The following is a 144,179-nucleotide window of genomic DNA, read 5'->3' as shown; positions in this document are numbered from 1 at the left end:
CTCGATTATTTATAGACCGCCGTTATATAGCTGGCATATTGCCTAGTGCGGCGTTAAACAACAAACAAAAAAACAGGTGGCTGAAGCTGACTTCGGACCAGATACTGAAACATTACTGACGCAACGCTACTTTATACAGTGAGTAAGTGAGTTGGGCTGAACGCCGCTTTTTATTCCAGTCATTTCGCCGCGTGTCAACTTAATGTGGGAGGAAAGCCCGAAGTGATGCAGATATCAGACGTTTACCACTTCGGTGAAACCCACGAGCACGGGTATGGTGCTGACATACCTAGAAACATAACCGGCGCGAACCGGGATTCGAACCCACAATCATAGGTTTCTGGCGTGCCCAGGGGACGCAACTATACACAGCGAATCGCAGCGCCTTAGACAACTGGGCCACCTGTTCTTAATAAACACACATCAAGATGACGTAAAGTTTTCACACTTGTGAAATATGTTTATGACATAAGACGGCAAGGGTGGAAACTGGACTTTTATCGTCGGTCAACTACCTCGCCTCAGGAAGATGCTTCTCATCTGACATGACGTATTTGCATATGCCAGGAGCGCTCTTTATATAGACTGAAGGTCTATCTTATCCTTATCTTATCCTTCTTGACATCGTTGTTTCCATGTGATATAATCCATGCACGGCAGTAAATTCTTTTGATTGATTCTCTGTGTCTTGTTTGTCTTAATAACTGATGCCTTTGTGTAAGCAACGACAGGAGCATGTGACAATGTGCACGGAAGAGGTTCTCTTTTCAGAACAGCATAGACATCGTGCACGAGACTGCCAGGTATGTATCGGGTGAATGCCCCCGGTGCACTGGCACGCGCGGCGCCCCACTCATCACAAACCTCGTGGTTGTGCATCTTCTGCACATCTATATTTACAATTCAGGGGCGAAACTACCACTGTAGCAGAAAAGCAATTGTTCACACCTTAAAAAAGGCACAATTTCTTTTAACCTGAAAAAGCACGGTTTTTACTTCAATGTATCATCTATGCACTCTACAGGTCTCACTTGAAAATCGGAATCTTTACGCACTCGAATGAACATATGAAAACACACACAAAAAACGGCCCAAAAATGCAGGAAATAGTGTTTAAGAGCATCTAATATTTAAAGTTCTAGTGGGCCCTCGTAAATTAAGTTTTGCTTCCAGTTAAAGTTGCGCCCTTGCTACCTGTATAAATCTAGTTTAGTTTGCATGACATGCACGTGCAACAAGCGTTCCTATAAATGCAGGACATTTGTCAGGATATTTATGGTATTCTCTGATCAGGCAAGACGCATTGTGAATACAATGTTGTTGTTATTCAATTGTAAACAAGATATTTTATAAGTATGATTGCGAACAGTAGATCCGACATACTCATTTCGGTATGTAGTCAAACTCATAATCTATTTAACCTTTTTTGAAAAAAATGAATTGATCTGTTTTTTGTTTGTTTTTACATTTCTTCTGACGCTGGTTTCATTTGTGAGACATAACTATCTTTATATACGTGCCTATATGTCATCTGGATTGGTATTGATGAAATTAAATGGAGACAATCGCGACGCGGCTCTGTACATGCAGACTTCGTGAAGATCCGGGGTAGAATAGGTCTTCAGCATCCCATGTTTGCTGTAACAGGCGACTGCTTGTCGTAAGTGGCGACTAACGTGATCAGGTGGTCAGGCTTGCTGACATGGTTGATGCATGTAATCGTATCCCAAATTTGTGGATCGATGCTCATGATGTCGATAACTGGATTGTCTGGTCCAGGCTTGATTATTAACAAACCGCCGGAATATTGCTGAGTGCGGCGTTAAACAACAAAAAAACATCCATGTATTGGTTGTGTGACTGATGCTGAAACATAACAAGTGATATTGATGACAACGTGTCCATGGTCAACAGACAGGTAGACCGATCGATGAAAAACCTCTCAAATAGTTATGTATATTTATTTACCTAATCTCCATTTAACTCTATAAAGTACCCATGCATGCACGCACGCACATATACGCAGGCATTCACTCACACGCAGACATATTTGGTTTTTGAATATTGTTAAAAGCGGCGTAAAGTCAAATCCCAGGTTTTCCAATTTATAACCTTGATGATATGGACTAAATGTATTTTGCTCTACTTTATTTGGACTCCTCAATCTGTGAGTTCGAGTACGTGCGAAACTGTACACCAAGGCCGTGCAAATGAATACCTGGACATGTTCAACTTGTAAGGGGGTGGTGGGGTAGCCTAGTGGTTAAAGCGTTCGCTCGTCACGCCAAAGGCACGGGTTCTATTCCCCACATGAGTACAATATGTGAAGCCCATTTCAGGTGTCCCCGCTGTAATTTGATATTGCTAAAAGCGGCGAAAAACCATACTTCACTCACTGAGAGATATGAACGCCTATGACAAAATAGCTAGTGTCTAAAAATATCTAACGCAGTAATGCGTATTACAGGGGTGTCTGTGAAGATCCGCGTTAATATGTTCTCCAACAACCCATGCTTGCCGTAAAAGGCGACAATGCTTTGTCGAAAAAGGCGACTAACGGGATCAGGCTCGCTGACTTGGTTTATGCATGTCATCGTATCCCAATTACGTGAATCGATGCTTATGATGTCAGTCACTGGATTGTCTGGTCCAGACACTATTATTTACAGACCGCCTTCAAACAGCTGGAATATTGTTGAGTGCGGCGTTAAACAACACACAAACAAACAAACAAACAAACAAACATAGCCTGTCCGAAATGGAGACCCAGTAAGTAAGGGAAAAAAAGTCACCTTAACATTTTTCGCGTCTCTGATGGCGTACGGAAATTACCATTGTACAATCACAAAATTGCTTGGCAGGATTTGAATTAAATAAAGTTTTTTTGGAATATTTATTTTTTATAAAAATTCTCAAATGTTTAAAAAGCCTATGATGTCTATCTTCAACCCCAATGACTACCTGTACACTTGGAAGTAAAAGAGAGGAGTGTTCAGTTACGTGGTTCTGAATATTCACTGACTGATGACTAAGAACATTATCATAGTTACACGAGACTGACAGCCATAGAAAAAATCGTGTCACGATATTTTTCATAAGGTGACAGTCTTTATCATCACGGGTTTATGTGAATATCGTGTTGAGAAAATTAGGACATTGTATGTCGACGTGACATATTCGCGTTTCGGCTATATTAATATACGCGTTAAAACGCATGGGCTATGGGGGCAATGGTGAGTAAGAGCAGAGACCATAAACCTATTATTCAGATGCCGAGAACGGTGACACCAATGAATAGAGGGACGGTGGGGTAGCCTAGTGGTTAAAGCGTTCGCTCGTCACGCCGAAGATCAGGATTCGATTCCCTACATGAGTACAATGCGTGAAGCCCATTTCTGGTGTCCGCCGTGATATTGCTGGAATAGTTTTATGTACAAAAGCGGCGTAAACCATACTCACTCACTCACTCCAATGAGTAGATCAAAACCAACTTAAACAAGCAGTCTTCATTAAAGATTAGGACGTGGTGCTGCATAGAGGTATCATAGTGGTGACAAAGTAAAAAATTATTCTCACTCACTCACTCCTGTGTGGATGCCGGGTTTGAATAGATCCCCATCAACTCATGCTTGTCCTACGTCTTAAAGGATAGGGTGGTCAGGCAAGGTGACACGGTTCATGTAGCCTCAAAGTATTCCGAAGACGTGGACCTTTACTCATAATATCAATCACAGGTTTGTCTGATCCGGACTCGATTATTTACAGGACACCGTCATACAGCTGGAATACTGCTGAGTGCGGAGTTAAATTATAAACAAACAAACAAAAAACAAACTTAACACCTTAGCTCGAATCCTGCTTTTGCTCTTTGTATGAAACGGTCCAAAGCTCATTAATTATCGAACCATGACACTACCACGTCAGTATTATTGTTTGCGACATGTATATTCTTTCGTATCCGACTGAAAATAAGTGAAATTTTTGACAGTAATGTCACGCGTGAATATCCACTTAGAATATGTCTTCAGTAACATCATGCTTTTGTAAGAGGCGACTAAACCTGTGGTATAAGAGCCGACAAACGGGATCAATGGTCAGGCTTGGTTGGTGCATGTCATCGTATCCCAAATGCGTATAGATCAATGCTCATGAAGTCAAAAACTGGATTGACTGGTCCAGACTCGAATATTTACAGACCGCCGTCATATAGCTGGAATACAGCTGAATGCGGTGTTAAACAACAAACAAACAAACAGTTTGCTGAAGCTGACTTCGGGCCAGATACTGAAACATTACTGACGCAACGCTACTTTTTACAGTGAGTGAGTTGGGCTGAACGCCGCTTTTTAACCAAACCAAACACTAAATGTCTTCGTGACCCGATATTCCATATACGCAATGCGCACACGCTGATATTCGTTTCAGCCACACGAATCGGCCTTGTGATTTTCACAACAGCTGGTGTCCACGTTTGCTTTCAAGATCCAGCCACAGGGTACCGGAACAGGCGAGCTCTTTCACCTCTTGGGAACATCTACAACAGAGATGGCGTCAGCGACAGTCGTAGGAATGCAGAGTATATAACCTTGAACCATTTTTTTATGTCACCCGATAACCTCATTCCGGTCGGTACTAGAGCTTGTAGTCTTCAATTCTCAATTCTCTCTGGTTGCCATGGTTGCTATGGTAGCGTGGTAGCACTCTACAAAGAATATTCAGACTATGTCGTGTCATTGCATAAAAAGACACTTACCGAATTACACGCAGGGTAGGGCGTGATATTTTGGGGACCGTGTTAGTGATGCTCGTATAGTATAGCGACATCGTGAGTCTTTGTCAACGCGCACATCTAGGAACAAGCCCCGTCCCACTCAGCAATATTAATATTCCAGCTTTATGTGACTGTAACAATGGAATCTGGACCAGACAACCCAGTGATTGATATTATGAGCAACGGTCAACTCCGTCGGGTTATGACACGGAATCAAGCAATGGCCATCCGATCCATTGTCGCCTCTTACGACCGTTATCGGTTGATAGGACAAAAACCGATTCTAACCCGCCATTCCCACAGGTTGTACGCAAAGCGCTTTTAGGTGAAACTAAGCAACGTCAGTCTCGGAGAGTAGTTGGATTGGTGACCGCGTTCAGCAGCTTGACTCCTTAGAGTTTCTTAGGATTCGGTCCTGCCCCACACTGAAGGACATGTAGCGCATGGGTGTCTCTTTAGGCAAGCGACTTTGTTCGAAATGAGCCTCTGTTCACCCAGCAGTGAATGGGTAGGATGAGATGGTAATGTGTCCGTTAACCTTCTAGCGCCTCACAGGCAGCTTGGGTTGTATACTCCCAGGGAGCTGAGAATGAAAATCGAGTGCACACTGATCCAGTGACCAGCGTAATAACAGTGAACATCCACTGACACAGTCGTAGCGCTAAAATCGTTTTGTGGGACGAAACCTTGATTGGCCATCATCACATTTAAGCAATGTATCATTTCACCACTGTTATGCTTGCCCGTTGTCCAAGGCAGCCCATTTGCAGATATTCTTCGTTTTAAAGAGACAGGGACAGCCCAGCTGCCCAAGTCCCCGCAATTCGCTGTTCTGAGTTGCGTCCTGTTCTCGTGAGCTCCCCCAAAACTGGCATTGTCATCTAAATCCTGCACAACTGCACGATTGTTTAAAACTGTGTGAAACCTCACACAGTCACTCACACAAATATGTGTAAAATCAATCCTGGTCATATCCGGTGCACCAGTCCTTGTGATCAATCCGCCATATCTGAAGAACCACAATGCACTACTCTCACCCTCATTCGATTATATACAGAGCGCCGTCATTTAGCTGGACTATCGCTAAATGTGGCGTTACACAAACAAACAAACAAACAAACAAACAAACTTCAATGTAACAAACACACCTTCCTCAAAGTTACTTCCGTAGTTAATCAGATAGGGAAACTAAAATCATACGTAAAGGGACATTTTATTTACTACTCTATCATGTGCATGAAAAAGTATACAAAAGTATGAAAACAAAACTTTCTAAACAGATTATCAAAAAAACCGTTTGTTTCCATCGTTCGTTAAGCTACTTGTCCTTACGTGAGAATATAGTTGGAGAACGGAGAACGGAGAACGGAGAACGGAGCGGGACTTATAACGGATGTACCAGGGGGTAACCTTGACATTTTCCATTACATGTGCATGTTGTGTACGGGGCTTTGGTTGTTATTGGGCGCAGTTTGATTTCTGTGCTGGGTTATTCGGGACACGTTTAATGTTGGAATCAGATAAATCACGTGACACGGGGAAATGTGCACGTGGTTCTCTGGTCGTAAAGTACAGGTACTTTGTTGTTATAGTTACCTGCTTGTAGTGAGTCGGGGATGCTATCTGGGGCAGTGTCAACACATGTATCTATGGACTTATACATGGATACGGTTAAATATATAAACATAATTTATTTGAGGGGGCCCTCGAGTATTAAGAAATGAGTTTTGGCTGATAGAGAAGAGAAATGGATGAGTTTTGGCTGATAGAGGTGAGAAATGGGTGAGTATTGGCTGCTAGAGCTGAGATTTGATGATAGAGGTGAGAAATGGACGAATATTGGTTGATAGAGGTGAGTAATGGCTGATAGAGGTGAGAAATGGATGAGTTTTGGCTGATAGAGCTGAGATTTGACGAATATTGGCTGATAGAGCTGGGAAATGGACGAGTATTGGCTGATAGAGCTCATGAGAAATAGATGAATATTTGATGATAGAGGTGAGAGTGAGTGTGAGTGAGTGAGTTGGGTTTTACGCCGATTTTAACATTATTCCAGTTATATCACGGCGTGTCAGCTTAATGTGGGAGGAAAGTGATGCAGGTCTCAGACGTTTACCACTTCGGTGAAACCCACGAGCACGGGTATGGTGCTGACAAACCTAGAAACATAATCGGGGCGAACCGGGATTCGAACCCACAATCATAGGTTTCTGGCGTGCCCAAGGGACGCAACTCTGCACAGCGAATCGCGGCGCCTTAGACGACTGGGCCACCCGTGCCCCCGATAGAGGTGAGAAATGGACGAGTTTTGGCTGATAGAGATGAGAAAAGGATGAGTACTGGCTGATAGAGGTGAGAAAAGGGTGAGTTTTGGCTGATAGAGATGAGAAAAGGATGAGTATTGGCTGATAGAGATGAGAAAAGGATGAGTATTGGCTGATAGAGATGAGAAAAGGATGAGTATTGGCTGAGAGAGATGAGAAACGGACGAGTATTGGCTGATAGAGATGAGAAACGGACGAGTATTGGCTGATAGAGATGAGAAACGGACGAGTATTAGCTGATAGAGATGGGAAAAGGATGAGTATTGGCTGATAGAGATGGGAAAAGGATGAGTATTGGCTGACAGGGATGAGAAAGGGATGAGTATTGCCTGGGAGAGATGAGTATTGGCTGAGAGAGATGAGAAAAGGATGAGTATTGCCTGGGAGAGATGAGAAAAGGATGAGTATTGGCTGATAGAGATGATAAAAGGATGAGTATTGGCTGATAGAGGTGAGAAAAGGGTGAGTATTGGCTGAGAGAGATGAAAAAAGGATGAGTATTGGCTGATAGAGGTGAGAAAAGGGTGAGTATTGGCTGAGAGAGATGAGAAAAGGATGAGTATTGCCTGGGAGAGATGAGAAAAGGATGAGTATTGGCTGATAGAGATGAGAAAAGGATGAGTATTGGCTGATAGAGATGAGAAAAGGATGAGTATTGGCTGATAGAGGTGAGAAAAGGATGAGTATTGCCTGGGAGAGATGAGAAAAGGATGAGTATTGGCTGATAGAGATGATAAAAGGATGAGTATTGGCTGATAGAGGTGAGAAAAGGGTGAGTATTGGCTGAGAGAGATGAAAAAAGGATGAGTATTGGCTGATAGAGGTGAGAAAAGGGTGAGTATTGGCTGAGAGAGATGAGAAAAGGATGAGTATTGGCTGATAGAGATGAGAAAAGGATGAGTATTGGCTGATAGAGATGAGAAAAGGATGAGTACTGGCTGATAGAGGTGAGAAAAGGGTGAGTATTGGCTGAGAGAGATGAGAAAAGGATGAGTATTGGCTGATAGAGGTGAGAAAAGGGTGAGTTTTGGCTGATAGAGATGAGAAAAGGATGAGTATTGGCTGATAGAGATGAGAAAAGGATGAGTATTGGCTGATAGAGATGAGAATAGGATGAGTATTGGCTGACAGAGATGAGAAAGGGATGAGTATTGCCTGGGAGAGATGAGAAAAGGATGAGTATTGGCTGAGAGAGATGAGAAAAGGATGAGTATTGGCTGAGAGAGATGAGAAAAGGATGAGTATTGGCTGGGAGAGATGAGAAAGGGATGAGTATTGGCTGGGAGAGATGAGAAAAGGATGAGTATTGGCTGATAGAGATGAGAAAAGGATGAGTATTGGCTGATAGAGATGAGAATAGGATGAGTATTGGCTGATAGAGATGAGAATAGGATGAGTATTGGCTGATAGAGGTGAGAAAAGGATGAGTATTGGCTGATAGAGCTGGGAAATGGATGACTATTGGCTCAGGGCAGGTTCGGGACAATTTGTCAAATGTGAAAGCAAATGTCATCGGAATTTACAGATAAAACAATATATGAAATGATGGAATTCCTCATAGATAACACCTATGGGACATAAGGGAAGAAGTTTGCATCACCATGGGAATCAATGGTGCTCCTCTCTTTATGTGTTCAGGTCGGGATTTCTGCTAGGATTGACAAAATCGAACACGGAAATTTAGCCAGAAAGTTAACTGAAGCTTCAGGTACAGCAATGATCTGATATTGTTCAATAATGATCAAAGAGCCAATTCCTTCCACTGATTTACCTATCTGTACAAAAATAAAAGAGATCAGTGGAACCGACTCATCTGTTTCATATTTAAATCTTCCGAGTGACTAAAAATTATTTACAAGACTATATGACAAGAGGGATGACTTCAACTTTCCAGTAGTCAACCTTCCTTCATGCCGAGCAATATTCCAGCAACTCCAGCCTTGGGTATCTATGTATGTCACAACTTTTGAGGTACAATCAAGAATGCTCGGCTCCTGCTCAAAGGTTGTCAAGGTTACAACTTGTTAGGCATCAGTAACGTTTCAAGTTGTATGGTAGACATGTGGAGGACATTACTCATCACTGACAAACATGATGTTTGGATGCAGTTCCCAATTTGACTTGTACATTACGTTCCCGTGTTTTTCAGATGAACAATTGATTTGCCTTTGCATGTGTTTGTGACGGGTGCTACCGTTTGGGCAGATACACTCACATTTTCGCGAACACCTGGTATTATCACTGTTTGATAGTGATTCATAAAAACGTGCTAATAATATAGACGGAATCGTACAATGAACTCTGCTTTTACCAGAGATGCCTTACGGTAATGGAAAGTGTTTGGTCGCACTGTTATAGGATAATAGAACCAGAAAGATCTGTTTGGGAATGCATGTTCTGTCATCCATATGAACGGTGCCGGATACATTCGGGAATATATTTGCACAAAGATGCATGTGTTCCTGTATATATTATCTAGATTTTTTTTATATAGAAAATACTTTTATTTGAATCAAGTTGGGGACAAGTGATACTTGTACAAATGCGTTGTTGTTTTTTAAACTGGATTTTTCTTGAGCAAGTATTCAGTACAGTGATACCATCAGAAGTGGTTACGCTCAACAACCTGTTAAAATTTTGTAAAATTAACCAATCAGATTAAGTCATCCTTCTGTAGTATGATAAATACAGCAGCTTGCAGGGGTGGCAATGTACTTATATGCACTGGCGTGTTCTAATTTAGAAACCCTTGGGGTTGGTGCTGTTCTGTTGTAGAACTTCTATTATATGTTTATCGTCTAAACATATTACAGCAACAATATTGGAAAAACTGCCAAACATCCCAATCATAAAACTAAACAACCTGAACATCTTTCAGTTCAAAACACGTTTAGGTTTTAACCATGTTTAGGCCTCGAAACGCGTTTACATTCTTGTAAAAAGGAACGAGTTTCGTCTCCAAACACGAAGCCGTCTCACTGCACATTGTATTTACCTCCGACTAATCATTTAATACATTATCGTGAAAAATAAGCGAAGAAGCGACAATAAACATAGCTGTATGCATAATGTCTTTAATATCACACTTCCATAATGTCAATAATGATTGGGGCCATCGCTTGTGGTGCATCTTTCTTGCAAAGGGATCGATGCATATGGAACCAGATGTTGCAACATTCCGAAGGCTTGCATAATATAATTTGAATTCCTAATATATGATATGGGCTAATATATACTATATCACTATCTATGCCACCATTAGTCACTGAACATTCCATTACTGGAATGGATTAACTCACGGATTCTATTACGGAGACCATCATATATGGTGGCTGTAATAAGGAGTTACATCCCTTAGGCGTGCCGGATTCCTATAATTTTGGGCTCGAATCCAAAGTTCGCTCTGATTATAACTCCTGGCTTGACAGCACTATTCTCTTGCTCATAAGTTTTAAAAAGTGGCGAAGGTCTAAGGCCTGCATCAATTCGGGTGAAGTGTTTGAAGGTGCGTTAAGCCAAATCACTCACATAAGCCATCACTTTTATTAGTTATTAGAATTCAACGTTTTTGTCGCGTTGTCCTTGGCTCGTCCGTCGTGTAGGTTTGCACTTGTGACATCTACTCAATAAAATCTGAAACTTTGCATGAATGGTCTCTACAATGGAGTCTCCAGCTGATGCATATGTGTGTGTGTGTGCGTGCGTGCGTGCGTGCGTGCGTGCGTGTGTGTGTGTGAAAAAAAAGGCCTCAGATCACACTGGTGAAACCAAAAGGCACGGGTATGGTAATGACAACATAGACACCTTTAAAAAGATTCCTTTTAAACCACAGTGTTGACGAAGCTGAACATGTGGGCGTGGTGCACGCAGTGGTGTCATTGTTCACAGAATTCCGGGCCATATTAAAGTAGACCGCTCTGGCAACCCGTTTTGAAAATATTATTTTGACCGACTTTACAATGATTGGCATGTCACTGTAGTTAATCTCACGCTGGGAATCTCTGTTGAGTAATATGTGTTGTTTATTGTAAATTAAATTAAAGGTCCTTGTATGATTTTTATAACAAATGATTTGATCTGCGACGATTGGAAGTGTTCAGAACAATCAGGTGCGCGACAGAGCCACCTGGCGCCATGCTTCGTAGAAAAGGTGAAGGTCGTTCGATCAACACCGAGGATGGTAACTAATATTTCATACTGGTTCGACTTTGCGTCGTCCTCGATAATTCAGTGTATCATAGATCCATTCTATTGGTCAACCTTGCCCGTTTCCGTAATCGCAAAGAAGTCTATATTTTCAAGGGAAATCCGATCATATTCAGAGCGAAATATGGACTGGACTGGAGCCTAGGAGAGATAACTCTCGTTTGACTTTAGTTTTTGGCCAGGTGTGTTGTTTTCCTTTTTCAATTTAATCCCCAATTGTTAGGCCCTAAATGATGGAAAGTACCTGTATATAATAAATATGTCGCATTGCTGTGTTGAGGGGCTCCTTGGCAAGAAGTGGCATTTATGATTTTCGAAGTGACGAGATATAGGCCTAACACACTGGCTGATCGAGTATACTCGCATACATGCATTTGCCATCATTATCGTGTTTCAAGAAGGGACATGCAAATAATAATCCTACACACAATACGACGCAATGCAGCTGCATCTAAACATTTATAGTCTGTGTAAATTATTTTTTTTACATCTTAACTGATATCATAAACCTAAGAAGGTTTTAAATTACTTGAAACCAACTTTCTGGGATCGTCAACTGGCTCGATCGTATCCTCTTTGTTCCCCTTTGTGTAATGAAGGTGGTCGTAAACTGCTAGATGATATACACCATGAAACAAAGTGGGTCTTGAATTACTTGGGAAGAAACCGTCAACTGCCCCGAAGCTAGTACGCGTGCATCCTTAATTCTATGTTCATTATCCGAGCATGACAAATAATTATTTGCAATCTGAAAACACAGCTGTAGCAGGTCTCCTGTCATATGTATTTAATCACTACTACGCATAAGAGAGCCCTTCGTTAGTGCACATACATGCAGCTCCACGTTCCTCCATACCACTACTGTTCGGCGTGTCATTCCATCACGTACATTTTTAAGATGCACTGTTAAGATCAGAATGTCCTAACAGCGAGGTATATAGCAAATCCCCTGGCATGCATTCACACAAACTGCACCTGTTCTACATACCAATGTGTAGCTGGCGTGACATCCAGAGCACTTACATGTGATGTCGCGAGCGTCAACACATAAAAGATGCGTTAGTCTTAACCAGGGTCGTCTGTAAACTCAAGCTTGTTTGTTCAGTATAGTCTGGCATCAGCGGGATGTCCTACAACGCATGATGTCAGCGTTTGAGTGTGGTTTTACGCCGCTTTTAGCAATATTCCAGCAATATCAGGGCGGGAAAAACCTGAAATGGACTTCCCACATTGTATTCATGTGGGGGATCGAACCCGGGCCTTCGGCGGGACGATCGAACGCTTTAACCACTAGCTAGGCTACGCCACCAAATAAGCAATGATACAACTTGTTCGATGAAAAGTGAGCTTATTCTGACCCACAGGTGGCACCCGTTACAAACACGTACAAAGGCAAGTCAATTCTTCTTCTGAAAAAAAACACGGGAACATATGGAACAAGACAAAATAGACAATTGCATCGGACATCATTTCTATCCCTGACGCGTGCGTCAAATTTGGAAATGCACTCCACATGTCTACCATAGAACTTTTTGAAAGCTTTGTCGAGGCCTTGTCTGTTGTAGCCTTGATCAAACAACTTTTGAGCAAGAGCCGCATTGCGCCCTTTGAAATCTTCATAGAAAGCGTATTCAACCACCCACACACAGTGACCTCTGAGCAACGACACTATATATACGTACGCTAATGTTATTGCTTGATCGATATGGTCCTGTAGCTTACTGATTGACACAGAATACGTTACATGTAGTACGTCATCACATGCAGACAGCTCGATTGACCAAGTAGACTATTTTTATCTTCGGTGTAGAACGTTAATGCAGTTTGGGTTAAGACTTTCTGGGTTGTTTTCAACCAACATAATAACATGCCCACGTGAATTACCTCTTTCCTACTATACATGCGAATTGACATATATTTTTTAAACCGAAGACGAACTTAAGTCACACATTGTCATTTAGTTGGTGTCAAGACCCTCCTCCCAAGGTTTAACATCACCTGATCCTTCCAATACATGCCGTGGCCAAAGATTTGTATACCGGTTCTCCTGCTTGGCACAACGACCGCCTGCGCCCGAACAGCTCTTTCTTGTAGACGGGCACCAGTCAAAGGAATCCACGTGTCACGGCAATATGCAAACAGAGATGCCCCGCTCAATCGCGGTCAAGGCAGCGGTGGCTTCAGGTAAACACAACCAGAAGGCCTGGTGTTACATGGTGCTAAGGTTTTTCATTATTTTATGTAATATTATTCTTCCTGACAAAGGAAATGCATCTACTTAATTGGTTTGTTCCTTCAGATGGTACCTGCATAGTTACTCATATTCTAGGTCTCCAGCAACCCATACTTGTCGTATGGGGCGACTAACTCCGAGATCGGTGCTCAGGGCGTTCAATCACTGGATTGTCTGGTCCAGATTTGATTATTTACAGACCACCGTCACTTAGCTGGTATGTTGCTGAGTGCGGCGTTAAACAACAAACAAACAAATAAACATAGTCTGTCGGAAATGGAGACCCAGTAGTTTATAATTTAATATAAACATCTGTCTACATGCCGACAAGCATCGCCTTTGAAGGGGGCAAAACATGTCATGTTATGATGCAATACGTCTTTCGCCTACTTAGTTTAACCAAATGGTATTGATGTGGTAACGATGCCTTGCTCTGTTAATTATTCTTTTACACAATTTCTGTCCAATCAACACCAGCTAACACAGAGCGGGCATAATGTGTTAACACATTTTTCACTGATGCCAGTGAATTGCAAATTACGCAATATCTTCAAATGTGTTGCAAGATATGTAATCTTTGTTGGTATTTTATGAAAAAACTTCGTTATCTTATTTTGCTACATTACCTCCTGGATATACATATGAACATATATTTCAAACGTATTACCTCAGAATAAAATAAAGAAAAACACATTAGATTTTCGATTACACGAACAACCGCCATTAATGTGTCACTATTTATGCATCAGCGAGCCTTCGGTTGTAAAGGATTAATACACCTGCCTACCATTGATAAATATGGCATACCTAGAATATTACATCACCAGTGACAAGTGTGAAAGCAGTTTGTTGGCGGATGTCATCGGGTTTATTGATCTCACAATGCCGGGGAACTAACTGTATCTATTTATAGTTGCTTACGTCAACACGGCATCCGGGCCCTGAATACGGCTGCACGGCAACCGGCTTGCAAGTGATAGGGTTCTTTGTACCCCGTGGCGCTCAAACAATCCGCTTAGCTTGTAGACAATTCCATTCTATTTATATAGTTTTAATCTGATGTTGTCTGTTGCTTATCCTACAAACGAGACATTTTTTTTTCCTTTTTAGAATTTTTTTACCAAATTTCGTACAGGCAAATTCATAGAAACCGAAGGAAAGCCTCTTACTTCCACTGTTCCAGCAAATTCAGTCCTTCGAACGCCATAATGTCTGCTAACTCAAATTCAATTACGTTTACCATTATTACAGAGATCGAGCTATAGAGATAAGGAAATTGTCACAGGCAAACTGATGGGAGACAGTGGTCTTGTCTTTTCCTAAACTGCACATGAAAACACTTGTTCCCAGTTCATAAGTACCATGCTCATTGCAAGAGTGTCAACACAGTAAACGCCAGCAGTGCATATGGCCCCCTGCTAGAGGACCACACTGCAGAGGGTTCCGCTGTATCAAACACTCTCCACTGAGGGTGCCAACCCTACCCTCCCCTGAATCCCAAACACCATCTAACTTGACACTCTGTAGTCTCATGGCTGACCACTGAATCCACAATACTACTTTACACTAATCTCCATTGACAAAAATGTGTGATTTGAAGTTAAATTACTGAAAAAATATGTTTAGTACTTTTTTAAATGTTGGATCTGCATAACAAATACAATTTTACTTGAATCCAGCTAACCACTGTGCAAAGTCCTGTATACCCTCTGAGTAGAAACCAAGATCCCTTAGTAGATACCCGGATCCCCGTACCAAGGCCGCGAATAGCTGCAAAATCGCTGATGCGGCGTTAAGCAATATTCACTCACTCACTCCCTGTACCAAACGGGATCAGCAGCATCTCCAACATCAATTCCCGCTAAAGATAGTGATCAAGTAACATTAACAGGCTAGAAGACTTCATGTAACACATGGCCTAAACATGTCAAAGTGGAATGAATACCACTCGGCTGCACACCCTGATTAAATATATCTCCCAACACAAGGTACTGACAAAACTTGGTACAGTGCCCTGTGTTTTAGTGGCATAAAGTCTAGACCCATGCCCTGATGAAATGAAAGCTCATATCTAGATATATACTACCTTGAAGATAGTATTCTACCTGTGAGTGAAATGATAAATAATATCAAGAGTAATCAATTTGATTTCAGATCAAGATCTGATCTTTAAGAGGGGACACAATGTTTGGATATCTGCCATCAATAACATATGAATGAGTTCTAAGATTGCCTTTGTGATCATAATGTTGGGAATAGGACCTTGTACTGCACAACATACCTGGGCCCTGTTGTACAGAACAATCTTAGCGCTACGACTGTCGTAAGTCTATGTTAAGGTATGGGAGTTACGATCACCTTAGCGCTAAGATCACTTTGTACAAAGCCACCCAGGCACACTTTCCACAGTGCTACATCATCGCTCCTATGACTAGTTTAAGATAGTTTCTACATGATACCTACTGACCTAATAGCACTGACCATGGAGATGAATACTTCACTCCTAACACTTAATAATTTGACAAGTCTGAATCATATGATGACATTTTATTAAAAATAGAAAGAATATATATAAAGATTTAAATAATGTTTCGTACAATGGCAATATATTTCTCTCACAGCACTAAATTTAAACACAAACTCAGTACTTGGATTACTTTAAATATTAATACATATCACTTAGTAATGAACAAATTACTGACATGCATCTCTGACCCAGCCTCACTCCCTAACCAACATGGTTACCATTCACAGCGTAAGTAGTCTAACATGCAGCCAGTCTCATAAAGTGGATTTGTACAAATGATCAATACCAATATTAACACTTGGTCATTTCAAAGAAACATATGAAAATATTACATTATGAATTAACATATAAATTCAAAACTACACTGAAAAGGTGCAGTATAGTATTCAAATGGCTGATAGCACCTGGCATTCCCTATGGTATACAAAATGTATAGCATCACATCTCAGGCTGTATATGATAAATTCTCTTTCTAAATTCAAGTATCTGTGTAAATGGCATTCACCATCATATCTCAACAGCATCTGTCTGTCTCCCCTGATATAAGCCCCTGTACAGAGTTCTGATAATATTCATGATTGTAGTATGAGCATGGAGTCAATGGTTGACTTTCTGATGAGTATAGGAACCTTGCGCTGGAGGTGAACTGGAGTTGGAGCTATTTATGAGATGGTGGGCTAATGGATGATCAGGTCAATATCAGGATCAATGAAAATCCAGTTAACACCAAAACGGGTGAAGATTCAAACTGCCAATGGACATACAACCCCGCGAAGACAATATTTTTTACAATGATATTCAGGTACGGTATTTATATTATTAAAGTAACCAAGGTGCAAAGGTGAGCTGACAGCGTCGCAGTGAAGTGAGATCAAGCTGTAAGCTCTAACCACCGCCATGCTAGGGTTGCATAGATCTAATGATTGTATATCCCATGGAGGAAACTTCACTTACAAGATACTCTGGTTGAAAAAAATATCTTTAGATGCCATTAATTTCACGAGACTGATCATACTGTTGCGTGCCTACAATATTGAAACATATGTAAAATTTGTGACACAAATTTGTATCCTTGACTTCAGCTATACTATCTTGCAAGAAATTAAGCAAACAAACCAAACGGCTACTAGTTTTTTAAATTCAGGTAATCAGAAACACCTTTGTTTTTATTAGGTCTATCATAATGATATGGGGATGCAATTTACAGGTAAGAAATGTGTTGGTCAATATTTACTGCTGCTTGATATGATACTTGTATTAGCAATTTGTTCTTTTCTTGCTCACATTAAAACATCTATGTTCTTCAAACTACCAACCATGCAAGCATTAGGTCTATCACTGTATCTGCTACAGTTTACATACAACATGTCACCATGTCTTTGCCGATCATGTGACAAGGTATTTATTTACCCTTATTGTTGAGTATAAACGTGGAATTGTGTCTAACCCTTCCAAGAAAATGCTTCTGTGTCACATTTGTCTTCATGTGAAGGATATGTGATGAGATATTTTTATAACAAATAATTGGCAGTGCTCTCAGAAACAAATTGAATGTTTTGAATAATTTACATGTCCCCTAGAATAGTCTTTTATATTCATATCTGTGTCTTGCTAGGAACAGTTCAACCGAGCATTCGAAGGGCTAAGACTGTCTTAGCACTAAGATTGCTCTGTGAAACTGCACCTTTTGAAAGACACATTACTTATCCTTACAAAGTATGTTATGAAGTCATGATACAGACTACCATGTGGTCATGGGAACTGTTCTTGTTAAATGCTTGCACAACAAACATAATACTGATAGTTTGAACAGGCTTCAGCCAAGACATTGATAAAATGTACCAGTAATATTTCAAAAAATAAAATCTCATAAACAAATAAGTGTCTCAGAGGACTTTCCCTCAAACCTGATGAATATAACTTAAGCAAAATACCAATGGCAAGAGCAGCTTAAATAATACAATATTTTAGTTATAAATTCATCTCTATTGACATATAAGGATTTATCACAGAAAAAAATTAAAAAATTCATTTTTCAAAAGTTTAAACATACAAGACTGTCTTACCTGATATCTAAGAAGCAAAACAAGAAGATTTATTTGCTCATGATTAGATTTATAATGCACTAATTATCAACCGATAGTGGATAACTGCACTGCTAGAAAACACACTCAAGGATTAAAATTTTCAAGAACTGAAAACAGTGAGTGACTAATTCAACTCAATTGTAAGAAATAAAAAATATAAATAGATTTTTTAGTTGCTTGAAAAGAGAATAGTGATTGGATTTCAATATTTCTCGTAAGCTTTTCCTAACAGCATTATGAAATGATTCCAAAGTCAGTGTGTTTAATATTCTGATGGTAATTTGTTCACAGTTGTCAGATAAATTGAATACTAATAGAGGGATCAGGGAAATGACAACTTTGAACAAGAGATACCATAACATCACTAACGAGAACCTGCAAAGGACATAATGATCCAACAGCAGACTTGACAATGCACACATCTGTAAACACCTGGAAATGCAAATCATTTCACACACTGCTGCAGGATGCACTCACACAGACCTAACATTGCACCTTCATCCTTTGGTGGTCTAAGTGACAGTACAGTCTTTAGATTTCTCCTTATGTTTGTGTTCAGTGTAAATTAACCACAAGCTTACTGAAAGTGAACTAGTGTGCTGTATGACACAGCAAAAGCTGAGTGAGAGTTCAGCCGAGCCATTTTGAAGAAAGTCATGCACACTGACAAATGTCATTGTTCCACATCCACAAAATCAAAGTGTTTTTCATCATCATCATCATCATCATCATCACACATTGTGAGAAGGGTGGATGTTGTACATAGGATCCTTTGAGCGGTCATAGGGTTCAATCTGCCATTCTGTGTTCTGAGTGAGGAACTTGATGAAGAGTTTGTACACAGTGTGCTTTGCTTTGATCTCAACGGTCATGGCAATGAAGAATGACACAAAGAAGAAAACGCCACATGCTAGTGTTATTACTTCCTCCGAAGTCAGTTCCACTTTGTTCTTGGGCAAGTTCGTGATCTGTCCTTTATCAGAGAGGAAACAGAGAACAGTGGCCACTGCACATCCGATCATGATTATCAGGTTGAACAGGAACGCTGTGTGAAGACATTTGTCCCTTCTGCTGACCTTGGGAAGACGCCAGTGATGGAACTGGAAGAAACAAACACATGATAATTAATCTCAGAACATGTTGACACGGTAATGGGGATGTAACTAAACAACAAGGCATGAAAGAAAAGTAGAAAACTACCTGCAATATACAATATACCAGGATCTGGATCAGGGTCACTGTTGTGGGTCCTCTTTCGCTTAAGCACTGCTTTCATTCAACCTTTCTCATTCGATATTGTCTTAATCAGCAGTGGACCCGATTTTCATCCTCCAACACCCAGCTGAAAAAATATAAAATATTTTAAGAATTGAGCCGGGCACATGCACATGAGTGGACCTTGTGAAGCGTCCACAAATGTGTTGACAGCCAACAATGGCGAGCACGCTGCCCGATTTGGCCAATAGCTCACATGCACAAGTTGAAAACAAAGGCTGCAAAGGAAGAAGGCATTAGCAACATCGTTAGCAACATCATAAAAACCCCACTTTCCAAAAATGACACCTGAAATAAGATAGCAATATAACCACTAAACATATCATTATTTTAACACTAAATATTTTTTTCATGTTAAACAAGTTTCATGTTTATGATTCTAACTATATGACTTTTTCTCTCATTCAGTTGCAATAAATCAACTCTTTTTTTTACTTTCTGATGAAAACATATGATATTAACATTCATAACAACTGATAATTGTGACACTGGAACAATAATAATTTATGCTATTAGATCCTGCATAACTATTCTCAAAATTTACTGTGCATGAGCTTATGTGGGTGCAGTCTGCCACCACTTTATGTCTCTCAATGCATTTGCCTTTTCCTTTGAATTAATTCTAAACCTGTGACATAACAGCAGGATTTTCTTGGCTAATAAATCATACTATGAATATTTATCACATGCATTTGTGACAACTGTTGCTTAATAGTGGTTCCAACTGATTCTAGAATAAAGGATGCAATAAAGACAATATCAATCAAGTTCTCTCCATATTACACAGCTGTACATAATAGCATATGAATAAATTACAGAAGTGATATAACTGGTATTGCCTACGTTGCCAAAATTGCCTGAATACCATACACAAAAAGAAAATAAAGTTGTAGTTTTTTAACCAAATGGAATCACATGAGAGTGGTTACCACTTCCATAAACTACAATAGTAATACAATTAATGAATAACCAATGATTTGTCTTGCTGTTGCAGCTTTAATCACAAATCAATCCTTCTACAAAAATGCCTTTCAAATCATTCTTCAGTGTAAAAATTTGTTTGATAGGCATTTCTTACAAGTAGTCTGGTGACAATTTTTTGGACAACTTCTTTAAGATACTATAAACATGATAATAGTGTTGTTTCGGAATAGACCATTTACGATTGTTAGGTCAAAACTGTCTAGCAATGAAATACCACTGTGCAAATCAGAGGAGACCTTGATTGGAGAACACTCACAAACACAATCATACATATTGCCGTAAGAAAGAAAAGGTTCTTGTTTTGACCATATTCCAAAAGTCACTAATCTTAATTCAAGTCTTTATTTCATCAAAGAAAAACTAAACTCTTTAGAAAACTATTACAAGATTCACTGGCAATACGTACTGACCATGACAGGAGAGTCAGTATGGTAGGAATTCAATGACTAAGTAATGTTAGGACAACAATGTGTAACTCGAGGACAACATACTGACACAAGCAACACAACCCTCCAGCCAGGATCTCATTACAGAAACATGTCCCTTCATTCAGCAAGTCCCTGGAATATTTAAACCAAATGCATTTGTGTGTGTCCATTACTTGATTAACCCTTTTTACACTGGCTGGCACAGACTCGACACCAGATTCAAGCAGATCAAACATATATATATATCCATATTCATTTCTGTACAAATTCTATAGAATCTCTGTCCCAAACTACAAAACTGGGATCCTGGCTACATTCACAGGGGTTTCCACTTCTTTAACCAGCGATTTTTGCATATCAATGTTCATTAAAAACAAACATCTATATATTTTTATAATTGACACAGTTAACAGTTACAATACATTAATCGTTGATAAGCCTTACTATCTAACCACTCACAAATAGTATCCCTGTCTACTATGTGCAGATCACTTAATCATCAACATTGTAGGAATGGAGAGGTCACATGGCTGGCAGTTAAGGGCAAAGGCCATGTCTGAAATAGCTGCTTGCCTGTGGTGCCATGGGCAGTAATGTTCACATAATGACTGACTTAGAATAGGAAACTGAAATTATTACGTCTGGTGAGAAATATATTTTTTCAACCTATTATAAACAGAGGGGCAAAAGAAGCTATACCTCTCAGTTTCAGTTTAAAATATCTTAAGCGCCTGTAAAACATGAACTGTGTACTGGCCCTTAGTCAGCACTCAAAGAATACTTTTACACGGTTTTATAAAAAAAAAAAAAATTGTTTTAAAGCTTTTAAAAATTAGAACAAAATTCGCATAACACACACCTGCTGATGGGTATCTTAGACATCTTATCTTTGAAAATCAATTAATCTGCATTTTTCAGCACAAATTTACAACATTTTAAACATGGGGTGGGTTCATATGGCTGCAAATCCATTTCTTACCCCAGTCTTTAATTTACCAATTTATTTTGACAAAAAATTATCCAGCCAGAGATTACTCTTAACAAACTATTACAGGAATCAGCGATGGTTAACTAGGCATAATCTGATATTGCTGAGTGTGGCGTTAAACAACAAACAAACAAACACTGTTCCACCTGTCCTCACACATTTAGGAGTGCCACTGTTCCCATCCATATTCACGAATGGGTGCCACTGTTACACCAACCCACCCACACTCCTAATTGAGTGCCACTGTCATACAATCTGCACCGGATGCAACCAAGTAAATTAATCAGGTTGCACAACCGAAATACTGGCTGAACCAGTTATCAAAATTGAAACACTGTATTTTCAGTTATTTTGAATATTAAATAAATTCAAAGAGAACATAAATTTGAGAATGTGCTCCAGTATTTTATTTTGGGTAAATCTGTATATGGCTATTCACATCGTGATATCCAGTAAACAACCTCAAAAAAGAAGTCTCAAAGTGTCTGTTTGATGTGATTGTAATCTCATGAGTGACTGTTCTAGTGGTAATTGTGAAGAATTAGTTCTGCAAATTCACTGCATTCAGACCTCCTGTATATTTCACTAATTTCATAAACTTTCATTCCTGGATTCAAAAGGATTTGCAGCCAATTCTAAAAGAATTAAGTTTTCCATTTTTATCAAATATTACTGCTGCACTTTATGCATCCTGACAGTAAAAGTTACCTGCACTAGCAATGTTTTACCTACACTGGTGCAGCATGCATATAGCGGAATCGATCGCTGATAGACCTCAAATAGAATTGTAGCACCCCAACAAAATCTTGGCAGCTTTATCTTACACCAATAAATCTAAGGGTCATTGCTACTTCAGAGACTTGAAATGGAAATAGACTGAAAATCACTAGTCTTGACAAAGTTATCATGAATATATTCATTTGAAATGTATAACGACACTGCCATGTTTCCAGATCATATTATTTATTTGAGACAGCTTGGTGATAGAATCATCTAGTCTCCTCCTGATAATGAATAAGTGAGTGAGTTGGGTTTAATGCTGCGTTTAACAGTATGTCAGCTTAATGTGGGAGGAAAGTTCGAAGTGATGCAGGTCTTACCACTTCGGTGAAACCCACGAGCACAGGTATGGTGCTGACAAACCTAGAAACATAATCGGGGTGAACCGGGCTCCTGATAATGAAATCTACCCTCCTAATACCTTACGTGATATCCTGATTGCTCCCTCTTAAAGGTGACAAACTCCACAGTCAAGTGCCAGTTTTTGCCAAGTTCTAGACATTATAATTAACATTAATAAAACAGAGACAATGGCCCTGCAAGTAGGGTCATTACTAACAGACAGATACACCAACTAATACTAGCAGACAAAGTAGTGTTTCAAGAACCAGAATCAAATCTGTTGGGACTCCCAAACAGCCAGAGCGTAGTACTTTCTTTATAGCTGAACAAATGCCTGTTTATGTAAAGGATCCTTCGCTGGAGGGTTATGCATGCATTCACACAATTATGTAAAGACAAACATGCACTAACGATGAAAGAGGACAAAAATAGATACCAACCTTAAATCTCTTGTGTCTGATGTAGGGGAAAAAGCAGAGTTCACATTTTGGAGGTTTCTTCGTCTTTCTTGAGCACACTTCTATCCATTTCTAAAAAAGGTAGAGAGAAAAATACATTAGGAGCTGGCTAATAGGAATCGAATCTGAATGCAGATCAAACATTCCAAGAGATTATTGATCAATACAATATGCATTAATAAGTCACTATACCAGTGTCATACCAGGAATAAATCGTAGCTAGTGATATATGTGGTTTTCTGCTACTATATGAGGTTTGTTTGTTGTTAACGCCGCGCTCAGCAATATTCCAGATACAATGACATGTATCAACCAAGACAGCGAGCCTGCCCACCCGATCCAGTTATCTGCCTCTTACCACAAGCATAGTCACCTTTTACGGCAAGCATGTACTATACATTGTATTTGAATTGAAGGACCCTTTAAATCTTTTTGTTTTAATACTGTCATAATGTAATTAGAATAAGGGCTATGATAATTGGACAAGGACTTCTTAACATTCCAATTTTGAACACTGTACTATTCTTTAACACAGGAACAGTTTGCAATGATACTCACCAACAAACAATGGTAATGCACATATCTGAGAGAGCCCGAGCACCGACATGGTGAGAAGAGTATTTCATCGTCATCTCCAGGAAGTTGGCAGATGCGGCACACAGGAAGAAGATCAGTTCCTGCATCAGACTCTGGAGGTTTGAACTTCCTGTATGGAAGAGGGGTCGTGTTGCTGCTGGAGAGGCAACTGTGACAGTCCTCATCACCACACCCCAGTTCCGTGGAGAGATACTTCTTCAGGGGCAATGGTTCCATGACAGGATTGGTGATACAACTCTCAGGGCTACCCATGCCCATTTGCTCTGCCAGGAATTTTTTGCAGGGGAGGGGAGAGCCTTGTGAGCTTGAGGCGCAGCTGTGGGTACAATCAGTGTCTGTATCACAGAGAGGCTCAGTTTCCCCTTCCGTCTCCTCACCCCTGTGGTCAGGTTCATTCTCCTGCCCATCTTCCACTGGAGGCAGGGTTTCTGTTTCAGTTTCCACTGAGAATTGGTCTTGATTTGATTCTGACAACAAAGATTCTTCAGCCTGCCCGTTGTCTTCATGGCACATGTACTTGCCTTCTAGGTCAGCCATTGTGCCAAGACTACTGATCTCTGAACTGCAAAACGAGAGGAAAAGGTTTAGACATGAAAATCTGAATGAAAGGGTGAGTGAGTTGGTTTTTAACACAGCTTTGAACAGTATTCGAGTTATATCACAGCTAGTCAGCTTGATGTTGGAGGCAAGCCCGAAGTGATGCAGGTCTTAGATGTTCACCACTTTGGTGAAACCTACAAGCATGGGTTTGGTGCTGACACACCTAGTAATGTAATCGGGGCAAAACGGGATTTGAACCCATCATCTTACATTTCTGCCATGCCCCCGGTATGCAACTCTGCACAGCAATTTGCGGCGCTTTAGACTGGGCCCTCCGTGCCCCCTCTCAACAAAAGGGTGGCTAGCAAATGCCTCAAAGCATAGTTACATCAACTTTCATTCAATCTGCAAAATGTTTTTAAATAAAATCCTGTCACATTTCATTAAGACCTGACTATCTGCTTTCAGACAGAGATACAAGTCACTAACTTTAATCAAATGTAACTGTCCTGTGTCAGATGGGGAGAGATCTAATATCCTTTCTGAAGTACACAATGTCACGTAACTGAGCTTCAAATCAAAACAGCATTAAACTAAACTCTCCTTCTCTTTCATAAGCTCTCTTTCTTAATGCTGCCATGGCTGTGTTTTAGCTACACACGGGCACTGACCAGGTCATAACCTTTCTGGCTGACCTTGGTAACTTGCTCTATGAATAGCACTATAGTGGGTCAGCCAGGCAGCTCAGCTCACCCAAACACATCGCAATCACGCTCAGAAAACTTAAACTGAAGTCCTCTATAATAAAACAACAAGGTAAAGCACCAAAACCGAATTTTGTTAGGCAAATCTGATCTATATGTTAAAATGCAAAACTTAGGTCAGAAAATAATCAGGGACCAAGTGTACAAAATGTTGGTGCGCCTGTACAAACCAATGCATATAACAAAGAAGAAATGAACATACAGAAACATGGGAATAGTATGCAAAGTTAGACACATAAAACTGACCTAGGTGACCAATGTTGTTATTGCCAAAAGGAATTTGCAATGGCTTTTACCAAATTCCACGAAATCAAGTTCAAGTGACATGACTGTTTCACATTTTAAGGACAGATAAGCCAGCAAATAAATTCATAATGTTCAAAACACAAAGTAACAGAAATATAAACAAAAGTCACCTTCTGATCAGTAGTAGAGTGAATAAAAACTGTTAGTTCCCCTGCGCAGAAAATGGAGGTTATCCCTAACATCAGACCACGACTTGGTGAGAGCTAGCTGACAGCCTCTACTAACACTGCCAAGATAGGCGGTCCACAGCAATCAGCTGATCCAGGTAACTGGCAAGGTGAAGGTGGAATCCAGGCCACAAACTGGGGTTGCTATATTTAAGTCTGACTACAGCTCTTTCAGTGATGCAGCTCATGCAGTGTTCCTATTATGTGTGAACCGTGCTTTTTCAAGTTCTTCTGCCTCCCAAGTCATGCATGCTTGTGCAATCCAACTCATGCATGCTTAAAATACTCATCTATGAATAGGAGACAACAGATATATAATTTCTTTGTCCGCTTACTTGTACATTTGGAATTTGTTTATACATTTTGCTTTCATGACATTGGTATTTTCTTCTTTTCAATAAATAAAAGTTATGTAAGGATAATTAAATTCTAACATAATATTTCTTCATAGCCAACACATAATCTTGTTAGATGTCGGAAATTCAAGGACAACTGTGCTAGGGTAGCCTTGTGGTTAAATATTTTTCTAGTCACAGGGAAGATCTTGGTCCAATATATGACATGGGAATTCTTAACGTATTTAGTGTACCCACCAGCCATATAATTGGAATATTGTTAAAAGCATTTTATACATTCTCAGTAAGCCACCCACTTACCACACTTGGTTAAAAGGCCCTGGCAATTTTACACCCATGTGATTAATTTGCTTCACAACAAAACCACACAAAACTTTGAAACAGCTCAAATCGGCAAAAAAAACAATATTCAAAATAAGATTATTTGGTCTCTATATGGTTTTATTTTTGTAATTATTCCCACACCAACAAATGAAAGGTGGATAACTTTTATTAATTCACGTCTCTTGGAAGCAGTATAGAAACATACTACTAACAGTATGCAACATTTCACAACAAAGTTCGTCAGATAATCCAATATGGACTATTCTTTTGTCAGAAACAAAATGATCTACCACTATCGCAAATGCATTCTGTCTATGTGTCGCCTTCGTGGTTGCTATGGTTGTAGCATGACTTAGGCAAGTACAATGAGACTCCAAACGTTTAGTCCTTCCCTTTGAGAGAGTACTAGTTCAAACCAGCTGGAATCAGCTGACGGAGAGCCGGCCGGGCCCACAACGAACGGTGGCAAAGCTTTGTTCGTTTACCATTGCTAATAGCGGACAATGCAAAACATCTGTATTTCACAATTCAACAACAAACATCCCTACAGACATTACTTCAACTAAATTTCACATAAATCTAAAAAAAATGCGCTGCATTCATTCTGCAGTCCTAGAAGTTCGGGAGCAGGGGTCGACAGATATGAAACGGAGAAAGTTGCATCAGAAAAGAGCTCTGATATGGCCTTTCTAATAATCTGCTTACTACATCGTACCCTGGCCTGTAACACATCTAAGACACATATTTTGTTTGAAATCAAAATGACAGTAAACGAGGAGTTGGTTCGCATAGCCAATGTTTATTTGGACATTGACACATCAACAAAGACCATCTCACATTAGTATATTTTCCAATGAATGACAATTCTTAACCTTTGATCCTAGTTTGAAACTATTTTAAACGTCGAAAATATCATTTCGACATCCATTCACCATGGTTGTTCAGAAATAAATATTTACAGCAACAAAGCCACAAGGTAGCGTCTGTCACCAAGCGTCCGTTTAAATTCGAAAAAATACCATATCGCACCAACGAAATCCGCCCAAAATGTGTAAATTTAGCAAGCGTGTTTCATAGAAAGGAAACGACTAGCTACACTTAGTTCGTTGTGTTAAAACAGGCATTTAGTACACGAAAAAACAGTGAAATCAATGCTGACGAGAAAATAGCAGTGAAATGTCGGATAGCGTTCAGCGAGTGTTCGCAGTAATCAGCTGGTGTGAGAATGACCCACTTTTCTCGCCGTGGGGCCAGTCGCCGGACTTGTGCAACAAGCAAGCAAGGTTTCAGCAAGATAAGTGATTCCAAATGTTTATCTTACCGTGGTTCAGTCTCTTGTCACAACGTCTTGTACACTACTGTTAACTCTGTCTCATCCAGAATATTCCGGCTACAGCAACTCGTTCCAACCAGTTTCCATGCACTTGGTCACATGACCACAGTGTTTACACATTTCGCAGTGCGACAGGCCCCTACACTTGCACGTGGCTATTTTGAAAACATTAATTTAGTTGAAAAACAAACAATTTGTATCACTATCATCATCTACCTCTGACACAGTAGACGTATAAAATGTTTTCTCCAGAAAGGTATGATGGACAAAGACAGGAAAAAATCAATGTTCTCACACGTCAGCAATATAAGAATGAACGCTTGTCATTTCATAACACAGTGCAATATTAGTAATCACAGACTAACACCCAACTACCATGTTGCAATTAACATTTCATAATATAAATATGATATTATGATGTCAATGTAGAAATTACTATCCACTAACATTCACGTTCAATGGTGAATTTCAGCAATGAAGTCGAGGAGCCTCGGCAAGTCTAGCAAGATTAATGTTTGCTGGTGGGGTTTTCCGTGAATATATGCTTGCACGAGCGCGAGTAATGCTACACCGAACTGCGAATGTCGGAAGTTCAAGGTGGTACGGTGGAACACATTTTGATCAGTTGATTTCACAGTTCTGAAGTCAATTCGTTTTATCAATCTCATTTAAATTTATAAATACACGTGTATCAAATAAAACACGCTTAATTACTCATATTTTATTTTAGTGTGAATGACTCACAAAGTAGAATGTACTTGTTTACTTGTGTGTGTGTGTGTGTGTGTGTGTGTGTGTGTGTATATATATATATATATATATATACATACATATATACATACATACATACATATATACATACATATATATATATATATATATACATATATATATATATGGTAAGCAGTAATATGATAAATCACAAGTAGTAATTGCACGCCAAACAATGGATTTTTTGAATTGGTTGGTTGGTTTGTTGTTTGACGGTGCACTTAGCAATATACCAGCTACATGACGGCGGTCTGTAAATAATTGAGTCTGGATCAGACAATCCAGTGATTAATGTCATGATCATCGATCCACGCAACTGGGATCGATGACATGCATCAACCAAGTCAGCGAGCCTGAACACCCGACCCCGTTAGTCGCAAGCATAGTCGCCTTTTACGACAAGCATGGGTTGCTGAAGACCTATTCTACCGGTGTCTAGCCGGGAGAGCCACATTTCAGAAATGGCTATTGCCGGTAGAGCCACATTTTCAGCTGAGTGCATTTCACCTATTCTAGCGGGTAATTAATTAATCCGATTACCGATACCTGTATATGAGTGTCCCACATTTTAATTATACTCCTAATTTAATACTACCAGACTGAGGGAGGCAACCATTTCCTACACCGTGTTAGTGACGACATCCTCATCTTCACTACAGACAAGAATATTGAACATTTGTGTACTGCAGACATTGTATTTTGTGATGGTATATTTTATGCCTGTCCCAAGTTGTTTGATCAGATTTATTGTTTACATGCTGAGGTGTTTGGCCATATGTTTCCATTAGTTTACTGTTTGTTGTCCAATCGAACAAAAGAGTGTTATGTCAACATGTTTCAGTACCTATGCGATTTTGCTAGTAGAGGAGGTCTAGAGTTTGCCCCACTTACAATTCAGTTGGACTTTGAACGTGCAGCTCACAATGCCGTGACTGATGTATTTCCTGGGACATTAGTTAGAGGGTGTTTCTTTCACTTCACCCAATGTATCTGGAGGAGGGTGTAGAAAGAAGGTCTGGTGATGGACTGTAAGGAAGATGAGGAGGTGAAGAAGCTGGTGAGAAGAACTGCTGCACTTCCTCTAGTACCTCGTGAGAAAGTGGATAATGTGTGGCTTGATGCCATTGCTGACTCTCCTGCTGGCCCTAGAGTGACTGCCTTCATGGACTACGTGACAACCAGTTGGGTTCAAGGAGGGGCCTTCATGCCAGAGATTTGGAACCATTTCGAAAACCAAGGCCACCGTACCAACAATCCCATGGAAGGGTGGCACAACAAGATAAAGAAACTTGCCAGAAGTGCCACCCGAACATCTACGAGGTAGTGAAGCTATTTCAGCGAGAGCAGTCACTCAAAGAGGTTGCAGTCCTGAGACTCTCTCACCAGCGATGAGAACCTTCACGAAGAAAGAAGTACAAGGCAATCGATGCACGTATTGCAGTAATGCAGTAATGACATTAAATCCATTGTGATATTCATATGCTATTCATATTCATCAATGTAAAGTTTTGATGAATATGTTATCCTTGTTGAATAATAAATGAGAAAACAAGACTTGTTTTGTTATATACGGTAACCTGTTAGAATCACAAAGCATGTTTTGACAGCATAGCCGCGAGAGCCACATTATACAATCACGCAACCATAACCATTGCCGCGAGAGCCACATCAATTTGGGCTATCTATTTTCGAAATGTGGCTTTGCCGGCCTGTAACCATTCTACCCGGGTCTTCACGGGTCTTTTGTATTGACCCATGGATCCCACTTCGGCCTCGTAGGATACATGGATGGTCAATAAAAAATATGTTTGTGTGTAGACAGCTACGTCTTCCTGTATATACATTGACTGTTCGGAGAGGACAAATATATGGATGTCACTATGAAAAAAACAATTTCTTGGTTATGCTTTTGGGGATTTTAATACCTGTTCCATTTTATATCAATTTGATTGAATTTTACCGTCTGTGCAGATATTTTGTGCCAAATGTTAACTGTAAGAGGTAAAAAACGTCTTTTATTCCCTCAACATCAAATTGCTTTTATTGGCGTAATCCTTTTCATAGTCATTCCTTGCATTCCTTTTACTTTTGACAGTTACCTTGATAATTTGCCTATTCAAATTGCTTTGTGTCAACACGTCTTATATTTCAAGGCCCGAAACTTGCAAAATATCCATTCACTCGGGGAAGATAAACCGTGATTCCCATTACCACGTAGGTTATTCTTTAAGTTTATATCACCAATATGTGTTTTTTTTATGTTTTTATTTCAGAGGCTATTGTTGTAACAACTCCACGATACGTCGTTTGTGACGTCATAAACAATGGATGACTACATCTTCAGTTATTAGCAACAATGCGTTCATGTGACGTCACGTTGTTGGATTCTTCGCAAACAATGAAGACAATGGAACTGTTTGAAAGAACTAGCCAATCAACAGGAAATAAATATTATAAGGCCTAGTGAGAATATTTCTGAAACTAACTGAACCGACAGCCGCCATTATTGGTGATATACATACTTCATTACCCACGTTGTACTGTATGTTCGTAAACAGGTATTATGACAAGCCGTTATGTAACACGTGTGTCATGACACTTGCATGGAATCTGATTGACTCGTGAACATTGACCTTTCTAGTGCTATTTTTGATTGATTGATTGATTGATTGATTGATTACAAATTTTACCAAGAACGGATACATTGTAATGTAGGTTTAAATTGTGTACATGATGAATCTGCAAAGATACATAACTTTACCATAAATTACAAACACGTTTCATAAAAAAACTTTAATGGATTAGGTATAAATATATGTTAATAACATGTCAAGTAGAATCTTCTGCAGGGCTTTGAACATGTTGAAAATCCATGTATACAAAATGAATACACATATATAACGAACTAAAATTAGTGGTAGCTTACTGTAGGTCAATGGTGATCTACTGCACTTTGTATGGTTGTGGGTAGAATAGATGAACAGATGTGATGAGATTTAACTGTAACGAATAATACAATAAACTGATTGACAGCACTCTTTCTTTTCCCTTGAAAACCTAAAATACTTGTGAAATGACATATAGGTACCGAAGTAAATTGCCATGAAATAAAGAATGACATGAAAAATATGTTTAATGAAATAGGCTGGGGGTCGGCCAAATATGATACGGGAAGGGGATGAGAATGGACAAGGCCGTAGTTAACATTTTTTGACAGGGGGGGGGGGGGGGGCAAATAAGATTATGCATTTGTATACGTTCTGAGGTCGAAGAGAGACTACCCGTGATGTGTTGACGATTGACGGGCGTTGGAGAGCCCAGTGGATAAAGATCCGTGTTTCGTCACCGGTGCAACGCGTTAATCCCACCATGATGTCCTCTGCAGTGCTATATGGCTTGAATATGGCTTAATGAGCTATAAAACCATACACATGTACTCACTCACTAGCCAAATGCTGCCACGACCACGCGGTTGCTCAACTCTTGACCTAGCTCTGCACACACACGGCTTTAGTATACAATGTATATCAATATAATTCTATTAGAAGCTAATAAAGCGTTCTCGGTCTTTGACCTGTAAGCGACATGGTATTTTGGATAGGTTTCACACATAGAAAAACCTTTGTATTGAATTGTATACACACTTTAAGAGCCCGTTGCCATAGAGCTGTGCTATTGATAACTAATTTATCGCTACACCTGTGAAGAGCGTGAATGTAGACAAGGGCTTTGAGTATTGTCGTTAATCGCCCGATTCAGCTTAAATATTGCTGACTCGGCGATAAATAATCAATAATATCTCGCTTAAAAAGAAAACACAATCAAATGTAAGCATCAAACACAAATTAGTCACTTGTGTTGAATAGTCTAGACGTGTAATTGATTGTCAAGTATTTATTACAGCTCATATTCTTTTATAAACTTACATTGCGGATCAATATATATTGCCTTTTATTCTAAATGGCTATAGAAGGCTTTAAAAGGGGGATATCATTCTACTGCTTCCGGAGATCCGTCTATCATCTCCTCCTATTGCTACAGGACATCTCTAATCTTCCCAAGACAAGGGAGTTGACTGACTATAAAAGTCGAGTTTCCACCCTTGCTCAACTAGGCTGCAATCTTGGAGTTATATTTTGGCTGGACTAACGAGTCTATGCTTAGTCCAATCAAAATCGAGTAACGAAATCGACATCCAGTTCGTTAACTGCCATGCACATTTCGGTCGATTGCAAGATTTGCAAAGCATGCGTACTGTCAACTCGGCGTCAATAGATATTTTCAAAATCTTTTCATGTTTTTAGGTTCATGTCAAGATTTGATGCATTTCGTGACGTAATACCTGTTTTATTGCAATATAGATCTTGATTATCGGTCAGATCGTCTTGAATAGGGGCCGCCATTTACTTGAAGCAAATGTCAAGTAATGTGAGATGGAATCTGACTGGTCAATAGGAGAGCCATCAGTCGTAATAGCCACTGGTGGAGCGACGATCGAACCCAGGAATTCCAGCCCAGTTTGGCAAGGGTAGTCTGTCATGCAGACCCTGAAACAAATATATCCAATAAAGCCCATGCAAGTCTATAAGTATATATCTACTCCTACCGGAGATGCATCTATGATCTACACCTATTGCTACTGGAGATCCCTCTGTGATCTACGCCTATTGCTACCGGAGATCCCTCTATGATCTACACCTATTTCTACCGGAGATCCCTCTATGATCTACATCTATTGCTACCGGAGAACCCTCTATGATCTACATCTATTGCTACCACAGAGACTCTATAATCTACACCTATTGCAAATGGATATATCTATGATCTACACCTATTGCTACCGGAGAACTCTCTATGATCTACACCTATTGCAACCACAGATACCTCTATAATCTACACCTATTGCAAATGGATATATCTATGATCTACACCTATTGCAAATGGATATATCTATGATCTACACCTATTGCTACCATAGAGACCTCGATAATCTACACCTATTGCAAATGGATATATCTATGATCTACACCTATTGCTACCCCAGAGACCTCTATAATCTACACCTATTGCAAATGGATATCTATAATCTACTCCTATTGCTACCGGAGATCCCTAGATGATATTCTTCTTTTGCTTCCGTAGATCACTCTATGATCTACTCCTATTGCTACCCGAGATTCATCTATGATCTACACCTATTGCTACCGGAGATCCCTCTGTGATCTACACCTATTACTACCGGAAATCTCTCTATGATCTACAGCTATTGCTACCGTACCCCGACGGCGAGGGATGCTGGTCATGATATCAGTCACTGGATTGTCTGGTCACGGCCTGATCCGATAATAAACAGGCTGACGTCATATAGCTGGAATATTGCTGAGTGCCGCTTTAAATATGCAAACAAGAAAAAGAAAAGGAATTCCTCCATGGGCATCTACTGGTATTTGGAAAATAAATCTACCGTTGAGTTTTAAACTAATCTGTCTGTCATACCGGTATTTCTGATGGGGTTTAAACGAAAACATAAATGCGCGGTGTCTATGACAATTAACAACAGGAGCATAGAGCAATTAGCAATGTTCAATTAGTTTTTGTTAACTTTTGTGTTTTATTTAGTTTTTGTTAACCTTTGTGTTTAATTTAGTTTTTGTTAACCTTTGTGTTTAATTTAGTTTTTGTTAACCTTTGTATTTTTTCATTCGTCGATTTGGTACCGAGAAGGCTCGCTCATGTTTTATGATAAGACACATGTTCCTGTGTTGCACAAGACGAACATCTTTTGCCTCAGGCCTACTGTCTTTTAGTTGAAGAGCTAGACTAATGCTAAGTCCCTGTAAATTATAAAAATAACGATAGAAACAAGCATCTACATTTAAATTGAAAACGAGCGCCAGTGAGATGGGAGATTCAAAACCTGAACCTAAGGAAATCTAGACTTGCTTAAATTTACCTATAGCATTACAGTAAGGACTGCATGGGAGCAAGGGAACATAATATGGTTCAAGGACTGCGAGACAGTGTATTGAAGAGACTGAACCCTATAGTTACGCTTTGTAGAGTGGAATATGACTGGTATATTACCCTTGTTTTGATTTGCTCTCCTTTCAGACAGACAGTTTATTCAGTATTTTAGGCATCAAGGCCCATAGTACAATGCAGATTGGATATTAACATTGTCACGTGATGTACATGATCAGATTTTAAATCAAGTTACACATTCCTCATTATAAAGACATGTTTTAAGAATACAAAAACAGCATGGATCATATCAGGACTTTCAGAATTTAGCAGATTTATCATTAACTGACAGTCTTTAAACGTACCTTGCAACATGGGGAGACATTTATACCTTAAATGGGAATACGTTTCACATATAAGTAAGACATGGTAATCATTCTCTACTTCTCCTTTCAGATGACACGGATGTGGCTTGGGCCTGTGTGCACATTTTCCGGCTAAGTTCTAAAACCATGTGGTTATTCATATCAGTTTGTCAAAAGCTACGGGAGCCTTTTAGGGCCATTTAAAAAAAATAAAAAATTCGATACTATCTTGAAATTTCAAGATCCTAATTTGAAATTTCAAGAAACTAAGTTGAAATTTCAAGATATTATCTTACAATTTCAAGATACAGAAGTTGAAATTTCAAGATACTATCTTGAAATTTCAAGATATTTAGTTGAAATTTCAAGATATTTAGTTGAAATTTCAAGATAGTATCTTTAAATTTCAACTTAGTATCTTTAAATTTCAACTTCTGTATCTTTAAATTTCAACTTCTTGAAATAGAAGTATAGTATCTTGAAATTTCAACTTAGTTTCTTGAAATTTCAACATAGTATCGAAAGAACCCCCCAAAAACATGGTCCTAAAAGGCTTCCGTAAAAAGCTGTATCAGCCTTTATCTTCTTTTTCCGAAAATCATTAATCAACTGGGATATTTATGAAGCTAAATAAATGGACATACCATGCAATCATACCATCACCAATACCCAATACCCAATATATTAAATGCTGAATTTCATTTAACGTTCTTTCACAAATTCAAAGATGGAACTTTCCACCGGGAAGAGATGAACAAACTTTCCAGGCCTAATTCGAAATCGATTCCACAGAAACCTAGATTCAAACCAAGTATCTGTCATTATATTTACTTTTCTGATAAGATCTTCCCTGACCTGTCACCGATCACTTGCCATCATCATGAAGTAGAGCACCAAGACGTTGGGTATACCTGTCACACAGTGACCTATATAGAGCTTATTATATAACTACTTGACACACTTTTGACGATGTGTTGTCATGTTCTTGCGTATATGAGCTCCGTGCTCCGTGCTCCGCGCTCCGTGCTCCGCGCTCCGTGCTGTCTCTATCTCGGGTAGACATCAGGTCAAATATCGCTCAAGTTCAGTAGGTTAGGGAGCTGCAAGGTCATTGACCCATAATCATCTTAAAAACTGGAACACCTTTTAGAGAATAGCATGTGATCGAGCTGAGGACTTTAGGTCAGGTGAAATGTGGTTTAACGTCGCGTCCAAGATTAATGTACTATATAGCGACGTGTGTGTGTGTGTGTGTGTGTGCCGCTTGTGAGTGAGTATGGTTTTACGCCGCTTTTAGCAATATTCCAGCAATATCACGGCGGCGGACACCAGAAATGGGCTTCACACATTATGACCGTGTCGGGAATCGAACCCGGGTCTTCGGAGTGACGAGCGAACGCTTTAACCACTAGGCTACCCGACCGCCCCGTGTGTGGCTTGTACTAGTCCGAATTAGTGCCGATGTTATAGTGCTAGCCCACTGAGAAGATACCATGCGGCAGTTAAACATGAATATCCCACTCAGACACCTCCAGAAACAGTAAACTGAGTCCATGCCCAAGTCATTGTTTTAGCCCATTAGCACAAGGCAGGGTAACAACAAGTACCCCTTTTAAGGTCTTTTGATGTGACACGGCCGGAGTTCGATCCCCAGATCTTCCGCTCTCCGGGCGGACGCCTTACCACTAGACCATGGAGCCGGTCCCTATAGTGGAAGGGATTATCGACTCCAAGTGAATAAATGTTGCATTGAAGAGAATTTTGAACTTTATTAATTTCACTGTTGAGAATAGCCTATTCTATATCAATTTGGACTTTTGACTAAATACGAAACGGTCATGCCGTGGTATAACGGTACTCCCTCATGCGTTGTATTTAATAGCTCAATACAAGGGCCACTACTCTCAGTCCTCATAAGATTGATTCAAGCGCCGTAAAATTTCATCGTGAGCCTGCTATCTCAAAATATATCACGCTAATTTCAAAGTGAAAATGGCTACATTTCACACATGGCTCTGACCGGAGTAGTCCTGCACCATGACCGTGGAATATATTTATTTTATGGAAAAAAATAATAATCTAGAAACGCATACAAAAGCAAGTCTAGCCATCTCTAGCTAGCTCTATCCGAAATCAGCATAGGGAATTTTTTAAATTTTTAGAATCAAGAAGGATATTGTGTATAAGATTTCAGAGACTAAATGTTAGTTTATGATCGGAGCATCCATACCAAATCGTGAGGACTTGGATAAGCCATCTCAGGCCATATCTCTTTAAATTAGTCCTGCTCCGCCATGACTCGGGAACACGCACGCACGCACGCACCTAAAGATCCGCCGTAAAAGGCGACTATACTTGTCCTAGGAGGCGACTAATGGGATCGAGAGTCAGGTTCGCTGACTTGTTTGATGCATGTCATCGTACCCCAATTGCGTGGATCGATGTTCATGATGTCAATCACTGGATTGTCTGGTCCAGACTCGATTATTTACAGACCAACCTCATTTAGCTGGAGTATTGCTGAGTGCGGGGTTAAACAACAAACATTTATTTATATATATATATAATATATATTCTAAAAGCCTTAGCAAGTCTAGATCAAACTAAACTAAGATTAGTTTCCCCGATTCCACATAACAGCAGGGGAGGAAATGTTCTTTTTAATAAACATCATCAAGCATTTAAAAAAATATTTTTTTTATAGACTTAATGTTAATCGATAATTATATTTAAATATGAAATTATAAATACCCAGGGCTCATTCGCCACCATAGATTTGTTTTTAGCCTGATTTACAATACACGACAGTAAAAATAGCCAACCAATCAAAGTACACCGATGAAAGAAAGAAATGTTCAGTGCAAAGTTAGTGATTTTTTTATCATAACTGAATGGAAATATATTACGCTAGCTCACCGGAGATCACATGAAAGATTGACAGTTACGGTACATTTTTAGAGATTAATATTACCTCTCAAAGGTCAAAGATGTTTGTTGCATGTAAAGCCTCCGGCCCATACACAAAGGAGTTTTACGTATTTGGATATATACTCATGTTTAACAATTGGTTTCAGAGGAAAATTGCATTTTTAATATCTATAGCCAGTGTAATAAGACGGTATCATTTTTTAAAGAAAGTGAGTGAGCGAGTGAGTGAGTTGGGTTTAACGCCGCTTTTGACAGTATTCCAGTTATATCGCGGCGCGGGAGGAAAGCCCGAAGTGATGCAGGTCTCAGACGTTTACCACTTCGGTGAAACCCACGAGCACGGGTATGGTGCTGACAAACCTAGAAACATAATCGGGGCGAACCGGGATTCGAACCCACAATCATAGGTTTCTGTGGTGCCCAAGGGACGCAACTCTGCACAGCGAATCGTGGCGCCTTAGGCGACTGGGCCACCCGTGCCCCCTTTTAAAGAAACGAGAAATAAAAGCAGGTACGAGACAATGACAGATAGCGTTCAGGTATAAACTTGTTTCTTAGATCACAATAATAAGGACATACAAAAGTAAAATGAATTTCATTTTCTATAGCTGAATGACATAATGGGTATAACCGCTTCGACTTTTCAGTGGACATTTTCCTTCCTGCATTTATCATGAGTTCGAACAATGCAAGCCTAAATTGAATAAATGGACGTCGAAGGGTTTTCGATGTTAATGTAGATTAGTATTTTCCTGGTTGAATAAGACTCTTAAAAGATTTATACAAGTCATACCTTGAACTATTTTCTAGAGTGGAATGCCATTCTTAAAAATATATTTATAGATTGTTCCCGCCGTCATATAGCTGGGATATTGCCGAGTGCGGCGTTAAACAACAAACAAACAAAATATAGATTGTTCACGCAATTGTTTCAAAAAGAGTTTAACATCACCAACTGTTTGGTTTAACCATACAAAGCCGTAGCCATGAGAAAACAAATGGTGTCCAATATGTGGTGCCAATGTCATCTAAATGTACAATCCTATTATAAGAATTTTGAGGTTTGCGGATTCGGCGTTCATGCATTCCAAGAATATTAAACCAGTATGTCAAGCATTTAATTTGGGAGTTGTGTAAGGTGAGTTGAGGTGAAATTGGTTTAACGTCGCGTCCAAGATTATTGCACTTATATAGCGACGTGCATGCACGTGTTTGTGTGTGTGTGTGTGTGTGTGTGGCTGCTTGTACTAGTCCGGACTGATGCCGATTTATAGTGCTAGCTCACTGAGATACCATGCCGCAGTTTAACATGAATACCCCACTCAGACACAGTATACTGACTCCGAGCCGACCAGTCCTTGTTTTAGCCCCTTAATGCCGAGCGCCAGACAGGGTAACAACAAGTACCATCTTTTAACGTCTTTTGGTATGACGCGGCCAGGGATCGAACCCCGAACCTTCCGCTGTCCGGACGGACGCTCTCCCACTAGACCACGGAGGCGGTCAGTTGATGTATAACGAGGTCCCTGTCACACATCCCATAGACCATGCAATTTCTGTGAAACAGACATAACATTGATTAAGGCCTTCTTTGCACGTGATGTTAAGTCCGAGACACTTTTCAAGAAGTTCTGGAAGTATGGGTATGAAGTATGGGTAAACATTACACCAAGATAAGTATAATGGCTCAGAACATTAACACATTTACCATCGAAAACCCCTCTTTCATTCAATGCCACCTGACCCCCTCTTTTGGAAATGACGATATTTGTTTTATCATAGTTAACTGATAATTTCCACTCTTTGGTGCACATTCTAAAATGTTAAGTTGTTTTTGTCGTCCAACAACAGAATCTGATACTAAAATGACATCATCGGCAAAAAGACCATTAGCCATCATTTCATAATTCACTAATAAAAGATGAGAACAACATCGGGCTCAAGATACATCATTGTCGTAAGCCAACAGGACAGTAAAAAAAATCGGTTACATCGTCACCACATCGTACACATGATTTGATATTTGAATATATAGCTTTTATTATAGAGTACTTTTTCCCCTGAAGACCAGTATTTCTTAAACGGTACAATAGTTTATAACGATCAACGGAGTAAAACGCTTTTTTAAAAATCGACAAAGGCTACGTACACTTTGTGTTTACGACGTGATAGACATTTTTGGATTATTGTATATAATGTGAATATATGATATATGATCTGACGTTAAGTACTTTTTTTTTATAAAAAAACAACAACTTGAGTTTCGGGAATCTTTTCTTGCATGTTCGCCCAATTCGTAATCCTGGTATTAAGCACTGATGTAAAAACATGCCTTACCCATAATAACACGTCAACCTGATTTTATCGTTTCCCCTCCACACCTACAGTGTATGTGAATCACGATCTAAGCTCGCATTAACTTATCACATTTGACAAGTGTCTAAAGATCCTGGTACGTTATGCCCCCGTAGACGTGTGAACATATGGCGGCATGTGTAGCTGTTGACATGTGTATTAACTTGTCATCCAGTATTATCCTATCTATGTCGTGCGATGCGCGGTTGTTTGGCGTGTGTCCTCCTGTGTGGTGGTATGCAATGTTGCATTGTGTGGTTGTGCGTTGGTGTGTTGCATTGAGTGGTTGTGCGTTGGTGTGTTGCATTGTGTGGTTGTGCGTTGGTGTGTTGCATTGTGTGGTTGTGCGTTGGTGTGTTGCATTGTGTGGTTGTGCGTTGGTGTGTTGCATTGTGTGGTTGTGCGTTGGTGTGATGCATTGTGTGGTTGTGCGTTGGTGTGTTGCATTGTGTGGTTGTGCGTTGGTGTGTTGCATTGTGTGGTTGTGCGTTGGTGTGATGTATTGTGTGGTTGTGCGTTGGTGTGATGCATTGTGTGGTTGTGCGTTGGTGTGATGCATTGTGTGGTTGTGCGTTGGTGTGTTGCATTGTGTGGTTGTGCGTTGGTGTGATGCATTGTGTGGTTGTGCGTTGGTGTGTTGCATTGTGTGGTTGTGCGTTGGTGTGTAGCATTGTGTGGTTTTGCGTTGGTTTGATGCATTGTGTGGTTGTGCGTTGGTGTGTTGCATTGTGTGGTTGTGCGTTGCATGGTGTGATGCATTGTGTGGTTTTGCGTTGGTGTTGTGCGATTGTGCGGTGGTGGTGTATTTTAACCCGGAATCCCAAATACATAATTAATATTTATATATCATATTCTTAAGACGAAAAGATTCCTACGTGAGTAGCTGGTTTTATAATTATTAAAGTTATCTCATTTAAAAATACATATCAAGAGAATAAAAATATTTAATCCAAATGGAGCCTAGAACAATGCTTTATTTCACTGCTGAGGCAATCTAGACTTGCCAGATCATTCTAGAGTTGTGTTTTTTTTTAATGTATTCTCCGGGATCTGGGAGACAGACTGACCTCGTACACGCAAAGCGAATTGTTAGGCAAGTCGGTCCGTCCTTACCTTGAATTCGAGTGACTACTCCATTTGACAATTGACAGGGGTGTCATATGCAATACTGTAAGGGACATTCTCTCGATCTCGACTTTTGGAAACGAGCTAAATATGCCCAAAACGCGAGAATGCGTGATAGCGAGAACGCGAGATTTGGCCAAAATTTGGCATACTTAGCTCGTTTCAAAAGGTCGAGATCGCGGGAATGTCCCTTACGGTATTCCATGGTGTCGGGTCAAGCCATCATCTCGTCCGGAGTGTTTAGTCCGGTGCTACTGTTTGGTCATGTGGTGTGGCCACGTTGGACTAATGCTGACATGTCGCTATGAGTAAACTAGAAGATTACGTTTGCAATACCAAAGTTGTTTTTTAAACAACAGAATGCATTATTAAAGAAAGAATGGACCAAGAAAGATAGAACCCTTAGTTGCCCACCGAATAGCCTGGAAATGGAATCAGGGTTCGCCTGCACAAACCGATCTTAGCTACAATGATCGTAGCTCCGATACTTTAACTTTAGTAAAGACTTTGCTAAACAGGACCCACTTACACAAAGCGACCGTAGCGCTAAGGGGTTTGAGAAAAAAAACGTAGACCAGATACAGAACAGAATAATGATAATTAAACCATAGTTAGACATATGAACTTGAAAATAAACATTTACATATAATGGATACATTCGGGCGTTTGGTTTGTGTGTTGTTAACGCCCACTCAGCATTATGACGGCAGCATGTAATAATCGAGTCTGGACCAGACAATCCAGTGATCGACCTTATAAGCATCGATCCGCGCAGTTGGGTTACAATGGACATACATCAACCGAGTTACCCGTGAAGCTCCGGTTTAGAATCGGTCTTCAGCAACCCATGCTTGTCGTATGCGGCGATTGGGTAGTCTGACTCCCTGACTGGTTTGATGCATGTCATCGTATCCCAATTACGTACCTCGACCGAAGGGATGCATGTCTCAGACGTTTACCACGTGATTGAGTGGATAGGCAGGCGCTGTATCCACTAGACCACTTATTTAGGCAAATCCTCCCGTGAAATGTACACTGTATGGTGATTTCCAGGTTACATCATGGTAGGACCATATTAAAGCATATGTGATGAGAAATGATGCTCCCAAGGATTTGTTTTTGTGTGTCGGGTTTAACGCCGCCATGAATTGTATTAAAGATATATCAGGGCGTGTCAGCTTGACGTAGGAGGGAAGTCCGAAGTGATGGAGGTCTTAATGCGGCGTTAAAACAACATTCACTCCGGCCCTGAACGGAAAAGTCTTTCCAGACGAAATAGAGCTGTGGGTAAATGTCGGGCGGCTGTGAGATTAAATGTATTCATGAATGTAAGTGATGACGATCTTGACCTTGGGGCGAAGTTCAACTGACTAACCCTTGCCCGTGTATTGACCTCACGTACCATCAGGTGTTGGCGTAGCCGAGTGGTTTTGCGTTTGCTCGTCACGCCGAAAGCCCGATTTCGATTCCCGCATGAGTACAATGTGTAAAGCCTTTTTCTATCTGGAATACTGCTAAATGCGGCGAGAAACCCAATGGAGTGTGTAAGGTCGGTGGTTCGATCCCCTGGTCGGGTCATACGAAAACACGTTAAACGATGGTACTTGTTTTACCCTGCCTAGTACTCGGCATAATGGCATGAAACAAAAACTGGTCGGCTTGGCGTCAGTACACCGTGTCTGAATGGGTAACTGCGTCCAAACGTCAAAACAAGACCCCGAGGGTAGTCAGTCAGTGTAAGACAAGTCCTAGGGCAGGGTCGCGTATCCACTGTTGGACAACCTCGCGGGCTTTCGGCAAGTACATGGCATACAGATAGGAGAGGTAGCTATGTATTATCAAGGCATTCAAAGTATTTTGTGCCGCATGTTTGCAGGTCGCCGTCACTATTGGAATATTGCCGCGTGCGGCCTTAACAACAAACAAACAGATATATTGCTTCAACGTATGTAGGGGACCATTCATTTTATGTTTTTGAAATGGTATTATACATTTATTGTTATACTGGTAGACCCAGCGTGTATTACGGACCTTGCCTCAGAATCACAGTGATTAAGTAAGGGACAATTTATTTATATGTTTTGTTTTGAATGGAGTAAACATTAACTGACATACACGAGCCGGGGTGTATTAGAGACACGGCCTGGCCTCTATTTACCACATGATCATAATTGTCATAAGTTTTCGAGTAATGGTTGGATCAGTCGTCTAAGGCGCAGCAATTCGATATGCACAGTTGCGTCCCTTTGGCACAGAAACATATGATCGTGGATTCGAATCCCGGTTAGCCCCGAATATGTTTCTATAGGTTTGTCAGCACAATACCCGTGCTCGTAGTTGTCGCCAAAGGGTAGAAGTTGGTTGGTTAGTTGGTTGGTTGGTTGTTTAACGCCGCACTCAGCAATATTCAAGCTATATGACGGCGGTCTGTAAATAATCGAGTCTACACCAGACAGTCCAGTGATTGACATCAAGAGCGTCGATCCACGCAATTGGGATACGATGACATGCATCAACCAAGTCAGCGATTATTGAGCCACATATGAATTTGAAAATAGTTGAAGAAATATGTATACGTTTAAATAGGATAGCTACACGATTAATCACAAATAACAGTGAAAAACGAAGCGCCATTTATCTCACCATACGACATTATTCTATCATGACGTCATTTCTGGAGATTAAAACTAGCACTCCTTTATTTCCTTTTATCAGGGCACTTAAGGAGATTTTACAGCCACTTCTATCATTAGCTCGTGAAGTTAAAATCATTAGAGTAACCTCCCTTATTCATGAAACCATAATGGCGGCAAATGTAAGTTTTGATCGCAAACATAAAGTTAAGAATGTTGACAATAATGTCGATTGCTTACCCTTTGTATTTACGACATCCGTATTTTAAATACTAACATTGAAATATTTGTATTTAGCCTCACACATGTGTATGCCAATTGCCTTGAAATTGTTTTGAAGTTTATCAATCGCACGAAATTACATTGGTCGGATCGGGGTTGGCTGAGATATTTATTAAATTTTAGGTTGAGCAAATTTCATGGCCATGTTTGTCGGTCGTCAGTTGTCATGGCCGATGTAGGCTAATCAAATATTCCCCAAACAGAAGTTTCCCTCCGAAATAACAGTACTTTATATGCATGCATCCAACTTCTCTCAATGGTAAGATCATAGTTGATAAATCATTTGGATGACATAATATTTATATTTGAATGCTACCGTGGCCGTGTAGAAAACGATATAAGCGAAATTTAAACATCGCCTGTCCTAGAACACCTTGCACAATTAGGAACATGAACCTAAATCATGTGAATGTCTTGTTACGTTGAACAGACTCAAGGAGACTGCAGTCTAACCTGTCTAATGTTATCTAACATCAACCTAGTACAAAAGTAGCATAAAACAAAACATTAAGAGAGTAGTGCACTTTACCGGGCGCACTTTTTCAGATCCAATTAGCGCTGTGGGGGTTCGAATGCGTTTCGCCGGCTCATCGGCTAGGCTAATTAATGCGTTAATTAGCCGACGCTCTACCACTGAACCACGAGCGCTATCACAGGTGCTGAGTGCTCGTTTAACGGGTCATTAGCAGCCCATTAACACGCATGCGCAATTTAAAAAACAATGAATTGCGCATGCGTGTGACGTCTTGACCCGCCTCCCCATTCATCATTTCTTGAAGCCACACCCGCCATTGTTCTGTAAACATGACCAACCAATCCGAATCCGCTATGGTGTACGATGACGTATTTCGTATCACTTTCGATCCGATGGCTCTCGTCGACTGGCTTACCACCTGCGGGGTCATAGGTGATTCGCAGGAGCCTGTCCCCGTTGCGGTAGTGGCCAGTTGACACGGAAGTTGACACTGTTGTAGAGAAAAACACAACCCACTCACTGTTATAGAGATAGTTGTCTTGAATAATACATAAAAATGATTACTGTATATCATGAAATTAATGCATCTCCAAATTAATGTGACTGCTGACCCCTAGCCATAAATGCAACTCAATATCAATGTGACTCCCCCCACCCCATCCCCAGTGGAATGATACATATTCTTACCGTAATCCAACCTTACCTTAATCCAATCCAACAGAAAATAGCACTGCTTATTAGCGCTGAGTAGATCACTTCAGTAAAAACAGTAAACAGTGTTTTCCTGAAGACAACACAGTGTTATTATGTTTATTATCTTGACTGGCATTAAAGAAGTTCAAAGGCAATAAAATAATTGAACCAACAACAGTGCACTGATTGATATGTGGAGAAGATGTCAACAATCTTGAAGGCAAATGACAATACAAAGGCTGTAGATCCAAAGAGTGTGATGAAGTATATCGGTGCGCGTTGGATCGTTTTGGACTTTGATGAAGTGTTGCTTGGGTGGTGCCTGTCTGGACTGCTGGAGTGTTCAATGATGCCCAGTTTGACACGAGTGGGTAGAACTCTTGACCCCAGCAGTGATAACTCACCAGATGCCCATTGTGTAATTCCTATTCTTTGAATGACATTGTTATCATATTATATACTTGTTACAACTGCTGCTCAATAAACCGTTTTTGTGTTTATATTCAAGTTGTTATTTCTGCTATTAAGTGTGCAGTGAGGCCGTCTTATTGTTGATAGTCATTTTGGAGACATAGATGCGAAGTTTAATTATTCAAACAAAGACCAGTCAATTTTTCGCATTTAATTCATGCTCACGTCATTTTCAATATTTACAGTATCTGTTGTCAGAATTGCCACTTCCATACTTCTAATTTGTTTGCTGGTGAATATATGTTAAGCTTGTCAAGACCCGTGTTCAAAGATCACTGTTGATTTTGTTTTGATAAAATATAAGCCACTTTATCAGGTTTGCAAAAATATAAATATAATTATGATAATAACGACCAAAATTAGGTAGGTTTTTTCATTCCAATTATGGAATTTTGACTTAACTTTGATGTAGATCTTGGTCCAATATTAAATTCTCAGAATGGCTTACTTAATTTCTAAACTTCTCCCTTCAGTCAATGATTAACCCTTCAGTCTCTATTGACCTAATATACATGATCTACAAAAACATGTCAATTTGAGTATTTGTTGTGAGCAGTGTAACCATTTGAGGTGGTGACAAAAACCCTACTCACAACACACTTGTCCAAGGCCTAAGAGGGCAACAACACGACTAGTAGATGAACTTGCAAGAATGTCAATTCTTTTTCCCCAGAAGGACTGATGTTACAAAAGATGCAGGATGTCAGGCACATTGAGGACACGTCTGCAGACAAGTCACGTCTTTCTGATGTCTGGCTTGTCTGGCGAGGAGAGGAAGAAATATGGAAAAATTATACAACAATTGGGGGGAATCTATTTTGACATTGAGGTATGTACATGTTTTATGTTTAGTAAAGGTATTGAACGAATAACTAACGAGGTGTTTTGGAGTGTTTTAGGTGAATTAATTTTCCGAGCCTTAGACTTACTTCATTATTTTACCAGCAACAGATATGCATTATTGCTCATTCTGTCGACCAATGGTGTGCCTGTGTTAAACTTGATTAATATTTTCCCTCTGTAAATATTTGCGATATTTGCTAATATATTTGCTAGTGAACAATCCCAATTAGCACCCTTTCCGATTGATCAATGTACACAAGACATATTTATTTGTGTATAATACGCACTCGTGTGTTATATGCACCCTTAAATATGGGCAATTTAATTCTTGAATAATATATCTATCGTTTAAAATACACATGTATCATTTCAGGCTGTCAGCATAAACCATGAAATTTACAATCTTTCAACTCTGTTTTTTTTTCTCACCAAAATTATATTCTAATAGTAATAAGAACCCTCTATTTCTAATTTTGAGTGCCCTGGGCCCTTGTTACGTCAAATACAGTAAATAACATAAATACATATCATCCAATTCATGAATAGGGAGCCAGGGCTTGACTTTATGATCCAGAGGAATGTCAGAGATAGAACTGTTTTGATAACAATGTGGCACTGATAACAATGTGTCGATGTGCCCTTTGGAACATATAGAGAAGTTTGCAAGGACAACCTTATTGATCCATCTTCAAACTCAGTAAATGACATTTCACCATGAGCTAGTTTTGCCACTTCACTTTTATCGAGATTGATAATACCCTTCACAGTTTCTGAATCCCCAGGATAATTTTATGGATACTGTCCACGAAGTATGTTGATGTGTTCATTTTCAATGTGTTTTTGTCAGTTTACCTTTGTGAAAGTACATTTATCAATGGCTTCTTATGATTAACACAGGGTTTTACGCAACGCAGAAATGTGCATCTAGTGCACACAAATGTCGAAAATGGGTGCTGAAAAGATATATGTTGCGTCCTGAAGGGACAATAATATTCATTGTACCAAATTCTTGACAAGAATTATAAAGTTCCTGTAATTATTTAATTTTACATTACACTACACTACACCATTTCATTACTTTACAGAACCCTACTATTTCCTCTAAGGACTTATGAAATTGATAATTGGGCGCCTTCTGAACCCTTAGTGTTGTAGGTCAAGGTAAAACCCTGTTAACATTTGTGTTACAAAATATGCTTTCTATCCGTGGTCAGACTGGCTGACTTGGGTTATGCATGTCATCGTATCCCAATTGCATGGATCGATGTTCATGATGTCAATCACTGGATTGTCTGGTTCAGACTCGATTATTTACAGACCACCGTCATAAAGCTGGAATATTGCTGAGTGCAGTGTTAAACAACAAACAAAACAAAAAATTAACATTTCCTCAGAGTTAACTGTTGTAGCACTCTGATCGCTTTGTAGAACAGGGTCCAGGACCTTATTGTAACAATGCCATTATGATTTTAACTGTGACATTGGCAAGGAATTTCCAACCCTGAATATTTTTCCATGTCTTTTGTATTGTCCATCAAGTATTATACCATGTTATACAGCTGCTTTATCTGAAACTATCAGACCGCCTCCGTGGTTTAGTGGTAGAGTGCCCGCCAGGAGAGCGGAAGGTTCGGGGTTCGATCCCCGGCCACGTCATACCAAAAGACGTTAAAAGATGGTACTTGTTGTTACCCTGTCTGGCTAAGTGGCTAAAACAAGGACTGGTCGGCTCGGAGTCAGTATACTCTGTCTGAGTGAGGTATTCATGTTAAACTGCGGCATGGTATCTCAGTGAGCTAGCACTATAAATCGGCATCAGTCCGGACTAGTACAAGCAGCCACACAAACACACACACGTACATGCACGTCGCTATATAAGTGCAATAATCTTGGACGCGACGTTAAACCCCATTTCACTTCACCTCACCTGAAACTATCACAATGTTTCAGTCTTTCAAGGCGAGCTGTACCCACGTGATCTGTGGCAAACTCTCTCGCAGTGAGAAGTACCTGGGTGCTTGTGCTACAGGTATGACTAGCCTTTTTCATTTTGATATCATATCAGCTTTATTTTGATGATGTTTCTGAGGTTGTGCCACGTGTTGATGTTTCAATTATTTACTTGTCCTTCCTGTCCGAGAGGCCATGTGAGCATATGCGTCACAAGTTGTCTGTTGTCCATTGTTGTCCATAACCTTTTCACATTTTGAACTTTTTCTCTAAAATGGCTTCATGGACTCAGCTGATATATATTTTGTGAATGTTTGTTACTGTAAGGGGGTTCAAGTTTGTTCAGGGGCGGTCGGGTAGCCTTGTGGTTAAAGCGTTCGCTCCTCACGCCGAAGTCCCGGGTTCGATTCTTAACATGGGTACAACGTGTGAAGCCCATTTCTGGTGTCCCCCTCCGTGATATTGCTAGAATATTGCTAAAAGCGGCGTTAAGCCATACTCACTCACTCAAGTTTGTTCAAGGCATCAAAATTGTAATTTCAGTATGGCCGCAAAATAGTAAAAACGTACCTTAGCATGCTTAGACCCCCACTAGCCTGACATCATGTGTCATGATTATGATAAATACCCAGGATCCATTCACTGCCAGAACTTTCTTTCAAAAGTGTCGCTCCAACTCTCTTACCACCAGCTTGGCACAGAATTTCTCTTGCTCATGAGCTTGAAATCAATAATCAATCGAAATGACTCATGAATAATAGTTTGGCAGTGATCTAATTGCAATATTGTGGCCTCTCACGAGCAAACTCTAAATCAGTGTCGTGACATTTAGTCAAATCAAAAAGATAAATAATGACTGATCTTGCTGACTATTAGCATAGGGGAGGGAAGTCCTTTTGCTGTCAAATGTTCTCAGAAACAGTATGCAACAAAGTGAGTCAAGTACTTGTGATAATGCTGTTAGTTTCCATCCCGAAAGAAAAGGGTATTTTGATTGGACGGCTAGTTTTAATGGAGGATAAAGGATTCTGTGATGTTGAAAATAATTTTCCAGGAAGATGGATACTGAAGCCTGAGTACCTCACAGCCAGCGACCGTGTGAAGGAGTGGCTTCCTGAGGAAGACTTTGAGTGGCAGCCCAAACATGGGCAAATGAGCCAATCAGATCCCTTGGTGCTTGCACCAATCAGATGGCGGCTACAATTTTCCCTCACAGGTGAACCGGCCTTCAAGGGATGGAAAGTATCTGTTGTTGTTTCAGACAATAAAAGAGGACATGTATATAAAAGGTGAGAAATAAGGCTTAGAAAATATATTTGATACAGGACCTGTCCTTATCAGTTCAACACTGGCATTTTACTTGTTTTAGACAAAAGATAAAAAAAATCACGCCTCGGTTCAATTGCGTTTATTTTTTTAAATAGTACCTCTTAGTCTTATGCAGACTGTACTCTGTCTCTGCTTGCCAGAGCTTGTCATTTGACATCATTTGATGTAACCATGGAAACTGAATTATGTTCTGAGTGATGTTAGTCCGTTGTTCATACACGTTCCTATATTTGTAATCAGGAATCTTTGTCATCATTTAGGAGATAATCCTAACTCTCTGTAGATGAAGAGAAAGGTTATCTGTTTATTTAACCACGCTAAATCAAATTTGGAATTGAGTGCATAGCGTGGGTCACTGATGACATGATCACCCCCAGCTTTGCTGGGTAGGCATCAGGGCCACCTGGATATCCATGCTGGGTAGGCACCAGGGCCACCTGGGTATCCATGCTGGGTAGGCACCAGGGCCACCTGGGTAGGCACCAGGGCCAACTGGGTATCCATGCTGGGTAGGCACCAGGGCCACCTGGGTATCCATGCTGGGTAGGCTCCAGGGCCACCTGGGTATCCATGCTGGGTAGGCACCAGGGCCACCTGGGTATCCATGCTGGGTAGGCACCAGGGCCACCTGGGTATCCATGCTTGGTAGGCACCAGGGCCACCTGGATATCCATGCTGGGTAGGCACCAAGACCACCTGGGTATCCATGCTGGGTAGGCACCAGGGCCACCTGGATATCCATGCTGGGTAGGCACCAGGGCCACCTGGATATCCATGCTGGGTAGGCACCAGGGCCACCTGGGTATCCATGCTTGGTAGGCACCAAGGCCACCTGGGTATCCATGCTGGGTAGGCACCAGGGCCACCTGGGTATCCATGCTGGGTAGGCACCAGGCCAATCTGGGTACCCATGCTGGGTAGGCACCAGGTCCACCTGGGTACCCATGCTGGGTAGGCACCAGGGCCACCTGGGTATCCATGCTGGGTAAGCACCAAGGCCACCTGGGTATCCATGCTGGGTAGGCACCAGGCCAATCTGGGACCCATGCTGGGTAGGCACCAGGGCCACCTGGATATCCATGCTGGGTAGGCACCAGGGCCATTTGGGTATCCATGCTGGGTAGGCACCAGGGCCACCTGGGTACTCACGCTGCTTAGGCACAAAGGCAACTTGTGTACCAGGTTGGGTGGGGCCTAATTAGAACCCGGGAACCCACAGGACTACCCAGCCCGTGGTTAGTCATGAAATATATTGTATAATGACTGTAAGCATGGTAAGAGGGAAGGGAATACCTGTCAATAATTTTTCACTGGAAATTCAGACCACCTTTTCACAGATCACCTGTAATTTTTCTACCCATTTCACAATCATGAATAATTATTCTGTAAATTAGTGCTACATTTGGGCATGATTAGTTTCCACTTATGGCTTAAGAAGACTTGGGTTGGTGATAGAGGTCTGGTACCTGAAATTATATTCGGACTCGTCCCAGCCCTATTAGCCACCCTTACTGCGATACAGCTGTAGTCTGAAGGCATGTATCACAGCTGATCTGATAAACCCCTACGTTGTTGGTTGGACACCCTAACTGGTGACCTCTCATTCTGCCTACAGCTCATTCTGCCTACAGTGGCTCCCATTCTGCCTACAGCGGCTCTCATTCTGCCATAGTGGCTCTCATTCTGCCTACAGTGGCCCTCATTCTGCCATGAGTTGTAGGCAGAATGAGTGGTAAACCCCTTACTTAGGGGCCACTGTGATCAGGTGTAGATATAAATTGTCAATTAACCCTTCGCCCTCGTTTCAGATTAAGTCTCAAGTCCTCAGTGTGAGGCTGGCAGGTATTCTGATCATGTTTTATGTGTTACCACTGTTCAACTAGTTAACCAGGTTAACTGTTCAGGTTAATTTCTACCATTGTCAAGGTAATGTTGTGACTATAGCATAAGACACAATTCCCTCACTCACCCAATGTCCCACCAGATTGCTGAAGAGTGGAGGAGCTGATGTCTACAGTGTCAAGCTGCCCGTGGACAATCCAACAAAGATCGCCAACACCATAGCATACGTGTTCACGGATGGCAAGATGGCAGTCCAACTTTATGATCAGTCTCTCATGGAATATGGAGTTCTGCTGGTCAAGCCAGAATTCATTGGAGATTACCTCTTACAAGTACGTTTTCATGCTCTTACCACTTTAACTTGTTTAGGGGGGCACGAGTGGCCCAGTCGTCTCAGGCGCCGCGATTCGCTGTGCAGAGTTGCGTCCCTTGGGCACGCCAGAAACCTATGATTGGTTCGAATCCTTGTTCGCTACGATTATGTTTCTAGGTTTGTCAGCCCCATACCCATGCTCGTTGGTTTCACTGTAATGGTAAACTTTAAGACCTGCATCACTTCGGGCTTTCCTCCCACATTAAGCTGACACGCTGTGATATAACGGGAATACTGTTAAAAGTGGCGTTAAACCCAACTCACTCGCTCACACAATTAACATGTTTAAAGATCCTCAGCACATATTATGTTTGTGTAAAAGTCTGTGTCAAAGTTTTTGGAGTCTACTAGCCCAAACAGCATTTACAGTAGACTTTAGTGTTATTATGTGGACTACTAATAGCTGAGCTTACTAGACCACACATAATTTTACAAGACTCGGGCTTCGGACTAGTAGCTATTGTCACAGACTGTTTATTTTGGAAGGATACATTCAGAATGCTGGTGTTTGATAGTAATCTAAAATGGAACAATTTTAAAACTTTTTCTATTTCACCCTATACATTTCATCATTCTCCATTGATCCCGGTGTGGAAACAATCCTAGAACATGTTTCCATGTTAATAAAAACAACTCATCCAAACACATCCCAGCCGTAACCAAGGTTACCATCACTTTCAGTAGTCTGACCAACGCGTGCATCTCATGCTGTCTGATCACGTGCTGGAAACATGTTCTAGGATCATTTCCACACCAGGATCAAAGGAGAAGCATGAAATGCATAGTGTGAGATAGGATGAGGATTATAAATATACAATTTATTGTAAAGTTTCCAATTTCTTCTTCTTTCAGTTGTTATACTGTTTGTTAAGATGTGCTTCGAGCTGAGCAGGCTTTTAGTTTTAGGTTAGTTTTATCTCTTTATGGATCTTTTGCATTTGCTTTGCATACAGAGTTGGTTAGCATCCCACTGGGATGAGTTAGCATCCCACTGTTACCCTGGTTTGGATGCTTGGTGTGTCAGCACCATACCCATGTTTCTCACGTTAGGGGTGTAATGATACGGTAGGGTCACGATACGATACGCATCTTCATACTGTGGGTGCTACTTCACAATATTTTGATGATACGCACAAGTTTTATTTTTGTAGCGTATCTGTAATGTTCGTTTGATACGCTTGGATTTTATTTTATTGCATATTTCTGCAATACGTAGCTTATCCGAAACTCTGGTATCATGGGCAAAGTATCAGGATACAGTACTGATCGCCTCATCGTTACACCACTATCTGAGGTACAAAACTAACTGATCCTGACGGTGGTGTATTCTTGTGATTGACTTGTGTGTTCTTAAGAATTCTTGTGAATTTGATGAGGAAATGATAATGCTTATAATGCAATATGCCTGACAGTGTTATTGTGTTTGAAATAAAGGGAGTCCTGTGGCCCTTGCGGGCTAAGGTATTGAATCTTGGGACGCCCTGAATTTTAGCATTAGGGTTATGACAAGGAAGTTTTATGCTGTTTTGAAAACTGTTTGATGTGATAAATATATTCTGATAAAGAGTCATGGATAAGTTAAGATAATTTTTATCCAGTAGAAATGTAATGACATTGATGATGATGATGATGATGATGATGATGATTTATCAGGATCCCAGGCCAGACCCGATGGACTACCTTGCAACTGTGACACCATGCTCTAAATCCCCTGGCGACCACGCCTTTATCATGTCCTCTCAGAAGTCTCTGTCACAGTCCTCCCAAGCATCCCAAACCCTCAAGTCAAAGCGGTCTCTAATCAGTGAGTTGGAGTCTTTGGATGGAACGTTTCTGTCTCTGAACTCCTCTCTGGTTGATGCAAGAACACCGTCATCTAGTCAAGGGTCAAGGACATCTTCATTACGGACTTCAAAAAGGTTTTCTGACTGTTTCCCCAATGATAAAGATCCAGACAGTTCTGTACATCCAGTACATGGATTTCAGAGAGTGTCCAACAGGAATTGTGGGACTGAGTTAAAAGTAAGTGTAAAACGTAAGCAGACCAAAAGGCTGTCTAGATCTGCCTCAAGCACCATCAAGCAAGGACAAAATTTGGGCCCTCTGCCTTCATCACAAGAATCAAGGTCTCAAAATACACCTGTGATACCAGATGCGGATACTGTTGATTTTGTGATGGAAGATGGACATATCTCTTTCGAAAGAGCATCAGTTGGTTTGGATTCTACAGGGTCTTCACAGCGACGCCAAAGGATGTCAAGGAGACAGGCCGGAGTAGAGCCAATGTGTCATGTTGTCAGACAGGTGAAGGAGCTCTCCCAAGGGTCAAAGAATGCTAAAAGAGAAATATCTGATCCAGATCCCCAATCATCTCTGAAAACAAAATCACAGTCACAGCCAACACTTAATACTTTAGTGAAGAAGCATCACAACAGTCTGTCTGTGAAGAAAGGTTTGGAAATGAAAGTGTCTGTTGCTTTGGTGGATATTGACATGAGCTCATCCCAGGAAGGAAGGCAATCTCCCAGCCTGGCACCATTCAAAGGTATCCAAAACTCTGAACCAACATCAACAGCACTTGTAAAGAAACATGCCAACAACCAAACCCTTGACCCTTGTTCTGTGTCAAGGGAGACAGAGGATGGAGATGTAGGCAGATCCTCGCAGGAGTTAAGAATGTCTCTGAAAAGGGCAACAAGTCTTACTACATCTAATTCCGATAAAGGCATTAAAACGAATAACAGTCTAAATAAGTGCAGTTCACAGAAACAAGAAACTGAGTCCTTGCCTTCTAGTGAACCTGTGCCTGTTTCGGACAGTCCTCCACGCCCCAGTGTAAGAAGTGGGTTGCTGAGAGTAATCAGGAGCAGAGTTGTACCTGGCCGTGGAAGTCTCCCGGCTAGGTGTTTGTCTGATTCTCTAGCTGCCAGAACACGTCCTGCTTCAACAGCCTCATCCCCTGGCTCTGTGGCATCATGCCTTTCAGTCAGAAGTACACCAGATTTGAAAACAAGGATCAAAATGGACAATGAGGTTAAAAACAGTTCACAAAAGAAGTTATCACAGTGTTCAATGTCATCATTCGTATCTAGCCCATTGTCTCAGGGCAGCTCAAGAAAAGTGTCACAGAAATCCCTGGGAGACTTCGGTTTCAGTTCAACTAGTAAACAGCGTCCCAGAAGTACAGTGTCCCGCAATCTGACTAGGAGTGTGTCTGCTTCACAAGGTTAGAATACAGTCATCCCTTAGTGGTCCAGCCACAGTTAGTTGGAAGTTGGTAATGTTAATTTCATCTGGGTCAGTTTGGCATTAAATGTATCTATTATGTGTCTTCCAATGAAGACATGATTCTTAAAGATATCACGTCTTGTATTATCATGATTATGAGAGGCACAGGTCGCCCAGTCGTCTAAGGCACCACTTTTGCTGGGCAGAGTTGTGTCTTTTATGATTGTGGGTTTGAATCCCAGTTTCCCTGATAAGCTTGTTGAGCTGTCCGCACCATATCCATGCTCTTTAGTTTCACCAAAGTGGTAAGCTTCTGAGACCTGCATCACTTCAGGCTTTCCTCACACATCAAGCTGACATTGGTTTAAAGTGCATTAAGCCACACTTACTCACTCACTCATAACATACACCCAGCACCAAGGTACAGTGAATTATGTGTATTCCAGGAACGTGTTCACAGCCGGAGGTTGTCAGTAAGAAAGAGATGTCAACACATTTGTCACAACGAAAAGAAGTTTGTGAGGTTGCCCCTGACAACAAAGAACAAGATAGGTCAACCATTGATGTCAAACCAGACAAAGGTATTTGTTTTGTTCAAAAGGTCAAAAGTAACCTCTTTTCGTCCCCAAAAACCATGAGTAAATTTGTGCTGTACAAAAAATCTTAAGTAGGTTGTTGTTCAAAATATCAGAAGGAAGTTATTGCTGAACAAAAGGTCATAATAACTTAATACTGTACAAAAACCTTTTACAGAAGTGTTAACTCTATATCACTTAACCAGTTGGATATAAATCTTAGAGGAATTCTCATTGTATTATTCAGAAAATTAGACTGTTTGTTGCTTAACGCTGCACTCAGCAGTATTCCAGCTCTATGACGACGGTCTGTAAATAATTGAGTCTGGACCAGACAGTCCAGTGATTGACAACATGAGCATCGATCCACACAACTGGGATACAATGACATGCATCAACCAAGTCAGCAAGCCTGACCACCTGATCCCGTTAGTCGCCTTTTACGACAAGCATATTGGCCTTTTATGGCAAGCATGGGTTGCTCAAGACCTATTCTACCCCGGATCTTCATGGGTCAAAAAGTAGACTAAACTGTTTTTAAGGTAAGGTGACCCATGGATACCACACTCAGACACATTGTACTGTAACCGAACCGACCGGTCCTTGTTGTATGCTCTTAATACCAAGTGCTAGGCAGGGTTACAAGAAGTACCATCTTTTAACATCTTTTGGTATGGTGCAGCCAGGGGATTGACAAACTGGCCTTCCGCTCTGGGTAGACAGTGATTTAGATTGGTTTGACTGAGTCTGTCACTCCCTCTTCAGTGATAGAAGTTAAGGAGAAGACGTCCGTGACACCAACCAACCCGCTGGTGCAGTCATGTGCTGTCAAGAGGAAGATCTTCGAAGATGATGTTGATGATGCTGGTGATGGTGTGCAACCTTTGACGAAAAAGATGAAGGTACAGTGATATGCTTAGTCAGAATTCATAACCACAACTTTTGGGCCTTAGTGTAGGCATGGTGTTGGATTGGTGTGGGATTAGTGTAGGCATGGTGTTGGATTGGTGTGGGATTAGTGTAGGCATGGTGTTGGATTGGTGTGGTGCGGGCGTGGTCGTGGTGTTGGATTGGTGTGGGTGTGGGCGAGATTGGATTGGTGTGGGATTAGTGTGGTCGTGGTGTTGGATTGGTGTGGGATTAGTGTGGGCATGGTGTTGGATTGCTGTGGGCTTTGTGTGGGTGTGGTGTTGGATTGCTGTGGGCTTAGTGTGGGTGTGGTGTTGGATTGGTGTGGGATTAGTGTGGGTGTGGTGTTGGATTGGTGTGGGATTAGTGTGGGTGTGGTGTTGGATTGCTGTGGGCTTAGTGTGGGTGTGGTGTTGGATTAGTGTGGGTATGGTGTTGGATTGCTGTGGGCTTAGTGTGGGTCTGGTGTTAGATTGGTATTGGATTAGTGTGGGCATAGTGTTGGATTGGTGTTGGATTAGTGTGGGCATAGTGTTGGATTAGTGTGGGCATAGTGTTGGATTGGTGTTGGATTAGTATGTGTGTGGTGTTGGATTGGTGTGGGATTAGTGTGGGCATGGTGTTGGATTGCTGTGGGATTAGTGTGGGCATAGTGTTGGATTGGTGTGGGATTAGTGTGGGTATGGTGTTGGATTGCTGTGGGCTTAGTGTGGGCATAGTGTTGGATTGCTGTGGGATTAGTGTGGGTATGGTGTTGGATTGCTGTGGGATTAGTGTGGGTATGGTGTTGGATTGGTGTGGGATTAGTGTGGGCATAGTGTTGGATTGGTGTGGGATTAGTGTGGGCATGGTGTTGGATTGGTGTGGGATTAGTGTGGGTATGGTGTTGGATTGCTGTGGGCTTAGTGTGGGCATAGTGTTGGATTGCTGTGGGCTTAGTGTGGGCATAGTGTTGGATTGGTGTGGGATTAGTGTGGGTATGGTGTTGGATTGCTGTGGGCTTAGTGTGGGATTGGTGTTGGATTAGTATGTGTGTGGTGTTGGATTGGTGTGGGATTAGTGTGGGCATGGTGTTGGATTGGTGTGGGATTAGTGTGGGCATGGTGTTGGATTGCTGTGGGCTTAGTGTGGGCATAGTGTTGGATTGGTGTGGGATTAGTGTGGGTATGGTGTTGGATTAGTATGTGTGTGGTGTTGGATTGCTGTGGGCTTAGTGTGGGCATAGTGTTGGATTAGTGTGGGCATAGTGTTGGATTGGTGTTGGATTAGTATGTGTGTGGTGTTGGATTGGTGTGGGATTAGTGTGGGCATGGTGTTGGATTGGTGTGGGATTAGTGTGGGCATGGTGTTGGATTGCTGTGGGCTTAGTGTGGGCATAGTGTTGGATTGGTGTGGGATTAGTGTGGGTATGGTGTTGGATTGCTGTGGGCTTAGTGTGGGATTGGTGTTGGATTAGTGTGGGTGTTTTGTGGGCGTGGTGTGGGATTGGTGTTGGATTAGTATGGGCGTGGTGTTGGATTGGTGTTTGATTAGTGTGGGTGTGGTGTTGGATTGGTGTGGGTGTTGTGTGGGCATGGTGTTGGATTGGTGTTGGATTAGTGTGGGCGTGGTGTTGGATTGGTGTGGGATTAGTGTGGGCATAGTGTTGGATTGGTGTGGGCTTAGTGTGGGCATAGTGTTGGATTGCTGTGGGCTTAGTGTGGGCATAGTGTTGGATTGGTGTTGGATTAGTGTGGGTATGGTGTTGGATTGCTGTGGGCTTAGTGTGGGATTGGTGTTGGATTAGTATGTGTGTGGTGTTGGATTGGTGTGGGATTAGTGTGGGCATGGTGTTGGATTGGTGTGGGATTAGTGTGGGCATGGTGTTGGATTGCTGTGGGCTTAGTGTGGGCATAGTGTTGGATTGGTGTGGGATTAGTGTGGGTATGGTGTTGGATTGCTGTGGGCTTAGTGTGGGATTGGTGTTGGATTAGTGTGGGTGTTTTGTGGGCGTGGTGTGGGATTGGTGTTGGATTAGTATGGGCGTGGTGTTGGATTGGTGTTTGATTAGTGTGGGTGTGGTGTTGGATTGGTGTGGGTGTTGTGTGGGCATGGTGTTGGATTAGTGTGGGCGTGGTGTTGGATTGGTGTGGGTGTTGTGAGCGTGGTGTAGGATTGGTGTTGGATTAGTGTGGGTGTGGTGTTGGATTGGTGTGGGCTTAGTGTGGGCGTGGTGTTGGATTGGTGTGGGATTAGTGTGGGTATGGTGTTGGATTGCTGTGGGCTTAGTGTGGGATTGGTGTTGGATTAGTGTGGGTGTTTTGTGGGCGTGGTGTGGGATTGGTGTTGGATTAGTATGGGCGTGGTGTTGGATTGGTGTTTGATTAGTGTGGGTGTGGTGTTGGATTGGTGTGGGTGTTGTGTGGGCATGGTGTTGGATTGGTGTTGGATTAGTGTGGGCGTGGTGTTGGATTGGTGTGGGTGTTGTGAGCGTGGTGTAGGATTGGTGTTGGATTAGTGTGGGTGTGGTGTTGGATTGGTGTGGGTATTGTGTGGGCGTGGTGTTGGATTGGTGTTGGATTAGTGTGGGTGTGGTGTAGGATTGGTGTGGACATAGGCATGGGCATGGTGTGGGTATAACAATAAAGCAGGATCATCAATGTTTGTTTGAATGTTTATGTAGCAGGGTGTGGAGTCATCCCACATGTAACAACCTTACCTTGTCACCTTGCTGACAGGGTAACCTCTTTGGTCATTTGGACAAGGTGTCTGTCCACAGATTAGAAAGCCTGTCGTCCGAATCCCGTCAGTTCTGAGGCCGTGACATTTACTTTCAGTCAAGATATACTTATACTTATTATACTGGAGAATGTGCAGAATGGTAATTCCATTGTGATAGGTCACATGGTATTTTAGTTCCTCCAGCCTTTGACAGATGTTTGGGTGTGAAGATAACTTTTGCTTATGAAGGATTTCTGCGTAAGGGTAGACCCTGTTAAAGATGTTTATGGTCCCTGTCTTGTATGGGAACATACACAGACATTATTAAAGGGACATACAAATATTTTGAGTCAAACAATGTATAGGAAGAGTTTAGTCAGGGCCTACAACTTCTAAAGTCTGTGGATCCTGATGGCAGCCTGGCAATTTCTTTCATTTCTAACAGTAGTCCTACCATTTAAAAAAATTGTGATGTTTTTCCAGCTAACACATCCGGTTCAGCCATGGTGTCCTCTCTGGTCTGGAGTGAAAGTGGACCATCAGACAGTAAGTTGGTTGACAGTAGCAATGTCGCCTTTGTCAAAGTTGTAGATCATTTTGATATTTTGATCGGTTTAATTGTATTCATGTTTCAGGGTTTCAGAATATTTCTCCAGTGTTCTGTTTCTGGTTCTTATGCTTTGAATACTCAGTCGATTTGTACTTGTTGGTAGAGCGTCTGCCCAGAGGTCGGAAGGTCGGTGGTTTGATCCCCGGCCCTGTCCACCAAAAGACGTTAGAAGATGGTATTTGTTGTTTCCCTGTCTGGTGCTTGGCATTAAGAGGATAAACAAGGAATGATTGGCTTGGAGTCAGTATACTGTATCTGTGTGGGGTATTCATGTTAAAGAGGGCACGGGTGGCCCAGTCGTCTTAGGCACCGCGATTCGCTGTGCAGAGTTGCGTCCCTTGGGCACGCCAGAAACCTATGATTGTGGGTTTGAATCCCAGTTCGCCCCGATTATGTTTCTAGGTTTGTCAGCACCATACCTGTGCTTGTGGGTTTCACCGAAGTGGTAAACGTCTTGAGTCCTGCATCACTTCGGGCTTTCCTCCTACATTAAGCTGACACGCCCTGATATAACTGGAATACTTGCAAAAGCGACGTTAAACCCAACTCACTAACTATTCATGTTAAACTGCAGCATGGTATCTCAATGGGCTTGCACTCTAAAACTGGCATTAGTCCAGGACCCACTTGCACAAAGAGATCTTAGCACTAAGATGCACTAACTCCCATACTTTAACATAGGCTTACAATAGTCTTATCGCTAAGATCGTTTTGTGCATGTGGGTCCTGATGAGTAAAAACAACAGCACACAGATACACATGCATGTTTTTTTAAACTTACTTTCTGACCTTGCTCACACATGTTAAAGAATAATCTGGGGCGGTCAGGTAGCCTAGTGGTTAAAGCGTTTGCTTGTCACGCCAAAGACCCGGGTTCGATTCCCAACATGGGTACAATGTGTGAAGCCCATTTGTGGTGTCCCCCGCCATGATATTGCTGGAATATTGCTGAAAGCGGTGTAAAACTATACTCACTCACTCACTAAAGAATAATCTTTTTAGATAAAGCAACACTCTCTTTTTTTCCAGTCTAATAGTGACTACACCCTACCAGGTCAGATGCCAAGCTCTGTCAGCAACATCATTAACATCTGCGTTGAGGAGAACTTTCAGCTGGAAGCCCTGACAATGACCCAGGCATCGATACAAACGTATCCTTCATCTCACCTGCTGCACACACTGATGACACAGGTCCTCCTGGTGAGATTGTTAACTTGATGATATTCACAAGTTGAGATTCTGACAGAATTGGGTACAGATATTGTCCTCATGAAAGAAAGTTCCTGCTTAATATTGACCAGATGAAAGGTCACATTTGAATGACTTAAACTGGTTTGAGACTGGTGAGATTTTTAACTTGATGATGTCAACAAGTGTTGATTGATTTTGACCAAATTTGGTACAGATAATGTCCTCATGAAAGACAGATCAAATCAAATATTGAGCAGATCAAATGTCACATTTGAAGGACTTAAACTGGTTGAGACTGGTTTCTGGATGATGACTACAAGATTTGTATGTTTGTTTGTTTGTTGTTTAATGCTGCACTCAGCAATATTCCAGCTATATCATGGGGGTCTGTAAATAATCGAGTCTGGACCAGATAATCTAGTGATTGACACAATGAGCATCGATCCTCGCAATTGGGATGCCATGACATGCATCAACCAAAATCAGCGAGTCTGACCACCTGATCCCGTTAGTCGCCTCTTACGACAAGCATATTCGCCTTTTATGGCAAGCATGGGTTGCTGGAGTATGGTGGCCCATACCGGCCACTGGTGAGATGCTTTTTCACTGTAAACCCCTATATTTTATCTGGCGGCCGCAAAATACTTCCTAGTTTTATAAAGGTCATAAGGGCCCAGTTAACACCCTATCATCACTAATTTCACTCTGCTAATTGCTCATCCACCGGCTGATACCTACTTTAGAATCCAGTTCAATCTTACGGATACAATCTCCAACCTGTCGATTGCCAGGGCACTGATCTGAAAGTAATTCTGGTCGCACGTGGTAAGCCAATTTGAAACTAAAAGCATCTGACAAAATATAGAGGCATACAGTGAAAAATGATCTCACCAATGGCGGGTATGGCCCACAATACGCGAGACCTATTCTAACCGGGATCTTCATGACTGCAAGAAATATTAATGAATTTAATTTTGTCAAATTTTTGACAAACACAGGTCAAGTTCAATGGTCAGCCAAACCTTCCAAGAAATAGGGCAAAGGAATTTGGCTGCAGTTCTGCAAGAGATACTTTCAGTTGACTAAAAATACAAAATTTGTTTCGTCTCCAGTATTGTTGAAACTTGATACCTTGATTCATGAAGCACCTTTGGTAAAATCAGGTATTGTAGTGTTTTGTTATGCAAACATTTATTCCAGAAAGCCAAGTCCAGGCACATATCTCAGATGGCGTACAGGATCCTGATGAATATCCTGACTGCCCATCCCCCCAACAGCAAACTGATGAGGGGCATCTACCTCAACTCCTTCTACCTGCTGGAAGATGGCCACGGGGAGGGGGTGTGGGAGTTCATCAGCTTTGTTGTAGGGTAGGTGGAGATCATGCAAGCTTAGATCCTGTGTGGGAGTTCATCAGCTTTGTTGTAGGGTAGGTGGAGATCATGCAAGCTTAGATCCTGTGTGGGAGGTCATCAGCTTTGTTGTAGGGTAGGTGGAGATCATGCAAGCTTAGACCCTTTGTGGGAGGTCATCAGCTTTGTTGTAGGGTAGGTCGAGATCATGCAAGCTTAGATCCTATGTGGGAGGTCATCAGCTTTGTTGTAGGGTAGGTGGAGATCATGCAAGCTTAGATCCTGTGTGGGAGGTCATCAGCTTTGTTGTAGGGTAGGTGGAGATCATGCAAGCTTAGACCCTTTGTGGGAGGTCATCAGCTTTGTTGTAGGGTAGGTCGAGATCATGCAAGCTTAGATCCTATGTGGGAGGTCATCAGCTTTGTTGTAGGGTAGGTGGAGATCTGGCAGGCTTAGATCCTATGTGGGAGGTCATCAGCTTTGTTGTAGGGTAGGTCGAGATCATGCAAGCTTAGATCCTATGTGGGAGGTCATCAGCTTTGTTGTAGGGTAGGTGGAGATCATGCAAGCTTAGATCCTGTGTGGGAGGTCATCAGCTTTGTTGTAGGGTAGGTGGAGATCATGCAAGCTTAGATCCTGTGTGGGAGGTCATCAGCTTTGTTGTAGGGTAGGTGGAGATCATGCAAGCTTAGATCCTGTGTGGGAGGTCATCAGCTTTGTTGTAGGGTAGGTCGAGATCATGCAAGCTTAGATCCTATGTGGGAGGTCATCAGCTTTGTTGTAGGGTAGGTGGAGATCATGCAAGCTTAGATCCTGTGTGGGAGGTCATCAGCTTTGTTGTAGGGTAGGTGGAGATCTGGCAGGCTTAGATCCTATGTGGGAGGTCATCAGCTTTGTTGTAGGGTAGGTGGAGATCATGCAAGCTTAGATCCTGTGTGGGAGGTCATCAGCTTTGTTGTAGGGTAGGTGGAGATCATGCAAGCTTAGATCCTGTGTGGGAGGTCATCAGCTTTGTTGTAGGGTAGGTCGAGATCATGCAAGCTTAGATCCTATGTGGGAGGTCATCAGCTTTGTTGTAGGGTAGGTGGAGATCTTGCAGGCTTAGATCCTATGTTGGAGGTCATCAGCTTTGTTGTAGGGTAGGTGGAGATCTGGCAGGCTTAGAACCTATGTGGGAGGTCATCAGCTTTGTTGTAGGGTAGGTGGAGATCATGCAAGCTTAGATCCTGTGTGGGAGGTCATCAGCTTTGTTGTAGGGTAGGTGGAGATCTGGCAGGCTTAGATCCTATGTGGGAGGTCATCAGCTTTGTTGTAGGGTAGGTGGAGATCATGCAAGCTTAGATCCTATGTGGGAGGTCATCAGCTTTGTTGTAGGGTAGGTGGAGATCTGGCAGGCTTAGATCCTATGTGGGAGGTCATCAGCTTTGTTGTAGGGTAGGTGGAGATCTGGCAGGCTTAGATCCTATGTGGGAGGTCATCAGCTTTGTTGTAGGGTAGGTGGAGATCATGCAAGCTTAGATCCTGTGTGGAGGTCATCAGCTTTGTTGTAGGGTAGGTGGAGATCTGGCAGGCTTAGATCATGTGTGGGAGGTCATCAGCTTTGTTGTAGGGTAGGTGGAGATCATGCAAGCTTAGACCCCTTGTGGGAGGTCTTCAGCTTTGTTGTAGGGTAGGTGGAGATCATGCAGGCTTAGATCCTATGTGGGAGGTCATCAGCTTTGTTGTAGGGTAGGTGGAGATCTGGCAGCCTTAGACCCTGTGTGGGAGGTCATCAGCTTTGTTGTAGAGTAGGTGGAGATCATGCAGGCTTAGATCCTGTGTGGGAGGTCATCCAGCTTTGTTGTAGGGTAGGTGGAGATCACACAAGCTTAGACCCTGTGGGGAGTTTATGAGCTTGGTTCAAAGATAGGATGTGGAAGCTTAGATGCTTTTGGGGAGTTGGATCCTGTGTGTTAGGTTCCTCATTCGATTTATCGCTGTTAAATCTACAGGAAACAGCTCTCCAATGAAAAAACAAAATGTTAATCTCCTAATTCCCTAACTCACATGTATCTTAGTGGGTTGAGTGTAAGCAATGCTGTATATAATAATGTGTTCATTGTTCACACTGTGGTGTAGTGTAATCCATCCCTCTGGTTTCAGGGGGGCTCTGTCGATGGTGCAAGATGCCCACAGGGACAACCACTGTCTTCTGCTACAGTTCCTTGTCACCGTTTTCCGGCACAGCTTCCGCAGCTTTGTGTCAGAGTAAGTTCATGATGCAAGATTTAATCCTACATTTAGCCAGAAGATATTTGTACCCTCCCCAGGGAGCTGAGAATGCAGACCTGTCAACCCCTCATCATGACAATGTGGGAGATTTGACTTCAAAATGGGGAAGATTTGCCTCCAAAGGGGGAGATTTTTAAAATAGTGAAGATGAGATTATTTCCAACTTTAATTTTATTAATGTTATTATTAAGAAAACCAAATGTTTTAAAACCATTAATAATTAAGGAGTTTCTTATAATTACAGCTTGCTTAATTTCCGTTTGCATTTTCCTCCTCCCAAGAATAAACCTAGCACAATCTACCTGTATCACCTTCGTTCAAAGATCATCTCAGATAAACAGATACAGAATTTCAACGATTGGTCGCTCGACCAGTTGACAATGTGTTTCAATTTGACCAGTTGTCAGGCTTCGTTATGATGCAGGTTTTCTGAGTATTTGGAGCGATTTTGGTTTCAAAATACGCCCAAGAAATATCAAGTGCATTTATCCTGATGCAACATGATCATCCCTAATTTCAATAAGATATATTGTTTATTCTGAGGTAGTCTGTTGACAGTCCCATTACCTTGCTTCTTAAATTTCCTAGAAATGTTCACGTTATTCCATTCCAAGAAATATATGCCATATTTGGAAGTACTATTACGTTTTACTACCATTTATGAATAAAATGAGTCTCGTCGTCATTGTTGACCCTTCTGACCTTGAGGTGTATTAATCTCATTGGTTAACTAGTACTGTTGTATGCAAATTAGATTGCCCATCTGGGACGCTAGCAAATTATTTGCCAATCAATTTGTGTAAAATAATCACATGATACATTCTCGCGAAATTTGATATAGTTCTGTATGTTGATATTTCTGTGCACACGAGTCACGATGTCAGTCAAAAGGAAATTTATAAGTTTCACTTTAAACTTTGACTTTGAAACCCTAGCTCTGATCGTGTGACTCATTCTTATTTCGACTACCGAATCAACCAATCACGCATAGTGTTGTTTCTGAAGACAGGTCATATTTTGTTTTTATCTACGAGAGTTTAATGACATAACTTTGAGGTATCTTGATGTTTTAACAAAGTTTCTGAAAAATCTGATAACCAATAAAGTCATGTATAACTGGACCATATGTATCTACGTTCTTAAATTATGGAGGAATAAACACGCTAAGAACATGAAGACAACTGTTCATTTCAGGAAGTGATAAGTACTCGGCTGATTATTCATTTAAAGTTCAACCCTTCAGGCACCTGTTAGGACTAACCGTGTTTTCTTTCCAGTTTACATTGTTAAATAGTTCACCATATGGATGTAATTACCAGTTGATTACTAGACAAAGACCCGTTTGGGTCTGGCTGTGATAAGGGTCGCTAATCTGTGAGCCTACCGGACAGATCGGGACGTAAACTTTCCGTTCTTTGTCTTTACCTACGGGACAATGGAGGCGAATTTTTAAAAAAATAAAGAAATCTGTTTTGCGAGAGAAAAAGTCCAAGACTGGGAGATTTCATCAAATTGTGGTAATCAAATGCGGTAGGGTTGACAGGTCTGAGAATGCATTTTGAACTCATGGTGGTCTATTGACCATGGTATCATGTGATGCACATGTAGCTGCCCTCTGTCATGGGGACTATTAAAGAATATTATGATTGTTTTGTGAATAATTGGGAACGAGTGTGTGAACATTTTGTAAATGACACCTCTAACCAGTGTTCGAAACAAGCCCATAGGCTTGTGGCAGGTAGATCTTGTGTTGGACTCGTAGTTTCAAACTTGTATGGGTCCTTATGGCCTACAGTAAATTTACATGTTATATTTATCAGAATATGCTGCAGTTTCTTAATGTGGGCGTGAAGAGTTTAGTCAGGGTCCTCAGCTTCTAAAGTCTGTGGGTACTAAGGCCATAAGAAATTAATTGCTATACTTACAGTCTTGCCTGCCTCACTACCAAACACCACACCTCATTATTTTGATGTATAGCACCTGCAGACAAAGAAATGCTTTTGATGAAATGCACTATACATGTTGTCATACCAAACAGTCATGCTTCATCACGTCTGTTGAAGGTTATTGAACTCAGATGCAGTTCCTTCAAAAGAAAAATGTATTTGAAAATTTAAATGGTCAAAATTCAAAATACTGACACATTTGGATGAAAATAATGCAGATCAATGAAGTAACCAGCTTACAATTGATGTAATTGTTGTTGAAGTGAACGATGAATAAACTACTAGGAGGTAATACCAGTGTTTATAATAGCCACCTGTCCGACAGTCCCGAGATGGTCTAATTGGCTGACGGATGACCAGGTTTGAAAAGTTGCATGCCTGATGATCGAGAGTTAAAGTTTCTAAGGTGACAATCGACCAGTTTATTGTTATTTTCTGAGAACTAACATTAAGCAGTTCTATTCTTATCTTTGCCCTTTTGTTACTTTTGTTTGTAAGTCTAGAAAATTCTGGACTGGCAACATTTTGTCTAGTCCGGTAACTTTGCAATATTGGCAGGACGGTTGTCTGACTGAAATTTCGGGGAATTTTATGCTCTCTTAATAGTTGTCCCCTTCTGTGCCCTTCTTTCTTTTCATCACTTAAACTTATTGCTAAAACATTGAGACAATAAGAGATTATTGCCAAAACAACAGATATTTCTGTTGCATATATTTGTTGTATAATTGAAGTTATTACCAGATTTCTCTTTAGAAATCCAGATTTGGCCGTCAACAAAGCCAATTTGTCAGAACTCTGCTGTCTTGAACACCTGAATGAGTCTATGGGGATGTACATGGATGTTTCCTTTTCATCTTTTGTATCTCCATCCAGGCTGCTATCATCAGATGAGAAGCAGAGACGTCAACTGTTGAGGAGTTGCATGCTGGTCCAGTGTCTGTGGTACCCTTCCTATCTGCTGTTCCCCAACTCTCGCACACAGCAGCTGTTGGACTTTGTGGGGCAGTGCTTACTGCTGCCTAGTGACTGCACACACAAGGTGAGGTAGTCCTCAAGTCTGTTGGACTTTGTGGGTCAGTGCTTGCTGCTGCCTAGTGACTGCACACACAAGGTGAGGTAGTCCTCAAGTCTGTTGGACTTTGTTGGGCAGTGCTTGCTGCTGCCTAGTGACTGCACACACAAGGTGAGGTAGTCCTCAAGTCTGTTGGACTTTGTTAGGCAGTGCTTGCTGCTGCCTGGTGACTGCACGCACAAGGTGAGGTAGTCCTCAAGTCTGTTGGACTTTGTTGGGCAGTGCTTGCTGCTGCCTAGTGACTGCACACACAAGGTGAGGTAGTCCTCAAGTCTGTTGGACTTTGTTGGGCAGTGCTTGCTGCTGCCTAGTGACTGCACGCACAAGGTGAGGTGTATCTCAAGTCTGTTGGACTTTGTTGGGCAGTGCTTGCTGCTGCCTAGTGACTGCACGCACAAGGTGAGGTGTATCTCAAGTCTGTTGGACTTTGTTGGGCAGTGCTTGCTGCTGCCTGGTGACTGCACGCACAAGGTGAGGTGTATCTCAAGTCTGTTGGACTTTGTTGGGCAGTGCTTGCTGCTGCCTAGTGACTGCACGCACAAGGTGAGGTGTATCTCAAGTCTGTTGGACTTTGTTGGGCAGTGCTTGCTGCTGCCTGGTGACTGCACGCACAAGGTGAGGTGTATCTCAAGTCTGTTGGACTTTGTTGGGCAGTGCTTGCTGCTGCCTAGTGACTGCACGCACAAGGTGAGGTGTATCTCAAGTCTGTTGGACTTTGTTGGGCAGTGCTTGCTGCTGCCTGGTGACTGCACGCACAAGGTGAGGTGTATCTCAAGTCTGTTGGACTTTGTTGGGCAGTGCTTGCTGCTGCCTAGTGACTGCACGCACAAGGTGAGGTGTATCTCAAGTCTGTTGGACTTTGTTGGGCAGTGCTTGCTGCTGCCTCGTGACTGCACGCACAAGGTGAGGTGTATCTCAAGTCTGTTGGACTTTGTTGGGCAGTGCTTGCTGCTGCCTAGTGACTGCACGCACAAGGTGAGGTGTATCTCAAGTCTGTTGGACTTTGTTTGGCAGTGCTTGCTGCTGCCTAGTGACTGCACGCACAAGGTGAGGTGTATCTCAAGTCTGTTGGACTTTGTTGGGCAGTGCTTGCTGCTGCCTGGTGACTGCACGCACAAGGTGAGGTGTATCTCAAGTCTGTTGGACTTTGTTGGGCAGTGCTTGCTGCTGCCTGGTGACTGCACGCACAAGGTGAGGTGTATCTCAAGTCTGTTGGACTTTGTTGGGCAGTGCTTGCTGCTGCCTGGTGACTGCACGCACAAGGTGAGGTGTATCTCAAGTCTGTTGGACTTTGTTGGGCAGTGCTTGCTGCTGCCTAGTGACTGCACGCACAAGGTGAGGTGTATCTCAAGTCTGTTGGACTTTGTTGGGCAGTGCTTGCTGCTGCCTAGTGACTGCACGCACAAGGTGAGGTGTATCTCAAGTCTGTTGGACTTTGTTTGGCAGTGCTTGCTGCTGCCTAGTGACTGCACGCACAAGGTGAGGTGTATCTCAAGTCTGTTGGACTTTGTTGGGCAGTGCTTGCTGCTGCCTGGTGACTGCACGCACAAGGTGAGGTGTATCTCAAGTCTGTTGGACTTTGTTGGGCAGTGCTTGCTGCTGCCTGGTGACTGCACGCACAAGGTGAGGTGTATCTCAAGTCTGTTGGACTTTGTTGGGCAGTGCTTGCTGCTGCCTAGTGACTGCACGCACAAGGTGAGGTGTATCTCAAGTCTGTTGGACTTTGTTTGGCAGTGCTTGCTGCTGCCTGGTGACTGCACGCACAAGGTGAGGTAGTCCTCAAGTCTGTTGGACTTTGTGGGGCAGTGCTTACTGCTGCCTGGTCACTTTCTATTCTCCAATTTGTTTTGGGTTTTGTTGCAGGGGCAACTGTTGGAGAGTGTCCTTAGCCTTGTTTCCATGGCAACACAATGTTGTCAGATAGCTGACCATGGTGAGTTGACAAGTGGCTACCCAGACATCGGAGAGAGGACATCATTGTTTGTGAATGCATTGGCTCGGAACATTTCAGGTGAACAAGCTTTATCTGATAATCCCATCATTATCATTGTTTTGTGTCATAAATGACAACAATTTCATTAAAGTCAGTTGTGTTCTATGAACCAGTGGCCATTTTAAACTTTGTACTGACCCTCGTATGTCCCATTCAGGCTGCAGTATCAAGGAGGAGACAACTCTACAGACCACGCTTCGTAACCTACAGCCTGATTGGTTGTGTCTGCGGATTGTTCAGGTGAGGATATTTTTTAGTCTTACAATCCATCTGAGACCCTCCATTTGTGCTTGTTGTTTGGTTTTGTTCTTGTTGTTAGATCTGTGCAAAAAGTGAGATCTGTTCTCACACTAACATTTGTTCTTCCTCTGAGATTTCTTCTTATCCTAGCTATGTTAATCAGTTCTGGTCCGAACTAATATCAGTTCTAGTGTGAAGATTTGTTCTGTCTGTGAGTATGTGGCATAACCTCAATTCTGAAATTAATAGGTTTCTAGCGAGTCACCAAATGTCAGAGGAAGAGGCTTAATAGTTAGTTTTGAATTGTTGCCATGAAGGCAGTGTTAAAATACAGTGTTAAAGTACCTCTTATATTGCAAAATATGAACTTTAAAAAATTCCAAAGTTTTAACAAAATAATATTATTATTTTTTCACCAATTTGTCTGCACTTCAACCAATGATGTTGTGCCGTGGGACTAGAATCCTATCGTGAGGTCTGGTATCAATATACAAAATTGCATATGTAGACCTGGAGTGAGGACATGTCATTTATACTTTTAGAAAAAAACAAGGGGATATCCAATGAAAGGATTTGACAAATCAGGATTATTCTGATGTCATGACAACTAAGGGTTCATCAAGGCCACCAAAGGTTCATTATGAAAAATGCATGTTAGATATGTGCATGTCAGTAATGGGTAAACCCTACCACTGTTTGTCAAGTATTCAAGTGGGTTGCTGTTGATGAACTGTCCATTTGGGGTATTTTTATTACAAGGTTGTATAATAACAGGACTAACCTGCATACTTCACTACAGATTTGTTGACATGCTATGATGATTATGTAGATGCTGTGGTTGCTATGTTTGACTCAGCTGATTGTGTGTCATTGTTCCCTGTGAAGCGCCAGGGTAGAATAGGTTTCAGCAACCCATGCTTACCGTAAAAGGCGACTATGCTTGTCATAAGGGGCGACTAACGGGATCAGGTTGTCAGGCTCACTGACTTGGTTGATGCATGTCATCATATCCCAATTGCGTGGATCAATGCTCATGATGTCAATCAATGGACTTTCTGGTCCAGACTTGATTATTTACAGACCGCCGTCATATAGCTGGAATATTGCTGAGTGCAGCGTTAAGCAACAAACAAACAAACAAACCATTGTTCCCTGACAGTGTTGGTCCAGTTCTGACTTGAATATTGCTGACTGCAGCATAAAGCAACATTCACTCACTCACAATTACCTATATTTCACATGGATAAGAATACAGACTTCGGTGACCTTGGGTCAACAAGGTGTGTGTAAAGTAGTGCTGAGAAATGCAGGCTTCAGATCATGGCCACGGACACCACCTGTACAGTGATGCTGTGTGCTCTATAATTCTTCTTCACAGCTCCTGCTGGCCAAAATGGATGACTACTTGCTGGTCAAAGGACTAGATCTAGGACATCTCAACCTCTACAAAATTGTAAGATCTCAACTTTTCTGTTTATCATTAAAGAATTCATGATTAGTAAACACGTAAACATAGTCTACTTTTTTGTGGAAAAATATAATGCTGTGTCATTTGGTTGGATAATTTAGCAATTTTATTAGCATTTCATTCCATACGGTACATATCTTCCAAAGGCAAGGGAGTTAACTGACTATAAAAGTCAGGTTTCCACCCTTGCCTAACTAGGCTGGAATTTAGAGATGGGAATTATTTTGAATGGGCTGACGAGTCGAAGCATAGTTCAGTCAAAATTGCATAACGAAATCGACACCCGGTTTGTAAACTGCCTTGCAGATATCGTCTGATTGGAGGATTTGCAGAGCCTGTGTACTGCCAACATGGACTCGACAGATATTTTCCAAATTGTTTCATGTTTTTAATCAAGGTGCTCACTTGATTTGATGCACTTAGCGTAAGACTCATTTTGTTACAATTTAGATTCTGATTATTGAGCAGATCGTCTTGACAGGGTGCTGCCATTTTGTTTGAAGCAAATGCAAATGATATGAGAGGTGGAATCTGATTGGTCAATAGGAGGGCTATTGGGCTACATTACTTGTAATAACCACTGGTGGCGCTACAATCATGTATCTTTTACAGTGTAGAAATCAATTAGTTTGAGTAACAATCTTTTACCTCAGGGATTTTAGATAGAATAGTTCTACAGTGCCAGTTGTAAAACCTACCACTGTACCCCCATACAGTGTTTGCAGATACAGGTATTGGAGGGTGTTTGCTGATAAGATACCTGTATTGACTGTCTACTGATGCTTTAATCCCAGTCTCCATACTTCCAACACTCCTGTTTCATACAGGTGTCTCAGTATCTCTTCCTCTGTTACATATAGGTGTCTCAGTATCTCGTCCTCTGTTACATACAGGTGTTTTAGTATCTCTTCCTCTGTTACAAACAGGTGTCTCAGTATATCTTCCTCTGTTACATACAGGTGTCTCAGTATCTCTTCCTCTGTTACATACAGGTGTCTCAGTATCTTTTCCTGTTACATACAGGTGTCTCAGTATCTCTTCCTCTGTTACATACAGGTGTCTCAGTATCTCTTCCTCTGTTACATACAGGTGTCTCAGTATCTCTTCCTCTGTTACATACAGGTGTCTCTGTATCTCTTCCTCTGTTACATACAGGTGTCTCAGTATCTCTTCCTCTGTTACATACAGGTGTCTCAGTATCTCTTCCTCTGTTACATACAGGTGTCTCTGTATCTCTTCCTCTGTTACATACAGGTGTCTCAGTATCTCTTCCTCTATTACATACAGGTGTCTCAGTATCTCTTCCTCTGTTACATACAGGTGTCTCAGTATCTCTTCCTCTGTTACATACAGGTGTCTCTGTATCTCTTCCTCTGTTTAGTACAGGTGTCTCAGTATCTCTTCCTCTGTTACATACAGGTGTCTCAGTATCTCTTCCTTTGTTTCATACAGGTGTCTCAGTATCTCTTCCTCTGTTATATACAGGTGTCTCAGTATCTCTTCCTCTGTTACATACAGGTGTCTCAGTATCGCTTCCTCTGTTACATACAGGTGTCTCAGTATCTCTTCCTCTGTTACATACAGGTGTCTCAGTATCTCTTCCTCTGTTTAGTACAGGTGTCTCAGTATCTCTTCCTCTGTTACATACAGGTGTCTCAGTATCTCTTCCTCTGTTACATACAGGTGTCTCCGTATCTCTTCCTCTGTTATATACAGGTGTCTCAGTATCTCTTCCTCTGTTACATACAGGTGTCTCAGTATCTCTTCCTCTGTTACATACAGGTGTCTCAGTATCTCTTCCTCTCTTACATACAGGTGTCTCAGTATCTCTTCCTCTCTTACATACAGGTGTTTCAGAATCTCTTCCTCTATTACATACAGGTGTCTCAGTATCTCTTCCTCTCTTACATACAGGTGTCTCAGAATCTCTTCCTCTGTTACATACAGGTGTCTCAGTATCTCTTCCTCTGTTACATACAGGTGTCTCAGTATATCTTCCTCTTGCCAAGGTTGTCAAGTACAAAGATAGCCATGAAGGACATTCACAAGCGGCAGCTAAGGTGAGGTACATAGCTCTGTTGTTCAAATCATATTTTTCAGACTCAAGAAACAGTGATGTTGTATAAACTTTGAAGAATTTGGCCTTAGTACAAGTTGCATAAAAAAATGGGCAGCTATGTCATTGCATGCTTTTTGGAAAATGATTCTCAGTCATCTATGCAGCTGCAATTCTCTATGCAGAGTTGCATCCCCTCCGCATGCCAGGATCCCATGATTATGTGCTTGAATACCAGATTTGACCTGATCCTTCCTTGAGGGTTTCACCAAAGTACTTAATGTCTAAGCCTTGCATCACATTGGGCTTAGCTCCCACATTAAGCTGACATGGCATGATATAATTAACACAATTCAAAGTGGCTTAAAGAAAACTCACTCCTTATCTTCTGATGATGTCAGTTGATGACCGTGATCAGCAGTTAGGCCAAACATTTTTTTATTTTTTGTTTCATTGGCCTGCTGCCCCTACTGAAAAGCAGCCGGTCTAAGAAATGAATTAAACATTTTCTTTTTATTATGTTGTCCCGTTACTAATACGTAACCATCAGTGATTCAAGAGGCCATCAGTTTTAATGCCATGGCAAATATACTTTCATATATATTAATAAATGACTGACGTTTATTTTTAGTTTTATTTCGACCGACCTCGTTTGGAAAAGCTGGAATGGTTCCGTGAAACATAAAAATTAGGAAGTGCGGCCTCCCTGTATAGGGATGTATAGAGGGGTGTTGTAGTACAGAGTATCATTTCCCTGAGTGTTTCCTTCTATTACAGAAGGCATGGCAGACCTGAGGAGTGTGACGAAGATCAACAGAGAGATGGCAGTGGGGAACGACTCACCCAGCACATGGCTGCCAAGATCAACAAAACCAACAACAAGGGTAACCAGCTACATTCTTTAGAGCAATGCAGGGCCCACTTGCACAAAGTGATCTTAGCGCTAAGACGATCGTATGTTAAAGTGTGGAGTTACGATCATCTTAGCGCTCAGTTCGCTTTGTCCAAATGAGCCCTGTAGTTCAGTGCGATAGGGTTTATTACAGAAGCATTAGAATCCATACAAGCCATTATACATGGTGGACTTGGAGGTTCAGGTTAGAAGGATAAAATCAAAAATATTGTAAATTACACAGCGGTAGAAACTAACACTTTTAGTCCACTTGTCCTTAAAATGATAACATACAGCAAAACCCTTAAAAAGCCAATTTCTACTAGTCCTTATCATACCTTAACTATTGGGTAGTTTGGCAAGGACTATAGGACTAGTGCCAATTTCTAACGCTATTACATCAGTTATGACTCATATCAAATACTGCTGCAAGTATTTCAGGAATTTTTTGAGTCACAGAAGTAGGAATTACGTGTGATGTATAACCCTGAATATTGTGCCATGCAACTAGGAAGGCATTCAGGGGACTGTCTAGGCTACCGATAATTTACCACCTGTAAACAGGAAGAATCTTGAATATTCAGTTTTACATTGTTGCATTGGATGAAATATTCAAATACCCCTGAATTTGATAAAATAAGGAAGTCCCTGATTTGAACGAGATGATGTTTTTTCCAACTTTGAGTGCCAAGTGCACTTACTTTTGAAACCTAGATAAATCTCTGAATGATGTGTTGTGATTCATATTGTGTTATGGCTGAAGTGTTTGCTGTTGTCCGGAATATAAGTTAATGCACAAATACTGTTAAAAACAACATGCTTGTCAATTAGATACATATTATTAGGCTTTATTTAAGCATGGATATGATTATTTTTTATTGGCTATTATATTAAGCATTGTTGAATGTATGGGTATGAAGATTCATGATGGAACCAAAGAAGTATGTGTGTGTGTTTTATGTTTGTGATTTTCTATTGATTTTTTTCTTGAAGAAATTCACAACACTTTGATGTATCTCAGGATATCTAATACAAATACATAGTCACTGGAGACTGCCTCTGTGGTCTAGTAGAGTGTCTACCCAGAGAACTGAATTCAGTGGTTTGATCCCCTGGCCACATCATACCAAAATTGAGTGAGTTTGGTTTAACGCCGCTTTAAACAGTACTCCAGTTATATCACGGCCTGTCAGCTTACTGTGGAAGGAAAGCCTGAAGTGATGCAGGTCTCAGACGTTTACCACTTTGGTGAAACCTACGAGCAGGGGTATGGTGCTGACAAGCCTAGAAACATAATCAGGGCGAACCGGGATTTGAACCCAAAATCACAGGTTTCTGGCATGCCCAAGGGACGCAACTCTGCAGAGCAAATCGCAGCGCCTTAGACGACTGGGCCACCTGTGCCCCCTCATACCAAAAGATATTAAAAGATGGCGCTTGTTACCTTGCCTGGCAGTCAGCATTAAGGGGATAAGACATGAACTGTCTATCTCAGTGGCCTATCACTATAAAAACAGCATTGAAGGTTCATTGTTTTGTTTCTTATGTGATTTGTTTTATACATGTACCTTGAAGGTTTCATTGTCTTTGTAGGTGAGACAGCACTCCATATAGCTTGTATAAAGAACAATATTGTGAAGTTGGAACAGCTGTTGACGGTACCAGGTATGTGTGAGTTGTGTACTGTAATGTTGCAGGTATAGGATGTTGGTATTATGGCCCTTGGGGGATTGTGGGTTCGAATAGGCCCCTAGTCACCTCTGCTTGTAGGTCCCCAGTAACCCATGCTTGTAGGTCCCCAGTAACCTATGCTTGTAGGTCCCCAGTAACCTATGCTTGTAGGTCCCCAGTAATCTATGCTTGTTCATCCCCAGTAACCTATGCTTGTTGGTCCCCAGTAACCTATGCTTGTAGGTCCCCAGTAACCTATGCTTGTAGGTCCCCAGTAACCTATGCTTGTAGGTCCCCAGTAACCTATGCTTGTTGGTCCCCAGTAACCTATGCTTGTTGGTCCCCAGTAACCTATTCTTGTGTGTCCCCAGTAACCTATGCTTGTAGGTCCCCAGTAACCTATGCTTGTTGGTCCCCAGTAACTTATGCTTGTTGGTCCCCAGTAACCTATGCTTGTTGGTCCCCAGTAACCTATGCTTGTAGGTCCCCAGTAACCTATGCTTGTAGGTCCCCAGTAACCTATGCTTGTTGGTCCCCAGTAACTTATGCTTGTTGGTCCCCAGTAACTTATGCTTGTAGGTCCCCAGTAACCTATGCTTGTTGGTCCCCAGTAACTTATGCTTGTTGGTCCCCAGTAACTTATGCTTGTTGGTCCCCAGTAACCTATGCTTGTTGGTCCCCAGTAACTTATGCTTGTTGGTCCCCAGTAACCTATGCTTGTAGGTCCCCAGTAACCTATGCTTGTTGGTCCCCAGTAACTTATGCTTGTTGGTCCCCAGTAACCTATGCTTGTTGGTCCCCAGTAACCTATGCTTGTTGGTCCCCAGTAACCTATGCTTGTTGGTCCCCAGTAACTTATGCTTGTTGGTCCCCAGTAACTTATGCTTGTTGGTCCCCAGTAACCTATGCTTGTTGGTCCCCAGTAACCTATGCTTGTTGGTCCCCAGTAACTTATGCTTGTTGGTCCCCAGTAACCTATGCTTTTAGGTCCCCAGTAACCTATGCTTGTTGGTCCCCAGTAACTTATGCTTGTTGGTCCCCAGTAACTTATGCTTGTTGATCCCCAGGAACCTATTCTTGTGGGTCCCCAGTAACCTCCGCTTGTTCATCCCCAGTAACCTATGCTTGTTGGTCCCCAGTAACCTATGCTTGTGGGTCCCCAGTAACCTATGCTTGTTGGTCCCCAGTAACCTATTCTTGTGGGTCCCCAGTAACCTATGCTTGTAGGTCCCCAGTAACCTATGTTTGTAGGTCCCCAGTAACCTATTCTTGTGGGTCCCAGTTACCTCCGCTTGTTGGTCCCAAGTAACCTATGGTCACCAGTAACCCATGCTTGTAGGTCCCCAGTAACCTATGCTTGTAGGTCCCCAGTAACCTATGCTTGTAGGTCCCCAGTAACCCATGCTTGTAGGTCCCCAGTAACCTATGCTTGTAGGTCCCCAGTAACCTATGTTTGTAGGTCCCCAGTAACCCATGCTTGTAGGTCCCCAGTTACCTCGGCTTGTAGGTCCCCAGTAACCTCTGCTTGTAGGTCCCCAGTAACCCATGCTTGTAGGTCACCAGTAACCTATGCTTGTAGGTCCCCAGTTACCTCCGCTTGTAGGTCCCCAGTAACTTATGCTTGTTGATCCCCAGTAACCTATTCTTGTGGGTCCCCAGTAACCTATGCTTGTTGGTCCCCAGTAACCTATGCTTTTAGGTCCCCAGTAACCTATGCTTGTTGGTCCCCAGTAACTTATGCTTGTTGGTCCCCAGTAACCTATGCTTGTTGGTCCCCAGTAACCTATTCTTGTAGGTCCCCAGTAACCTATGCTTGTAGGTCCCCAGTAACCCATGCTTGTAGGTCCCCAGTAACTTATGCTTGTAGGTCACCAGTAACCTATGCCTGTAGGTCCCCAGTAACCTATGCTTGTAGGTCCCCAGTAACCCATGCTTGTAGGTCCCCAGTAACCTATGCTTGTAGGTCCCCAGTAACCCATGCTTGTAGGTCACCAGTAACCCATGCTTGTAGGTCCCCAGTTACCTCGGCTTGTAGGTCCCCAGTAACCTCTGCTTGTAGGTCCCCAGTAACCCATGCTTGTAGGTCACCAGTAACCTATGCCTGTAGGTCCCTAGTAACCTATGCTTGTAGGTCCCCAGTAACCTATGCTTGTGGGTCCCCAGTTACCTCCGCTTGTTGGTCCCCAGTAACCTATGCTTGTTGGTCCCCAGTAACCCATGCTTGTAGGTCCCTAGTAACCTATGCTTGTAGGTCCCCAGTAACCCATGCTTGTAGGTCACCAGTAAACTATGCTTGTAGGTCCCCAGTTACCTCCGCTTGTAGGTCCCCAGTAACCTATGCTTGTTGGTCCCCAGTAACCCATGCTTGTAGGTCCCTAGTAACCTATGCTTGTAGGTCCCCAGTAACCCATGCTTGTAGGTCACCAGTAAACTATGCTTGTAGGTCCCCAGTTACCTCCGCTTGTAGGTCCCCAGTAACTTATGCTTGTTGGTCCCCAGTAACCTATGCTTGTAGGTCACCAGTAACCTATGCTTGTTGGTCCCCAGTAACCTATGCTTGTACGGCCCCAAGCTACTAAGTCACATAGGAATGCAACAAATCCAGATATATTAAAGTTGCTTTCATGGTTTACTCACCAAAACTGTTTTTTTTAAAAAAGAAGTTTTGCAGGTGCGAAAAAAACGTAAAAGTTTTCAGAAGTTTTGAGTCGGAAGTTCAAAGATTAAAGATCTTAACTTAAGTATACAGTTAAATTGTGTTCAGTGTTGTTATCAGAGAGGAGAAGTAACTGCTGAATTGTGAATCTATGTCAGACCACTCTACTCCGCTCCCTACGCCTCCCACTCCCCATGGCTCTACTCTGCTCCACCCCCTCTCCACTTCACCATCCCATTGGCTGTCTTTATGCTCAGCTCTTCTCCTCTTAATTCCACCCTCGTCCCCTCCCTTCTGTTCCACTCCAAGACGCCAGACTTCACGAGCGATTCACATTTCCACTACGCTCCACCTCAATTGAATCCTGCTTCTCCCTTAAACCTCTCACTCATCCTCTGTGCGTGTTTCAGGTGTGGATGTGAATGCACAAGACCATGCAGGTTGGACCCCGCTGCACGAGGCGTGTAACAAAGGCCACGTGGAGTGCGTCGACACACTGCTCAAACACGTCCCAGCCAGAACCATGGACTCATATCTCAGCAAAAGTAAAACTGGCTGTCAAATCACAACTTGGATTGTATATGATGGCAATTTTGAATTTAATATTCATGTTTCTGAAATATAAACACGGTCAAGTTCAAAAAAGATCTTATGGTGCTCAAATTAACAGAATATTTTGAAGTAGCCTTATGTCAGTATACAAGATTAAATTGTGATCTGTTTAGGACCTCAGTTTGTTGTTGACACGTGATTGTTTAATCTTTTAATTTGTTTTGTGACTCTCATTGTACCAATGGCTTGAGGTTTTGCTCATTATATCACTCACTGGTTTGTCTGGTCAGGCTCAGTTATTTACAGGTCACCATCATCGTGATATTGATGATTGTGGCTTTGTGTAAGCTGAACACAATAGGAATAAACCCCTGACCTATTTATATAATAAATGCCATGGCAAAAGGGTAAAATTGTTTTTTCAGGCAATGAAGATTAAGGTCGACAGACTTCATTCTTATCAATTACGGGGGCATGGGTGGCCCAGTCATCTAAGGCGCCTTGATTCTCTATGCAGAGTTGCGTCCCTTGGGCACCCCAGAAACCTATGATTGTGGGTTCGAAACCCGGTTCCCCCCAATTATGTTTCTAGGTTTGTCAGCACCATACCTGTGCATGGGAGTTTCACCAAAGTGGTAAACGTCTGAGACCTGAGTCGCTTCGGTCTTTCCTCCTACATTAAGCTGATACGCCGTGATATAACTGGAATACTGTTAAAAGCAGCATTAAACCTCACTCACTCACTCACTCACTCACTCACTCACTCACTCACTCACAATTAGAGTGAAAAAGTTTATAACCCAGAAGTGGAGACTTTTTGCATACAATATGATAAAAGTTCATAAAACTGTTGTGAAGTTATGTTTTGACTGATGGCTGGTACCATTTTGGCACTGACTAGTGTAAAATAAGGTTCATTCCTTCTCACTATCATTCAGTCAGGGCAGTTGTCGAGCCCAGTGGGTAAGGCGTTTGCTTATCACACAGAATGTTTGGCTTCCCTATTGTGGGTACAATGTGTGAAGTCCATTTCTGGTGTCCTCCATCATGATATTGCTAAAAGTGGCCTAAAACCAAACTCACTCACTATTATGTGAGGTGAGGTGAGGTGAAATGGGGTTTAACGTCGCGTCCAAGATTATTGCACTTATATAGCGACATGCATGCATGTGTGTGTGGCTGCTTGTACTAGTCCGGACTGATGCCGATTTATAGTGCTAGCTCACTGAGATACCTACCGCAGTTTAACATGAATACCCCACTCAGACACAGTATACTGACTCCGAGCCGACCAGTCCATGTTTTATCCCCTTAATGCCGAGCGCGGGACAGGGTAACAACAAGTACCATCTTTTAACGTCTTTTGGTATGACGCGGCCGGGGATCGAACCCCTGACCTTCCGCTCTCCGGGCGGACGCTCTACCACTAGACCACGGAGGCGGTGTAAGGATCATGCATTTAATACATGTCATGCTGTGTTGTGTATTGTAGTACGTTGATAAATCAGGTTTATCTCCAGACCAGACCTGTAAGAAGGTGGACCTACTAGCCTGCACCCCGGACGGCATCACGCCTCTCCATGACGCTGTCGCCAGCAACAGACTGGACGTGTGTCGCCTCCTGCTCACACATGGAGGTAACTTCTGTAGAAATAGTTTAATATCACATTCCAGAACATGGGTGGCCCAATCTTCTAAGGCGCTGCGATTCGCTGGGCAGAGTTGCGTCCCTTGGGCATGCCAGAAACCTATGATAGTGGGTTCGAATCCCGGTTTGCCACAATAATGTTTCTAGGTTTGTCAGCACCATACCCGTGCTCGTGGGTTTCACCGAAGTGGTAAACGTCTGAGACCTGCATCACTTTGGGCTTTTCTCCCACATTAAGCTGACACGACGTGATATAACTGGAATACTGTTAAAAGCGGCGTTAAACCCAACTCACTCACTCACTCACTCCAGAACATGGGTAAATACCATGAGGTGGCAATACTGTGACACACTTGAATATCATAGTGCTGAATATTACAAGGCTCACTGACATACACTCCTTGGCAAAGGAAAGGTTTGCCCCCATGTTTGATGGTGGCTAAAGATGATACCAAGAAGAACTGGTTATTCCATAGTGATGTATTTGGAACGGTCATCATATGCCATATTACATGCATCATATAAATGAGTATCTCATAACAGGTTGCATGTGCTTGACATCTCAAGCAACATGGGGTCATATCTATAGTACACAGTCATGAGTGAAGCAGGTATTTTCAAGTGTATACTTTCTTTCTTTTGCCTGGCAGTTAAGTTTCATACGGCCTGGTTCATGAACACAATTAAATACTTCAAGGTTCAAAAACACTGTAAAAATCCAAGTCCATATGTGTGCTCAGTTTATCTGTTAATCAGTTTAATTCAGTATGCATGCTCTGTATGTTCAAATCAGGATCCCTGCTCTGTTTATCGGTTCAAATCAGCATCCATGTTCTGTTTATTGGTTCAAATTAGCATCCCTGCTCTGTTTGTATGTTCAAATCAGTATCCTTGCTCTGTTTGTATGTTCAAATCAGTATCCCTGCTCTGTTTGTATGTTCAAATCAGTATCCCTTTTCTGTTTGTATGTTCAAATCAGTATCCCTGCTCTGTTTGTATGTTCAAATCAGTATCCCTGTTCTGTTTGTAGGTTCAGGTCCGTGCATGCTATGGTTATCGGGTCAAGTCAGTATGCATGCTGTTTTAGGTTCAAATCAGTGTGCATGCTCTGTTTTAGGGCCCAGCTTACTGACGGCTAAGACTTCAAGGGGTCAGTGTCCGTCCGACCTGGCCTGGACTCCCAGTATGCGGACACTGCTGACCACGCTGCCAACTCCAATGAAACACAGGGGCATGGACTTCCACTCCTCTCAGGGTATCTATCACACAACAGGTGTCATTAGAATACATATGCACCCTGAGGCTCTAGACCCATTCATCTGACATGCTGTCATTGAAATAGTATTCAAAGTTGCACTAAGCCCAACCCTCTCACTCAACTTGTCTCACTATTATAATGAACCCACAGGGCCTTTGTCACATCAGTGTTTGGAAAGCCTTTTCGCTCCCAAATCTCTGATCAGGCCTCAAAGTTTAATTTTTTAACAAGTAGCTACCAGTATTATCCAATGAGCATCGTCAACTAAAGTAAAATAGTAATTACATTTTAGATCGTAACTGAAAGTATTCAAAGTGATAAGATATTAAAAGCGAATACCAGTGTTGTAAATGGTGTTACCATTTCATTATGGAATGAATATTGTTCCAGGTTCACTCTTTTGTTAAATTAGCAACAATGAAATAATTTATTTCTTGCAAAAGGCGCTCAGTAACATGAAGAAACACCTCTGTTTTCGAAACTCTGTATGACGAACACGTTTGTCAAAGACTTTCATTTGACACACCGCTAGAAAGCTTGTTTTTTTATCTACACATAACATCACCTGAAGTCTTTTTGTATCTGTACCAATACCAACATGGAATCTTATTGGATAAAAATTGGCTTCTAAAGACGCTTTCTTGCCGAAATCATCTTCCCGAGGCAAGAGAGTTAACTGACTTTAAAAGTCCAGTTTCCACCCTTGCTGAACTTGGCAGGAATTCCTGGGCTCGATCGTAGCGCCACCAGTGGCTATTACGAGTTACATCCTTTCTATGCCTCTCCTATTGACCAATCAGATTCAACCTCTCGTATCACTTGCATTTGCTTCAAACAAAACGGTGGCGCCCAGTCAAGACGATCTGTTTGATAATCAAGATCTATATTGTGATAAAACGAGTCTTACATCGCGAAGTGCATCAAATTACGTGAGCACTTTGATTAAAAACATGAAAAGATTTAGAAAATATCTGTTGTCAACGAGTTAGCGGTGCACATGCTTTGCAAGTCCTGCAGTTGACAGAAATATGCATGACACTTTACGAACCGGATTTCGATTTCATTGCGCAATTTCGATTGGATTATGCAGAGACTCGTTAGTCCAGCCAAAATGTAACTCCATAATTACCAGCCTAGTTCGGCAAGGGTGGAAACTGGACTTTTATAGTCAGCTAACTCACTTGCCTCGGGAAGATGGCCGAAATCTGCTACAAGGTTCGTGATTGGTCAAATTTGAGCATGTGACCTAAGGCAGCCAATCAAATTACAGCTACTGCCTGTCCCCCGTGTCTGGTGAATTTCAGAATTTGACAAAGGATTTTTGTTAAATCTTGTTATTCCTAACGTTTTTAAGCAGGAAATCACGATCTATATGAACAATATGGAACTTCATGGATGTATCATGCTAGGTTACGAGCTGTGACAAAGCTTTTTCATGCGTATATTTAGGCATTAAACATCGTGTCCGAGTGAGGCGACGAAAACCAAGATGTCATTTGACTTACATTACACGCGACTGCATAAAAAGATGAAAATAATAACTTAGATGTATGTTTGACACCTTTTAGAAATATTTTTGTTCATTGTATTTATTACTTTGTATAATATATTTAGAGATTTGCTTGAAACGACTTTATTTTGCTCTTTGACATGTTCGATGTGGACCCGTTGTAGAAGTGTGTGTCCGAGAATTTTATTTTCAATAACATTGCAGCAAATCGTGAATAACTTTTTAATCTATCGATAAAAAATTATAAATTGAAATGGAATACGTATATCAGACATTGTGAAATGTGATAGATGTAATGAATGAATGATATGACAGGTAGGTTTTTAAAAATTATGTACTATTTTGACGTGACTACTGCTTGGGCAGTCGGCCGGCCTGCGGTGTCTGGGGACTTGAGGCTTCTTGGGCGGTGTACCGGCCTACGGTGTTGAAAGAGTTTATGTAACCGAATCACGAGTAATGCTGCATTGCGCTATGGCAATATTAATGAAACAGACGATGAGTACTGTATATGCGCTCCATTGCGACTGTGAAAACTCTGGCGATCAAGAAAATGGCGTCGCAAATGTCAATAAAATTATTCATGTTTGTGTCTATGAACCAATGGCATTTAGTCGCCACAAGATATTTTTCAAGGTAGTCATTTGGTGACCTCAGAATTTTAGTCAGAAGACAAATTGAAATTTAGGTCGCATTGGCGACTGTTTTAGTCGCAACTTTGAGGCCTGCTGAAAATGATCAATATTCTGTGGATTCTAAGAGATGGATTTAGAATTTCTATCACTTCTCCTTTCAGAGTCTCAGGACTCTCCCAGACCTCACAAGATAGACTTCATGCCAGCCGCCTTCCTGTATCAACAAGTATTGGGTGAGGAAGGCAATGAGGTGATGGCTGACATCACAGATTGCCGTCTGTATGTCACTCTGGTTACTCACCTTGTCCTGTCCTACATTCACGCCAGCAGACTCCTGTCTAGACACCAAACACACATACAGCAGACACACACACAGCAGACACACACGCAGCAGACACACACGCAGCAGACACACACACACCAGACTCACACGCACCAGACACACACACAGCAGACACACACACACCAGACTCACACGCAGCAGAAACACACACACGAGACACACATGCAGCAGACACACATGCTGCAGACACACACACAGCAGACACACACACACCAGACTCACACACACCAGACTCACACGCAGCAGAAACACACACACCAGACACACACGCACCAGACACACATGCAGCAGACACACACGCAGCAGACACACACACACCAGTCACACACGCAGCAGACCAGACCAGTGTCTTTTCACACTGTCAAGGTCGTACCTGAGGTGGCAGTGAAAGAGAACCAACGGCCTGGACGAGTGTCAACCAGGGTGAGAAAACAACCGGCAATATTTGACTCTTATGATATGGGCAAGCGGAAAGTTCTTCAAGAAGATTTGACCAACGCTGAAACAGCCTTCCATGGAGACAAAAGTAAACTAATTTCACTTGGAAGCCATGAGGCCATGTTGGAAACAGTTGATGAAGAGGATGATCTGTACATTTTCCAAAGAATCAAGTCTCATCTCAGGAATTTCACTTGTCACATTAGCAAAATTACTTCTGCTGATGACTTTAAACTCCTTGAAACCAAACTTTCTGTGATGATGTTCTATGTTGCTGCAGCATCAAGCAAGAAATGAGGGTTGTTCAGATGGTTTTAATTCATATCTCATCAACTTCATCTTCCAGACTTCAAGAATTTGTTATTCCAAATCATTTTATCCTTCTAGTCATGTTTTTGTTGAGTTTAATCCAAATATCTTTTAGTATATTTGTAGTTATCGATTTTAGATCATCCTGTTTTCTGTGGTCTTATCAGTGTCTGTGTATGATCTTTTGTTGAACGCCCTATAATCATATAAGAGTACTGGTATGAAAATCTTGTATAAATACTTTATTGATTGTCAAAAGGTAAAACTTTAAAATAGGTTGTTTTATTCACAGTTATTCGTACAAAGGTCACTATACATATGTTCACTGTTGTAGGACTTGTGCTACCAACTATGTAATTACAGTAAGGCCAGGCTTTTAGTTTTGGTTCAGAGGTGTTTATGCACAAAAATTCATGTTGGTTGGTCCAAAACCTTAAAATTTCAAATAATTTTTGTTTCCTCAACATGTTTCGAAGGGTAAAAGTAGGGGTTATCCATCTATCTGATAACCGGTACTAATGAGTACTTGGTAGTTGGAACATATCCATCTATCTGATAACTCAGCTGTATAATGGGTACTCGGTAGTTCAAACATATCCATCTATCTGATAACTCAGCTGTATAATGGATACTCGGTAGTTCAAACATATCCATCTATCTGATAACTCAGCTGTCTAATGGGTACTCGGTAGTTCGAACATATCCATTTATCTCTGATAACTCAGCTGTCTAATGGGTACTCGGTAGTTGGAACATATCCATTTATCTCTGATAACTCAGCTGTAAAATGGGTACTCAGTAGTTCAAACATATCCATCTATCTGATAACTCAGCTGTCTAATGGGTACTCGGTAGTTCAAACATATCCATTTATCTCTGATAACTCAGCTGTCTAATGGGTACTCGGTAGTTCGAACATATCCATTTATCTCTGATAACTCAGCTGTCTAATGGGTACTCGGTAGTTCAAACATATCCATTTATCTCTGATAACTCAGCTGTCTAATGGGTACTCGGTAGTTCGAACATATCCATTTATCTCTGATAACTCAGCTGTCTAATGGGTACTCGGTAGTTCAAACATATCCATTTATCTCTGATAACTCAGCTGTATAATGGGTACTCGGTAGTTGGAACATATCCATTTATCTGATAACTCAGCTGTATAATGGATACTGGGTAGTTCAAACATATCCATCTATCTGATAACTCAGCTGTCTAATGGGTACTCGGTAGTTGGAACATATCCATTTATCTCTGATAACTCAGCTGTCTAATGGGTACTCGGTAGTTCAAACATATCCATCTATCTGATAACTCAGCTGTCTAATGGGTACTCGGTAGTTGGAACATATCCATTTATCTCTGATAACTCAGCTGTCTAATGGGTACTCGGTAGTTCAAACATATCCATTTATCTCTGATAACTCAGCTGTCTAATGGGTACTCGGTAGTTCAAACATATCCATCTATCTGATAACTCAGCTGTATAATGGGTACTCGGTAGTTCAAACATATCCATCTATCTGATAACTCAGCTGTATAATGGGTACTCGGTAGTTGGAACATATCCATCTATCTGATAACTCAGCTGTCTAATGGGTACTCGGTAGTTCAAACATATCCATTTATCTCTGATAACTCAGCTGTCTAATGAGTACTTGGTAGTTGGAACATATCCATCTATCTGATAACTCAGCTGTATAATGGGTACTCGGTAGTTCAAACATATCCATTTATCACTGATAACTCAGCTGTCTAATGGGTACTCGGTAGTTCAAACATATCCATTTATCTCTGATAACTCAGCTACTCGATTAGTAGTATGTCCTGTAAATCCAAGTCCACCATACTGTTTGTATGAGAAGCAGGAGTAATGTAGGATCTGAATATAGGTTCTAACATTGAAACATTGTAGATGTGAAAGACCTGCATTAGAAGTTGACACAGGTACCCATGGAATATTTTGACATTTTCAAACATAAGGTACATTAATTCTTTGAACAGAGAAATATGTTAGTGTGTGCTGTGGTGTACGGTTCAGTGTTGTTCCTGCCTTTTGTGAGGTTTATGTAAACTGGACATCATCATAATGGTGCAAAAAGCAAAGTATAAATAACTAAATATATGTATTGAAGGATTTGACTCTTTTCAAGTGTTAAATATTTGTTATGTAGTTGTACCTGTTATTAAAAAATGCAAATCACTCACCAAGCTTGCATTTTTGTCTGTGCTACTCTTTACATAGGTTTAAATATTTGCATTGTTGAGAATGAATGGTTACTGGAGAGTTTGATCAAAAATGGAACTTTCGTTTTAAATCAGTGGAATTTAATAACTCTAATGTTGACTTGGGTCGGTCGATTTCAAAGTGCCTGTAGATTTGACCATCTTGGTGCAGTGAAAGTAGTTGTCCTTGGAGGGCCAAGATGCAAAAGTGTTTTGTTCTGTATCCATCTTGTTTGGTATGAAATAAGAAAAAGGAGGTAATCAGTTATTTTAAGAACTCTTCATGTCGCTGCAGGCATTAGGAGACCTTACCACTTAATACAACGTCAAAGCACAGGGATATAGCTTGGCTTCAATGCATCATATTGCCATTGACATATCTGTGAATTATTTCATGCAATCCCACATTGTTGCTGCCAGTGAATGCAGAAAATATGTCTGCAGAAAATGTTGGCACGGAAATTGATGAAGCAAGAAATTTCAGTTAATTCTAACATGGTTTGAGAATAATACATCATTTTTTAGTTTTTAGATTCTACTAAAATTGAAAAAGAAATATCTTTATCTTTATGGGTTTGGAAATGAATTAAAAAAGAAATATCTTTATATGGGTTTGGAAATGAATTAAAAATATAAAGTGGACATATTGTATTCTGAAAGGAAGTTAATAACAAACATACATGCATTTGACACAGAATCAAATTACCTAAGTGCTGGTTATCGGTTTAATGTTAGTTCCTGCTATACAGAGCTATCTCTTTTGTTTAGTAAAATCAAGTTGACTTGATAACATGAATAAAGCCTCTTCTATGTAACATGTGTCTTTTACTTTTTGTTCATCTCTGTACAGATCCTGGGTTAGAATTGGTTTTCAGCAACCCTTACTTAATTGTTGCAAGAGGCGACTAACAGGATCGGGTTGATGCATGTCATCATATCACAATTGCGTAGATAGATGCTCATGGTGTCAATCACTGGATTTTCTGGCTCAGACTTGAATATTTACAAACCACTGTCATATTGCTGGATTGTTGCTGAGTGCAATATTAAACAACAGACACCCCCCCCCCCCCCCCCCTCCAAAAGAAAAAAAATGAAAGAAAAAAAGAATAATTAAAAAAAAAAAAAAAAAAGACATAAAAAACCCAAACCAAAACAAACAACAACCCATCTCTGTAGATGCCCCACAGGGGTACAAAGCAGGAGGGCTCCGGAATTAACACAAAGGAAGCTTTCTATTTTTCAATTCACAAACACTGCAACATTCTCTTCCACACAGCCCATTGAACATATTGTTTTGAATGTTCAGAGGATGTTCATAAGGTCCTTCCTCAGTAAGGTTTTAATCATGAACTTGAAAGGAAATGTCATGACGTTGGTTGAAGGTGTTTGTAATCAGGTGAATATTCAGTTTTGTCCACATGCTTACTAAACTTGACAGTTAAGAAATACCATTAAAATCATTGGTTGTCTTTAAAGTTCAAGGTCACTAGTCATGAAATTAACATCATATCAGGTACAATGTGTGAAGCCCAATTCTGGTGTCCCCCACCTCCCCGCCATGATATTGCAGGAACATTGCTAAAAGCGGCGTTAACCCATACTCACTCACTAACATCATATGGACGTTCAGCACCCTCGAGAAAGTGCCCTATAAATATTCATGAGCCTATTGTTATGCTAGTAGACATGCATGATGTCACAGTGAGGCAGGGCCATTGAATAGGCTAATTATGCATGAATGTGAAGAATGTATTTAAATACTTAGCATAGGAATTCTTTAGGAATGCCATTGAATTTTAGAAAGGTAGCCAGGTTGATACCTTCTGATACTCTCGAATGATCATCATCAAATCGAATGTGTGAATGCTCTTCTCTGTATAGCCTAGCCAATCATTTTATGTGTTAATAATAGATATGATGCCAAAAGCTAAGCTAACAAATCAACTTCACTTACCCTTTCAACTGCCTATGAATTTAGAACATTTTTTCGGTCTTTTATGCATGTACACATTCGTTTGTCTTTCCATTCAACAGCCTTTCATCAGAGCATCCATCTTCCCGAGGCAAGGGAGTTAACTGACGGTAAAAGTCCAGTTTCCACCCTTGCCGAACTAGGCTGCAATTATGGAGTTAAATTTTGACTTGATTAACGAGTCTATGCATAGTCCAATCCAAATCGCGTAACGCACTAGACATCCGGTTCGTAAACAACATGGATTTCAACATGCAGATTACGGTCGACAGCAGGATTTGTAATGCATGTATACAGCCAACTGGGCGTTGACAGATATTTTGCAAATTCCTTTTATGTTTTTAATCAAGGTGCTCAAGTGATTTGATGGACTTCTCTGGGTAAGACCCGTTTTATTACAATACAGATCTTGACCATCGAGCATATCGTCTTGTGTGAGCGCCGCCGTTTTGTTTGAAGATAATGCAAGTGATATGAGAAATGGAATCTGATTGGTCAATAGGAGAAACATAGAAGGGACATAACTCGTAATACTTACTGCTGGCTCTACGCCGAGATATTCCAGCCCCAGTTCGGCAAGGGTGGAAACAGGGCTTTTATAGTCAGTTAACGATCTTGCCTCGGGAAGATGCAGAGCATCAAGTTGTGATAACGTTTGTGTGCGTAAATGTCTCATCATGGCAACAATGAGAGCAGATAGGTTCGTACTGTGATATTCAGTCAACACCACTCTGATCATGTCGATGGGAAGACTTAAATTGACAAAAGATTTGTGCCGAACAGTGTTTCATGTATACAGCAAAGCGGTGATATTTGGGGACTGGTACAGCCAAGAAGATTTTGAAGTGTTCATCACCTGCAGAACAGAAACGATTGGGTAAGTATGTCAGTTTGTAAGCATAACCACGTGCACATGGCACGTGATGTTGAATGCGTTGGGTATCCACCGGCTCGAGAATCCATTGAAAATCACCACAGACGACAAATAAGACCCCTTGACCCGTTGACAAAAGAAAACAAACAACCTACCTCTCTCTCAAGGCTTTATCTGGCCCGGGCATTTGAACTGTTTGAACTTTATCCTTATAACGCGTCATATACTTTTCTAAACGTTGTTCTGAAGTAAACGCCCACAAACATTTGCAACATTTTCTCACCAACTCTGTCGTACTGGTTATGGAGTTGAAGACAGACGTCGCTGTCATAGAGCGGCTATTCTTCATCGATATCGGGCGTCCAGGGTAAGATATCTTCCAACCTCCTTTACTACGCGACCCGTTTGATCGCTAACGTGCGGGGAACCTGGTGTCTTTCTCCTACCCGTACACGCGTATAGCTAATAAAGCCATTCGTTCAAAGCCATATTTCAACCGCGTGGGAAAGTTAAAGCCATGTAACCATGTACTTGTTGCCGCATACGCTCTGCCCCAACAGGGTGCAGATAAGCAAGTACAGACAACAGAAAACATTTCACTTCCTCTGTGTTATTAATATTTAACAGAATACATTTGTGTTTTAGCTCACTAGGAAGGGGAATTTAGGATGAACTGCGATAAAGTTTGAAATTTCGCAACGAATTTTGTTCATGTAGGCTAAGAATTGTGTTTCCAAGTCGTCGCCTATAGTAGCTGGGTCCATTCCAGTTCTAAAGTAAGGCGTGATGAAAGTCTTCTCACCTGTTTGACCGATCTTACTCAGTTTAAAATAAGAGCATCAGCTTCATTTGACAGTCCGTTTTTGCGCAAATACAGATTTTAATTGATGAATGACATTGGGTTGAATTTTCAAAACAGAAATATGGTTCATGGCCTTCCCGTCGCTGAGGACGGAAGTCATATTCCCTATCCCGACCTCCTTCCTGCTGAGCCTCGTTGTGTGCACGGCTCCATACCACTCACCTATCACTGTAACACTAACAAAAAACTTCGATAAGCCTGTTACACCCCAACCGTTGAGACCAGAGAACGACACAAGACCCGCCTTAGAAAATGGAATAGGACGCTCGCTACTGGATATGTCGACTCTATTGACAAAGAGCGTATACAATCCATTGAATCTGACCTTCTTTGTGCTGGTTATAGTAAGCCAATTGACTGTCAAACGGGTTAAAGAGGATCTTGGCAAGTTAGATGACATGAAAACAGAACAGATCAGACTGAGAGAAGCACTGATCGATCAACGGTCACGCTCCATGAGAGATAACCTTATATTTACAAACATTCCAGAGGCCCCAGAGGGTGAACCAGGTACTCCCCCTGGTGACTCGGGGGACAATTGTGAATCTCTTGTACGCAAGTTTATACAAGAAGAGCTTGGTCTCGACAGCAAGGATATGGAATTGATGAGAGTACACAGATTAGGCTCAAAGCGTGCTCCAAACCAGGGAAATCCACCCAGACCTCGTCCAATTATTGCTAAATTCATATACACCCGCGAGAGGGATGCTGTCAAACAATCAATACGGTATTTTTGAACAGTTCCCAGAAGAGATTAGTACCCATCGTCGAGAGGTCCTAACACCTTTGTTCCGTTCTGCAAGGAGTCAAGGTAAACGCGCGTCCCTGGTTTTTGACAAACTTTGTGCAGATGGAAAATTACAAAACCCGTCGGTGCTTCCCCCCTCTCGTGCTCCCCCCAATACAAACCGGATGTTTACACGTGGTAACCTGGCAACTAGGCCGGAAGTGTAAGAATGGCAAGGCGGGAATGACTTGTGCCAGGACGCAGCGAGCTCACACTATGTGACACTTGAACCACCCAGAACTCTAGATAAACTGGTATGTTATGAACATGTTTCATCTGATGTTTTAGCCATCATATTACTTTTAAAAACAACCAGGGTAGAAGAAGTAGAAGAAGTCTTTATTTGTACTAAGGCCACTGGCCCATATACAATACATACATCTGATATAGTGTGGTACATGAAGAAAAGGTATGGTCAGGTAAAACTATTCATGAATGATGGTTTGTCGCCAACAGCTTGACTGAGCCAAACTACTCCAAATCCGTGAGAAAATAATATGGAACGAATAGAAGAAGCATAGTTATGATGACCACACTTGTCGTTATATACAAGCATATTATAAGATTTTCTTGGTATCCTATCGTCCATTTCAATCAGTTTTAGCCCATACTTTACAGAACGACACATAGCATTTACATGTAGTGGGTACCGACCACATTCCCCATCCACAATAGCATTTGGGGTTTGCAAACCAACGTTAAGAAACTTCTTACAAGCCATAATATGCACTTGTTCTATTTTTTCAAATCTGTCTACACCCCATATTTCCGCACCTTATAAAAGAATAGGTTGAATCTGAGTATCAAATATTTTAAAGAAAACTGAAGTGTCAACAAAACCAATCTTCCGTAGATTGCGAAATATTTCCATTAAAGCTCGTTTACCCCTTGATGCTAGATCTCCGTAGATTGCGAAATATTTCCATTAAAGCTCGTTTACCCCTTGATGCTAGATCTGAAACACATTGGTTCATCTTTGATGTATATGAGAATACAAACCCAAGATATATGTAGGAGTTGGCGGTTGAAACACGTTTGCCTTTATAGAACCATTTCTCATGAACAGATAACCGCCCGCCTCGTCTAAATACAACACTCGTTTTATCTAAATTTATCGTTAATCTGTATAAATGTTATCATTACATCTTACATACGCTTTCACGGAGGCATAGATTCCCTTAAGTGCTCTCATCATCTTTCCACCCAAGCCTACATCGTGCAGACACTCCCATAGTTTAAGATGATTAACTGAATCAAACGCTTTTTTAAAATCCACAAAAGCAACGTATAATTTCCCTTTTCTTTTCGATAAACATTTGTTAACAATTGCATTCAACGTGAATATGTGATCAGCAGGAGAATATCCCTGTCTAAAGCCTGCTTGTGTCTCGGGTAGTTTACTTCTTATATTAGCCCAGTTTGTAAGTCTAGAGTTTAAGACACTTGTGTAAACCTTACTAATAGTACACAATAGAGATATCCCTCTAAAGTTATCTGGATTATTTTTGTTGCCTTTCTTATGTAGTGGAAGGATGATAGCTTTCGTCCAGTTCTCGGGAAATAATCCAGAATCAAATAACTTATTGAACAAATTTCGTAGGAAAGGAGTTATTTCATTTTCAAAACATTTTAACATTTCAATGACCACGTCATCATCACCAGGGGATTTGCCATTCTTAAACGATTTATAGCCTTGTGGATTTCTGAGTCGGTAGTCGGCGACTCCAAAATACACTGGTCAATCTCATCAAGTATAAAATCTTCATGATATTGACATTTGACTTCAGCATGTAATACATCTGTACACTGAAGGGTTTGTAAAATGATCAAACCAGCCTCTTTACTTATGTTATTCTTTGTTTCCCTACGACCTGATATGTATCGCCTTGCTTCCCGTTTTGCTCGTCTGCATTCACTATTATAAAACCCCGTATTTCGAGGTGAACTTTTAATACAAGGTACCTTCATACAGTCAGCGGCACAAAGAACAACATTAACAAATGTTTCGAGGGCAAGATTGAAATCAAAATTTAAAAGATCGATAAGCTCGTTGAAGGATGGACATAAATTTGTTATACTTCCTATAAACACATCACGCTTACGAGGGTTCCATTTATATTTGTGTGTTTTGGTGGAAAGATAATCATCACTTGTAGATACTTTAGGGAGAAATATGTCCAAATGTAGACATACAGGCATATGTTTTGACTCAACTCTTGTATCCACAAACATTGATTTGACAACAATTGTGAACATTAACTGAACCTATGAAATAATCGATTACGCTACATCCTTGATCTGCTATGTAAGTGAAACTACCCTCTTTGTCTCCAGTTGTCCTGCCGCTGAAGATATATAAATCACGAGTGAAACACAGTTCCAGTAGCTTACGACCAGAAGCGTTTACAAAACTATCACATGACTGTCTCTTTTCTACTGGAACGGGTGGTTCATCGGGGAATGCTGCATTGTTGAGGCCACGTTGAGTCAGCGTCTCTGGTGGGTTGTATCCCCCGCCTACACGGGCATTAAGGTCCTCACAGATGATGACCTCACAGTCTAAGTCACTATGCTCAATCAACCGCTGGTCAACCAATTCAATGGCGGTTGCCTTTTCAGCTGCAACGTACAATGTTGAGCCGATGGGTGGAACATACATTGCGAATAATAATAGGTTTTTGCCAAGAGTTGAGAAATTATCAAATTTAATTCAATCTGTTGGCAGCGCGGGTCTATACAGGCCAACAACGTTACACCGCCTGACAATCTACCAGCCCTAGCTAGCCTATGAGCTTTTGCAATATATGTGTCATAAGCTGACAGCTGAGGTATGGATAATGCATAGTCAATAAATGTTTCTAGACATATAATTTCGAAGCCTTTTATGTAATCTAAAAGTCTAGATCGTCTATTTTGGAAAGAAAACCTTCAATATTCCATGTAACTATTTTGAAGTTTGATATTGAAATGGAATGTTCTGCACCTGATAATTCAGAAGTGATGGTAGGGGCCGGGCCGTTGAGGGCGGAGTAGACAGCTCTTGGAGGTTGGGCATTCCGGGAAACAGGAGCAGTAGTGGTTGGTTTAGAATGTACATATCTCCGTGTCGATTCGTGTCTGGATGTGTTGTCATGAGTACCAGGTTTAGTGACCAGTCTACCATTCTTGTAGTAGGCATCTAGGCCTTTGTCCCTCAGACCAGCTAGTCTGTCTCTGGTGCTTGGTTAGGTCGTTAGCAACGCCTATAGCAACACTCCTCAAGGTTTGTCTGTGCTTTAGTACTATAATCTTCTCCTCCGTCAGAGAAAACTTAGCAATGAGAGGGCGGGGTTTATTGGGTTGCGACTGTTTGACCCCTATCCGATGCGCCCGTATAATATCGGGGCGTTGCCAATCCTTTGTCTTCACATGCTCATTGAGCATAGTAATAACTTTATCCTTGCACATTTCGAAGGTCTCATCAGCTTCTTCAGGCACACCATAAAATACTACGTTATCCCGACGACTGAAGGCCTCTAATCTGTCGATATCAGATTCTTGACTAGATACCTTGTCTTCAAGTTGTTCAACTTTCTGATAGAGTGCATCTATATCACTGTAGATAGTCTCCTGTTCAAGTCCAACCCTTTCTACCTCTGAACGCACTTCTGAAAGTGAGTTTTCAAGTGATGAACACTTGCTGCTAAGGTCGGTTAGTTGTGATTTAATTACACTCATCTCGGTAAACAGAGACTGTCGGAAATCCCATAGTTCTGCGAGGATATCTGATTAATCTCAGTCTTGACATTGTTCAAATCTTCCATAGTAACAGGCCCTGGGTTGGTCTCAACATCACCAGAAAGTAGTATATGGAGTCTCGTTACATATCCTGCGATGCGAAAACCGTCACAGTTGAGTAATGAAGTCGCAAAACATGGCCGACATGCATGAACAAAAAAAAACCCAAACCCAAAACAAACAAACTAAGTGTAGGGATGGCAAGGCGGGAATGACTTGTGCCAGGACGCAGCGAGCTCACACCATGTGACACTTGAACCACCCAGAACTCTAGATAAACTGGTATGTTATGAACATGTTTCATCTAATGTTTTTAGCCATCATATTCCTTTTAAAAACAACCAGGGTGAACTCGACAGTAAAGACTCAATTGCTATAAAATCGACGAGTCGTGCACTTGAACTACCAAGTGGCTCACGTGGTTTACATGATGGAGAGTCTAGTCCAGCTTGTGCACGAACTGACCCTCTTAGCGAAAGTTGCTCAGTGGAAAATAACAATTCAGAATTATTTGTTAATACATTTGGACAAATTAGTGTTATCTACATAAATGAGAAAACGACTTAATTATCCAGAGTTTTTGGATCTTGTAAATATTTTTAACTTTGTTGCTCTTCAAGAAACCAAAACAGATACACTCGATGGCATTGAAATTGATGGTTTTAAACTGTTTTTGAAACACAGGGGCCTGGGTGACAGGCATTCGGGAGGTTTTAGGCCTTGCAGTTAAACATTGTTTCTCTAAATATGTCACTATATTAGATTTTGAATCGGATTACATACTATGTTTTAAACTATCTAAGTTAGCTTTCAATAGTAATGATGACCTTTTAATTGGTATTGTGTACCTTCCACCTGAAGGTTCTAGGTACGCCACCACAGACATGTTTGATCAGTTAGAACAAGCACTATTATATATGTACTCTCACACTGAAACTGTCATCCTTACAGGAGATTTTAATGCTCGTACTGGAACACTGTGTGAATATGTCTGTTTAGATAAACATTTGTTAGAGGAATTAGATATTGATACTGTAGAAATGTCAGATGACTTTGATCCTGAATCTGTTCTAGATGAACTCGGACTTCCACGTCATCGATACTCGAACGATAGTAACAAAATTAATAATTATGGTTACAAACTGATTGATATCTGTAAAAAAATTAATATTTTCATTTGCAATGGAAGAATGTACAACGCAAAATCCGGAAAGGTTACCTGTAAGGATACAAGTACTGTTGACCATGTCATATGTTCCAACAGGTGCCTGTCATATTTTAAGAGCTTTGAAATTGTTGATTGTTCTCCCCTATACTCAGATGTACATTGTCCTATAGCTTTTTCGTTATCAAGTATGAATAGCAGAATGTATGGTAATGTACCTAAATCATCTACCAGTAAACCTGTAACAACTTCTACAAAACCCAAAAGATATGACTCATCAAAAACAAACCAATACAGGAACAATATTGATGTTATACAGATACAAGATGTAAGCACATTATTAGATAAAGTTGTTGATGACACTACAAAGGCAAATGAATTAATAAATAATACAACTTATCTTCTCTGATATTCTTACAAATGCAGCGATAAATACATTTGACATACGCTGTTCCACCTCATATAATTATACTGGCAATGATAAGAAACATAAAGTTAACAAACTTGGTTCGGAAAAGAATGTACTCTGAAACATAGACACTACCATAAAGCTAGGAGAAAATATCGAAGAAATAGGAATCAAGAAAACCATATCTACTTTAGTCATGCAGCTAAGGAGTATAAGAAATGTATGAACAAATATATGAAAAGATATAAATGTAAATTAGCCGTTGAAATTAGAGACTGGCAGAAGAAGAACTACTGCGTAAACGTAAGCGTGCGCATAATGACTCATCCCCTGGTGTTAATGAACTATATGAATACTTTAAGAATATAAACGCACAAGAGTATGATGATACAGTTCCTGAAGATATTGATAATACACATGTACCCCTAGATTGCTCAGTTCTTAATGTTGCCATAACACAACAAGAAATTAGTGAATCAGTATCACAACTGAAAAGAAATAAAGCATCAGGTGAAGACTTTGTAGAAAACGAATATATAATTGACTCAATAGATTTATTTCTCCCATTTTTAGGGAAACTTTTCAATGTCGTACTTGACGCAGGTGAAGTTCCCGACTCATGGTTAATTGGGGTCATTAAACCTATCTATAAAGGTAAAGGTGACTCGTGTGATCCTAGTTCGTATAGACCCATTACTATTTTGAGCTGTCTGGGAAAACTTTTTACAAGTATACTTAACTGTAGATTATCAAGATTTTTAAACTTTAACTCTTTATTATCCCCTTGCCAAGCCGGTTTTCGTAAAGGCTACTCAACAGTTGCTAACATGTTTGTTCTTAATTCAGTTATAGAATTCCTAAAACACAACAAACAGAAATTGTACTGTGCATTCATTGACTTTTTCAAAGCTTTTGCCAACGTTTGGAGAGTTGGTCTTTGGTCAAAAATGTGGTATCCAAGGGAAATTCTTTACATTAGTACAAAATATGTATTCCAATATTAAATCCTGTATCGAGTTTAATCATGAAAAATCTGCGTTTTCCCCAAGTTTTTCTGGGTCCGACAGGGAGAAAACCTTTCTTCGTTATTGTTTTCTATCTTTATAAATGATTTAGAATCCTGGCTAAAAACATTTGATTGTAATGGTGTTGATATATCCAGCAAACATGATTTGAATTTAGTTTGTCTACAACTACTAGTTCTGTTATATGCAGACGATACAGTGCTATTTGCTACTTCAGCGTCAGCGCTGCAGAGGTCCCTGAATTATTTTTATGTAAATTGTCAGAAATGGAAACTAACTGTAAATAGTGATAAAACTAAAATTGTTATTTTTGGAAGTGGTAAGTGTAGAGTAAACAAGCTATCATTTTACTTTGGCAAAGAAGAAATTGAAATAGTTGATAATTATAAATATCTAGCTTTCACAAAAATAGAAAATTGACATTTGGTATAAGTGTCCTAGCCACACAAGCTAAGAAATGTACGTTTTTGTTATTGAAAATGGCAAGAAACAATGATTTACCAATTGACTGCGTACTTAAAGCATTCGATTTAATGATTTTACTCATTATGTTATATGGCTCTGAATTTTGGGAAATGTTAAAATAGATATACTTGAAAATATACATACCAAGTTTATAAAATTAGCCTCTGGTCTCAGAATGTCCACACAAAATTATTTCTTATATGGTGAATTTAGAAGATTTCCTATCAGCGTCCATGTTTCTAAAAGAATTATTAGTTATTGGTATAAACTCAACACGCCCCTGTCTCACTTCAAGTTATCCTCGGTACTGTACAATTTCATGTCTTTAGATAGTGTGTTAAATAATCATTCGTATTCTTGGCTTAACTTTGTTGAAAATACCCTTCACTCATGTGGGCTAAGTAATGTTTATATGTTCCCAGGTAATTTTAACAGAACATGGCTGCTTAATATAGTAGTAACTACACTAAAAGATCACTTTTACCAAGTGTGGAGGAATGCAATAGAAGTAAGTCCGAAGGGACAATATTATAAACACATTAAGACCCTACCATCACTTGATGCCTTTATCTTATTGCCCAAATATATTTACTACCCAATATTAAAATTTAGAGCATCCAATCATTGTTTACCTATTGAGACAGGGCGTTGGTATAATACTCCAAGGAAATTTAGAACTTGTAAATTGTGTGACTCTCCGACATTGCAGACGAGTTTCATTATATATTTCGTTGTCCTGCTTTTGATGAAAATAGAAAAATATTTTTTTCAACAAAACTAACCAAATTTTCAAATATGGCATCTTATAGACGGTTGTTTACATCATCAGATTTCACTGTTTTAAGAAACCTAGCAAAGTTTATAAATGGTATCTTCTCTGTAATATCAAAACTTAGATAATACACATGCTTATTATATCTACCACTGTTTACCTAGAATATATTGTTTTAGTCCGCCGCCATTTTGACTGCTTGTATATAATGATTGACATGTAAAATGTACTCTAATACCACCATGCGTGGTTCTCTGGAGAATAAAGTGAAGTGAAGAGCCCACATGAGTGAAGGGTATTTACGATGTTATAACAAACGTAAATGACAAAATAGGTGATGTGCTTCTTCGTACTGCTGGCAAAGTGTTCGGATTTGTTAAAAAGATTAAGAGAAAATCAACACCCCACAAGCGCTCTAAAATTTGGTTTGGTAAACAATGTAAAATCGCCCGTGGAAAATACTTCGAGGACAAGAGATATTTCAAATGTAGTAAAACATTCCAAAATAAACAACGACTAGTTAATGCAAGTAAAAGTTATAAAAAAATGCATTCATAAATTTTCAAATATGCATTTAAAAAACTTATATACAAATTATATAATGTTGAAAGAAATGACCCCCGTTCATTTTGGAAACTTCTTAAGCAAAGGCAGTCTGCCGTTGAAAACCTACCAGATAGTGAAGCATTATTCAGCTTTTTTAAATCTTTAAATGAAGTTTCGGCAGATGACGACTTTGATATTGATAATCTACGTAAAGTAAACATGGAAGAAAGCAAAATACTTAATGCAGCTATAAACAAGTCAGAGGTGAAAAAGCTGCTGGTCTTGATAATATGATTAACGAATATATTTCAAACACAATTGATGTCTTCATAGATATTTATATCAAACTTTTTAACATGGTTCTTGATACTGGTACATTTCCCCCAAAATGATTAGTAGGTGTTATCAAACCCATTTTTAAGGTAAAGGTGACCCACAAAACCCCGAAAATAACAGACCTATTACCCTGCTGAGCTGTTTTGGTAAGCTTTTCACAGAAGTTTTGAATAAGCGTTTACAAACATTCATCGAAACGAACTCCATATTGTCGGAAGCTCAGGCAGGTTTCAGAAAGGGTTATTCTACCAGTAATCACATCTTTGCTCTATATAACCTCATGGAATTATTGAAAGCTAGGAAAAAGAAATTATTTTGTGCATTTGTAGATTTTCAGAAAGCATTTGACACAGTTTGGCGATCAGGACTTTGGCAAAAACCATTACAAAATAACATATCTGCAAACTGTTTTAACGTTATTTATAATATGTACCAGAATATCAAATCATGTGTTTACTGTAATGGTAATTTAACAGGTTTCTTTTCATGTAAATCTGGAGTAAGACAAGGAGAAAACCTGACGCCTGTCTTGTTTGCAATATTTTTAAATGACCTCGATGCATCTCTTGTACAGGATTAATGTAAAGGTGTCCAACTGAAACCAGATGAATTCTATGATCGAATAGAAAATATTGTCACACTATTTGTAGTACTGTACGCAGATGATGCAGTGCTATTGGCCACAAAAGCTAATGATCTAAAACATACGTTACACTCATTTCATAATTATTGTATACGCTGGAGGTTGATACTACCAAAACTAAAATATCAATATTTGGCGGATCAAAAACTGATTATAAACATAATTTCAAAATTGGTCATGATGTTTTGGATAAAGTTGATTCCTATAACTACCTTGGTGTTATCTTTAAAAAAATAATCGAAATTCACTTTAACAAAGAAAAAGCTAATAGAACAAGCAATGAAAACTATGTTCTATGTTTTTATGCCAAGGACGGAAGTTACATTTGTCACTTCAATGTCAACTGCGTCTTTTTGACAGTATGGTTGTACCAGTCTTCTCTAAGGATGCGAAGTCACGTTATCCCATGTGGGTCAGCTGCAGCGGCACTTCCATCTATACAGCCAGTCATGTTATCCCATGTGGGTCAGCTGCAGCGGCCCTTCCATCTATACTGCCAGTCATGTTATCCCATGTGGGTCAGCTACAGCGGCACTTCCATCTATACTGCCAGTCATGTTATCCCATGTGGGTCAGCTACAGCGGCCCTTCCATCTATACAGGCAGTCATGTTATCCCATGTGGGTCAGCTGCAGCGACCCTTCCATCTATACAGGCAGTCATGTTATCCCATGTGGGTCTGCTGCAGCGGCCCTTCCATCTATACTGCCAGTCACGTTATCCCGTGTGGGTCAGGTGCAGCGGCCCTTCCATCTATACAGCCAGTCATGTTATCCCGTGTGGGTCAGCTACAGCGACCCTTCCATCTATACTGCCAGTCATGTTATCCCATGTGGGTCAGCTACAGCGACCCTTCCATCTATACTGCCAGTCATGTTATCCCATGTGGGTCAGCTGCAGCGGCCCTTCCATCTATACAGGCAGTCATGTTATCCCATGTGGGTCAGCTACAGCGACCCTTCCATCTATACTGCCAGTCATGTTATCCCATGTGGGTCAGCTACAGCGACCCTTCCATCTATACTGCCAGTCATGTTATCCCATGTGGGTCAGCTGCAGCGGCCCTTCCATCTATACAGGCAGTCATGTTATCCCATGTGGGTCAGCTGCAGCGGCCCTTCCATCTATACAGCCAGTCATGTTACCCCGTGTGTGTCAGCTACAGCGGCCCTTCCATCTATACAGGCAGTCATGTTATCCCATGTGGGTCAGCTGCAGCGGCCCTTCCATCTATACAGCCAGTCATGTTACCCCGTGTGTGTCAGCTACAGCGGCCCTTCCATCTATACAGCCAGTCATGTTATCCCATGTGTGTCAGCTGCAGCGGCCCTTCCATCTATACTGCCAGTCATGTTATCCCATGTGTGTCAGCTGCAGCGGCCCTTCCATCTATACTGCCAGTCATGTTATCCCGTGTGTGTCAGCTACAGCGGCCCTTCCATCTATACAGCCAGTCATGTTATCCCATGTGTGTCAGCTGCAGCGGCCCTTTCATCTAAACAGCCAGTCATGTTATAATATAAAATGTCGGTCGGGGCGCACATATTTTTCAGAGTAGATACTAATGTATTATCTATAAAAAGGCTTCTGTGACTTGACATGCGTTAACGTAAAGAGGCGTTTATGTTTTTAGACTATTTACGTCGAAACACAGTAGGGTGGAGGGGTGTAATTTGAAGACATAGACATATATACTCTCGGCAAGTAAGACAAGTCGTGGAAAATAGGATATGTGTACGGAAGATATGTGTATTGTGAATTTCAAGGGGATCTGGAAAACACTACGGGTGGACTAAAACTTTATGTAATGTTTGTCAACATGAAAACAAACTATTTTGATAGTGAATCTTCATGAAGAGTAAGACAAACTAATCCGAAACTGTTATTGTGTCCTTAAGACCTCGGTATGGAAATAACCTGCGTTTGATCATTTCATTTCAACGTACAAAACAACTGTTTCACATCAGGGAGTAGCGCATCTTGTCAGTCAACAACGCCAGCGATGGGAATAAAAATTAATTTGGGTACAGGGTATTCATTCACACAGGGTACTATTTAATAGACTATTCACGATTTTAAGTTATTTTGCAATTCATCGTTCTCATTTGCACCAAACGGACTGTTTGCAGCTGTTACAACGTAAATGCATCCATTCACGGTATTTCATAATTTAAAAGGAAGTGTATGACCGGGTTCAGGGTTTGTATTGGAAGCTTAGGGTACGATATGAGTGAAGCAGGTTTTTCAGTGTGGGAAATTAAGATTGAAATTAAGTAAAAGACAGAATATTTACAACGAAATACATCGCGGTGATAAAAAAAGTGGAGAAATATTTCTTGAAACTATTCTATTCGTATTTATTCGGTTAGACTTTATTTTGTAAGCAAAAGCGGTCCCATCTGAGTATTATTTAAGCAATAAACGAGGAGGGGATGTATATCGTACAATAAAACGCAGCCCCGAGTGGTTTATTCTCACTGCGGTGTTATATTGTACGATAAACAACGACCACGAGTCGTGTATCCCCTATATGCGATATCAAGATTATGTACAGCCTCTTTTAAGGATGTACATAAGATTTACAAGCTTTAATTTTTTTACCCGTATTTAATAATGATGACTCCCGGAATATAATCCTACTCGGCAATGTCGGACAAGTCCATTTTATGAACGGGTGGGTTTAGTTTGGTATTTATTGAATATTCTCACATTTCTCAAGACCATTGTCTGTTACGTTTTCTTGCATTATCGATTGCCATATCTCGCGATCTTTTGGATCGTTCGGCCATTGCGTTTATCTGCGTTGTCCAGGGAAACAATTCACTTCTATCTAAAATAAATCGTCGGCCAATTTACGTCATCAATTTGTGAGCGTATAGAACAATTTGTTTTTGTCAAATAAACCACGTCTCGTTCTTCATTGTTCTTTGCTATTAATCTTCTTCTGCAGTACTTCCCATCAATTAACTTTCATTGATAAAATATACAACAAATTAAAATTCATATATGATCTTTTATTCTAAAGACTTGTCATGAATCCAAGAATTATTACAGTTAACAACTAAACATGTAAATGAAGTACAACAAATATCTCATAAGGAAGAGAATGTATGGATGTCAACTGTAGTTATGAGCAACACCACCATCTTTCATTTCTCTTCCTTATGTGTATCACTTCTAAATGCCATCCAAAGACTTAAATATGTCATAAGTGCAAAGCTTTAATCAACAAAATTACCTGTTGACATCATGCTTGTTACTTAGTAAGAAGACATAATTAGGACATAACAGTAAATATTATATATTTTATGCAACAAATCACATGTGAATTGAGAAGTATTACTTATGCATGAAGCAACATACATTCAAATGCAAATATCAGGTAGTTGGACACCTGGAGTTCATTAGATATTTAAACATATATCCCAAGTATGCCTCACAAATATTGGTGTGAACATGACTTTTCCTTAAATAATAAAAACACACACAAACAGGGATTCAGACCAGTTCCTTTTCTAGGATACTAACTGATTGTCATCCATAATGCCCTAAAGTTGTTCTAAAATTTTATAAATTCATGCCAAATATGAAAACCCAACTTGAAAATATCCTGAAGCCAGCAAAATCACTGTGAAGTAAATATGAAGCTCATTCTCAACATAATCATAACCAAAACTTGAACAATATGTAAATAACCATCATCCTTAATAAACACTAGTTCTTGCTCAATTTTCAAATATTGACAATCTCCTCAAATCATGGTAAAGAATTACATTTTGGGTTAGATACATTTCAATATTCATCACAGTTATATATGAAATGTATTCAGAATTATATTATATATTCTGTAGCAGAATTGATCAGACACTCTGGATAATGCCTGATCAGGGTGTGACAAAGAGATAGTGTCTTTGTTTTTATAAATTCTGTGTATCTTGAAATAAGCATCATGCATTATGATACTGGTAATCACTTTCAACACTATCTTTTTAAAAAATATATTATTTAAAAAGAAATTATTATGTCCCATACAAAGAGCCAACAAGCTAAGTTTTATACCTATGTGGATGTTGTACCATCAAAAATTTAGTGTGTGTTAGTTAGTGCAATTACATCATATTAATCTGACTTTTATACGGCATCAATTAAATAACTGGTTGGAATATTTATTAATTATTTGATTAGATTATAATTTATATCATTACTTGACCATGTTAGATTGAGTTCATAAACAATCTTGCTATTATTTCCAGTATATTAATTAAAATGACTTGACACTTATAATCGTTTTTAACAGTTATATTGTTTCACTAAAATGTATATCAGTAATTTAAGCTTCCACTACCAGTGAATACTTTGTGTTGCAAACAATTCTAAACCAATAATTTTCTTATATTAACTAAGATGGGTTTTTTTATTTCAAAATATTTATGTCAAAATATTTCAGTAATTTACTTCCTTCTCGTGAAATTTTCCCCTCCTTTCTAACCTTGAAGGGCTGATTCCATTTCACATTACAGCATGGGTCCTGTCTCTTCATAGAAATGCTGAAATATTGAAAGCATGATTTAATGGGAACTTATATGAAATAAATTAAAATATTTTATGGAACGAAAACCATTGACAATGATTATATTTCTATGTTTAAAGAAGTATTACTGCTGGAGTAATTTGCAATATTATGCTCGAGTAATTTGCAATATTAATAGATAGGCTTATTTTTGTTGTTATTGTGATTTTGAAACTAAATCATATCGTGCAAATACTCATCTTCGAGCAGACGTGATTCCCGTGGTGGATGATGGCGTCGTTTAACTGATGGTGAGGCCTACCGCACATCTTGATCAGCCTCAAACATTTTTCTCCCGACCCTGTGGGTTTGGGTAAAGGTATACATCTAATCCCAGCGATACGTGAGGGATATCGCGAGTGAAAATAGCAAAATCCGTAGCCACGTCGCTTCTCGGGTGTCGTTTGACCCCGGAAGGAAATCTGACATATCAGCAAAGCGCGCCCGGCCTTCTGATTGGCTCAAAATGACGCATGCGCCAATTTTGATTGACAGACTGGATCAGTCTATAACATGTGACCAATTCAGCTAATAAGAATGCAGGAATTTTGTTGTTTTTCTGAGTGGTTGTTGTCAGCACGATGCTGAACAATGCATATGGAATCCCGTTAACGCACATGTTTTTATACCCATTCTTGGGTAGTGATATGCATGGGGCTTGCATAAAAGTCAACTTTTACATCGAATGCATGCTTTTCTGTAGAACGTTGCGTTTTTGTGACTTGATTCCATTCATGTACTATAATATTGAAAACCAAACTTTACTTGTTTGAAACATACACTAAATTATTGGTGTCACAGGAACTTTTGTTGTTGAGTATATGTTCAATATTGGACATAGTGTTATGCTGAGTCACCACTGCGCCGGAGTGTGGGACCGCCAATCGGGCAAGGGGGCGCAACTCCAGGAATGTGGCCATTCTAATCATTCGTGGCCAACTCGTGTTATTCCGGGACAAGCCGAATAGCGACTCTTGCCCATCTCGTGGGCATTTAGCGACCGGGTACCGTCTTAGCGCAAACGGGCATACCTAAAACAATTGTCAGCTCGGTGAGTAATGGTTCACACATTTCCCCATATATCATATATATTCCAGATGCAACTTAAAGCACATCGGGACGTGCGGAATTATGCAGTATGATTGAACACATTTAACTATGTCTTTGGTATATTTTTAGATGCAAGACATATGTAAAATCAAAAATTATTTCTGAGGGATTCTTTGACATTCATCGATGGGGGTCTTCTTGCAGGTAACGGAAAGGGGCGAGTGGTGATGAATGCATTCTAATGTTACAATGTTCAAACAAACCGGAGATTATCAAAGGTGCGTTCACACATGTTGTGGCCTATATTTACGTATGATATCATTTTGAATATCCAAAGTGAAATTAATAGTGTGAAAAATGTATAAAAGATATGCAATATCTACATCATAACTGAAACTGTAAACAGTATGATAAAATGATCGTGTGCACTCTCACCTAAAAGAAATTACAATCTACAATGTTGACATATCACCACCGGTGACCGACTTTCAGCAAATGGCGTGGTTACTGTCAACAGTACGCGGGATTTTACGAGAGGACTTTCGTTGATTCAGGGATCGTGTATACATAAATGTGACATGTAAGTGATCAGAAACATTCTGATTTGTTGTTATATTTTTCATTGAAACCCACGGAAATAGTCCGAAATTCCGATAAATACCTTAAGGGCTTTGTCGTTGTGCGTGAATTTGCGACAGTCATGGCGTCACACAGGGAGGTAACTTTGACAATTTTTATTGAAAATATCAAATCATTGCAATGTATCTATTTTAAATTCCCTAATTCTTCCTACGATTCTCACCCCTTGCATATTTTACTTTCTTTGCATTTCAAACAAGTGCAGGTTTTCGAACTCAGGGTTCGTTTTCACACCTAACTTAGTTTGCTTGATTTCATCTAGGCACTTTGTATTAGTGACAAAGTCCATGAGTCATTTTATTCTAAAATGTATGAGGAATTCAAGGATGTATGTATCGCAGCTAAGTAATATGAACGTTTGATTTTGTAAACACTATCAAATATGGCGGAAAGTGCACTTCGGCGTTCGTGTTTGCGTATTTTCCAAAACATTCGTAACGATTCTAGGGTTATGGGAGACGTTTTGGAATGATCATTGGTGATTTCATAAAAGACAGATACCCGTGATCACTAATATGCTACTTTTGAAATTCATTTCTCCGAGTAAATATCCGAAATGTAGATTTTAAAACATGCTGTTAATAACGCCGTGGGTGGTGATTTAGTAATGTGTAAAAATTGCTTGGCCTAAAATGCCAGTGGATGATATCACAGAACAGGGAATTTCCCACCTTATTCAAAACTGTGAAGTATATTATGTTGGTGATGTATTTTGAATTTTATTTGACTTCAAAGTGAGGGTCCCAAAGAGGAGGGACATATCCAGGGGGTTAACCCAAGCATATACATTTTGTGCTACAACTAATGAAGATACACATACATATACAACTACTTGCAATGAAAAAGCGAAAACTCTGTTCCTAAAAACTATATATGTACAATATCCTGTGTATTTCCATGTATTCTCGTGCATTTTCAGCGGATTTGTAGAACAAACATGAGCGTCTTAATCGGAAGCATACATGAGAAACTGAACAGTGGTTGACCCTGATCGCGAGACAACGATATTGATTGGAAATTGATTGCTAGAAGCTGAGGAAGTGCTGATGTATGAATGTGGGCAAGGAAAAACTAAGGTAGGTATATGTTCAAATTGCTCTCTCTCTCTCTCTCTCTCTCTCTCTCTCTCTCTCTCTCTCTCTCTCTCTCTCTCTCTCCAATTACCTATTCATCTGCTATTCATTTAACTGCAATCTTTTTTGTGACCAATCACATGAACATGTGTAATTTTCTAAAACCCAGTTCCCACAAAAGTATCAGAGATACATTGGCGAGTCCGCTACTACATATATCACGTTATATTATTTAAAAACATGCATATTTCAAGTGGCCTGTCTACATGTAGCCACTCGTCTGACACGGAACTGTGTCATCGATTTCCATTAAGTGGATTCACATAGACAGAACAGAATATAGTAACTGATGGCTGCAGTATACCACGCGACAACAGAGTACCATTATCACATGAGCCGTCGGTGTTTACATACACGTGTTGTCATGGTAACAAGACCACCCAGATACCGCACGTTTTACATTTGCTTGACTAGATTATGTGAAATACTTGACAGTTGGTTATGATGGGCTCAATTTAGCCTTGGAATACGTTCTTCTCGAAGCAGGTCACCACTCCCACAGTAAGTCTCCTATGGTTTAGATAATCGTTTCGTTCGCTTGCTCAGTAAACATTCATTGTTTTGGCTTTCGTAACATCACGAATGATCATTGCCAGGCCCTTCTTTTAATTGAATTTGGCAAACACTAGGGCTGAGACGGGTAACTCGGGTGCCCGGGCCGGGTGGGTACTGAGTAGGACCCGGGTACCTACAGGACGACCCGGACCCATGGTTAGTCACGTGATATATTGTTTAATTACAAAAATATCTATGGTAACACAAGTCAATAATGTTCGCATTTCTTTCTGACTGCTCCCGCTCCTGATTTTTCATATGGTTGAATAAAGATATAACTTATTTCAACTACAGTGTATGAATGACCAGATTGTTTAATACATGTATCTAAATACGTTTTGCCAGGGCTAAGCTAAAAGTGTCCCCATTTGGACATTTTGAGATTTCTCCTGAGACCTACATTGGGTACCCGGGTAGGGTCGGGTAATAGGGAGGGGGTACCCGGGAAGTCAATTTGGACTCGTCCCAGCCCTATCAAACACCAAAAAAACTAGTATTTGAATGGCATTTTGCAGTTTGGCAGTCCTAGAAAATGTTATTAATTTCCCATTTTGTTTTGTGTCTGCCACAATATCTAGATCTAGATTTGAAATGATCAGACTATAGAACGTAGTCCCCCATGTACGTATACAAAGAAGTCGCTAAAGAATTGTAGGCTACAAAAAATACGGAAGCCTTGTGTTTGAACTCCCACGCTTTTTTCGCTTGAAAGGATGGACCCCAATTTATTGCACCATTGATCTCCTCCGCCAAGGGCTGACTTAAGTTTTTTCGGATTTGTAAAATATTTCTGTGTTTTACCCATATTGCTCTGTCATCAGCGAAGTTAGAAGTTTGGGTTGGAGGGTTGATAAATCATTGATCATAATGTTAAACAGGGTGGGCTTATAATGCTACCTTATGGCGTGTCGTTGTCCAGTGACATTGGGTCAGACTGATTTTATCATATTTTATATTTTTGTTTTTACTGTGTTTCATAAATAAAGGATACAAAATACTTTTCATATTCATAATCATAGGCTTGACTGTGCGATTCTGATTATATCATGAGCATGTGTTTGTGAATCACTAGTAGTGGTGATACCAGGTAACCCGTGAAGATCCGAGGTAGAATAGGTCTTCAGCAACCCATGCTTGCCGTAAAAGGTGACTATGCTTGTCGTAAAAGGCAACTAACGGGATCGGGTGGTCAGGCTAGCTGACTTGGTTGATGCATGTCATCGATCCCAATTGTGTACAATTAAGTACAATTTAAAGTTTGACGGTCTTTTGTGCGGCTTCTCAATGGAGGCTTTTGAATAAGGGTAGCGCTTCGTCTAAAAATAGCGACCAATGGAAAATTACATAACATAGTGTATGTCCGATATTTCGAAGGCGTTCACAGCCATCGTCTCATTGGCCTGTACCGGCTCCGATATTGTGATATTAGAGACGGGGCCCAGCTTATGCATAGCTTAGATTTTGTCAGGTGTGCCCACCTCATGTTAGCTTTACAAGTTGCCGTGCTTGTATGCTATCAATGCCTGTCACATGATCGAGTGTAGTATTAAGGTGTAAACAAACTGCCTGAGCTTATTCAGCGCCATATTTTGTTTAATGTAATGTCTTTAGTAAGTGAATCCGTAATTCACATCGACAACCCACTCAAAACACTGGACTCAACCCATGCCGCTTCACTCAGTATATTTGCTAACACCAAAGAGTTCGCGTTTTATTGAGTCATGACAGAAAGGCGATAAACATACTATGTTTACAATGTAGAGCTAGGTTACGTGTAGATTTAACCGCGCTAAATGTAACATTTGAAACGCTGTGGGCTAAATTGAATTTGGAACCGAACGCACAGCGTGAGGTTACAAATGTTAAATTTAGCGCGGTTTAATCTACACGTAACCTAGCTCTACATTGAAATATGAAATGAAATTCAAACATTACTTCCCTGATTACGGTAAAACAATGACAATGACAGCGGTAGATTAGTTGGTTGGTTGTTTAACGCTGCACTCAGCAATATTCCAGCTATATGGCGGCAGTCTGTAAATATTCGAGTCTGGACCAGACAATCCAGTGATTATATCAATAGCATCGATCCACACAATTGGGATCGATGACATGTATCAACCAATCGATTGTACGGGTCCGACCATAGCAAATAACATGACTGAATATAATAAAGTCAGGTAACCACAGCATGTGGGACATAGATTGCCTCTGGGGGAACGCCTTATATGAGGATTATGTGGAAATCCCTAAAATCACCCCTTAAGTATCATTTGTCACGAGAATATCATCAGGATGTTGAAGCCTAATTAACCCCTACAGCGCTAGAACACCTCGGAGCCCTGGTGGTTCAAGGATGGCCTGCATGTCATTTTAACGGCAAATTATCTCAGATCTATATGCCTTGATAAAGTTCAAAATTCAAACATCAAAATTATGCATAAAATTGTATTCATTGGCCAATTTTGGCATTATTAACCCTTTATATTTGAAAACAAGTTAACACATATCGGCGTTTAATATGAATTTGAAGTGTCGAAATTTGAATCGATGCAGCTGCTAAATTTTAAATGCGTCAGAACATTTATCATCCTATATATTGTGTGACAGCCGGGGAGTCGACAAAATGTTTTACCACAAAAGTAGGGCAGACACATGATTTACATTCACAATATTAGGCTAAGCCGGAAATGTGCCCAGCTCTGGCCCTAAGTGAGCTAATGATAGACATGGATGTCTTTCCAGTTGAGACGCAAATTTGACGTAGCTTTTTAGGGTCATCTGCTATTTATTTTCTTCTTGAAATGTCAAGATACTAACTTGAAATTATAATTGATAATACGTTACTTCGGAATATTCATATATCATTAGCGAGCCTGACCACCCGATCCCGTTAGTCGCCTTTTACGGCCAGCACGGGTTGCTGAAGACCTATTCTACCCCGGAATCTACCACGGGTCCAATATATTTATGGGATGATTACGTTTAAAATGATGAAACTTCTGTTAATTTTTTTTAAATTGGAATAGAATAGCAAAGAAAACATGGCCGATGTTGATATTTTCGAGCTATATTTTTTTAAACAACATTCAAATGCAATACATTTATTAATACCAACGAAATAGGTCAATGTCCGTTACTCAGCAAATGGGCAGAATCAAAATTGGATGGTTTCTATTCATTCACCTAGTCATCACTTCTAAGATCTCAAATGTCCCCGTATAATTTTGCTCATTTAATTGAGTTTGATTCAAAATGCATCTTCAACAAGGTAATAAACTGATAATTATGACTACATACCGTGAGTTCTCGTAGAAAAGTCAGTGTCTTGACTGTGTGTCTTCTTTGATGACCGACCTTAGCGTGTAGGGGTGTGATGTCCTGGACAGGAAACGACAGAGTTTTAACTACTCTTCTTTAATTAATTAACGTGTTGGGCATCCCTAAATGACCTTTACTAATTCATGTTAAACCAACACAGGATGTTTTCTGGAAGTGGATATTCGCGAATGTCATAGGGTTGACACGACACGTGTTAAAGGGGCACTAATCTAAAGCAATTCCCCGGGACTGGTTGTTGCCTTTGTTATTGTTTTTTCCCTGTGAGTACCTAGGTGATCCGCAACGCAACTGAGCGTGACAAGAGACTGGGCTACCGTCTGCAAGGAGAGCTAAATAAACTAGGAGGCAATATTTGTTTTACGCATTTTGGAACACTGATTGGTTAACCGTGATCTATAAAGATTTCTAAAAAAGGGCCATGTTAATTAATTTCTTCAGCCTAAACAAACGGACCAAAAGAACGGCGGAGCTCATCGTATGTCGTCATTTGGAAAAACCCCAGATGGTTATAGTTTAATCATAAAAAAAGTATCCATGCAGTGAAAGCATTTTCGGATTTCCACGTCATCCACGTTTTCTGGTATAACCCTACACTTGTGTATTTATCGTCATTCCCTTGATGCTCAGTTAATGAATTTATTACAGGTATACTTAGTGGTAGCACCACTCAGAATACCTGACAAAGGTTCCCATTTGGCATTTATTGTGTCTGGGGTAATTATTCAATCTAAATCCAGGTTTGAAGTGAGGTGAAATGTGTCTTATGTAATATGCACGTATAGATAAATTACTACTGTAATTACGGTATACGCATTTCTGTGTTTTACTTGTAATTTGAGAGTCCCGGTATAGCCATATCCCTTGTTTACTGTAGCGTGACCAGTTTTTATGTAGCTTCACGAAAGCGAAGATATTTTAGAGTTGATTATGGCTAGGTTTCGCTCTTCCGGCCCATAACCTAGCAGCCCAGCAAGAGATGAATGATCAGTTGATTTACTATTTAGTGAATCAACGGATCGTTCCTTGTCATCAAAGGAATAACAGAACATACGTTGATTGATTAATCACTGTTATCTTGCACAGTTGATATGTCAAAAGTGAGTGTTTACATGTCTAGGTTTACTAAAACAAAGGGCATACACTCATATCATGGCGTGAAGTGCCGATGTAAAAACAACATACTTTGTTCAAAGGGTTAACCGATGATACGTTGATTGATTGTCCTAGCACTTCTAAAGTTACAAAACATTCTTTATATCTAAAGATACATCTTTGTGTTTAAAGTTGATTTTGACAGCTCGGGCCAAGTCGGACCCAACACAAGCCAAACACTTCTCATAGAGACTATGTTGAGAATGTAGAGGGAAAAGGGCTTGTTTTCTTTAAATACGATGTACTGTGACGGGAACATAAACATTATAATGATAATGATGATGATAGTTGTTTAAGATGATGATAGTTGTTTATGATGATGATGATGATCACCATATTTTAACGTGTTTTGGTATGACGAGGTCGGGCACTATGGTGTGATTAACAAGGAGGCCTTTCATGATTGAATTTAATCGTGCACTATTTCACATATGTATTTATCTGAAGATCCTCTTGTGAAGCATGTCAAGATTGAAAACAAGTCATTCAATGGATTTTCCTAAACGACCCATTGATGTAGTACTGAATATCAATGTTAATTTTGTTGATGGTGCTGGACGGTACAGAAATGAGTGTCAACCAAGCGAAGTGCCATATCAAATCGACCCAGAACCAGTCACTTGCCACTCGAAAACGTCAATGTGTGATTTTGTGACAAAGTGGATGTCTAGCTTGACACAAACACAGTATCTTTGTCATGGTTCGATCCTCTTGTTACCGTAATCGCCTTTTGTGTGGTTTTGACTCCGAGACCATCAATGGTACGACCCAGAATATGTAGAGGGCGTCGTGGGAAATGATAATTACATATAAAATTCATAGGAATACGCCCACATACAGAGTCAGGCGTATCCAAGCGAACAAACCTGATATGGTCCTTTTTGATAAATCCAATGAAATCATTGTATGACCGATTTATCTGTTTCTTTTGAAACTAATGAGATTCAGGAGAAACAAGGCAAAAGACAGTATGAGGACCGCACTAACGAAATGTCAAGCTAGCTTCCCAAGTTGTTATACTCCCCATTCATGACAAGAAAGATCTCGTTTCCTGACGCTTAAAATAGTGTTTGTATTAATTAAAATGCACACATTTCCAAATATTCGAAATATTCCAGTGTCCATACCGTCCACTGTCCTTGAAGGATAATGATGACGTAGGCGACAAAAACGACAACGACAAGAACGATGTGGTGGATTGACTTTCAGAAAGCATATGATTCTGTCTGTTTGGGAATGTTTGGACATGTTGTAGAAATTTACGTCAGTGTCCACATCGTCCACTATCCTGGAAGGTGTATCTTGCCACATTTGTTAGCGGGTAGAGACACAAAACCAAATAAAGCCATGTACATGTGTATGCATACAATTTGGAATAATAATGGCAGTTTACAATCCTAGACACATTCCACACTGAGCCATGTTAGATCATGTTTTCACTGCTGTTTTATGTATGAGAACACAAGAAAGTACGTATTTGTCAGTCATTCAAATCTCGGGTTCCGCAAAAGTTTTCGTATCTGTTTTTAGTATAAATCGTTAGGAGTTTTGCGATCAGGGTATAAGTTGTCAATTTTAGGTGCTAAAATGCACTTTAATGAATCTTTGGAGTCTATAACCTTGAGAAACGTTGTAATGTTATTAATACAAAAATCAGTAAAAAGTTAAAAGCAGTAAAGCATATATTTTGTGACCAGAACTAGCATGTTCGAGGTAAAGCTTACGTTTTGTGTACCATCAAAAGCATGACAGTGATGACATTTCTTCAAAACATGACAAAATCCCTATCAGTCACAACATGAGAGATATTTACCACGAATGTGTGTACCGAACTCTCGAACCTATTCTCCGATCACGACTGCCTCACCATAAAAATACATATAGATTTGGACCTGTGAAGATCAGGGTTAGAACAGATCTTCAGCAACCAATGCTTGCATTAAAAGGTGACTATGGATGTCGTTAGAGGCAACTAACGGGATCGGGTTGGTTGTCGGGCTCGCTGACTTGGTTGATTGGATGCATGTCATCTTATCCCAATTGTGTGGATTGATGCTCGTGATGTCAATTACTGGATTGCCAGGTCCATACTTGATTATTTGCATGACCTCCGTCATATAGCTGGCATATTGCTGAGTGTGGCGTTAAACAAGACAAACCAAACAAACACAACATATAAATTTAACCGCTTATTTCAAATTCGAGATAAAAATACATAGGGCCATCTCGGTCCCAATCTGACTTTACAATAGAACTGTGTACCATGATATCGAAGTTTGAATTTGCCACCGTGACAGCTTCCAGAAATCTTAATTAGAATTTTACTTAACTGTAAACAATTCTCCTCGATATAGGTTGAGGAATCCGCAATGAAGTCAAAGAAAGTGATCATTTGCAACACTGTCAAACTTAGTTTCATCGACAGAAACCACGGACCTTTTCGCAAAACCATAATTCAACTTAATCCTTCACTTGGTGTTCTGTCACAATGTTTATTGATTATTACCTGCGAAATACATTTCAATTAGCAACACCTTACACCTGTATTCTGAATTGATCGTCTATGCAATCTGTTACTCAGTTTTATTTCGCTTATTGACTTTCTACATAGGTGAACAGGGACATTTATTTTAAATGCAAACAACGTGTTATTCAGGAAAATGTAATTACATGATAGGGGTTTGTGAACACACAAATAATTATCTATACAAACACCTCTTCCTTTAAAAAAACATATATATTAATACACACAAATGTTTTTTTACAAACAATAGTTGATTTTATGCTTCCAAACAAATCACAAGCAAGCTATTGTTCAATTTTTAAATATTGCCAAGGTACATGTATCCAATAAAATCGTATTTAATCACAAATATCTTTCTGTTCCATATAAATGTAACAAATGAACTAACCATTTCAGTGGATCTCAGCATGGAAAAAACTGTTGATGTTCAATGAGTGAGTGGTTATTTAATGTAGTAAAAACGTTTTGGTAAATACATGCAGCTGTACAATTTATAGATGTTCCAAGAGAAAATAATATAATATCTAATAGAGGGAAAACGGCTTCACTTTGAGCACCTTGTTTTCCTTAAGTACCGCGATCTGAGACACTATAAAGTGGTATATAGGTAGATATAATACTAGTCTATAGATGTGAATCCATTTCATGATACATATGTGAGGTTTTATTTGATTTTCACAGCCCGGGCCAAGTCGGACCGAACACTTGTGTAACTGTTGAGAGTATAGGGAGAAGAGGTCTACTTTAACCAACGTGTCTGCTTTAAATACGATGAACAGTGACATTATAAAGTGGTATTTACTTAGATATAGTACTATCCTATAAATATAAAGGCTATGCCGACAGATGGAAATTGGTATCACGATAGCTAGAAGTATTTGATACGTTTCAAATCTTATTTCGTTTAACGATTGCTCTTTTACATGTTGCCTAGATCAGCGACCCTTACACTCAGCTCCACTTTCTGGTTTTCAAGCGATTTACTCCGAATTACTTAATTATGGTGCACGTTTTTGGTTGGTGATTGTTCAATAATGTCATGTGTGTATGTTGAATCAATAAAATGTAGGTATGGTCGCCGTTAATGATGTAATTAGCCAATAACACTTTGGCCCGTCTTGGCCCGGCCCGGCCCGGCCCGACTTTTAGGGAATGTCCATCATCCCCAAAAGGAGTTATCTCTGTGGCATCGAACCTTTTATTAATGCATTACAACTATCCCCAAACAATCAGAGAGAAGAGGTTCTCTTATGTGGCTCAACGTAAGGTAATGATGTAACACTTCTCCAAATTAAAAAAATGTGGTATACGGCACTACGACAAGTGCGTTTCTTTACATACAAAATCAAAGTCCGGTCACATAATGAGCCATCACCCGCGATGTGGTCACTGGAACAGAAACGGAATAAGGCGAGCAGAGCCGAATGAGCTCGGGAGTATCGGCTGTGTTTTATAAAGACCGACGATCGACGTCCTGTCCCTTTAAACTCACTCAATTGTCCTACCAGGGATTACTAGACGTAGTAGTATGTGCGTTATCTATATCGACATATATTAACGAGTGAATAAGTGACATCAGTAAAGTCACAGTTACCTCCATCTGTTTTGCTGCTCGCCAGTAGACTGGGAATCATTGTGAGTACAATCCTTGTTGCTGAGAATATCTCTGTAGCATTATGGATACAGGCAAATGCCGACAACCTAGCTTCTGTAATCTGTACCGGGTATTTGTGATGTCATTGATTACTGTCCTTCTTTATCAATCAGTTTTGGCTGCTGGTGATCACTTCTAACCCAGATCTTCACGGGTCTGTTATACCAAGATCCTTATGAGCACTTACAGTTTATATTTTTTTCAGATTTCAATCTTATGTTTGAATTAGCTTGTTTCAGAGTAAACAGTGTCGCTTCTTTTTTGTCTAGATTGTATGATATAAGCCAAGTTTTAGCTCAGCTCAGTCGAGATGTCTGTTCAAAATGGTTTCTATAATATGATGTTCAGTAGAAGATGTCCGCAGTGAGGTATCATCCAACTGCAAACAATCTGCTTGCGCGGTCAAGGCGATCCGTAATATCATTTACATATATTGAAAATAAGAAAGGCACAAGGACCTAGCATTGTGGTACTCCAGCGGTCAAATATTGAGGACTTGACAATGCCGTAATGGGGAATTAAATACCTTTTGATGTCTATGGTCTTAATAAGTTTTCAGCCAGTTTAAGACGTTGCCTTGTATACCATATCCTTTAAGTTTAAACTACAACCGTCTGTGCCATACACGACCAAAGGCCTTTGACACATCACAAAATATCATTCAGTAATCTTCTCGGTTATCTTAAGCATAGCAAACATGACTTCAACAAAATGATGAACGGTGGAATGTACAGTTTTGAAGCTTGAATGATATTTTAAAATAGCTTATTATCAAGAAAATAATAAGACATGTACTTTAAAACTACTCTTTCAAATATCTTGATAAAGATTTTTCTCCATATGTATGGTTTCCCCAAGTAGTAAGAGGGTGAATATGATTTTACGCCTCCTTTAGCAATATTCTAGCAATATCACGACGGAGGAAACCAGAGACACACTTACCTTGTGAAACCATGCCAGATATTCCTTCATGTTTGAATATTTGAATTGTGTCAGCACTGTTTATATGTTAATATTTAATACCACGGACAGTAAACTATATAAAGCATAAGATTATTTCACCCAGGAAACACTGTCGCAGCCATAATAACTTGTGTATCATATATAATATAAGGGAGCGGTTTATGATCAGTAAGACTTGTTGGTCATCCAGTCGATATATGGAATTAACACTTGGTATCTGTAACCGGATATATACGAGAGCTGTGTATTCAGGACCAAAGCGACATATGCACGTGTTAACACACCAGGTCCAGCTATCATCATGCTCGTAGGACAATCCATGCAAGTAAGTTGACATTAACAATCGAAACAAGGAACAGATGTTTGAGCAATAGATTAATGGAACACTATGTTCACAGGTACAGACACGTCAATAATTCCATATTTGAATTAACGCCTACTCGTTTAGATGAAGTCGTTCAATGTCATCTAGACTCAAAACGTTTGTGATACCCAGAGGTCTTTACAGCAGAAAAAGACATTCTTCAGAACATTGTCCCCTAACCGAGTTTCTCCGAGCTTTCACGATCTGCAATTTGGTTGTTGCTTTGGATCTTGTATCGAGAAGCAATACCGTTTTGGTCCCTGCTTCAAAACACATACCCAAAAGAATTCTTAAAAAAGGAACCGACCGGTTTTTCCAGGATATCCGCCGAACAATACATGCTTATGATTCATACACTGGATGCGGCATATAACAGAGCTTTCTTATGATTATGGTAATTGTTTTGTTACTTATTTAACATGCACCGAGTGTTTGTGCAGAATTGTGTTTGATTATTTCGATATTTATATTGAGTCGCCCAAAGAGACAAACCGCCCAAGCAATTCAGACCGGGTATCCAGGGAGTTGCTGTGCGAGTCGTTCGAGGTATTCTGAAACCAATGGTCATTATTACGACCGACTGATCTAGCAGGTTGTTGAAGCGTTGTCGTACGTTTACGGTCGATCGTAGACTGTGCGCATCAGTAGTCATATCATCAAGAAAATAATCCCGTAAGATATTTTTGAAGCGGTGGAATCCAGCACGAAAGAAACATGTGAACGAGATGTTGCATGATAGAATATATTACCAATATCTCTGACATGCGAAAGATTGCGTGCGTATCCATGAGTCCAGACTATACCGGTTTTAAGAGAACATCAGTTAGCAGGAGAAAGTATAAACATGTTCTCTGAATAAAGCATTAACATTTGATATTCTTTAACATGATTATAATTACAAAAACTCTAACCATCATTTGGCATCAAGCCCAAAGTAAGAAGCAGTTTCTTAGCCGAATCCCAAGAGCCTTAAATCACTTTACGATGTCCAATTGTTGTACTCACAGAACCCCATGATATAGTGGCGAGCCCATGATGTGTGTTAGTGAGCGTCCTGTCGTTTGATCCTCTTCTCCCCGTTCAAAATTCGCATATGGACCCCAGGAATAAAGCCAACTTTTATAACTTACTACTTTGAATTCACTAAGAAGAATTCAGTCATCACTCGCTTTTGTTGCTTGATGTACCCCAACCGTTGTCCCAGCCTGACCTCAATATTTCAAAATCTGAGAATCAAACCTCGTTATGAAAAAACAACAATGCTTTATCAACCTTTAGTACCTGGTGAGATGAAATGGGGGTTTAACGTCGTGTTCAAGATTATTGTACTTGAATAGCTTGTACAAGTCCGGACTTATCCCGGTTTTCTAGTGCCAGCCCACTGAGATACCATGCCGCAGTTAAATATGGATATTCCACTCAGACACAGTGTACGGACTCCGAGCCAACCAGTCCTGGTTTTTTCCCCTCTAATGCCGAACTCCAAGCATGGGAACAAGTACCAAGTGTAAACGTAGTTTGGAATATCGCGGCGGGCATCGAACCGCCTTTAGTACACCGGGTGCGACAAAAAAAAACTATATTATAAATAGGTACAAGGGCGGCTCCCGTAGGGGCAAAACTCGATGAGTGCAACGGGATTATTGGACATGATTTTCATTTTTAGAAGAATAGATACTTTAGTATTATCGCCAAGATCCTTTCGTGTATGTGGTACTTTCAAGTGCAATGTGCACAATGGACAACTGGATAAACTCGCTTCTTTAGGAAACAATCAAAATCCATTGAATAAGCCTATAACAGGCATTGATGCCGCCACATATGAAAAGATCCTGCCATGAGTTAGTCTCTTGCAGATCTCTGATATTTGGACCATTCAGTCCATTCCACTATCATTCCCTTAACAGTTCTAGCAGCCTATGTTCAAAGTGGCGTTAAACCCTCACTCACTCACCCTAGCGGCCTGTACTCATCCCATTTTTGGTTGAAGGCAGAAATTAAAAGGCTTTATGGTTCCTTTATAGAATTAATTTTATTGAGCCTTATCCATAACTTTATTTAGTGGACTATATTTTAGTTAAATCATGAGGTACATAATGAGCCCCACCCGTGAAGATCCGGGGTAAAATTGGTCTTTAGCAACCCATGCTTGTCGTAAGAGGAGACTAACGGGATCGGGTGATCAGGCTCGCTGACCTGGTTGATGCATGTCATCGTATCGCAATTGCGTGGATCGATGCTCATGATATCAGTCACTGGATTGTCTGGTCCACACTCGTGTGCGGCGTTAATCAACAAACAGACAAACAACATAATATGCCCGCGAACGTTGTTCATACGCTGAGCTCTATTTCTGAATATATCGCCCGAACACAACATGTGCTAGAATCACAATGGCGTCTGCGGGGGCACACAAGGAACAGTCTGATAGCAGTCGAACATGCAGCATATGCATCGAACAGTTCAAGGATCCTAAGCTGCTGCCTTGTTTCCATACATTCTGTCAGCATTGTTTAGAACAATACACGTCGGGAACGGCAAGAAATGATGAGTTTTCTTGCCCCGTGTGTCGCTACAAAGTCACTCTTCCGGATTCAGGAGTAAACGGGTTTCAAACTAATTTCTACATCGAGGCTGATCAGTTGCAGAAGACCAGCGAGGATGCAGTTTGCGACGTCTGTTCCAAGACTGCAGTCAACAGATGTCGCCAGTGTGAGCAGACATTATGTGATGCTTGCACAAGTGTTCACAACTCGCTCAGTATGACCCGGAAGCACTCGCTCATTCGTCTACAAAAGACCTCCAGAGACTACCCGGCGATTTCTAAGCCCGAGTTCTGTTCTAAGCACAATGGTGAACGTTTCCGATTTCACTGTACGAGGTGTGAGCAGGCTATTTGTCGTGACTGTAAGCTGACGGCACACGAGGGACACAGAACTGTCGATTTGGAAGATGTGATAGAACAGGGACGCAATGACCTGGCTAAAGTGAAAGTAGAACTAGACGCGTGTATGACTGCGTTCGAGCGAAAGCTTAAACAATTATCAGACAGTAAAGAGAAATTTTCTATAACAGCAGGTACGATCGAACAGAAAATTAATACTGCCGCGGACCAGATTATTGAAAAGATAAATTCTCTCCGCAAAGAGAAGTTAAAAGAAATTGAAGGAATAAGGGCAACAGAGTTTTCCTATTTAGACAGAGCTGAAACGACGACTATACAGGACAAGCTGTTCCTAGGAAGCCATATTGATCACGTATCCAGACTGTTGGAAGATGGTTGCGGTGCAGATATCTTGAACACACTTCCTGAAATGAGACGGAGGTTAAAAGATATGAAGGACCCCTCTGACAGCAGTGACGGAACAAGTGTTGAAAAAATGAACAATCCGATGCTGTTATCAGTGTCCAGAAGTAAGAGAATCCTCAAAAGCTCGGAAATGCTTCAGATTTTAATTAAAGTTCCCGTACCCGAAATCTTATCACCAAATTTCGAATTTCAATGTCTGGTTGCAAAGGGAACTATCGACTTCATATGCCCTACGGGACAAAATCAGGCATGGGTCGCCATTCGCGGCACAGTTGGAAGATGTTCACTGATCCTATTTAATCAAAGAGGAGCTGCAGTCAAGAGGTTTGAAATACACCAGGACCGTTATGAAGCTGCTCGGACAAATGGGATCTTAAGTATGATGCACGTTCCTATTGGTGACGAAAATGTTAAATCTGAGGAAATCTCTGCGCTCATGGGGGATATCAAGCTCAAACGGAGCCCTCGGAAGGATATGAAGAATGGTAATGCATGTGAAGTATATACCATGAAAGGAACTGTCACTGTGTCAACTTCAAGAGAGATTGAGTACGAGTTGTCCCCTGTTCCTCTGGTCAGCGCAAAATCCATATTTTCTCCCGTGGATGTCTGTTGGGGCCCTGGGGGCGAAATTGTTATTGCTGACAAGGGAAGCAACTCTCTGTTGGTATTTAGGGATAGTGATTCTAAATTAAGATCTTACAGAATGCCACTGGAAGGGACTTTTAGTCCATGCGCTGTCGCCTTTGGAGCAGATGGGAAATTATGGATAGGGACTGTGTCGGGGACAGTGTATATTTTGGGCAGACTTGAAGTTTAGAAAGCACAAATACATAACTATCTCAACTATTAACTGAGTAGCTACCAAAGCTACTTGGGCATCACAATGTTGTGAACCCTGGCTTGCTCTGTTGAACCCTTGCATATGTGTTATCCTGCAGACAGTTTGCATAGATGTTATCCTGTAGACAGCTTGCATGGATGTCACCTGTAGACAACTTGCATGGATGTCACCTGTAGACAACTTGCATGGATGTCACCTGTAGACAGCTTGCATGGATGTCACCTGTTGACAACTTGCATGGATGTCACCTGTAGACAACTTGCATGGATGTCACATGTTGACAACTTGCATGGATGTCACCTGTAGACAACTTGCATGGATGTCACCTGTTGACAACTTGCATGGATGTCACCTGTAGACAACTTGCATGGATGCCACTTGTAGACAACTTGCATGGATGTCACCTGTAGACAACTTGCATGGATGTCACCTGTTGACAACTTGCATGGATGTCACCTGTAGACAACTTGCATGGATGCCACTTGTAGACAACTTGCATGGATGTCACCTGTAGACAACTTGCATGGATGTCACCTGTAGACAACTTGCATGGATGTCACCTGTAGACAACTTGCATGGATGCCACTTGTAGACAACTTGCATGGATGTCACCTGTTGACAACTTGCATGGATGTCACCTGTTGACAACTTGCATGGATGCCACTTGTAGACAACTTGCATGGATGTCACCTGTAGACAACTTGCATGGATGTCACCTGTAGACAACTTGCATGGATGTCACCTGTAGACAGCTTGCATGGATGTCACCTGTTGACAACTTGCATGGATGTCACCTGTAGACAACTTGCATGGATGTCACCTGTAGACAACTTGCATGGATGTCACCTGTAGACAACTTGCATGGATGTCACCTGTAGACAACTTGCATGGATGTCACCTGTAGACAGCTTGCATGGATGTCACCTGTAGACAGCTTGCATGGATGTTATACTGTAGACAGCTTGCATGGATGTCACCTGTATACAGCTTGCATGGATGCCACCTGTAGACAACTTGCATGGATGTTATACAGTAGACAACTTCTATGGATGTTTTCCTGTAGACAGCTTACATGGATCTTATACTGTAGACAACTGTCATGGATGTCACTTGTAGACAACTTGCATGGATGCCACCTGTAGACAGCTTGCATGGATGTCACCTGTAGACAACTGTCATGGATGTCACCTGTTGACAACTTGCATGGATGTCACCTGTAGACAGCTTGCATGGATGTCACCTGTAGACAGCTTGCATGGATGTCACCTGAAGACAACTTGCATGGATGTCACCAGTAGACAGCTTGCATGGATGTTACCTGTTGACAACATGTATGGATGTCACCTGTTGACAACTTGCATGGATGTCACCTGTAGACAACTTGCATGGATGTCACCTGTAGACAGCTTGCATGGATGTCACCTGTAGACAGCTTGCATGGATGTCACCTGAAGACAACTTGCATGGATGTCACCAGTAGACAGCTTGCATGGATGTTACCTGTTGACAACATGTATGGATGTCACCTGTTGACAACTTGCATGGATGTCACCTGTAGACAACTTGCATGGATGTCACCTGTAGACAACTTGCATGGATGTCACATGTAGACAGCTTGCATGGATGTCACCTGTTGACAACTTGCATGGATGTCACCTGTAGACAACTTGCATGGATGTCACCTGTAGACAACTTGCATGGATGTCACCTGAAGACAACTTGCATGGATGTCACCTGAAGACAACTTGCATGGATGTCACCTGTAGACAACTTGCATGGATGTCACCTGTAGACAACTTGCATGGATGTCACCTGTAGACAGCTTGCATGGATGTTATACTGTAGACAACTTCTATGGATGTTTTCCTGTAGACAGCTTACATAGATCTTATACTGTAGACAACTGTCATGGATGTCACCTGTTGACAACTTGCATGGATGTCACCTGTAGACAGCTTGCATGGATGTTACCTGGAGCAGATGGGAAATTGTGGATAGGGACTGTGTCGGGGACAGTGTTTATTTTGGGCAGACTTGAAGTTTAGAAAGCACAAATACATAATTATCTCAACTATTAACTGAATAGCTACCAAAGCTACTTGGGCATCACAATGTTGTGAACCCTGGCTTGCTCTGTTCAACCCTTGCATATTCAACTTGCATGGATGTCACCTGTAGACAACTTGCATGGATGTCACCTGTAGACAACTTGCATGGATGTCACCTGTAGACAACTTGCATGGATGTCACCTGTAGACAACTTGCATGGATATCACCTGTAGACAACTTGCATGGATGTCACCTGTAGACAACTTGCATGGATATCACCTGTAGACAACTTGCATGGATGTCACCTGTAGACAACTTGCATGGATATCACCTGTAGACAACTTGCATGGATGTTACCTGTTGACAACTTGCATGGATATCACCTGTTGACAACTTTCATGGATATCACCTGTTGACAACTTTCATGGATGTCACCTGTTGACAATTTTCATGGATGTCACCTGTTGACAACTTTCATGGATATCACCTGTTGACAACTTTCATGGATATCACCTGTTGACAACTTTCATGGATATCACCTGTTGACAACTTTCATGGATGTCACCTGTTGACAAATTTCATGGATGTCACCTGTAGACAACTTGCATGGATGTCACCTGTAGACAACTTTCATGGATATTACATGTTGACAACTTGCATGTAATCCAACAAGTGGATAATTTGTGAAACCTATTCTTGCCTTCCTACACTCATCAATCATGATCACAATCGCATGGTGGTAAATACTTACGTTAGTGATATCTCATCAGCTATGTTAATGGTCGCGGAAATGTTCTCAAATTGTATTATACGTAAAATAAAAAAAATGACTAGCAAGAGGAAATGTTTTTTAAGATTTCAGAAACTGGTATTATACATCGAACGGGAAATTGTATATTGGTCAATCATAGCGTGTTCATGGGTTTTAAAGGGATGCCATTTGGGGAAGAATGAAGTATTCATTTCTATCATAAGAAAATGGAGAGTCAATGGTTTAGAACGACAGTTCCGGGTCAGCCCTATATCCGTGCTGGTGGATTTCATGTCAAAGTGATAAACATCTAAGGCCTGAATCAGATTCAGTTTCCTCCAGGCCCCGCGATTCGCTGAGCAGAGTTGCGTCTCTGCGGCACGCCAGAAATCTATGATTGTGGGCTCAAATCCCGGTTCGCCCCGATTATGTTTCAAGGTATGTCAGCACCATACCCGTGCTCGTGGCTTTCGCGGTAGTGGTAAACGTCTTAGACCTGCATCACTTCGGTCTTTCCTCCTACATTAAGCTGACACGCCGTGATATAACTGGAATACTGGAATTCAACTACAATATTTCTCAATTCAGTTGGTCGAAATGCCGCCTTGTTTCGCTCTGGTTAAATCTGTGACGATGTTATGTTTGTGTGATGTTGGAGCCGCACGCAGCAATATTCCAGCTATATTGTGGCAGTCTGTACATAATCGAGTCAGGACCAGACAATCCATAGATTGACATCATGAGCATTGATCTACGCAAATGAGATACGATGACATGCATGAACCAAGTCAGCGACCCGGACCACCCGATCCCGTTAGTCGTCTCTTTCGACAAGTTGCTGAAGACCAATTCTAACGCGGATCTTCACAGGTGACGAGACGGCGTCCCTTCTAATACTCCATACACACATTTTATGAGTGCGTGAATGACCTGATCTGTGAATAAAGTAATACAAGTTATTATCTTTACTTAAAACACGATTACTACCATTATGTTTCTCAACCGCCAAATGCGTTTCAATAAAGGCGCATTACGCCCCGTATTAAAAACAACAACTCTTGTCATATGGTATGGCAAATTTGATAACTGTGATGTGTCAGCTTACACCTTCAATCACATACGACAATATGTGGCATGGGCGAATGAATTATTTCGTAAGTCAATAATCTAGGATCGATGGATGCATCTACCGACAGTGCCTAAATTCTCTTTGTATTTGAAACACACAAAATGCTCATTCTGACACATGATCGATATTAGCCTTGGTTTTGTTCAGCTTGCAATAAGACGTTGTACATGGGTTCGTATCTCAGATTCGCCCTGATAATATTTGTAGGCTTGTCAGCATCATAACGGGCTAACTTGCAATAGATGTAACTGAAATACTGTTCAAAGCGGTTTTAAACAAAACTCACACACTCATATTTTAGTTTAGACCAAAATCTAGTCTCTGAAATGAACATATCGTACATAAAAACAGTTGTTCAGTTATCTTAATAAAAATGTAATAAAAAGGAGCCCAGTGACTCTCTTCATTTTCAGATACTGATACTGGAGTGATCTAGACTTGCCAAACACTATAGACTTGCATGGGCTGTATTTGATATAAATTTTTTATCAGGGTCTGTAAGACAGACTAATTTTAGTTCATCTGAGCTTATGTCGTTGTCTGCTTGTTGTTCCTCCATCGTCGCCTGTAAACAGTGGACAAGTGTAACTTAGCTTGCTATATTTGTCCCGCCAATTATAACACCTTGATTCGTTAACGACGGCCATATTTAAAACTCAACACATGGCCATAACCGATATATGTTCCCAAGCGTAATGAAATTTGGATAGCAGTTGTTAGCAGTGAGCCGTTACATAATTTGTATTTGGAGAGAAATTGCTTGCTAAAGCTTTGGATATTTAAACATACTTCCACTTGGGATATGAACTTGATATGAACAGGAAACGACTTTTGTGCCCAGGGTCATAAATCGACAGTAGCGCTAAGGTGGTCGTAAGTCCCATGTATTAACATAGACTTACGACAGTTGTAGCGCCAAGGTGGTCGCTAGTTACATACATTAACATAGACTTACGATAGTTGTAGCGCTAAGGTGGTCGCTAGTTACATACATTAACATAGACTTACGATAGTTGTAGCGCTAAGGTGGTAGTAAGTCATATTCATGAACATAGACTTACGACAGTTGTAGCGCCAAGGTGGTCGCTAGTTACATACATTAACATAGACTTACGATAGTTGTAGCGCTAAGGTGGTCGTTAGTTACATACATTAACATAGACTTACGATAGTTGTAGCGCTAAGGTGGTAGTAAGTCATATTCATGAACATAGACTTAAGACAGTTGTAGCGCAAAGGTGGTCGTAAGTTACATACATTAACATAGACTTACAACAGTTGTAGCGCTGAGGTGGTCGTAAGTCATATTCATGAACATAGACTTACGACAGTTGTAGCGCAAATGTGGTCGTAAGTCACATACATTAACATAGGTGAGGTGAAATGGGGTTTAACGTCGCGTCCAAGATTATTGCACATATATAGCGACGTGTACATTTACATAGACTTACGTCAGTTGTAGCGCAAAGGTGGTCGTAAGTTACATACATTAACATAGACTTACAACAGTTGTAGCGCTGAGGTGGTCGTAAGTCATATTCATGAACATAGACTTACGACATTTGTAGCGCAAAGGTGGTCGTAAGTCACATACATTAACATAGGTGAGGTGAAATTGGAGACACTAATGGAATTTCTGTTTTGAGCTTTAGTTCATATTTTTATTTTATTGCATATTTTTTGTGCGATTTATTGCATCCTTGAAATGATATAAATATCTGAGAAAAAAGGGAGGGACAAATACATTTTATGACGTTTCATATTTCGTTCTAAAAACCATGCAATAGCTTCTCTTGTAACAAAACAAAACATATAGAGAATCTCACCCGGGTGTCTTTTGATATCAAATATATCAACACGAGTTGATAAAAGTGGAAAAATTCCGAGGCTTGCCGAGGATTTTTGCCACTTTTATCAACGAGTGTTGATATATTCGATATCAAAAGACACCCGGGTGAGATTTTATTTATCATCCAACATCATTCTTTCAACTTTTTCAATTTGTAGACAGTAATCATTAGCAGTGTCTTCAGTGTAAAAAGTACTGAAAACAGCTTCAGAAGCAGAGCCATTACTGATGTCATTTGATTGTGACGTCATGGTAACCAGTGACGTCACAATGTTCTGCAAAGCATTGTGATGTAATTTCATTGCAGCGATATCTACAGTGTAGATATCGCTTGATCTCATCCAAGCGGTATCTCCTGTGGGAGCCAGTTTTGGATGATAAATTTCTTTTATCTACTAAGATCGTGAAACAAAAGGTTTCCACAATCTCACGTCGTGAAAAAAACACATTCATTCTAATCACCCCCGAGTTCCATCTGCTAAACTGAGTATGCGCTAAAGGATGAGTAAGTGCACTTTTTACAAAATATAATTCTTTTCTTTCCAGGCAAACATGTGGACATATCAGCATCGCCCAAAGGTGATGCTAGTGGCGATTGTTCCAGTTCTTGTACTGACGCTCTTGTTCATACAGTATCAACCTAATATCGTATGTCAAAATTGCCAGTATGCACCGATTGGTCACATCCAGTCTGGTGAAGGGACAGATGTTCTCAAGTGTATGACCATAGGTCATTGGAAGACCAGAACATTGTCCAACGAGGAGAAGAAAAAGATGTACGATTTTCGTGAGAGTAATCACGCTCGGTTCGCCTTCCCCCCGAACTTTCAACGCAAAGATGGCCGCTGCGGAAACCTGACGTATGAAAACGTCATCTATTTCCGAGCGCTATGTAATCCGCGAGGAAAAACTCCCTGCTGTTTTCACAATTCCTGCCTATTGAAATCAGAAAAGGAGTGTGTTTGTGAAGACTGCTTTGATCTAAGGCAAGAGAAATATGCTGAATTTTCCTCGTGGGTTCCATCAGATTCCAGATGTTCATATCGTGAGTTCTCGCGAGAAGATGCATGTCAACTTCTCAAAGGAAGTACGCTGCATTTTGTTGGAGATTCCCTGGTCCGTCACATCTACACTGCAATGTTACTGGTTCTTACAGGGGATTATGACTATGGGGCGCTTGTACCAAGCGCATCCGATGGTAAGTAAGGAGGAGGAATACTGTGTTGAAATGTCCAAGTGCATTTGGTGTCATGGAACTGTCTAATGTTTCTCCTTCGTCATCAGTCTTTACGGCATCAAACTCATGTACCATATTTCCTCTATTAGACGACGAACTCCAATAAACGCCGGCCTCTAATTGACGCCGGGGCATACGCTCTGTCCAAAAAATAGATTGAAGAAAGACAAGAATTCTGGATTCGGTAAGATAGTGAGTTGCCACTATGCCAACATTAAACAGAATAGACGCCGGGCCTCTGATACACGCCACCTTCTAATAGACGCCGGATCAACGTTTTGCGCGAAAGGACGAGACACCAGGGCGTCTAATAGAGGAAATACGCTATACACTTAAAGCGCTTTTAATACTAAATGTGCACGTTTGTTTTGTTTTCTCAGTTCATGCTGGTAATCTACGCACACTGCACACATGAAATGTGTGTGAAACATGAGGACAAATTAATGCCGCCCTCCTCCTACCTCCCCCCGCATTTTCGGGAACGGATTATATTTTAAAAATAAAATCCCCTTCCCCAACACCCAGAATATAACCCGTGAAGATCCGGGTTAGAACTGATCTTCTGCAACCCATCAGTTACTGAATTTTCTGGTCCAGATTCGATTATTTACAGATTGCCGTCATATGGTGCGGCGTTTATACGTAATAGAGTATGAAGTTACTCAACTTTGGCGCTTAATCTGAAATCAGAGCAGATAGGCCTACCACAAGCCTTTCGGTGTGCTTCACATATTGTTTTGCACAATTATATAGATATGCTACTACAACTGCGACAGTGATGCGCATAAAAATACATCTCAACACATCAAAGTTGCCGTATCGCTATATCGGGGCTCCACGACAGCACGTGGAGCCGTACAACCAATCCAAACAAAGGATAAATACGCGAATTGAAAACGTTCTTCACGTTTTAGGATATTTTCTCAATGAAAGTTTAACATTTCATGTTTATCTAAATATTTAGACTCGTCAACAATGAAACCGACAAATAACATAATTTTATGCAATATCTTGAATGGACTGTGTACGATGTGACCAATCGTCACATCTCGCTGGTCTGGGATTGAGGTACTATGCTGGCCGCAAGAATCTCTGGGTAGGAGAGTGAGAAGAGTGCTCATTGGTCTAAGCACCTGCTGGCTTCCTTTTCGCTTGATGTATCAGTTAAAAACAGCGACTGCATCAGTTCCATACAGCGACTGCATCAGTTACAAACAGCGACTGCATCAGTTACAAACAGCGACTGCATCAGTAACAAACAGTAACTGCATCAGTAACAAACAGCGACTGCATCAGTTACAAACAGCGACTGCATCAGTAACAAACAGTAACTGCATCAGTAACAAACAGCGACTGCATCAGTTCCATACAGCGACTGCATCAGTAACAAACAGTAACTGCATCAGTAACAAACAGCGACTGCATCAGTTCCATACAGCGACTGCATCAGTTACAAACAGCGACTGCATCAGTTACAAACAGCGACTGCATCAGTTACAAACAGCGACTGCATCAGTTCCATACAGCGACTGCATCAGTTACAAACAGCGACTGCATCAGTTACAAACAGCGACTGCATCAGTTACAAACAGCGACTGCATCAGTTACAAACAGTAACTGCATCAGTAACAAACAGCGACTGCATCAGTTCCATACAGCGACTGCATCAGTTACAAACAGCGACTGCATCAGTTCCATACAGCGACTGCATCAGTTACAAACAGCGACTGCATCAGTTCCATACAGCGACTGCATCAGTTACAAACAGCGACTGCATCAGTTACAAACAGCGACTGCATCAGTTCCATACAGCGACTGCATCAGTAACAAACAGCGACTGCATCAGTTCCATACAGCGACTGCATCAGTTACAAACAGCGACTGGATCAGTTACAAACAGCGACTGCATCAGTAACAAACAGTAACTGCATCAGTAACAAACAGCGACTGCATCAGTTCCATACAGCGACTGCATCAGTAACAAACAGTAACTGCATCAGTAACAAACAGCGACTGCATCAGTTCCATACAGCGACTGCATCAGTAACAAACAGCGACTGCATCAGTTCCATACAGCGACTGCATCAGTTACAAACAGCGACTGCATCAGTTACAAACAGCGACTGGATCAGTAACAAACAGCGACTGCATCAGTTACAAACAGTAACTGCATCAGTAACAAACAGCGACTGCATCAGTAACAAACAGCGACTGCATCAGTAACAAACAGCGACTGGATCAGTTACAAACAGCGACTGCATCAGTTACAAACAGCGACTGCATCAGTTACAAACAGCGACTGCATCAGTTCCATACAGCGACTGCATCAGTTACAAACAGCGACTGCATCAGTTACAAACAGCGACTGCATCAGTTACAAACAGCGACTGGATCAGTTACAAACAGCGACTGCATCAGTTACAAACAGTAACTGCATCAGTAACAAACAGCGACTGCATCAGTTCCATACAGCGACTGCATCAGTTACAAACAGCGACTGCATCAGTTCCATACAGCGACTGCATCAGTTACAAACAGCGACTGGATCAGTTACAAACAGCGACTGCATCAGTTACAAACAGTAACTGCATCAGTAACAAACAGCGACTGCATCAGTTCCATACAGCGACTGCATCAGTTACAAACAGCGACTGCATCAGTTACAAACAGCGACTGTATCAGTTACAAACAGCGACTGGATCAGTTACAAACAGCGACTGCATCAGTTACAAACAGTAACTGCATCAGTAACAAACAGCGACTGCATCAGTTCCATACAGCGACTGCATCAGTTACAAACAGCGACTGCATCAGTTACAAACTGCGACTGTATCAGTTACAAACAGCGACTGCATCAGTTACAAACAGCGACTGCATCAGTTACAAACAGCGACTGCATCAGTTACAAACAGCGACTGCATCAGTTACAAACAGAGACTGCATCAGTTACAAACTGCGACTGTATCAGTTACAAACAGCGACTGCATCAGTTACAAACAGCGACTGCATCAGTTACAAACAGAGACTGCATCAGTTCCATACAGCGACTGCATCAGTTCCATACAGCGACTGCATCAGTTACAAACAGCGACTGCATCAGTTACAAACTGCGACTGCATCAGTTACAAACAGCGACTGCATCAGTTACAAACTGCGACTGCATCAGTTACAAACTGCGACTGTATCAGTTACAAACAGCGACTGTATCAGTTACAAACTGCGACTGCATCAGTTACAAACTGCGACTGTATCAGTTACAAACAGCGACTGCATCAGTTACAAACTGCGACTGCATCAGTTACAAACTGCGACTGTATCAGTTACAAACAGCGACTGCATCAGTTACAAACTGCGACTGCATCAGTTACAAACTGCGACTGTATCAGTTACAAACAGCGACTGCATCAGTTCCATACAGCGACTGCATCAGTTACAAACAGCGACTGCATCAGTTACAAACAGCGACTGGATCAGTTACAAACAGCGACTGCATCAGTTACAAACAGCGACTGCATCAGTTACAAACTGCGACTGCATCAGTTACAAACAGTAACTGCATCAGTAACAAACAGCGACTGCATCAGTTCCATACAGCGACTGGATCAGTTACAAACAGCGACTGCATCAGTTACAAACAGCGACTGCATCAGTTACAAACAGCGACTGCATCAGTTACAAACAGCGACTGCATCAGTTACAAACAGCGACTGCATCAGTTACAAACAGTAACTGCATCAGTTACAAACAGCGACTGCATCAGTTACAAACTGCGACTGCATCAGTTACAAACAGTAACTGCATCAGTAACAAACAGCGACTGCATCAGTTCCATACAGCGACTGGATCAGTTACAAACAGCGACTGCATCAGTTACAAACAGCGACTGCATCAGTTACATACAGCGACTGCATCAGTTACAAACAGCGACTGCATCAGTTACAAACAGCGACTGGATCAGTTACAAACAGCGACTGCATCAGTTACAAACAGCGACTGCATCAGTTACAAACTGCGACTGCATCAGTTACAAACAGTAACTGCATCAGTTACAAACAGCGACTGCATCAGTTACAAACTGCGACTGCATCAGTTACAAACAGTAACTGCATCAGTAACAAACAGCGACTGCATCAGTTCCATACAGCGACTGGATCAGTTACAAACAGCGACTGCATCAGTTACAAACAGCGACTGCATCAGTTACAAACAGCGACTGCATCAGTTACAAACAGCGACTGCATCAGTTCCATACAGCGACTGGATCAGTTACAAACAGCGACTGCATCAGTTACAAACTGCGACTGTATCAGTTACAAACAGCGACTGCATCAGTTCCATACAGCGACTGCATCAGTTACAAACAGCGACTGCATCAGTTACAAACAGCGACTGCATCAGTTACAAACAGCGACTGGATCAGTTACAAACAGCGACTGCATCAGTTACAAACAGCGACTGGATCAGTTACAAACAGCGACTACATCAGTTACAAACAGCGACTGCATCAGTTACAAACTGCGACTGCATCAGTTACAAACAGTAACTGCATCAGTAACAAACAGCGACTGCATCAGTTCCATACAGCGACTGGATCAGTTACAAACAGCGACTGCATCAGTTACAAACTGCGACTGTATCAGTTACAAACAGCGACTGCATCAGTTCCATACAGCGACTGCATCAGTTACAAACAGCGACTGCATCAGTTACAAACAGCGACTGCATCAGTTACAAACAGCGACTGGATCAGTTACAAACAGCGACTGCATCAGTTACAAACAGCGACTGCATCAGTTACAAACTGCGACTGCATCAGTTACAAACAGTAACTGCATCAGTAACAAACAGCGACTGCATCAGTTCCATACAGCGACTGGATCAGTTACAAACAGCGACTGCATCAGTTCCATACAGCGACTGCATCAGTAACAAACAGCGACTGCATCAGTTACAAACAGCGACTGGATCAGTTACAAACAGCGACTGCATCAGTTACAAACAGCGACTGCATCAGTTACAAACTGCGACTGCATCAGTTACAAACAGTAACTGCATCAGTAACAAACAGCGACTGCATCAGTTCCATACAGCGACTGCATCAGTTACAAACAGCGACTGCATCAGTTACAAACTGCGACTGTATCAGTTACAAACAGCGACTGGATCAGTTACAAACAGCGACTGCATCAGTTACAAACAGTAACTGCATCAGTAACAAACAGCGACTGCATCAGTTCCATACAGCGACTGCATCAGTAACAAACAGCGACTGCATCAGTTCCATACAGCGACTGGATCAGTTACAAACAGCGACTGCATCAGTTACAAACAGCGACTGCATCAGTTACAAACAGCGACTGCATCAGTTACAAACAGCGACTGCATCAGTTACAAACAGCGACTGCATCAGTTACAAACTGCGACTGCATCAGTTACAAACAGTAACTGCATCAGTAACAAACAGCGACTGCATCAGTTCCATACAGCGACTGGATCAGTTACAAACAGCGACTGCATCAGTTACAAACAGCGACTGCATCAGTTACAAACAGCGACTGCATCAGTTACAAACAGCGACTGGATCAGTTACAAACAGCGACTGCATCAGTTACAAACAGTAACTGCATCAGTTACAAACAGCGACTGGATCAGTTACAAACTGCGACTGCATCAGTTACAAACAGTAACTGCATCAGTAACAAACAGCGACTGCATCAGTTCCATACAGCGACTGGATCAGTTACAAACAGCGACTGCATCAGTTCCATACAGCGACTGCATCAGTTACAAACAGCGACTGCATCAGTTACAAACAGCGACTGGATCAGTTACAAACAGCGACTGCATCAGTTACAAACAGTAACTGCATCAGTTACAAACAGCGACTGGATCAGTTACAAACAGCGACTGCATCAGTTACAAACTGCGACTGCATCAGTTACAAACAGCGACTGCATCAGTTACAAACAGCGACTGCATCAGTTACAAACAGCGACTGCATCAGTTACAAACAGCGACTGGATCAGTTACAAACAGCGACTGCATCAGTTACAAACTGCGACTGCATCAGTTACAAACAGTAACTGCATCAGTAACAAACAGTAACTGCATCAGTTACAAACAGCGACTGCATCAGTTACAAACAGAGACTGCATCAGTTACAAACTGCGACTGTATCAGTTACAAACAGCGACTGCATCAGTTACAAACAGCGACTGCATCAGTTACAAACAGAGACTGCATCAGTTACAAACAGCGACTGCATCAGTTACAAACAGTAACTGCATCAGTAACAAACAGCGACTGCATCAGTTCCATACAGCGACTGGATCAGTTACAAACAGCGACTGCATCAGTTACAAACAGCGACTGGATCAGTTACAAACAGCGACTGCATCAGTTACAAACAGTAACTGCATCAGTAACAAACAGCGACTGCATCAGTTCCATACAGCGACTGCATCAGTTACAAACAGCGACTGCATCAGTTACAAACTGCGACTGTATCAGTTACAAACAGCGACTGCATCAGTTACAAACAGCGACTGCATCAGTTACAAACAGCGACTGCATCAGTTACAAACAGCGACTGCATCAGTTACAAACAGAGACTGCATCAGTTACAAACTGCGACTGTATCAGTTACAAACAGCGACTGCATCAGTTACAAACAGAGACTGCATCAGTTACAAACAGCGACTGCATCAGTTACAAACAGAGACTGCATCAGTTACAAACAGCGACTGCATCAGTTCCATACAGCGACTGCATCAGTTACAAACAGCGACTGCATCAGTTACAAACTGCGACTGTATCAGTTACAAACAGCGACTGCATCAGTTACAAACAGCGACTGCATCAGTTACAAACAGCGACTGCATCAGTTACAAACAGCGACTGCATCAGTTACAAACAGAGACTGCATCAGTCGCTATATGGCTGAAATAATGCCGATGCGACGTTAAATTTTAACTCACTCACAAACAGCGACTGCACCGCCGTATTCACGGGCAGTGGAGGAACGTCGCGTATATAAACCCGTGATGGTTTGGCGATAGATCAATACAATAAATTTACTAAATATACGTATTGGATTATTTTCAGCAACAAGAAACGCTTGCAAAGGAATCTACATGTTCACAGAAAAAGTCTGCCGTCTCAGTCTAAGTTACGACACGAAAATATGCGGAGGAGAAGCGAAAGTTGTTATGAAGTATATCGACTATGCCCACAAGGGTGGTGAGTTTTTAACTCACGTAAAAACTATCCGGTCTAAATCGTTAATATTAGTCGGTATTGGCATTTATAACGATTTTGACATCAACCTTATTGACAAACAATATTTTGGTCCTGTACTGCGTGAGATTACGCATCGAAATGCCACACAGCCACTGTTGCTATGGGCCAACATCCACGCGCCAGGGATGTTCAAATCCCCTTTGATGAAGGGGCAGATTCGTAGTGACTTTGTACGTTTTAACACTAACATGGCCAAGTTTATGGGTGATAGAAATATTTCCGTATTTGAAACCTTTAATCTGACTGACGGCATGTCCAGCTTTGATGGAACACATTACGGAATGGGTATCAATGTTGTAAAGTCAAATATACTGTTGCATTACATTGCAGAATTGAGAAATAAAAGCATATGGTAAATCATATATTTATTAGTATGTGTTATGTATGTCCCCTTTTTAGCTCACCTGGCCTGAAAGGCAATGTACGCTGTTTACGTCAAACGTCATCGGGGCATCTTGGTCGGAATGTCCAGCTTTGATGGAACACATTACGGAATGGGTATCAATGTTGTAAAGTCAAATATACTGTTGCATTGTATTGCAGAATTGAGACATAAAAACATGTGGTAAATCATATATTTATTAGTATATGTTATGTATGTCCATTTTTTAGCTCACCTGGCCTGAAAGGCAATGTACGCTGTTTACGTCAAACGTCTTCGGGGCATCTTGGTCAGAAATCAAATATGGCTATCAGGAACCATGTTTAAAAAATAAATAAATTATGCACCATCCGTCTTAAACATCGCCAAAGAAGCGCCTGGTCCCTTAAACATTTCGAAGCAGATTTATCATTGACGGTCTTGAATTTCCCTCCCTACACCATGTGATAATAGTATGATACAAATTTTAACCAATCAGAAAAGAGTTCTGAGTTCAAGCCCGTGTAGCGCCGTAATTTCCGGCCTTCTTTTTCTTGTGTCACCCCTAGTCTACGTGTGCCCGAAGTGATGCAGGTCTCAGATGTTTACCAAGACAAGACAATTTATTCAATATAGAGGTCAATGGCCCAAAATACAGACATCTAACGGTTTCTAAGCGCGCGCGCACACACACACACACACACACACACACGTATATAGGAGAATGGTTAATAGTAGATTTCTTCCAGGTTGTCAAATATTGAGACATATACACACATATAACACAGACACCCATATCGTATGTAGCATTCTTGGAAAATAGGTATATTAAGTGGCATTGAACATATTTTTAATATTTCTTTGCACATTAAATAGGTATAAACAGAGATCACTTATTCTTTGCGTATATTGAGTGTTCATAATCTTTATGAATATGTTTACATACACAAGCAAAACATGAATCTCGTCTTCAAAGTACATTTTGTAATTCAGCCTACAATGAGGGCATAGTCTTAAATGGTATGGTATATTAGTGTAACTTCCTGTTTCTGTCATAAGTCTAAAATTGCGAAATCTTGTGAAACAAATTGTCAAATGTGAAGGAATAACTATGCACAGATACGTTTCCACATGTAAAATAGAGAATCTCACCCGAGTGTCTTTTGATATCAAATATATCAACACGAGTTGATAAAAGTGGGAAAACTCCGAGGCTCGCCGAGGTTTTTTCCGCTTTTATCAAACATATTTAATCCAGCTTGATTGTCTATGTGTACCAAACTTGCTGTTATAATTAACCTGGTCACTGTCGTCATAACATTCATACAGAGACTTGATGTTAAAAGAGCAATATAATGGACAGTGCTTTGATTCATCACATATACCAATGCCAAAGTTTGAGATATGTGGGAAGAGTGAGGAGGAGACAATCATATAATCAACAAGACTTGTTCCATTGTGGATCACAAATGTAAACTGACCTTGCTTATCTTCAAACAGTCTACCATTCATAGCATGAGTACCAAATGTTCTACATAGTTCAGCAAACCTTTTGCCATACTCATTATGAACAAGGTTATCTCTGCTTGATTCTGGTAGGTCAAAGTCATCCGAGGTAGTCATCAATATCCTTATCGATAAAATTAATATTGTCATCTGGTATAAAGTCTAGAAAATCTTTCATTCTAGCATTTAGATCACCTGCTAGAAATATGTGTTTGTCGGGATGGTCAGTCTTAATAATATTTATATAAAGTTCAAGAGCAGTGTTTACCACTTAGGTGAAACCCACGAGCACGGGTAGGGTGCTGACAAACCTAGAAACATAATTGGGGCGAACCTTGATCCGGACCAACAATCGTCGGTGCCCAAGGGACGCAACACTGCACAGCGAATTGCGGCGCCTTAGACGACTGAACCGCCCGTGCCCCTTTATAACATACAATAAGATAAAAAAGGAACATGATCCCAGTTTTTTGTGGCCTTATAGAATATATGTAAATACCAGGGTCCTCTATATGGGGTTCTTATTGACTGGAACATCTCAGGAAATCACACGGACGAGCAAAAGAACTGTCATAACAAATATTATGATTTATAAACTGACGAACGAAATAAATAAATACGAACAAACCCTTTCCATAATCATAATAATAATGTGCAAAAAAATAGAGTCCATTGAACGATTCCGACTATATCATAAGTAAATGTTTATAAATCACAAACAAATAGTGATGGTACCAGGTGTTCGCGTATCCTGCCCCACCGGTTGCACAAGACACAAACACATGTAAAGGCAAGTCAAGTATCCACCTGAACAAACACGGAGACACATGGGACAAGTCAAAATAGGGAATTGCTTGTGACATCATTCTGGTCACTGATGAGTCAGTTATGGTGTCGTTTGTTTTGCTCTTTTTTTGTTTAAAGCCTAACTCTGCAATATTCCAGCTGTATCATTATATCACAGCCGTTTCTTAATCTTCGAGCCTGGAAGAGACAATTCTCATTGAATAAGAACACTGGACATAATAACACTGTGAACAGCACTGGTACAGTTGTGGAAGATCCACTTGTCTGACACACTTTCTGCCATCGCTCTCCACTCATCTGGCGTTAATGGACACTGCATTGTGTACAGAATAATATATTTCTGGGTTCTTTACGCCCTTGCGGCGCAACCTGCCCACCATTACCAAATTACCGCATATGCACAGAATAATATATATTACCTAATTAAGAATTTACATACAAATAAAAAATTATTGTTTATTCATAACTCCTCTCCAAACCCCTCGACGATGGCGTTCCTAGTAATGTGATGTGTTCGTACTACACGAGTTTATACCCAGTGCAATATTTCACACAACCTGATGAACCAGCGGGCAAAAGAAACGCCACCAAATAAATAATGGTCGTCAGTTTTCATCAAATTTGCCAAACAGCACGAAAACAGTTAGGAACACATAGCTGGAATGCAACTTACCTATTCCCTGTGAACATGTGCACGTGCTTCACGTGATTTGCTAAAACTACAAAATGCAAAATGTGGACAAAATTACCCGTATGAAATTATGGTACAAAACATGAGCAGGATTGTACTCTCTCATCACATGAAAGCGTTTAAAACAACGAACATGCCTCGACTAACCGCAGAGCAGAGGGAGAGAGCCATCGGTATGTTGCAAATTGGAGCGACGCAGGAGCACGTTGCCAGGGTCATGATCTGCTTCAAGTGCACCATCGCCAGACTTGTCACACGTCACGGGCAAACTGGCAGGACTGAGTGGAAGACCCAAGGTCACGACCCCACAGGAAGACCGGTATTAAGGTCCATATTCCTTACTGTGACGTCATCGTCCGCAAACAACCTTGGACATCCAGTAAGCAGAAGGACCGTTGCTAGACGACTCCGCTTGTATGGTCCCCGTCTATCGACCTTTCAAGGGCATGACGTTAACGTTTCTACGCCGACGTCACAGGCTGAGATAGGCCAGGGCCCCGTTCCACAAAGTGATCTTTGCGCTAAGTTGATCGTAACTCCCATTCTTTACACTGACTAACGCTAAGATCGCTTTGTGAAACGGGGCCCAGGACTGTACAGCAGTGGCAGCAGAGAAATTGGGGAAGAGTGCTCTTCAGCGACGAGAGTAGGTACCAGCTCTTCAAGTCTGATGGGCGGGTTCGAATCTACCGACGACGTGGTGAACGGAAGTGGAGCCTTATGGAGGTGGTAGTGTCATGGTCTGGGTGGCATCTGCGGGGTCCAGAAGACAGATCTGGTCATCATCGACGGAAATCTCACTGCATGTCGTTACATTTATGAGGTTTTGCGGCCTGTGGTACATCCTTTCCTGCACCGAAAACCCACTGACGCTGTTTCAGCAGGTAAACGCCACCCCTCACACAGCTCGAGTCACTCAAGAGACTTTCTGAACGCCAACAACGTGACCGTATTACAGTGGCCAGCCAGATCACCAGGCCTGTCGCCCATAGAGCACCTCTGGGACCAACTTGGACGCAGGATTCGGAAACGTCAACAGCCGCCATTGACGAGTGATTCTTTGGCAATTGCCTTGCAGGACGAATGGCGTAGGATCCCTAATCAGGATGTCAGGAGACTCGTGTACTCAGTTCTACGTCTTGTTAGGGCCTGCATCGTTGCTGAAGGGGGTCACATCCGACACTGAGCCATGTGTGTAGCACGAAACTTTAAAAGAGATCAACGTCGATTCTGCGGGTGTGATCGAATACTTGACAGTGCACCCAGCGTGACGTGGCTGCAGAACTGTAAGTACATGGTTTTTTATCTTGTCATTTTCAAACACCGTTTTTGAATAATTGTTTTTTCTATAATAAAACATCAACGGTTACTCAATTTTGCGTCTGTTTTGTTTTAGACCAGAAAATTGTTTGGTGGCGTTTATATTGCATGTTAGTTCATGTCGCGGTCAACATCGCGAAAGTGGGCGGGTAGAAAGGATTCACCAACATAATATGCAGATGCTCCAAAGTCATCAATAAGAATGCTGCTAAATGCGGTAATAGACGAAGAGTAGTCGTAAATTAAAGAACCGCTAACTTCAACGGACATCGATTTCCGAATGTGGGCGTTTAAATTGGTTGTGGGTTTTGATAGTAAAAGGGAAGTAACTACGTCAACCTTGTTTCAATCAACTCATTTTGGGCAGTGTTGGCGCGCGTCAGATCGTCGTGAACCGGGGCGGAACATGTCCGGTGTCAGAGGTAAGGGAACAAGAAGATAAATATATGGTGTGACTTGGACTACCGAAAAGTATTTAGTCTACTTATCGAAATTGTTTCGTTCGTAAAGTTTGCTTTTTCATGAATCTAATAATAATTAATCGCGAATGCTTGTTTTGTTTGTTTGTTTGTTTGTTAGTAGTTTAACGCCGCACTCCGCAATATTCCTGCTATATGACGGCGGTATGTAAAATAATCGAGTCCTGACCAGACAATCCAGTGATTCACATCATGATTACTGATCTACGCAATTGGGATACCATGACATGTATCAACCAAGGCAGCGAACCTGACCACCCGATCCCATTAGTCGCCTCTTACAGAACAGAACAGAACAGAACAGAAGTTTATTGCTCGTAAAAAAATCACACAGAGTGATTACAGAGCATACATGAGGTTGAATATATACACAACCACACCAACAATAATATCTAATAATATATACATACATGAATACATACATGCACCCAATCACGCATAATGCATTTCTATAATACATGTATGATCTGCATAACTACACACGTGAACACATAAAATATACACATATATTATATTGTAGAGTGAAATTCACAAATTTTAACGTCGCAAGGGCAATTTTCCAGCCATAGATCGACGATCCTATGATATTTAATTATGTAAATAATGTTAAACCTTTTTTACAGAACTGAGCCAGTTTTACTAGAATGGGTTTGTATGAACATATAATTAATTGATTGTATTTTAGAGTGGAGGGATATTTAGTATAGTATGCCGGAAGGTATTGTTTTCGAAGGTCATTTAATCTTGGACATACTAATAGAAAGCATAGTCGCCTTTTACGGCAAGCATGGGTTGCTGAAGACAATTTAAATATGTATGAAGTAGGACTTTACCGAATTAATGCACTCAATCAATGTGTTTCCAAAATGTGCAAAAATTAAGATATTTCGGTGATGTGATTTCATTACAATTTCATTATAATCGAATCTTTTTCTCTGATACCACACCTCTCTGGGTAAAGCTCGAACAGGTCAGGTGAGCTCTTCATAGCTCTACAAAGCTCTACAAAGTCGTAACACAAATTTTA

General features: G+C 40.9%; 4 protein-coding genes across 7 annotated transcripts; 3 read left to right on the top strand and 1 right to left on the bottom strand.

Annotated features, from left to right (window-relative positions):
• Positions 1-16,074: 16,074 nt before the first annotated feature.
• LOC139478262 (E3 ubiquitin-protein ligase MARCHF4-like) lies at positions 16,075-27,867 on the bottom strand. Its single transcript, XM_071260674.1, has 4 exons — positions 27,779-27,867; positions 23,962-24,562; positions 23,386-23,475; positions 16,075-19,248 (listed from the first exon to the last, which is right to left on the bottom strand). The coding sequence occupies exons 2-4, from the start codon at positions 24,535-24,537 to the stop codon at positions 18,880-18,882; spliced, it is 1,035 nt and encodes a 344-aa protein (XP_071116775.1). The 5' UTR covers positions 24,538-24,562; positions 27,779-27,867; the 3' UTR covers positions 16,075-18,879.
• Positions 27,868-46,528: 18,661 nt separating this feature from the next.
• Positions 46,529-85,955, top strand: LOC139480216 (uncharacterized). The gene is made up of 22 exons (XM_071263247.1): positions 46,529-46,678; positions 48,643-48,721; positions 49,697-49,931; positions 51,956-52,145; positions 53,840-55,412; positions 55,861-55,995; positions 56,755-56,891; positions 60,082-60,144; positions 61,238-61,408; positions 62,600-62,769; positions 64,894-64,998; positions 67,842-68,007; positions 69,904-70,051; positions 70,191-70,273; positions 71,652-71,726; positions 73,722-73,801; positions 74,575-74,681; positions 76,283-76,354; positions 79,427-79,561; positions 81,089-81,205; positions 82,334-82,471; positions 84,781-85,955. Exons 1-22 carry the CDS (start codon positions 46,550-46,552, stop codon positions 85,695-85,697), a joined length of 5,025 nt encoding a protein of 1,674 aa, XP_071119348.1. The 5' UTR covers positions 46,529-46,549; the 3' UTR covers positions 85,698-85,955.
• Positions 85,956-96,418: 10,463 nt separating this feature from the next.
• Positions 96,419-138,344, top strand: LOC139479162 (uncharacterized). 4 transcript variants are annotated; one of them, XM_071261948.1, is made up of 4 exons: positions 96,419-96,495; positions 108,753-108,909; positions 129,999-130,650; positions 137,794-138,344. In XM_071261948.1, exons 2-4 carry the CDS (start codon positions 108,880-108,882, stop codon positions 138,342-138,344), a joined length of 1,233 nt encoding a protein of 410 aa, XP_071118049.1. In that variant the 5' UTR covers positions 96,419-96,495; positions 108,753-108,879. The 4 variants fall into 4 exon arrangements, with proteins under 4 accessions (XP_071118049.1, XP_071118047.1, XP_071118048.1 ...); XM_071261946.1 differs by lacking the exon at positions 96,419-96,495 and adding an exon at positions 106,948-107,195; XM_071261947.1 differs by lacking the exon at positions 96,419-96,495 and adding an exon at positions 107,667-107,774.
• Positions 121,914-123,650, top strand: LOC139479855 (E3 ubiquitin-protein ligase TRIM56-like). The gene has a single exon (XM_071262753.1). It carries the CDS (start codon positions 121,914-121,916, stop codon positions 123,648-123,650), a length of 1,737 nt encoding a protein of 578 aa, XP_071118854.1.
• Positions 138,345-144,179: the final 5,835 nt, after the last annotated feature.

The sequence above is a fragment of the Haliotis cracherodii genome, unplaced genomic scaffold, assembly GCF_022045235.1.
Source record: "Haliotis cracherodii isolate W230 unplaced genomic scaffold, xgHalCrac1.p SCAF_4, whole genome shotgun sequence".
NCBI classification, from domain to species: domain Eukaryota; kingdom Metazoa; phylum Mollusca; class Gastropoda; order Lepetellida; family Haliotidae; genus Haliotis; species Haliotis cracherodii.
This window is presented reverse-complemented; position numbering and strand designations above follow the sequence as displayed.

Excerpts from the sequence above, each read along its gene's own strand:
- LOC139480216 (XM_071263247.1), top strand. The coding sequence starts at position 46,550 with ATGTCAGGCACATTGAGGACACGTCTGCAGACAAGTCACGTCTTTCTG. Across the intron at positions 52,146-53,839 it reads TTGGAGATTACCTCTTACAA|GATCCCAGGCCAGACCCGAT; the intron begins GTACGTTTTCAT and ends ATGATTTATCAG. Across the intron at positions 74,682-76,282 it reads CAACAAAACCAACAACAAGG|GTGAGACAGCACTCCATATA; the intron begins GTAACCAGCTAC and ends TTGTCTTTGTAG.
- LOC139478262 (XM_071260674.1), bottom strand. The coding sequence starts at position 24,537 with ATGGCTGACCTAGAAGGCAAGTACATGTGCCATGAAGACAACGGGCAG. Across the intron at positions 23,476-23,961 it reads TGCATTACCATTGTTTGTTG|AAATGGATAGAAGTGTGCTC; the intron begins GTGAGTATCATT and ends TACCTTTTTTAG. Across the intron at positions 19,249-23,385 it reads TCAGACACAAGAGATTTAAG|TTCCATCACTGGCGTCTTCC; the intron begins GTTGGTATCTAT and ends TGTTTCTTCCAG.
- LOC139479162 (XM_071261948.1), top strand. The coding sequence starts at position 108,880 with ATGTATGAATGTGGGCAAGGAAAAACTAAG. Across the intron at positions 108,910-129,998 it reads GTGGGCAAGGAAAAACTAAG|GCAAACATGTGGACATATCA; the intron begins GTAGGTATATGT and ends TTTTCTTTCCAG. Across the intron at positions 130,651-137,793 it reads TGTACCAAGCGCATCCGATG|CAACAAGAAACGCTTGCAAA; the intron begins GTAAGTAAGGAG and ends GATTATTTTCAG.
- LOC139479855 (XM_071262753.1), top strand. The coding sequence starts at position 121,914 with ATGGCGTCTGCGGGGGCACACAAGGAACAGTCTGATAGCAGTCGAACA.